The 144,179-nt window shown below is 39.7% G+C and overlaps 2 protein-coding genes and 2 long non-coding RNA genes across 6 annotated transcripts; 2 read left to right on the top strand and 2 right to left on the bottom strand.

Annotated features, from left to right (window-relative positions):
- Positions 1-2,074: 2,074 nt before the first annotated feature.
- On the bottom strand, positions 2,075-7,320 carry TRMT12 (tRNA methyltransferase 12 homolog). Of its 3 annotated transcripts, none has more exons than XR_006198526.1 (2): positions 5,734-7,320; positions 2,075-2,311 (listed from the first exon to the last, which is right to left on the bottom strand). XR_006198526.1 is itself a non-coding variant. In XM_042924296.1 (2 exons), exon 1 carries the CDS (start codon positions 7,318-7,320, stop codon positions 5,785-5,787), a length of 1,536 nt encoding a protein of 511 aa, XP_042780230.1. In that variant the 3' UTR covers positions 2,075-2,311; positions 5,752-5,784. The 3 variants fall into 3 exon arrangements, 1 of the variants encoding a protein (XP_042780230.1); XM_042924296.1 differs by having other exon boundaries at positions 5,752-7,320; XR_006198527.1 differs by lacking the exon at positions 2,075-2,311 and adding an exon at positions 2,567-4,513.
- Positions 7,321-20,774: 13,454 nt separating this feature from the next.
- On the top strand, positions 20,775-22,195 carry LOC122211162. Its single transcript, XR_006198528.1, has 2 exons — positions 20,775-20,862; positions 21,867-22,195. It is a non-coding gene; the product is annotated as an uncharacterized LOC122211162 (long non-coding RNA).
- A 41,203-nt stretch (positions 22,196-63,398) lies between these two features.
- TMEM65 (transmembrane protein 65) lies at positions 63,399-118,092 on the top strand. The gene is made up of 7 exons (XM_042923398.1): positions 63,399-64,179; positions 99,872-99,916; positions 102,581-102,648; positions 103,959-104,013; positions 105,111-105,153; positions 107,210-107,315; positions 114,248-118,092. Exons 1-7 carry the CDS (start codon positions 63,894-63,896, stop codon positions 114,347-114,349), a joined length of 705 nt encoding a protein of 234 aa, XP_042779332.1. The 5' UTR covers positions 63,399-63,893; the 3' UTR covers positions 114,350-118,092.
- Positions 64,349-69,816, bottom strand: LOC122210634. The gene is made up of 3 exons (XR_006198142.1): positions 69,308-69,816; positions 65,382-65,493; positions 64,349-64,751 (listed from the first exon to the last, which is right to left on the bottom strand). It is a non-coding gene; the product is annotated as an uncharacterized LOC122210634 (long non-coding RNA).
- Positions 118,093-144,179: the final 26,087 nt, after the last annotated feature.

Here is a 144,179-nt window from a genome sequence, read left to right as displayed (position 1 = left end):
TTCTACCAACGCCCATTAGCATGCCAGGAGCCATTTTTGGATGACGCCTGGCTCTCTGCTGCATACCATCTGGCCTTGCTACAGACATCCACTTGAGACTACCTTGTGATTTTCCCATTGGAGCTGGTCCTAAACTTCCATGGCTGCTTTGCTTATCACAGATACTCTTGTACCATAGAATCTCCTGGGTTGAATGGTCCATGAAACAAAGCTAATTACACCGCAACCTGTACCTGCTACAGAGACTTTATGTGCTGTGGATCCCACTGAAAACTGGCGGCCTTCTATATCACCCAGGAGAGGAGTCAGAGCAGTATTCCCAAGTCCCGAATTCCCACAAAGGAGCACACAGAGGTTGGCGTGCTTCCTTGACGGAGGAACACTGATGAGTGGGTGAGATGGAAAAATCTGTTCTTTACCGTGAAGGAGCAATCTTGGCATTCAAGCAGACCAGTAGCCCTAAAAATTTCACTGATGGAACAGGTTGCTGGATGGTATTAGTGATTATTCGGAGTACAATATACTAGCTCGTTGTGTCTCTGGCCTAATGAGTATGATGCCATAAGTATAGTAGGTTAGTAGGGTGTTCCTCGAAATGTTCCCATGGCCTAGGTCTCCTCAGACTATAATGATGGGGGAGTGGAGTCCTACATGAACGCAAACTGCTTCTCACCCAGCAGTCTCAGGGCTCAGTTCCATACGTACTCTCATGGCTCCTGCTGGTACATGTTGCTGAGATCCTGCATCCCCTCTGGCACATGGGCCCAGCTGAAATTGTTGACAGAAGACACAAAAACAAGAGAAAAGGAGCCGTGTAGGACGGAGCCAGTTGCTTTGTTTGGTGTTGTGCAGCTGCAGGTTTACTCATCAAGTTTTGCTGACCTTCGCTTGAGTTATGAAACTATGCATACATATAGCTTTCATTTAAAAAAACAAAATTCAATTACTAAAAAAGGAAACTAGGACCGTCTTGTCTGTCCATCTATAAATACCTACCTAATAGCATACAGAGAGCTTCGTCGCATGGGCCACTCCATCCAGGAGACGACAGGGTACATAAGTGTGGTGGATACGTGCGTGTGCGTGTGTGTGGTATGTTCCAAACTGCAGTTGTAGCCTCATATTAGTTATTTTCTATTTGCCTTTGATTCAACCTTCACCTTCAAAAAGCCAGAAGCAAATACCTATTCTGACAGTTTGGGCCCTCTCTGAAATTATGTGATTGTTGATCAAGTAATCTTGCAGGCAGTCTCAGATCTCATCAGAAAATTTCCCCTGTACTTAGTGTTAATAGTTTTACATTCAGTTTATAATATAGGTAGGGATCCTAACACAATTGTGGTAAGAAATTCTTATGAACTTTGTATGTTGAAGTTTTGTGTCAGCTTAAGTATTGATCTGTATTTATTATTGCTAACGTGAGTTTCTTCAGTGATTGTGAAAACTAGTAAATTTATACACTATTATAAACTTCTAAAGAGTTAAAAAAAAAAAAGCTACACAAAATATAAGAAACAACTATCCTCAAGGCAATGAAGGACAATGATCCATGGGAGACAAAAACAAGGCGAGCCATTTAATGGTTTAATCGCTCCAGCCTATTGCCTGGAGAAAAAGTTCCCCGGCTGTGGCAGGACAAGGGGGAAGCCGGGTGGAGCCCAGCCGACTCCCTGAGGTGGAGATGGTACTGGGAGTCCCAGGAGCCCATTCAATGAGTTTAGAGGTTGGAATACCAAACGGGAGAGGGCCACGGAGAAGTCCCGAGATCTGCCGACCATCCCCTGAAGCGTCAGCTGAGTAATGATCAGTGCGCACAAGAGGACGCTACCAAAGCCCAAGAAAATGACGAGTGTCACGGCTTGCCCAGTGTGAAGTGGCCGCACCCCGAGGCTGTTCAGAATGACATATATCGACACGTGTCCAGGGTGGGAGAAAGTGAATTCAAAATGCTATTCATGTGTTTCTCATCATTTCAAATTTCTATGTTTTTATATTTAACATGCATGCATTATACTCCCAAGAGATGCGCATCACTTATTAAAATCATGAAGTTAATGAATAAAGCAAGTCAGAGTTGAGTGAGTTTAAAAAAGTTATCGTCACTGTTTTTTTAATCACAACCTCTCCATCAAGTGGTGCACTAAGTGACAACTAATACTGATGCTCACGGAGGAAGCTTCAGCACTTTTAAACGTTCCCGGACTGAGGTGACCAAGCCTCCATGAGCCTCCTGATCCTTTCAGTCTTTTTTCCTTGGTTCCATTAGGTGCCTCTTTCTGACCAGGCCAATCCAGCAAGTGCTCGGAGAAGACTGTAACGTAAACGGACACACTCAAGGTGGAGAAAAGGCTTAGGGGACCCTTACTTTCTTCCATTCACACATAACTCCAGCTCATTCTTTTTTTTTTTTTTTTTTTTCAAGTTTATTTATCTATTTTGAGAGAGACAGAGAGAGCGGGAGCAGGGGAGGGGCAGAGAGAGAGGGAGAATCCCAGCAGGCTCTGTGCGGTCAGTGCACAGTAACCCAACTCGGGGTTTGAACCCATGAAACTGGGAGACCATGACCTGAGCCGAAACCAAGACAGCTGGCTACTTAACTGACTGAGCCACCCGGGCGCCCCTCCGGCTCATTCTTTAAGTCTCAAGTGAAGTGCCCCTGCTCCCACCTTCCCAGCCACACCCTCCACTTCCCCTAACCCACACCCCCGAACGTGGACGGCTGCCTCCACTGTGTGTGCCCGTGAACACCCGTCTGTTTCTGTCTCAGCACTTAGTGCCCAGTATTAACATTGTTTCCTCTGTGTCCCCGTCACCAGAAGTGATCCCTCCCATTTTGGGCAGGACTTGGCTTTTATTTATTTATTTATTTATTTATTTAAAGATTTTGAGTACTTGCCCCACCTCACATGGGGCTTGAACTTACAATCCAGAGATCAAGAGTCACATGCCCCCCAGGACTCAGCTTTACTCACCTCTGTGTCTCTGGCCCTCAGCACAGTGCCTGACAGCGAGAGTACGCGGTACATCCCAATCAATCAGTGAATGGCTTTTCAAAACAAGGACCTTCTACTTTAACTAAAGCAAATGTACAGCTATTCCTCACACCCAAAGTAGGAACCGGGCAGTTCACCTTACACGAAGACCGAAGTATTCACTACGTGCCAGTGACGGTGTTGACGGTTCAGGCCCGTTAACTCGCTTAACCCTAACAAGTATGCTTCGGGCTACGTACACTTGTTAACCCGTATGTACAGACAGGACACTAAATCTTGAGAGACTGCCTCAGGTCACAGAGAAAGAAGGGAGGCCAGAAAGTGTATGAGTGGAACCTCAATTCCATGAAGGCAGAATCCATGCCAATCTTCTTTGACCACTGAACACTCAAGGCCTGATGTGTACGTAACAGGTCCAACGAGACCAGTCAGGTGTATCTGATGTCAGCGGCCCATCCATACCTTGGGTCAGAAAGGTAACTCCTCAGCCCCTAGCCACGTGGCTCCCTGACCCCCCGTCCTCCCTGTTTCTCCCCTGCCTTCCTTCCTCCCCACGCTGCCTCCAGTCCCAGCGTGGCATTTTTAGCCGGAGGCACAAAAGCTGCAGGCACGCGTGTCAGAAACCAATATGGGGAAGAGGAGAGGACTCAGGCAAACACAGGCCACTTGGCGGGATGGTAACGGACCAGTCAGGCCCCCTTCTGCGGTGGGATCCCACGACGGCTACCACTTCCTGGGGGCTTACTGGGTACCGGACACTGTTCTTTTTAATCCTTACAACGACCTCCATCTTCAACACATCTCTCGCTGCTTCTTCTGTTCCAGACTGCTCTAGTGACGGTGCTCCAAACATCTTCTGAGCCAACTCTCTGCACTCACTATTTTCTTCCGCTAGCATCTGTTTCCAGCCTGACTCACTAACAAAATCTTACCCAGTTTTTAAGAGCCGGGTCAAACACTACCCCTCTGAAGGCTTCCCCATTCTGAAAACTTTTCTTCACCTTTGCACTTCTACATGGTGCTATCACTCTTACGGTACCTACTGTATTCCAGCTCTGAGTTTTTGTGTTATTTCTGCTGCTAGGTTGTGAACGCCTCAGAGACAGGGTCTGTATCGAATGCCTCTGCAGCTCATATAGACAGCAGGCACTTAATTTGCGTGGAAGCATAAACAGCACCAATCCTGTCCTTACTGACGCTGTCCCGAAAAGGACGAGCAGCCCCAGCTCGAGCCCAACAAGCTGAATGCCAGACACAGTCATAATCCTGAGAAAGCACAACTTCCCTGTGCGTCCTTCATCAGGCAAACAAGCCCAGATGGCTTCGAAGTGCACGAAAACACAGCTCCGAAAAGCGATTCTCAACTATTAGTCATTCCAAAGGTAACCAGTGCTTCTCTGCGATCAGTCATTCCAGGGGCACACAATGGTGCTGGCAGTTACAAAACAAAGTGACGCTTGAGAAACCCTGCAGAATATCTCTCACTCCCTAGAGCTCCTCACGTTGGCCCTGATGTCCACCTGAGAAGGAACACGAAAAGGGAATCTGAGGCCTGTTAAAATCTAAGATTTTAATTTGAACTTTAAAAACAGCCAACTTAGGAGCACCTGGGTGGCTCAGTAGGTTGATTGTCCAACTCCCAGGGTTGTGAGATCGAGCCCCGCGCTGGAGTCTGTGCTGAGCATGCAATCTGCTTAGGATTCTCTCTCTCTCTCTCTCTCTCTCTCTCTCTCTCTCAGGGTTGTGAGATCGAGCCCCGCGCTGGAGTCTGTGCTGAGCATGCAATCTGCTTAGGATTCTCTCTCTCTCTCTCTCTCTCTCTCTCTCTCTCTCTCAGGGTTGTGAGATCGAGCCCCGCGCTGGAGTCCGTGCTGAGCATGCAATCTGCTTAGGATTCTCTCTCTCTCTCTCTCTCTCTCTCTCTCTCTCTCCCTCCCTCCCTCCCTCAAATAAAATAGCTAGCTTTTTGTACAAGCTTAAAGCTGGAAAGCTAGTTTCCCTATAATTTAAAGCAGTCATTCTTAACCTCTTTTCTACAACAACAAACCTGATACGTAAGACATCCTCCCCAACACTCATTTAGCAACGCTAAAGCAAGGGAATGAAGTTAATACACTACAGTAATTCTTATCCTTTTCCTTCCCTAATTCAGTCTTAGTAACAAAGCTGCACCATTCGATTGCTTTGATTTGGACTCTATTGCTTAGTCTCATCAATTTTATATCTCAAATCCATCCACTTCCCACTGCCACCACCCTAGTCCAGGCCACCACCATCTCCTGCCTGGACAACCACAGAAATCTCATCACCGGTCTGCCTGCTTCCATCCTGGCCCCACTCTGGCTGATTTTCCATATTGTAGCCGGAGTGATTTTGGAAACAGCACTGTGTCTTTCACTCTAAAATAACCAAGGCTTATTAGATAACAACTGCTTACTAGATAACAGCCATGTGAGACCATTCAAAGAAATCCTCATTTTGCAAGTGAGGAAATTCAAGGCCAAAAGAATATTGGAATCACCCACCCAAGGTAAGACAGAACTGAAGTCAGAAGTCAGAAACGCCCCGGCCTCATTTTAATGAGCCATACTGCTTCTCCCAGATATGTAGTTCATTCTCAATGTGTTAACAGAAGACAAATGCAATGACTCGGATTGGTCTAGAGCCTGCATTCAGGGCCACAAAATATTAAAATAGGTTGCCAGGAGAAAAGAGGGGTGAGAACCCAGCCGAAACTTACGTATTAAGGTTCACTCGCATGTAGATCCTTGGGTCTCAGGATCCACCTTCTCTAGCCAACTAGAGGGCAGGGGCGGCATTCCAGATCCAAGACTATGTGGTCCACATGGGGAGCGTAGGATTTCACTGGTTGGATGTGCAGGATTTGTGTCTTCCATGGTTTCCCGTGCACCTGCTGCAGAAGGGTGGCAATACGAGTTTCTGCAGATTCTGCCCACCTCTGCCACTCTGGTTTGGTGGCTGCTGGCAGTGTCTTTCTCCTAGAATCCCCGGTAGCTCCATTTGTCCCTTGGTTGGTGATAATTTGCTGAGGATAAGGCCAATGCTCCTTCTCCATTTCACTGCTTCCAAGAGGCTGGAGATTCTTCCCTGGGAAAGATTCCACATTTTGGTGGATATGCAAAATGCCCCCAGCATCCTGTTTTAGCACCTGGCAGGCAATGGGCCAGCCTTCTTCAGAGCTGGGAATCAGCCCCAGGTTCACCCTGTCTGCAATGTTTGAGAGCTTCAGTTTTCTGTTATCCCCAAAGTGTATTTGGCACCGATGTGCCACTCCATTGATCTCAAGATTAGTTCTCAGGGCAACTACAGCATGGGGGTTCCACTCACAGGCGTGGACGAAGGCGGCACCAGCATGGACCAGGAAGGGCAACGTAAAATAGCCAATCCCTGCGTAGAGATCCACCAGCACCTCTCTGGCACAGGGCAGCGATGCCACTCGAAGCTTCTCGGTGATGTTTCCGAAGGAGAACATGCACTGGGTCACGTCAAACTTATATCGGATCCCATTATCGACATGCTCTACCCAGCCATGGTCGCCCAGCAGCAGAGTCACGGCTGGTGTTCGAGTGCCGTCTGGTGATACCCGCCCTCGTTTGGCCACACGACGGACGCCAAGGGCCAACGCAACAGTCTCCCAGAGTTCTGGTTCCAGATTTTTCCACTGCTTGGCTTGGAAACAGTCTTCACTCAGCAACAAGAGGTTACCATGTCGCTGCCAAGATCGGGGCAAATCAGCCTCCAACTCAGCTGACCACGTCACTCCCCGGCCCTCTACCCAGCGACTCACTTCAAGACACAGCCTTTGGGCAGGTGAACAACTCTGAGCCTTCTTGGAGGGAACAGGATCCAGGAGCTGGGTTACTATACAGGTGCTGCCTGGGGCCACACAATTCCTCAGCTCCCGCAGGTGCTGTTCACGGAGAGCCTCGCCCAGCACGGGTAGCGCCACGGTGCCATCCGGCATCTTTGCCACACGGTGCTGTCTATCCAAGAGTTTCTGCTTCTCGAGATATTCCCTGTATCGCTGGGTAAACCGAGGCTCAGTCACAACTGCGACAACAGCCGCGTTCTTCCCACCTTCCCTTTCCATGCTGCTGGTGCCCCATTCTCTCCGAGTCCCTCCGCGAGACTCACTCAGACTCCACTCACCAGCACCAGGATCTCCACCGCAGCAGCGACAGGAAGAGCTGCGCGCACACCGCCCGCCGGAGCCGGAAGTGACGTCAAAATGGCAGGCCGGAACAAAAGGTTGGTGCGCTTGCGGACAAATGCGTCGCCGTTGCCGTGGAGACGTTGCTGCCGCCATCTTTGTTGTGGTTGACCATTGCTTGCTTCGGTTTAACGGGAGGTTAGTTAAAACAAGGAATTCTCTGGGCTCGAAAACTTAAAATTAGTCGATATCCGCTAGAACCCTCGTGCACTCTCTTCAGTTATGCTCACGAATCCAAAGAGAGAAGTGCACTTGGAATGATGGGCTGCATTTGGAGAAAGGCACAGTTTCCATAGTCTCATGCTGCTCTCAGGTCAGTGTCAGTGACCACGGTATTTGCTGAGAGGAGTCAACTATAGCTTCCTCATTCCTTTTCCTTAAGATAGTCGTCACCAACTCACTATCCTGCAGTATAAAAAAAAAAACAAAACAGTGTTTGGAAGTCAGAAGTATCTGAGTAAATCATATCACCTCTCAGAACCAGAAGCTGCACCTATGAACTGGGATTTATGTTAACTTTCTCAGATGATTGCTATGATTATAGATATATATAAAACGCTTTGAACAGTGGCTAGTAAAGAGTAGATACTCAAAAGAGATATATGGAATAAGTTGAACTGGTTAGGTAGTAGATTAATAGCCCCTTGAAATGCTTTGATATAGCTAATGAGGACAAAGAGTAATTCCCCTACACCTAAATTCAAATAGTGAAAAATAAGAGTTGTAAAGAAGCCCTATTCATTCTACTTACCTCCGACCATTCTATACCAAGATGTTGGGACCCAGAGAGGTTAACATTCATTAAGACTTCCAACTCAGGTCTCTCTGTATGGGAGGCACCAGGCTATGACTAAAACAGTTTCTTGTTTCTTGACACCTATTCAGTATCGATCAGAGTTGTTGTTGTCAGTTTTGTCTTTATGTTTAAAATTCAGATTCCATGGAGAAAAAAAATTAAGTGGGATAGAGTAGAAGACTCTTTGGTGCCCCATATACCCTTGGGACTCTCCATTCCTGTATATGTCAATCCGATGGCTTCTAACTAAAAGCACTTAGGTGTCTGTCTAATGGCTTTCTCTGCTCACCGGAATTGGCTTAGCCTATGTCCAGGGCATGCCAGAAATGCTGGAAAATTACTGCTATATCCCCAGTATTTTATATAGTTCCTGGTCACAGTCATTTCTTGGCAAATGCTATAGTAATTAAGAGAATGATTGATCACTAAGAGACTTGAACATGTTTGTACCCATTCAAGCAGTAATCCATTCCATAAATGTAGAATGATTAGAAATTCAAAGAATTATAAACTAAGACTCCTTACTGTTTTACTTCAATGTACAGATGAAAGGTTAAATGGATTATGATTACATCCTTTAGATGGAAATATTAAACAATGGTCATGATTATAAGAAATATTAATGACATGGGAAGTTACTCCTTTTGCAGTGTTAAATTGAAAATATACAATTATGCCTTAGATTATATTATTTATGTATTTTAAAAAGTTTATTAGGGCAGGCTCTAAAATATGAACGGTGATTCCCTAAATGTGATATAATTATAAGTGATTCCATTTTCTTTTGTACATTTTTCTCCAGTTACAAATTGTATACGATGAACAAATGTTATCTTTATATCTTATAAAAATCTTTAGAAGATCCCCAAGGCAGCAAAAACATTGTTTTCTGGGTTCCATACAAATGGAAACTCCCTTTCATTTTATTTGTAGTGGGAGGTGATAAAAGTCATATCTTGGAAAGCGTTTTTTCCTCTAGGTTTTCCTTCTGTTCCAAAGTCAGTCTAACACCTTGCAACAATAATTAAGATAATGTAGTGCAGACTTTGACCCAGATATATCCTACTTTTAATCTGAAGTAAACAAAATATTGGGGGGTAGATTTGAAAACTAAATATTTGAGAGTTAGAAATGGTCCTTTAAAAAAGTTTTACAAATGAGCCCCACTTGTGCATGGCCACCTTGATCCACCTTCCCTGAAGCACATGACCTCACTTTCCCCACCACTTCTACCCTGTGAACTCATTAAAATGACAACAAAGCAAAAGCGACCAGCAGTGACGATAGTAAACAAGCTTTTAGACAACCCGTGGGTTCAAATGCAGAAGAGGATAACTACTTAGTAAAGGAGAAGTAGGTCACGGAAATTAACTGGAGAGAAAAGGAGAGAGAGAGAGGAGGCAAACTGTATCACAAACTGCTTTTCCTGAAGTGGCCAGAATTATTGATTTCCATATGAATTAAAAATATCCATTAGAGTTGTTGTCCGAGAGACCCCAGCTGGAGATGAGTTTGTTACCGCCTCTTATTGATGAGATGCCAACACGTGGAAGACCAAGGGACTATCCCACCAGCTTCTTATAAGAGAGGCTGCATTCGGTTGTTTAAGGGCTGTCAGTTTTCATGTAGGAAGGACGTTCCAAATGGTGTTGGGCTGGCCGTATACACAAGAGCTTTCCTCCATGGCTTGATAGACCCTGGAGTCTAGAAATAAAGAGGAATAATTTTTTTCACGTTCTTATTTTTCTCTTCCTTCTGTCCTCCACTTCGCCGGCTTCACCTGGAATGCCTTTCCCTTCCCCTAGGTGCCTCTTCATTTGTTCATTCATTTTAGCATCACTTCTGCAATTTTTGAACAACTGTTTGCTAACCTCCCTCCACGGATCTCTATTCTGAGTCATACGTACACTCCCAAATACCTCTGATGCCATTAGTTAGGTGCTATTGGGGTTGCAGTTTCAAGTGTTTTGTGAGCATGGAGGAGAGAGCAAGCCATCCCTGTCTTTCATTTTGAAGAACACGTTCTACTGCTTTTCCTCCTACCTCACTGAATGCTTCTTCGCATGGGTACACCTGTCTACCTCCTCTCATCGGCCCCCCTGCCACCATATTTGATGTTTCCCAGACACTTCACATTCAATACTTCCAAAATTGAACTCAGCCTGCGTTCCCCCCACTCCTCTTTAGCTCATGAAATGCCCCTGCCAGTCTCTCTAGTTGCTCATGTCACAAACCTGAGACTTTTCTTTTACTTATGCCTCCCCTTGCCCTCAGCACTCACAACAAAGCCACCTCCATTTTGAATGGACTTTACCTGCCGCGCAGTTCCCCCAAAGAATCCCCTACTCTCGGTGTCAGTGACAGTGCCCTAGACCTGGTCTCACAGCTTCCTGAGTGGACTGCACACCTTTGTTTATTTCACTGGTAACGTACTATTATTTTTACTCCCTTTATTTTATGTCAGGGCATTTGAAATAAAGCCCCAAGATGGTAAGGAATTTTTTCATAAGCTTTGCTTTATTCTATAAAGAGTTACACGGTCACATTACAAAGTACATTATGCCATAATTGAATGTTCCATTAGGGGAATGGGATTTGAATAATTTATATTATGATACCCAGAGCTTGAGACTTTGTAATGTTTAAAATTGTAAAAATTCAAAAATAGCAAGTTTTTTTCTTTGAGAGAGAGAGAGAGAGAGAGAGAGAGAGAGGAAGCACAAGCTGGGGAGAGGAGCAGATGAAGAGCGAGAATCTTAAGCAGGCTTCACACCCAGCATGGAGCTCAACACAGGGCTCAGTCCCATGACCCTGGGATCATGATCTGAGCTGGAATCAAGAGTTGGACGCTCTCGAGTCACCCAGGTGCCCCCCAAATAGCAAATTTTAACAACATTTTTATTTTATTTTATTTTTAAAAAGTTTTAAATTTTATTATTTTTCAGAGAGAGAGAGAGAGAGAGCACACGAGCAGGGTAGGTGCAGAGAAGGGGGGGGGGGGAGACACAGAATCTGAAACAGGCTCCAGGCTCTGAGCTGTCAGCACAAAGCCCGATGTGTGGCTCAAACTCACAAACCGTGAGATCATGACCTGAGCCAAAGTCGGATGCTTAACTGACTGAGCCACCCAGGTGCCCCAACAATATTTTAAAATATAAAAAGTTCTCACTTTAACTCGTTAGTAATTGCATTCCATTGTGGCCAGAGAACATACTATATATACTTTCAAGCCTGCCTTTTAGATTTATCGAGGCTTTATTTTGTGACATAGTATATGGTCTATCCTGGAGAATGTTCCACATGCACTTGAGAAGAATGTGTGTTCCGCTGTTGGTGGTTGAGTGTTCTCTAGTTGTCTGTTAGCCTGTGTCTTTTCAGCTTATGATCAGGTCATTATTATATGATAATCATTATAATTAACAACCATAGTCTTAATTCAAAAAACTAGAATGCCTAAGGGCACCTGGGTGGCTCAGTTGGTTAAGCATCCTATTCTTGATTTTGGCTCAGGTCATGATCGCATGGTTTGTGAGATCAAGCCCCATGTCAGGCTCTGCACTGACAGCCTGGAGCCTTCTGGGGATTCCCTCTCTGCCTCTAACCCACTTGCACTCTCTCTCTTTCTTTCAAAAGAAATAAACATTAAAAAAAACCCACTAGAATGCTTAATACCAAGTAATAACCTAAACACATGGTCCTCTCTTATTCCTCTGTACTCAACACACTCCCTCTCTTTGCTGAGCTCACTTTCATGATGGGTCTCACTGCCCAGAAAATTCCCTTCCTAAGGCCAGTCAGAACATCCTCAGGAAAGCCTTCTCTAACCTCCTATCCATCTCCCCAATAAGGAAAATCCCTACTAATAATTCTCATAGCACCATGTTCTTCTCTTAGAGCCCCTTCCAGTCATATTTTTCATGTTGATTTGATTAGTGGCTATCTTTCCACAGTGTGTAAGTTTCAAGGGGGGGGGGGGGGGGGGGGGTAAGGAGCTAGGTTTCCCCCCCATTATTGTATTTCCTTATTGTATTTATGAGGACCCGCCACATACAGTACATTCTCATAAAATATCTGTAGAATGAACATGTGAGTCTGTGAGTGCATGGATGAATGAACGAATGTTGGAAGGAAAGAAGGATCTGCGGAAAAACAGTCTGTGGCCCAGGTGAGCGTTTTAGTTCCAAGTTGTTGCCACTAGATGGCAGCAACAACCAGCACCACAGTAGTTGCAACTGAGCAAAGTTCTTGGGTTTCTCACGGTTTGGACACCCTCAGGGGCCTACCCTTCTCCAACGGGCCTTTCTTCATTCAGCTATATTGACCTTATGAAGTGGCCAATCCAGATACACGAATGTGTTTGGCAGCAATTAACAAAACCTCCAAGGAACAGCAGCTCAACAGTGGGTGAGGAGATTCGTATTTTTTCATATAAAAGGAAGTCCAAGGCTTGTGTAGCCTTCAGGGAACTCGGCAGTAAACCAGCCTCCTCCTCAGCCTTAGCGTGACCCTTTTATCCTTGAGGTGTCAATATGGCCACTATGCTTTTAGGCTTTGTGAGCAAACCAAGGCAGAAAGAATAGGGCAGAGCAAAGAGAAAGAAGTGTCTGCCCCATGGACTTCCACTACCCCTCTGGGACAGAAAGGGGTCCCAAGGTCACCCCTGATGGCTGGGGAGGCTGGGAAGTGGACTGGCTTTACTTTTTGACTGTGGGGTTGATCGAGGACAAATAAGGGAGAGTGAGCAAACATCAGCCATGAAGCAACATTCCTCTACACAGTAAGCGGGGGGCAAAAACCCTGGAAACAACAAAGGGGTTCTGGACAGGGGTTGGGATAAAAGACGGCAAGCAGACATAAGAGCAAAGCCCAACATCTATGAAGAAGTTTTAATAACATAGTTCAGCTAAGAAAGGGCTGAGCTGACTCTTGTTGCCTTCATCTTCACTCTGCAAACTCTGAAAATTCGAATTTAACTAGGAACATCTTTTACAGGAAGTCCTTCCAGACTTCTCTTGCCTTTTCCTCCCACCTGGGATTTTTAAATTTTTAAAGGACAATGTTTAAAAAAAAAAAAAGATTTAAAAGTATTTTTTAAAGTAGAGTCCATGCCGAACATGGGACTCGAACTCAGGACCCCAAGATCAAGAGTCACATGTACCACTAACTAAGCCAGCCAGTCACCCCAGATTTAAAGGTATTTTTAATAGTGACGCTGAGAAAAATAGTAAGTAACATTTACAAAGCGCTTATCGGGTGCCAGGCACTAATTTCAATGTTGTATAGTAATGAACTTTTCCAAGAACTGGTTTTTTATCATTCATGTTCTTTAAAAGAGGCTATTAAAGTTGTTACACAGCTGGGAAGTGGTGCAGCCAGGCTTCGTACCCAGGTCAGCTGACTCCCGAGTCTACATTTTTAACCATTACCCCGCACTGCTATCCAGCAAGCACAGTTTGACAACACCAGTGTTCAGAGGTCTCTAAAATGATGCAACGTGAGTATGCGAGATGGTCTAGTGGGTAAGGAGGGGAAATACTAAATTTTTCTCCTTTCATTTTTTTTTGCGTCTCCTATGTTTAATTTCTGTATCTGCCTACACGTAATAAAGTACATACTACGTTAGCACTGTAGCTCTTTTCCAAGATTTCGAAGTAAAACACACAGCTGCTAGAGCTTAGAGAAGTGCAGGTTAAAAGCCTGGGGCTTTTTCCAGAGGCTCAGTCTGAGTGTATTTGTATTACAAGGTATCAAAGACTATACTTTCAGGGATCATTTCTATAGTTCGGATTCCAAGGTATCTCCACCAGAGGGTGCTTCGTGGGCAAAGAGACTGGTGACATTTCCAAAGGGAGGGCTTAGGGATTTCATCACTTCCTTTGTCTGGCTGTAGTGAGGCCTCTGTGCACACACTGTCCATCTTCCTTCTGCCCACTGGATACTTTTCACTCACCCGGTTGGTCCATTTGCCTTTAGGAAATCACTACAGGAGTTGACCTATCACAGCCCAGAGAAAAGGTAGAAGGGCATTCCTATCCCTCCTCTCCACCTAAACCCCCCTTATTCTTTTTTTTTTTTATTATTATAAATTTTTATTTATTTATTTTGAGAATGAGAGAGAGGGAGACAGAGGTGGGGCAGAGGGAGACAGAGAGAGAATCCCAAGCAGGTTCCACATTGTCAGCTCAGAGCCGGACGCAGGACTCGAACTCACGAACGGTGAGTTCATGACCTGAGCTGAAACCAAGAATCAGGCGCTGAGTCACCCAGGCGCCCCGCCCCTCCTTATTCTTAAACTCTGCTTGGGCATCACTGCCTCCTACCTTCCCCCACCATTCTGCCTCCCTGTCCCTACCGCTCCCTCTAATCTGAAGGAACCCCTGCCTCCGTTAGTGTGCCATTAAACTGTTCATTTCTCACATGTGGTGCATGTCGCAGGGTACAGAGACCCACTTTACCAACAGCGACGCCTTCAGGAGCAGGGAACCACTCTCTCTGGCTCGGCACGGTGCCTAGGCAAGGGGGCGCGCGGTAAATAACTGTTAGTCCAGAAGTGACTTTCCAGAGTCAGCTTGTTCTGCGTTCAGATGACTAAACGTGTAACCATCGCACCCCGCTGGATTAAGGAGTGGTGGCTCCATCTACACAAGAATTAACCTTTGGACAGCATTAGCCTTTGAGTCCCTTTCCTGTTCTGAGAAGCAGATTTACGGTGATGGTAAGAAAGCTTAAGCTTCAGGCCCTATCAGGTGCATTGGCTCTTTCCGGTGGATGAAGCCTTTGACAGTGATCTCACAGAGTCGGATGTTCTTGTGGAATTTGCAAAAGTAAGAGGACTTAACCACAAACGGTTACGATCACTGTGTCGCTCCACGCCACCTTCCCCTCCCGTAAGGCGTGGATTTCGGGGACTCAGTAGGTGAAGTTAAGCCGGAATACGCTTCGTTTGGTGTAGTGGGATACATTTGTGTGATTGCAGTCTCTCCTGTGTGTAGTTCAGTTCTTGCCAGCATTCAGGTTTAGGAATAGCTGCTGGAGATACTTCTGTGGCTAGCCACTGCTTCGCCCAGCATCCTGACATGTAAGTACGGGACCAGGTGTCCCGTGGTGATGTGAGCATGTTCTCTGATGGTGGGCACTGGAAGGAGATGAGTCACAGAGGAGAAACCAAGTTTCAAAAGTAAAGTGTCAGCAGCTAGTGTGCAGGAAGTTTCTTCTAAGCTTCAGGCATATATATACGTATATATATATTTTTTAATTTTTTTTTTTTTTGAGAGAGAGAGGGAGACAGAGAGAGAGAGAGAGAGTACCTGTGAGTGGGGGAGAGGCAGAGGGAGAGGAAGAGAGAGAATCGCAAGCAGGCTCTATGCCCACTGTAGAAGCCAACATGGGGCTCACTCTCACGACCATGAGCTCACGACCGGAGTGAAAATCAAGAGTTGGATGCTTACCCGACTCAGCCACCCACATGCATCCCTGGCATGTACAATTTTCAATGGAGGATTCAGTTTTCAACAATGCCTGGTTAGTATTCTGTTAGGAATATGCTAGAGAGCATAGCATTTTCATTATAAACATGCCATACCTTAGAAAAGAACTTGGGAATAGGGTATATATTTTTTAAGCACGCTCTACACCCAACATGGGCCTTAAACTCATGACCCCAAGGTCAAGACTCATATGCTGTATGGACTGAGCCAGCCAGGCTCCCCGAGAGTAGGATATTTAGTGAAACATCACATTCAACACAAGTTCAACCAAGACACGTGCTCGCAATTTAAAAACACACAGCACTCATTAAACTGCGTGAATGGGATATCAAAACAAGAATCTTGCTACAGGCCCGTGTTCTAGCCTCCACGTCTTAGTCATTACACATTCATCATCCAACCTCAGGAGTATCCAACGTCTCTTGTTTCGATCTCCTTTTGGCAGAATAGAGCAAGAGCATGAATATCCCCCAAGAAGAAACCTCCTGTAGGATAAGAACACAGAACCCAGAGTGAGAAGGAAAAGAAAAAGAAGGCAGACCGGCCAGCCGATGTGGGTAGCCCAGTCAGTACCCGCAGCAGGCAAGGCGAGCACTTACCTGATACTGAGGTCTCACTTTGGCCCCCCTGTGAGTTTCCGAAAGAATCTCCTGTCACTCAAGTCGTTCATCTTAAAAATGACAAATGGCTGGGGCGCCTGGGCAGCTCAGTCGGTTGAGCGTCCGACTTCGGCTCAGGTCATGATCTCACGGTTCGTGGGTTCAAGCCCCGCATGGGGCTCTGTCCTGACAGCTCAGGGCCTGGAGCCTGCTTTGAAATCTGTGTCTCCCTCTCTCTCTGCTCCTCCCCTGCTCATGCTCTGTCTCTCTCTCCTTCAAAAAAAAAAAAAAATTAAAAAAATTTTTTTAAAAAAATGACAAATGGCTAATTTCTCTGACAATACGATTTGATTTTTTGATCAAAAGTTTTTAAAACCAAGTGGTTGCTGGCTAAGGATTTTCCAAAAACCTAAATAAGAAAAGAAAAAGCCAGAGTCACACTCCCTTATGCCACCTACATCAATGCAGTTTAAGCCAGAAAAATTATAAAATTTTCATATAAAGCTGCATGAAAACACACTTTTCACATAAAAACATTTAAAAGATACCAACACGACTTTGTTTCTTCCGCATAAACCCAAGGGAGACAGTAATTTGCTACTTGCTCTTAATGTCCCAAAGATGAAAAGAATTAAAATCCTGTTTTTTCACTATTCCCTACATTAATAAAATGTATACTTTTTAAATTAAAAAATGAGATGGCAACACACACATTTGAATTTACCAGAATTCTTATGTATGTTTATTATTGCCACAAACTAGTGGCAATAATAAAAACAGCAAGAATGTCTGTGAAGTTGCATGTTTTGTTTTTTTTTTTTAAATTTTTTTTCAACATTTTTTATTTATTTTTGGGACAGAGAGAGACAGAGCATGAACAGGGGAGGGGCAGAGAGAGGGAGACACAGAATCGGAAACAGGCTCCAGGCTCCGAGCCATCAGCCCAGAGCCTGACGCGGGGCTCGAACTCACGGACCGCGAGATCGTGACCTGGCTGAAGTCGGACGCTTAACCGACTGCGCCACCCAGGCGCCCCTGAAGTTGCATGTTTTATACATTCCAACCACCGATAATAGAAACAACTGTCAGAGCGCCTGGGTGGCTCAGCGGGTTAAGCGTCAGACTCTTGGTTTCGGCTCAGATCACGACCTCATGGTTTGTGAGATCGAGCCCCAAGTTGGTCTCTGCACTGACAGCATGGAGTCCACCTGGGATTCTCTCTCTTCCTCTCTCTCTCTGCCCCTCCCTCACTCATGCCTCGAGTGTGTTCTCTCTCTCTCTCAAAATAAATAAACCTTTTTTTTTTTAAGTTAGCAATATGGGATTTCTTTTCTTATTCTAAATAACTAATTGAAATATTTGCTTTTTAATTTTTTAAAAATTTTATTTTAGAGTGGGGGGAGGGACAGAAGGAGAAAGAATCTTTTTTTTAAAGTTTACTTACTTATTTTGAGAGACAGAGAAGGGGGAGGGGCTGAGAAGGAAGGAGAGAGAATCCCATCCACGCTGTCAGCACAGAGCCCGACACAGGGCTCAATCCCACGACCCTGGGATCAGAACTGAGTCAAAATCAAGAGTCTGACGCTCAACTGACTGGGGCACCCAGGTGCCTCTAAATATTTGCTTTGTTCCTATTTTTATACTTGTAATTTTGTGTTCTTTTTTTCATTGTTTGAGGTATAACTGACATATAACATTATATTAGTTTCAGGAGTACAATACAATGATTCGATACTTGTATATAGTATGGAATGATCACCACTAAGTGATCTAAATCTAGGTAACATCCATCATCATACATAGTTACAAGTTGTTTTTTCTTGTGATGAGAACTTTTAAGATCTACTCTCAGGAACTTTCAAATTTGCAGCACAGCAATATTAGCTGTAGTCACCATGCTGTACACATCTGTATGACCTATTTCTTTTATAGCTGGTAGTTTATACTTTTTGATCCTTTAAAGATGGTCACAAATTTCTTTTTTTTTTAATTTTTTTAACGTCTATTCATTTTTGAGAGACAGAGAGAGACAGAGCACGAACAGGGGAGGGGTAGAGAGGAGGGAGACACAGAATCTGAAGCAGGCTCCAGGCTCTGAGCTGTCAGCCTAGAGCCCAACATGGGGCTAGAAATTATGGACCATGAGATCATGACCTGAATTGAAGTCAGACGCTTAATCAACTGAGTCACGCCGGCGTCCCAAGACAGCCACGAATTTCTAAGCTCCAGGCCCCACAAAACCTGGATCTGCTGTTGGCTGTTCTGGCAATGCTCTGGGTTTGCTTGGAGAAAAGCCTGAGCTTACATTGTTCTCCTTCTCAGCTCTGGGCCCCTGTAGCATGTTTTGGGGTATGTTCAGGGTGCAGGCTGCCAACAGAGTTCACTCCTCTCGGCCGTGAGAGGCTCCGGACATTTAGCCACTACATTTGGGACAGGCAGTGTCCAATAATTATTATCTATAATTTGACTTCATTTTAAGGTTCTCTTCCTCCCAGCTGATAGGAAATTAAACTCATTCCTGGGGTTCTCCCCACGGAGGGTTGGGCCACGGTCTTGGAGACCCTCCCAACACCTCGAATTCTGACATGATTTCAAGATTATGCTGATGCTCAAGCATGGGGAAATGGGAGGTCTGGGTTGGCTGTGACTACCCTTGTGTGCATCTGCGAAGCTTCTGGGGGTCCCCACCACACTTGAGCGGGTCAGGGACTTTTTCAGGAGGTTTTCTGCCTTCCCACGTGCCCAGGCAAAACCCAGAGGCTGTTCTAGGCTGTAAGCCTGCTTCCCTCTTTGCTTCCCAGCAAAGTGGTTTCACTCTACAGCCCTACTCAGGGGAAAGAGTCTTGAGGGAGAGGAAGAGAGTCATAAGCTCCCTACCAAGAAGACCACAGGCTGCAGAAAACGGCTGCCGTGTCTGGTAACTGCACGTGGAGAACATTCAGGTGTTTGGAGCCAGCCTGGGTAAACAGTAGGAAACGTGCCAACAGTGGCCCAGGACAGCCCACAGAAGCACTCTAGATGGTGCCTCTGCACTTTAAATGGAAATCCTCTCCATCTCCACTACTTCTGTTAAAGACAGGAGAGACAGGGGGCCTAGCCCAGTACCTGCAGAGCAGGAAAAACTCTACTGGCTTTGTTTTACTATCAAATGAGTGTTAAACATGATTCTTCTTATTACCTAATCACACTTGCCTCTTTCTTCAGCAGGAAATGCACTGAGAAAATCTTAAATCCTCACACATATGGTCAACGAATTTTCAAGGAAAGCACCAAAACTACTCAATGGGGAAAGTCTCTTCACCAAATGGTGTTGGGAAAACTGGATGGCCACAGGAAAGGAATGAAATGGATGCTTATCTTACACCACACACACACACATCAACTCAGAATGGATTAAAGACTCAAGTGTAAGACCTGAAACTTTAACACTCCTAGAAGGAAACAGAGGAAAAAGCTCCTTGACATTGGTCTTGGTAATGATTTTTTGGATCTGACACCAAAAGCACAGGCAACAAAAGCAAAAACAACAACAACAACAACACCAAAAAAAAAAAAAAAACCTAACGTGCTTCTGGACAGCAAAGGAAGCAAAGTGAAAAGGCAGCCTATGGAATGGGAGAAAATATTTGCAAACTGTATATCCAATAAGGGATTAATCTCCAAAATATATAAGGAACATTTAATAGCAAAACCAAAAAATCTGGTTTAAAAATGGGCAAAGAATCCAAAGAGACATTTTTCCAAAGAAGACCTACAAATGGCCAACAGCTCTGTGAAAGATGCTCAACATCACTTATCATCAGGGAGATGCAAATCAGGTATCACCTCACATCTGGTAAGATGTCTATTATCATAAAGAAAAGAGGTAACAAGTGTTAGGGAGGGTGTAGAGAAAAGGGAACCCTTGTGCACTGTTGGTGGGAATGTAAATTGGTGCAGCCATTATAGAAAACAGGATGGGGGCTCCTCAAAAATTAAAAATAGAACTGGGGCGCCTGGGTGGCTCAGTCAGTTGAGCGTCCGACTTCAGCTCAGGTCACGATCTCACAGTTTGTGGGTGTGAGCCCTGCATCGGATTGGGCTCTGTGCTGACAGCTCAGAGCCTGGAACCTGCTTCAGATTCTGTGTCTCCCTCTCTTTCTGCCCCTCCCTTGCTTGTGCTTGCTGTCTCTCTTTCAAAAAATAAACATTAAAAAAATTAAAAATAGAACTACAGTATGATCCAGCCCTCCCCACTTCTGGGTATTTATCCTAGGGAAATGAATTCACTATCTAGAAGAGATTATCTGTTCTCCATGTTCATTGTAGCCTTATTCACAATAGGCAAGATATAGAAGCAATCTAAGTGTCCATCGACAACTGAATGGTAAAGAAAACATATATTTATATAATGTAGATATCATATAAATATATCATCTGTAATATACCTACTATATTATATATTTTTGTATTATATATGATATTATGTAAATATATATATTGGATTATTATTCTGCCGTAAAAAAGAAAGAAAATCCTGCCATTGGCAACGACATGGATGAACCTGGAGGGCATTATGCTAAGTGAAATAAGCCAGATAAAGTCATAGACTGTATGATCTCACAGGTGGAATCTAAGCAAACAAACAGGTTGACCTCATAGAAACACAGAATGGAATGGTGGCTGACAGGGGCTAGGGGTTGGCGGAAGTGGGAGATGTTGGTCAAAGGGTACAAGCTTTCAGTTATAGAAGATGAACAAGTTCTGAGCATCTGATGTAAGGCCTGGTGACTAGAGTTAATAATACTGTTTTATGTATTTGAAAATAGCTAAGGGAGCAGATCTTAAGCATTCCCACCCAAGGGGGAAAAAAAAGGTAACCGTGATGTGATGGATGTGTTAACTAGCTTGATTATGGTACATATGTATATGTGTATAATATATATGTATATCAGATCATCACATTCTACACTTTAAATATATTACATTTTGGTCAACTTTTAATACCCCAATAAAGCAGGTGGGGGGGGGGGGTACTTAAACCCTCATGCTTCTGTGATAGTTTGAACAATTAATGAAACCATGAACATTCAGCAAGAAGCCACTAAATGTGAATTTAATTAAAACCCTCAAAAGGCTTCTCTCAGGTCTTATCTACTTATCACATGCAAGGTAATACACGTTCCTAACCCTTGATAAACAACATGCAAACTGCTGAGCCCAAGGGCATTCTAACCACCTAGCCATCCCCAGGGAACAGGGACTGTACAGGAAATTCCAACCAACTAGCTCCCAGCCATTTACATACACACAGAGTTGGCAGGAAACTTAGCAGTTCCTGGATTTCTCCTTATCTTCCTTATGAAAATTTGGGCATTTTCCTGTCCTTGTTGTTGTTGTTTGTTTGTTTTTGTTTTTTGGGGGTTTTTTTTGCTCCCTTCACATTCCAGGATGCTTCAACCATAATTGATATTGGTTATATGACCACATCCAAATGTCTTTTAGTTCTCCAGATTATACTTTGGCAAATACAGTTAAGTTACAAATCCTAGGAACTGTTAAAGACGTTATCATCAAAAAATATTCTTGAGGCATTCTGAAGAATGTCCCAGAAACAAATGTAGTGGTTTGAATAGTGTCTTCCCCCTCAAATTCACATCCACCTGGAATCTCAGAAGGTAACCTTATTTGGAAATAGGGTCTTAGCAGATGTAATGAGTTAAGGTGAGGTCACAGTGGACGAGGGTGGGCGCTCAATCCAATGACTGGTGTCTTTCTAAGGAGAGAAAAAGACACACGAGATGAACACAGAAGGGAGAAGGTCTTGTGACGATGGAGTCAAAGAGTGGAGGGAAGGGGCTATAAGCCAAGGAACCCCAAGGATTGCTGAAGCTGTCAGAAGTGAGGAGAAGAGGAAAGATTCTTCCTTAGAGCCTTCAAAGGGAACATGGCCCTGCTGACACCTTGATTTCAGACTTATGGCCTCCAGAACTATGACAGAGTAAATCTCTGTTGTTTTAAGCCACCAAGTTTGTGACAATTTGCTCTGACATCCCATTGTATAGGAAACAAATATATACAATCTTCTGTAAAATAAAAACTATCTTCAATATTGCTCATTCATTCATTTATGCATTTATTCAACCGTTATTTTTGTGTGCCTTTGTGTGGGGGGCACTGACCAAGCATGTGGATTACAGATTACAGATGACTTTCTGACCTCAGTGTCCTTATCAGACACACACTAGGGTCAAGGGCTGGCTTCATGGATGTGCGACCGTGGTAGTCGCACACAGCCCTGGGCTTAGAAGTGCCCTAAGCTTGGTTTAATGCTCTGCTGTCTTGAAATTCTTAATTTTTAAACGGGGGATGCCACATTTTCATCGTGCAGTGAGCCCCACAAATTGTGTAACCTGTCCCCACTACAATAATTACAGAATCACTAACATTATAAAGAGGGTAAAGAGGAGAACCCATAATCTGAGGGAGATGTTTCTTCAGTAAGGCCGTGAGGTAGGACGATTTCTTTAAAGGAGGAGTTTTTTTGGAGACAGGTTAATTTGCCAGATGCTGAACAGAATGAACAGGCGTGTGCAAGCATGAGAGTTTCAGCGAGCGCGTGGGATTGACTGGACAGCTTAAATGGACTCTGGTAGTACTAAGCATCTAACATACCACTAGGGGGTGCTCGGGGAAAGGTTGACAGATAAATGTGGGTCAGATCTGGAAAGTCCTGGGGGCAGTGCAGAAGGCCTTGAATGTAGTCCAGAAGGAGATGGGGAACCATGAAAGATAATGACCAACAAGGGACAAGATCTGCTCTCCCACGTCTGTTGCCCCAGGATTTCAGTTGAGCCATCCTGTGCTCAGAGATCCAGGCCGCACAGATTTGTGTATCAGTTCTCACATGGTAACACCAGGAAAGGATTCAAAGAGAACTGATCCTCCCTTCTGGCGTCTGCTGCTCTTTTTCTGAGTACGAACAAGTTATAAGAGCAATAAAATGTATTCAGAGTCTGTCAGGATTTGCCAGCCTGAAATAAGATAGTTCAGGAGGACTTTTTGCTGAATATCCCTGGGTTTGACCCTTCAGGGGATGTCCAGATTGGTTATCTCTAAAGTAACGTTCATGCAACACAGGAGGTTTTCAACAACGTAAGACCTTGTGGTAGGCTGAATAATGTGCCCCTAAAGATGTCCGTGTCCTAATTTCCAGAACCTGAACCTGTGCATATTTACACAGTAACAAGGACTTTGCAGGTGTGATTAAGTTCAGGATTTTGAGATTGGGGGATTATTCTAGATTATCTGCGTGGGCCCTGTGTAATCACAAGGGTTCTTATAAGAGGGAGAAATGTGGATCAAAGGGAGTAGGAGATGTGACAACAGAAGTGAGAAGTTGGAGTGATTCAAGGAAGGAGGCGTATACCAAGGAATGTTAAGTGGCTTTTAGAAGCTGAAAAAGGCAAAGAAATGGATTCTTTTCTGGACCCTCTAGAAGAAACCCACTATTACCATCTTTTTTTTCTTTAATAAAAAAATTTTTTTTGAGTATAATTGACACACAGTGTTACATTAGCTTTAGGTGTACGACTGAGTGATTTGACAAGTTTATACACTATGCGATGTTCAACACAACGTGTAGCTGCTATCTGTCCCATTACACCGCCAATACAACATCATTGATGGTATTCCTTATGCTCTGCCTTTTGTTCCCGTGACTTACTCATTCCATAACTGGAGGTCCGTGTCTTGATTTTAGACCTGTGACCTCCAGAACTGTAAGAGAACAAATTTGTTTTTTCAGCAATGTTGTTATAAGGGAAATAATACAGCTCTTTAATAAATATTTGAACTCATTGTTTTTAAAGTTCTGTCTTTGTGGGAGTGCCGGTGCATAGGAGCACTTGTACCCCAGTGTTTATAGCAGCACTTTCAACAATAGCCAAATTATGGAAAGAGCCTAAATGTCCATCAACTGATGAATGGATAAAGAAATTGTGGTTCACATACACAATGGAATACTACTTGGCAATGAGGAAGAATGAAACAAGGCTTTTTGTAGCAACATGGATAGAACTGGATAGTGTTATGCTAAATGAAATAAGTCATGCAGAAAAAGACAGATACCATATATTTTCACTCTTATGTGGATCCTGAGAAACTTAAGACCATGGGGGTGGGGAAGGAAAAAAAAAAGTTAGAGAGGGAGGGAGCCAAACTATAAGAGACTCTTAAAAACTGAGAATAAACTGAGGGTTGATGGGGGGTGAGAGGAAGGGGAAGTGGGTGATGGGTATTGAGGAGGGCACCTGTTGGGATGAGCACTGGGTGTTGTATGGAAACCAATTTGACAATAAATTTCATATTAAAAAAAATAAAGTTCTGTCTTTGTGAATGCTTACTGTGTACATAAATCTAGCAGTTCAAAGTTCAATTCTGTGTGTAAGTGTATATGGTTTAAAAATAAGTGAATATAAAAGGGCTAGTATCCAAAATCTATAAAGAGCTCACCAAACTCTACACCCAAAAAACAAATAATCCAGTGAAGAAATGGGCAGAAAACATGAATAGACACTTCTCTAAAGAAGACATCCAGATGGCCAACAGGCACATGAAAAGATGCTCAACATCGCTCCTCATCAGGGAAATACAAATCAAAACCACACTCAGATATCACCTCACGCCAGTCAGAGTGGCCAAAATGAACAAATCAGGAGACTATAGATGCTGGAGAGGATGTGGAGAAACGGGAACCCTCTTGCACTGTTGGTGGGAATGCAAACTGGTGCAGCCGCTCTGGAAAACAGTGTGGAGGTTCCTCAAAAAATTAAAAACAGACCTACCCTATGACCCAGCAATAGCACTGCTAGGAATTTACCCAAGGGATACAGGAGTACTGATGCATAGGGGCACTTGTACCCCAATGTTTATAGCAGCACTCTCAACAATAGCCAAATGATGGAAAGAGCCTAAATGTCCATCAACTGACGAATGGATAAAGAAATTGTGGTTTATATACACAATGGAGTACTACGTGGCAATGAGAAAGAATGAAATATAGCCCTTTGTAGCAACGTGCATGGAACTGGAGAGTGTTATGCTAAGTGAAATAAGCCATACAGAGAAAGACAGATACCACATGTTTTCACTCTTATGTGGATCCTGAGAAACTTAACAGAAACCCATGGGGGAGGGGAAGGAAAAAAAAAAAAAGAGGTTAGAGTGGGAAAGAGCCAAAGCATAAGAGACTCTTAAAAACTGAGAACAAACTGAGGGTTGATGGGGGAGGGAGGGGAGGGTGGGTGATGAGTATTGAAGAGGGCATCTTTTGGGATGAGCACTGGGTGCTGTATGGAAACCAATTTGACAATAAATTTCATATATTGAATAAATAAATAAATAAATAAATAAAATAAATAAAAAACCAAAAATGTGTGCAAGTTAAAAAATAAGGGGAACTGAGGTCTAGACATAACATAAATTAGTGTAATTATTAATATTTATATAATTATATGAAATAGTCATAACATAAATTTTAGACATGATTATACATATACTCGATAATCACCAAGAAAGGAAAAGAATATTGTAGTCAAGCAGGTGACAATATTTTCCACCTATACGGTGATGGCCTTAATGTAGCTTAGAAAAACAAAAATTCAGAAAAAGAAACTCCTCTTTTCTTTTGTGTTCACTTGGCTATCAGACTTCAGGGCTTGTGCCCATAATCCTAAAATGCTATCATTGTCTGCCAGTATAGGTCCCCAGGAAACTATTTCCATTAAAAATCTGCTTTAATGTACACCCAAGGATGTTGTAGTTATTTTCAAATATTGTTGATTCCAAACTCATCTCATCAGAGATCACTGAATAGGGCCAACTACTAGTTTTTCCTGAGATGTGACCTGGCAAAATCTATTATATTTACGTCCAAGTGCATTGCCTTGTTTGATTTTAAGGAAAATAATTATGCAAATAGATACATAGAAAATTTTTCTGTAATTTAAAAATACAGAATTTAAAAAAGTTTTTTAGGTTTTTGAAAAAAGTAGACAGTATTAGTTGTCCAGATCAGAAGTAAAAGATAATACTAACAACAAGAATAAATACATTTATAATGTTTATTATAAGGAAGGCATTGTTCTAGGTACTCTGTATCTATTGACTAACTTAACCCTCACAATGACCCTGTAAAGGTAATTGGTAATGGTAAATTGTATTACCATTATCCCTTTTTATGGATGAGGAAATGAAGGCTCAACAAAGGTCAAGAACGTACCCAAGATCACACAGCTGGAGTGAGGCAGACCTGAAATCTGCAGCCTCTAGCTTTAGCTCTTGACTACTGCACTACACTCCATAGCCGATTAACAGAGAAATAAATGACGGTGTGTTCGAACTCTGAATCGGATTTTGGATCGTATCCCAAAGTATGTCCAGTTTAGAGATGACACCCATTTACATGATAAACAAATACGGACATACAGGCTATCGTTTTGTATGGTCTCTGGGCAGATGGAATAATTATTCATGACTCATGTCCTTCAAACTGGTTCCTTTATAAACTGGCTTTGATTCTGCATTTCCTCGGTATGGACTAATAAAATCATGTCATATAATAGAAATATTGCTCCAATGACTAGAGATTTGGGCTTATTTTTCATTCCTTCATCATTAGTTATCTTTTGCATTTAGGGTACACGTTGGCAATCCACGGTAGCATTTTCTCTGTAGAGATTTACTTAAAAGCTGGCTGTGGGAAATAAATGAATGAAAAGAAGTAGATAGATAGTTGCTATTAAATTATTTTTCCATTGATTTCTTGTATTCAAAGAGAAAGTTCCAAGAGTTACAATGGCTCAAGGAAGGAAAGCCAGAAAAATGCAGAGTTCCATGGGAAGCCATCTTTATTTTGGGGAGATATATTAAGGGTAAAGTTCCTGATCAAGTTTCTAATATTGAGAGCTTTGCAGAAATGATCATAAACACCAAATCTGATCAATCAGAGTAAACTTCCTAACATGCATATCTAGTTACTTCATTTTTCTGCTTAGTATCCTTTAATGACTACCTATTATTTTTATAATAAAGTTAGAATTCCTTGGCATTGCATCCAAACCTTTTTTTGCCACGGATCCTATGTGCTTCTTCCTGGATGTGTGGCCCCTCTCCTGAAGCACACTGTGCTCTGGAGGGCGAAGCACAACCTCGCCCTCTTTTGCGCTTTCACAGATACAGCGCACAGTTACGATTATGCCGCCTTCTAAAATGTGGTTGCCATGCCAGCACCTCCCCTCAGATGTCTTCCCTAGCTGGTCTCCCCTTCTCTGCCTCAGTCTCAGCTCCAGCAAAGCTCGGAACTCACTCTGATATGGGTCCGTGATCCAGACTGACCATAACTCCCCTACAACACTTACCTTGCTGTAAGGATTTCTTGGCTTGTCTGTCTTTCCCACCAGACTGAACGCTGGAGGGCCGCCATCTCATTCTTTTCTTCTAAATCCCCTCCCCTGGGCATATATGGGCCACTCAACCTGCTCTTGTCAGTTCTTCTCAGCTCCTCTCTTCTAGCTCTGAAAGTATGAGAGAGTGGGATTCTGAATTTCAACATTCATGTCATCAAAGACCAGAGACAACCGCTTTGGGGTTACACTGCATGCATGATTTAAGAAATTCCCAAAGTTAATTTATGTCTACACCAAACTGTTATGAGCACACTTAAGTGCCTGACTCCTGCATAAGATAAGACTTCACTGTAATTATTTTGTATTTGCTATATACATTTCTACACTTCACAAAAATTTCAGTATAAGAATTCTGAAGCTATGTTAATAAAGTCCAATTTTGGGGCTCCTGGGTGGCTCAGTCGGTTAAGTGGCCGACTTCGGCTCAGGTCATGATCTCATGGTCCGTGAGTTCGAGCCCCGCGTCGGGCTCTGTGCTGACAGCTCAGAGCCTGGAGCCTGTTTCAGATTCTGTGTCTCCCTCTCTCTGACCCTCCCCCATTCATGCTCTGTCTCTCTCTGTCTCAAAAATAAATAAACGTTAAAAAAAAATTTAAAAAAAAAGTCCAATTTTAAATGCATTAGGGGAGCTTCCTATTTCATAAAGAAAAGAATAACACAAGTCTATCTTCCTGGAAGAACACACTACTGCATGTCGGATTGGTTTTAGCACGGGATCTGTCATAGTTCAACATTAGAACTGGGGCTAATGTCTATAAATAAGATACTCTCAGCAAGAAAATTTTAGAATGTTTTTGCAGTGATATTGACAATTGAAACCATTTATTTATTTAAGCAGGGGTAGCATCCATTTATTACGTTTAGTATTACCTCTTAGAAAGGGCACTGCTTGAACTGCACTTAGGAGAATTGAATAGATCTTATATTTCTGGGTATAGATCACCCAAGTCAATATTTTATAAAGTAATGGTTCTCTGGAAGAAAATGCTCTCATTTCAGCTACTTGATAGAATTTCATAATAAAGCTAAATGAGAATTGAAGTGACTGAATCTGCTAAAAGCAATTTCTAGTTTTCACATCAGTTTCCTTTTCCCTGTCATGTCTCTTAAGTGAGGAAATTTAAGGATCGTGTTGGTGGATCATAATGTAAAGCCTAAGCAGTCATTTGTAAGCTTTTATATGCCTCTGAAATTTCCGCCTTGCATTGCTACCCCTCTGCCCCAGTTATCACTAAATTTCCTATTTATACTTGCCAAAGTAGAGTTTCTTCAGGATGTCCTTGGATTACCAGCATGAGAATCCCTTGAAGCTCATCTTAAAGATGCAGGTTCCTGGGCCCTACTCCAAACCACTGAATCAGAAACCTTAGTAAGGAGGGCACTTCTCCCCCATACGAGTTTAATCAAATGGCTTTTATTTTCCTCATAGCAAGAAATCTGGAGTTAGGTAAACTAAATTGGTATGGCACCTTCACAATGCCTTCCGAGACCAGACATCCTTCTGGATTTCTCATTTCTCTTCATTCTTGTGCTCTTAAAATGTCTGCTCCATATATCAGCACAGAGCTGCACTACACGAAGAAGAAAGGGAAAGGGGGAAAGTCAAAAGACCACAGCACTGAGTTGGCCTCCTTTAATATGTGTCCTGAGATGCTCCACCCACTGGATTTCTCACTTATTTCTCATAAACTTTTTTTTTTCTTCCTGAGTTTCTACAATCACATTTGATGGTTTAAACAAAAGTTATATACCATCTGATACATAGTGCTCAATGTATGTAGAAGAAATACTTAAGACAGCTATATTAAAAAGAAGACAGGGACGCCTGGGTGGCTCAGTTGGTTAAGTGTCCTACTCTGGACTTCAGTTCAGGTCATGATCTCATGGTTCATGGTTCATGAGATTGAGCCCCACACTGGGCTCTGCACTGACAATGTGGAGCCTGCTTGGGATTCTCTCTTTCTCCCTCTCTCTCTGCCCCTGTCTTGCTCTCATGTGCATTCTCTCTCTCTCTCTCTCTCAAAATAAATAAATAAACACTAAAAAAGAAGGAAAGACAAAGGGACCTAAATGGAATATGAATTAAAAATAATTTCTAATTGCATCAGAAACATAAAAGACTAAGGAATAAATGTAGTGGAAAATGTGTAAGAACTCTACTGAAAACTGTAAGGCATTGCTGAGAGAAATTAAAGACCCAGATACATAGGGAAATGTTCGTGATTTAGAAGGTGCAATATTGTTAAGATGCCAGTTCTTCCAAAGTTTTCTTTAGATTCTATGCAATCCCAGTGGGCTCTTTGGTAGAAATTGACAGATTGGTCCTGAAATTTATATGTAAATGCAAAGTATTTGGAATAGTCAAAGCAATCCTGGACACGGTTGAAGACTTACTGTAATGCTACAGCAATAAATAGTTTGAAGTTGGTATAAGGATAGAAAAAAGGACTATGAAACTGAATTAAGGGTCCAGAAATATACAGGCACATATAAAGCTAACTGATTTTTTGATAAAGGCACCAAAGCTGTTCAGTGGGCAGAGGAGAGGCTTTTCAATAAGTAATGCTTCAACAACTGGACATTCATATAAAAAAAATGAACCCCAATCCTTACCTCACATAATACAGAAAAAATAATTTAAAATGGATCATAAACCTAAATATAAAATTAAACCATGAAGTTCCTAGAAGAAAGCACAGCAGATTACCTTAGTAACTTGGCACAGAAAAAGATTTCTTAGAACATGAAAAGTACTAACCATAGAAGAAAAAACCTGATAAATTAGACATCATGAAAATAAAAAAAAAAAAAATCTGCTTATCAAAAAATAGATGGGAGAAAATATTCACAGTGCCACATAAAGTTCTCCAGGAAATCAATAACAAAAAGACAAAATACCCTACCACCCCAAAAATTAGTAAACACATAGTCATAGCAGACACAGAATGACGTGTAAATGGGCAATAAACACATGCAAAAGTGCTCAATATAATTTTCATCATGACATAATGAGACACCAGTATACATTTCCTAGAACGGTTAAATTGAAAAATACTGACAACACCAAATGTTGGCAAGGATGTGGAACAATGAAAACCCTCATACATTGCTGATGCAAAGGCGGAATTGTACAATCTTTCTGGAAAGCTGGCAGTTTCTTATAAAGTTAAACAGACATCTAGCCTATGCCCAACCAAACCACTTTTATGTGTTTATTCAAGAGAAATGAAATCACGTGTCCACAAAAACCTAGTACAAGATTGTTCGTAGCTGCTTTGTTTATGATTTCCAAAGTCTGGAAACAAGTCTACCACCAGGGGAATGGATACACAAACCGTGGTATATGTACATGACGGCATACTGCTCCACAACAAAAACAACAGACTACTTACAGTCAGCAACATGGACAGATACTAAAGAATGGTATGCTGAGTGAAAAAGCCAGACAAGATAATAGTATATAATCATGATTCCACTTACATAAAGTTCTGGAACAGGAAGACCTAATTTATGGTGATAGAAATCGGAATACTGATTGCCTTGGGTGGAGCAGAAATTGACAAGGCAGGGGTGTGAGGAAACTTCCTGGGGTGATTGAAATGTTCTGTATTTTACAGAGATGTGGGTAACTTGGGTCGTATGCCTTCACGAAATCTCACTGAACTTATATTGAAGTACACTGCATTTCATTGTATGTAAATCATTCCTGAAAAACACCTTGAATCCTGACAACTCTGCCTTTAAAACAGAAAAAATGTATGAATGACCTAATGATCTTCCGCCTTTGCTGGCAATTGAGATGTCTTAAAGAAGTCTGTGATTCAGTCACTATGACCATTGTCAAGGAAAAGCTTGCAGCCACTCTAAACAATGTCTGGGAATGGTTAAAAATGGTTCAAGTGATGGATTTGCCATCACAAGAATCTTAGATGTGGGAAGCATGTTGTCTGCAACTGCGGAAGGCTATATCGTGAAGCTGGTGTCTCAGGCACAAGGCATCTGACACGGCTTGGTGAAAAATCACGAGTCACATAGTTAATGATTAATAAGACTTTCTTTAATGGGCCATCATTTCTCCACTCATGCACCAAGCATGTGAAGTTGCTCTTTGTATCCACGAGCATCCAGTCTATCAGTGCTCTATATGCTGTGGCTGGGATGTGTCTTTGATACTCATGAATGTTTGGCCGACAACCATCATCATTTAGGTGCAGGTGGCTGCTATCAAAGGTCTGGGCCACACTGCTGTGTGCCTGGTTATCTTCAGTGTTTATGTTAAATCTCCAGATGCCAAATTTCTCATTCTGATGCTGGGTACGTGCCAAATCATCAAATGTTTACTGATTGTAGAATGGAACCATTTCTTTCTTCATGTGTAAACCCAGGATTAGTTTTCCTCCACTGGCCAATGCCTCTTCTATGATGCTCCTCTATTCATACCTTGCATTTGCAATGCCCAAACCCCTATTCTCAGATATAACACCCTGCTAATCAGGTCCCACCTTATCTATCTAGCCCTATTTCTCACTACTATCCAACATAGCAGCATGGAATAGTGGAGACATCATAAGCCTAGGAGTCAAGAGAGCTGAGTATAGCCCTGAACTTCCTATATAACTGTCATATCACCTCCCCTATCACATGAGAAATTTGGATTCAAAGGGCCTCCTTTCTTTCACTCCCTGAGTTTTAATCAGAAAAAAATATCACTATATTCCCCAATATTTGTCTAAACATTCCCTCAACTCCATCTTTGTTTTGCAAAAATATTACCCATCTTTTCTGGTACAGCCAGAGTGGTCTTGGCTCCCTGGGTCTCCCACTGTTATTCCATCCTTTATCTGACCACACACGGCAGTGAATAGTACCACACATTGATCACTCATTCTATTTTTATCCTCCTAGTGTCTACTGTCAACATGATATACAAACAAAATATTTATTGAGCCCCTACTATGTACACTGAGATAATTACTGTGGGATGTGGCCAGATCCATAAAATAGCACTTACTTTTAGTCAACTTATGAGTCAACTTAGAAGTTGATCCCAACTTCTCCATGCCCCATCAAGGGTATGAGCTCCTTGAGGGAGTGCCTATGCCTTTTACACGTATTTCTTTGTGTCCCTTAGATAAAAATGAAGCCTTACTATTTTTCAGGCTTCTCTCATGTCTTCAAGTCCACTTGCTTTCCCCGTTCTCTTTCCACCTTCTCACAAGATTACCCTGTAGGAATTCCCTCCAATAACTCCTTATTCCCTCTAGTCCTTCCCTTACCAGCCACCTGTCATGCTCACATCCCTGTGCACTTTGACCCCTGCTCACTTGGGCAGCTGGCTGGTGGATTTTGTGGGGCCACTACCTGTTACCCATGGCTTCTGATTGGGGGACGATCCCGATATAATAATGCTTACACTATTCTCCCCACCAAGTGGTTATGGGGGGGCGGCAAATGAGACCATGTCTCTTGAGCTATTAATTTATTTGAGTCACACAGCCCTTTGAGAATGACCCTCTCTAAAACAAACGTACAAGTAGCCTAGACTTTGCCTACAATTTATAAGAAGTCACTCCTGAAGTTCCAAAGTCCTTTTACACATCCACTAGACATCCCACAGACTCTAGGTTATAAGCACCTGCTGCACATGAAAATGCATTATAAGCCATAAAGACTAACTTTGGCAGAGGATGTTATTAGTATTATTTCCTGGGAGCCAGATCAGTGCAAACCAAAGTCTCTTAGCCCCTTTTCTGCCACAAGAATGCTACCCATTAGAATGCCCTATGCCTTCTGTCTCTCTCCTATGTCCCAATCCAGCCTCAGCATCCTGTATGGGGAATTAGAAAGTGGCTGTGAATCAGAGTTTTGCTTTGAAAGGAAACCTGGCCTAGGGACAATCCTTAGTCTTGTCCTATATTAAAATATATCTCATTATGTTCAAAATAAAGTGAAGCCTGTTTACTTTATTTATTATGGGCTCAATTGGAGTTTACAGGCCAGCTTGGAAACTTAATATATATGTAACATGACAGTCACTTATAAGTATGTATCAAAATATTTTATGATTATTAACATTCTGTTATATTCCTACTTATATAGTTATTTCTAAAGAAATATACACATATTATATTTCTATAGAAAACTATGCTAAGAAAAGGAAACCTTTGTATTTTAACCTTTTTGTAACCTGGGGGTTTCTTATCCTGCTTTTAAAGTTTTGAAGACATGTCATTGAACTTAATATGTTCCAGATAACTTGTGAGTCACAAATGGGAGAAATGAAAAATACATGATCCCTGCCCTCAAGGAATTGACAGAAAAGTAGGAATTTGATAAGTACTTATTGATTTATAACGCATTGACCTTTGAGGCTTGGATAACCTAGGTACTAAATATGTCACACTTCCCTGATATCAAATAAACACCAAAAGGGTAATGATTTCAAAGGTGTTTAATTAACAAGGGACACTTAAGACACTGGCAGAATATGGGGTTCAGTACGGACAATTTAATCTTTAAGACAATAACATTTATTGTGCATGATTTCTGGAAAAACACCTTATCACTTTATTTTTTACTTAATCACCATTTCGATTATAAATTATATTTGAACTTATGTACCTGAAGGTTATTCAAAAGAAGGGGAGCAAGGTTATAAACAGAAACCATAAATTATTTCCCCAAAGCTATTCAGAAAATACTAGTCAAAACTTGAACTAGGTTTCCAAAAACACTACCAGTACTTGAATATTTCAAGGTCAAAGTCAGATGAAGCAACCCGTCTTAGATATTTTTAGCAGTAGCTACAATTAAGATTTAACAACACTGGTCAGGTCTGGAAAATGTCACGATGTCATACTCTGATTATTATCTTGAAATTCACGAGGAAGTCCATAACCATAAGGTTTGGGGAGACAGTCAGTGGAAAGAACATTCTGTTGGTTCCTACTATGAGCCTGGTGCTCTATGATCCTTACAGAAATTGTCTTATTTAATTCTCTCAACAACCCTGCGGTGTGGATTTTTTATTCTCATTTTATAGATGAGGAAGCAGAGTGGAAACAATTTGCTGCAGGTCACAACAGTGGTTAGAAAGTGGCAGAACTGATTGTTTTTTAAGTGCATAAAACAAACTGCAGAGAAAATTACCAAGGAAAACAGTTATGATGAATGATAGTGAAATGTTGCATTAATTTCCTATTGCTGCTGTAACAAACTACTACAAACAACAGCTTCAAACAACGCAGACGTATTATCTCACAGGTCTGGAGGGCAGAAGTCCAAAATTATGGCACTAAAATCAAGGTGCTGACAGGGCTGCGTTCCTTCTGGAGGCTCTAGGAGAGAATTTGTTCCCTTGTCTTTCTCAGCTTCTAGATGCTGTCTACAGTTTTCCGCTTGTGACACCCCGCCTGCAAGCACATCACTGATTCTATAGTCACATCTTCTTCTCTCTGACTCCCTTGTCTTTTTCCCTTTGATGGGTCTTTGTGATTAGATGGGGCCTATCTGGATAATCCAGGTTAATCTAACCATGGGAAAATCTTCAACTTAATCACACGGGCAAATTTCAATTTGCCTGTGAAGTAATACAGTCGCATTCTGGGGATTCATATGGTGACATCTTTAGGGAACTATTATGTCTACCGTGATTACTTCTCAGTGAATTTGTATAGCTGCCATTCCAAATGCTTAACGTATAATCTCGGAATTGGAATTTTATAATGAAAGGGACCTTTTGGCTCACTTAGCCTAATCTTTTTAATGAGGTAGTTGATTTATTTGTGTTTATTCCTCCCTGACGATTCTCACGGTGGGGTTTTCTTCTTTATAAAAGACCATCTATTTATTTAAATATTATTAATATTGCAAATTTGCAGCTGGGATGCTCAGGATATTCGTTGGTGGTGGTAGGAGTGTTTTGTTTGAGCTGTTGTTAAACATGGCTGATTCGTTCACTAGGAAAATGAGCATGTAGTACATGCCTACAGCCTAAACCTAAGGGATACAGGGTGAAGGAGGCAGAGAATGTCCCTGCCATCGAGGAGCCTGTGCTCTTTTTCACTGAACTTATCAGTTAAAGAAACCTATAGGATAAAGATAAGCGGAATATAAGTGCCAAGAATTTTCACAGCCATCTGGACAGTGCAAGTATGTCTTGTATTTCCAATAGACTATAAGCTTCCTAAGGGCAAAAGCCTATGCATGATAATTTATATCCTTTACTTGTTCATGTATGCAGTATTTAATGAGCATCTCTTTTGTCAGGCACTGGGATAAGAGTGGGGATGTAGCAGCGAGCAAGATGAATAAGGTTCCTATTCCCACAGAGCTTACTTTTACTGGACGGAAAGACACTAGAAATAAATACACAACTAAACAAACAAGATTATTTCAAAAAAAAAATAGCTAAAAACGCAACATGATTGACAGTAAATGAGAGAAAGGTGACTCTATATAGGGTGGTCAGAAGAGGTTTTGACAGGAAGAAGACAGTCATGGAAAGTTGCACTCACAGAAGGAACAGCAGGGGCGAAAGCTTGAGACAGGGACAGGAATGGTCTGTCCCAGGATCATAAGGGATGTTTGTGTGGCTGAAGTGTAGGGCAAAAGGCAGTATCTGAGGAGACGAGGTTTCAGATGTAAACACAGGCCAGATAGGTCATATCAAGACCAGTAGGACTTGGCAAGAAGTTTCGATTCTACTCTAAGTGGAAAGGAAAGCCATGGGAGCAGGCAGGGAAGGGGTTAAGCAAGAGAGTGTCATGGTGTGATTTGTGTTCTAAGAGAACTGTTTTGTTTGTCTTAAGGAGTATGGATTTGGATGAGGCTCAAGTAGGAGCAGGGAAATTATCTAGGCTATTCTGGTGGTACAGACCAGAGACGATAGGCTTGCACTAAAATGCTGGTCATGGAGACCATGGGACGTGGTCAGATTTGAGGAAGCGAGCTCAAGGACTTGCTGGTGGATTTAGATGTGAGAAAAAGAGATTAAAAAGTAACTCCTGGGGCGCCTGGGTGGCTCAGTCGGTTGAGCGTCCGACTTCGGCTCAGGTCACGATCTCGCGGTCCGTGAGTTCGAGCCCCGCGTCGGGCTCTGTGCTGACAGCTCAGAGCCTGGAGCCTGCTTCGGATTCTGTGTCTCCCTCTCTCTCTGCCCCTCCCCTGTTCATGCTCTGTCTCTCTCTGTCTCAAAAATAAATAAACGTTAAAAAATTTTAAAAAAAAAAAAACTAAAAAAAAAAAAAAGTAACTCCTAAGGGTTTTATTCTCAACTTTATTTAAATATAAGGTAGCGACCATAAAAGTTTATCCACTTAGTCCTCAGTTCAATGGTTTTTAGTATATTTACACAGCTGTACAATCATCACCACGATATAATTTTAGAACATTTTCATCACCCCAAAAGAAACCTCATACCCATTAGCAACCACTCCTCACTTGCCCACTTTCTTTTCACCCAGTTTTGCCTTCTCAGTTTTGAATGTTTATTTGTTTTTGAGAGAGGGAACATGGGGGAGGGGCAGAGAGAGAGAGAGGGAGACAGAAGATCCGAAGCAGGCTCCACGCCATCGGCACAGAGCCGGACATAGGGCTGGAACTCACGAACTGTAAAATCACGACCTAAGCCAAAGTGGGATGCTCAACCGACTGAGCCACCCAGACGCCTCTATTCCTTCTCAGTTTTGAAGGCCAGAAGTCCAAACTAAAGTTGTCAGCAGGACTGCATGATCTCTGAAGGCTCTAGAGGAAAATACTTGTTTGCCTTTTCTGGCTTCTGGCAGCTCCCGGTGTTCCCAGGCTTGTGGTTGCATCCCTCCAATCTCGGCCTCCGTCTTCACATGCCATCCCCGCCCTTCCAAGTCCTCTCTTCTTATATGTTATAAGGACACTTGTCATGGGATTTAGGGCTCATCTGGGAAATCTGGGATGATCTCATCTCAAGATGCTTAACTTAATTACAATCACAAAGACCCTTTTCCCAAATAAATGATGTTACATTCATAGATTCCTAGGTTAGGACCACATCTTTTTAGGGGCCATCATTCAACCCAGTATACCTGGATGATCACTAATCTATTTTCTGTCTCCAGAGATTTACCTATTATTCACGTTTCACTACTAGGATTTTGCCCCAAGAATTTTGGTGGATGGTGGTGTTGCTTACCTAGGCCCAGATCAGGGATAAATGGTGTAGAGTCATGTGTCTTTTGCGAATGTCACATTTAAGGTGTGTATTGTGGCCGCCTGGGTGGCTCAGTCGATTAAGCGTCCGACTTCAGCTAGGGTTATGATCTCGTGGTCTGTGAGTTCGAGCCCCATGTCAGGCTCTGTGCTGATAGCTTAGAGCCTGAAGCCTGCTTTGGATTCTGTGTCCCCTCATCGTGCTCTGCCCCTCCCCCCGCTCATGCTCTGTCTCTCTCTGTGTCTCAAAAGTGAATAAATGTTAAAAAAATGTGTATTGTACATCCAAGTGGCAATGTCAAATGAGCAGCTGATGCATGAATCTGGATATGCAGATCTGGGAGTCACAAGCATGTGGATGGCATTTATAGCTGTGGGACTGACTGAGATTGCCTGGAGTGAAGAGTGAGAGAGGGAGGCTGAGGAGTGGTACCTGGAACATGACAAGGTGATGCAGGGGAACCTTGAGGGAAGACTTAGAAGAAGGACGTGAATGAGAGGGTAGGAAAACCAGAAACTCCAGTGTTTTCTCAGATGTCAAAACCGAAAGCATTTCTCGAACGAGGGTATAGTTCACTATTTCACATACCTTCGGGATTTGGAGGAAAGTCAGAACAGATAAATAAGCATTGGGTTTAGCAACAGAGACCTCATTACTTGTCAGATAAAAGCAATTTTGGTGCAGTTGGGGGAGGGGGATGGCCTGAGTGTGTTAAACAGTAAACAGGAAGTGAGGACGTGGAGATGATGACCATGAACACCTCTTTTCAGAAGTTTTGCTCTGAAGTGAAACAGAAAAATGGGCTGTAGCTGTAGATGTACAGATTCTCTTCAAGAGAAGATTTGTTTTGTTTTAAAGGTGGAAGATACAACAAGATGATTTTATGCTTGGGCTAAGTATCCAGAGAAAGAACTTAAAGATGCAAGAAACATTTAGTTAATTAAAGATGTTAATTCTAGGAGTAGTCTTCTTGAGCAGGCAAGACCCCAAAAAACAAGCCTGGTAAGAGTTGGAAACTATTGCAGCATTATTTATAATAGCTGAGATATGAAAGCAGCTAAAGTGTCCGTCAGTAGATGAATGAATAAAGAAGATGTGGTATATATGTATGCATGTGTGTATATATATTTATATAAATGTATGTATTTGTGTATATATATATATATATATATATATATATATATATATATATATATTTACACACACACAAACACACACTCTCTGGAATAATACACAGCCATAAAAAGGATGAGATCTAGCCATTTGCAACAACATGGATGGACACAGAATGTATAATGCTAAGCAAGATAAATCAGAGAAAGACAAATATCATATGATTTCGCTTATATGTGGATCTAAAAAACACATGGATAAACAAACAAAAAGCAGAATCAGACCTATAACTTCAAAGAACTAATGGTTTCCAGATGGAGGGTGGGCAAAATACGTGAAGGGCAGTGGGAGACAAAGCCTTCTGGTTATGGAGTGAATAAGTCACGGGGATAAAAGGTAGCATAGGGAATACAGTCCATGGCATTGTAGTAGCCTTGCATGGTGACACATGTTAGCCACACTTGTGGTGAGCATTAAGTCGTTGCACACCTGAAACTAACATGACATGGTGTCAACCATACTTAAAAAGAACAAGAAAAAGGAAGAGCAGGAATCTTGCATCTGTTGTAAAGGGTGAGAAGCCCCAGAGGCAAGGACAGGTGAAGAAGGTTGTGATGTTTTCCAACCACATGCAGCCGCTCAAGAGCTAACGTGGTTATCTGGCCAATGTCTGAGTTTAGCCAGAGTTGCTATTTTGCCAAACAAGTAGGATGGAGAGACAGGGGACAAGCAAGTCAACAGTGTTTCAAAGGAGTGAGTGTAATGCCAAGGAATCGAAACTGGGTTCAAAGGGAAGGGAGGACACAGGAGGAGAGGATTGATGGATAATGAAAAAGTGGTGGAGTCAATGGTTGGAGGTCGTGATGGGGTCAAACAACCATGGTGATCTGAAGGGTAGAAAGTGATGATCAGAGGGGGGAAGTGTTATAGTTGAATTTTAGGGTGTTGACATTATTTGTGGGGACCAGGCCAGGTATGACCATGGGAATAAGTGGCTGGAAAGAGGGGAGCAAAGGATCACTGGGGGGAGAGGAGATCATGGAACTAGGAGCTCAGGATGCCTAGTACAGTGCTACATACAGACAGGTTGCCAATAAATAGTCACAAGTGAAGAAGGCTGAAATATGTGAATCTTCCAACATTTATAGTGTTTTGGTTTCTCTTTATGAGTCTTGTGTTTAATGTATTATATAATTTTTCCTGAAATGATATATTTTCCAATGCCTCAGGGGCAACATTACATGAAAGAAATCATTTGGGATGGTTAAAAGGGTAATATTAAAAGAAAATTCAAACTGGAGTTTAATAAAGTCATTAGATATGAAGCTAGTCAGGCAACAGATAATTTACTAAGAGAAGTTGCCACTGGAGCTATCAAGAGGAAAAACAGACTTATGATTTTGAAATACCTTGAAACTCATGCAAAGAGAAGGCCATAGAGACTCAGTAGCTCTTGGCTCTAAGGTCAACATGTCTGTCTGAACTTGTCTGAGCCTTTGAAGGGGAAAAGTTTTGAACTCTGGATTCACAGAGACCATAGGTTGCAATCCCATCTATTATTTATTAACTGTGTGACCTTGGGCAAGTTACTTACCCTGTCTTTACCTCTAGCTTCACATCTAAAACATGAGGACTAAAAATGACCTGATGGGGTTATTAATGAAGATAAAGAGAGGTAATCTATATTAAAGGTGTAGTAAAGGGGCGCCTGGGTGGCTCAGTCGGTTAAGCGTCCGACTTCAGCTCAGGTCACGATCTCATGGTCCGTGAGTTCGAGCCCCGCATCGGGCTCTGGGCTGATGGCTCAGGGCCTGGAGCATGCTTCCAATTCTGTGTCTCCCTCTCTCTCTGCCCCTCCCCCATTCATGCTCTGTCTCTCTCTGTCTCAAAAATAAATAAATGTTAAAAAAAAAATATTTAAAGGTGTAGTAAAGTACCTGGAACATGATAAGCACTCAATAATGGTGAGCTATAATCTTCATTGTTATTATCTGTAAGCTGGAGATTTTAAAAAAGCTACTTTGCAAAGCCAAGAGGATTAAATGAGATGAATTACACAAAGTACTTAGTACAGTGCCTTCTATGTGGTGATACTAACTAATGATTAGCTATTACTATGACATTGCTTAGCAGACCTAATCATTTAATTTTATAGCTCCTGGGAAGTGATAGTGGTAGAAAGTAGCATTATCCCTCTCCTGAACCCCATCCCGTGCTTGCTAATATTAGTCCTTTGGAAGTGTTTCCAAATGGTGGAGTAGAGACTGTCCTGGAAATCATTTCAGGAAATAGAAGTCCTGATTGGGTCTGAAAAGATGATAAAGATTGAAGCAAGCACAACTTCATTGATCCACATTCTGTCCAAGGACTGCTTTCCACCTACAGATCAAACAGTCATGAGGCTTTCACCAAATAAGCCTTTTTCACCATTATTCCCGCAAGCTTTAGTGAGGTGTGATTTACAAACAAAATTGTTATATTTAGGTTGTACAGCATAATTTTTTTAACGGCATACAATGTGATGATTTAATATAAGTATATATGTGAAATGATTACCACAATCAATTAATTAACATATCTATCACGTAGCTACCATTTTTGTGTGTGGTGATAACACGTAAGAACTACTCTCTTAGCAAATTTCAAGCACACAATCCAGCATTATTAACTATGGCCACCATACTGTGCATCCCCAAACTTACTCATTTTATAACTGAAAGTTCGTACCCTTTGACTAACATCACATCCCCTCCTCCGCCACAGTCCCTGGCAACCACTGTTCTATCCTCTGGTCAAGTTCTACTTTTTTAGATTCTACATACAAATGGGACCACATGGTATTTGTCTTTTTGTATCTGCCGTGTTCACTTAGCATAATGTCTTCCTGGTTCATCCATGTTGCAAATGGCAGGATTTCCTTCTTTTTTATGGATGAGTAATATTGCATTGTGTGTATCACAGAAAGGAAATTCAGAGAACTTTATGTGATATGACTATTTTACTGAGTGAGAAACAAACTGCAAACAGGAATATTGCAAACCTGAAACTGATATGATCATAGGCATGATGTTACAGGATGGCTAATAAAGTGAAAATGAAGAAATTTTTTAACCTTTACAATGACTGCTTACTACAAGGGGAGTTTAGATGTGGCAAGATATTAGTTAAAAGTGATTATCTTATACCATTTTAGGAAGATGACTTAAGTTTCATTTATGATTATCAGAGTCATGTACAAGAAATAACATGTTAAGTTTTGTTTACAATCATGAAATAAGCTAGATTAAGTTTTGCTTATGTGGCTTATATGGTTTTGTCTGCTTCAGGGATTTTCAAGCAATCTCCATTTTAGCAATATACCACATTTTCTTTGTCCATTCATCTGTTGACGGACAACTAGGCTGTTACCATATCTTGGCTATTGTGCTGCAATGAATATGGGGTGCAAATATTTCTTCAAAACAATGATTTCATTTCATATGGATATACATCTGGAAGAGGAATGGCTGGATCATATAGCAGTTCTACCTTTAATTTTTTGAGGAACCCCCACACTTTTTCCATACTAGTTGTATAAGTTCCCATCAACAGCATTTAAGGGTTCCATTTTCTCCACACACTCTTCAACACTTATCTCTTGCCTTTTTGGTACTTGCCATTCTAACAGATGTGAGTTTGATTTGCATTTCTCTGGTGATTAGTGATGTTGAGCAACTTTTCATATACCCGTTGGCCATTTGTATATCTCTTTTGGAGAAATGTCTGTTCATGTCTTTTGCCCACTTTTTAAAAAATGTTCATTCATTTGTTAGAGAGAGAGAGACAGAGAGAGACAGAAGGCAGTGGGGGAGAGGCAGAGAGAGAGGGAGACCCAGAATCCAAAGCAGGCTTCAAGCTCTGAGTTGCCAGCACAGAGCCCGATGCAGGGCTTGAACTCATGGACTGTGAGATCATGACCTGAGATGAAGTCGGGCGCTTAACTGACTGAGCCACCCAGGCACCCTGTCTTTTGCCCATTTTTAAATTAGATTATTTGTTCTTTTGGTGTTGAGTTGTATATGTTCTTTATATATTTTTCATACTAACCCTTAATCAGATAGGTCTTTTACAAATATCTTCTCCCATTCAGTAGGTTGTCTTTTAGTTTTGCTAATTATTTCCTTTGCTGTGCAGGTTTTATTTTGAAGTAGTCCTAATAGTTTATTTTTGCTTCTTATTTCCCTTGCCATAGGAGACGTATCTAGAAAAATGTTGCTATCGGGGGCACCTGGGTGGTTCAGTCAGTTAAGCATCTGACTTGATTTCGGCTCAGGTCATGATCTCATGGTTCGTGAGATTGAGCCCCATGTTGGGCTCTGTACTGGCAGCACAGAGCTTGCTTGGGACTCTTTCTCTGCCACTCCCCTGCTCATGCTTTCTCTATCTCAAAATAAATAAATAAACATTAAAAAAGAGAGAGAGAGAGAGAGAAGAGTCGCCTGTGTGGCTCAGTTCGTTGGGCGACCGACTTCAGCTCAAGTCATGATCTCACAGTTTGTGGGTTCGACCCCTGTGTCAGACTCTGTGCTGACAGCTCAGAGCTTGGAGCCTGCTTTGGATTCTGTGTCTCCCTCTCTCTCTGCCCCTCCCCCGCTTGTGTTCTCTCTCTCAAAAATAAACATTAAAAAAATTTTTAATAAAAAAAAAAAAAGAGAAAAATGTTGCTATGGCTGATATCAAAGAAATTTGACCTGGGCTCTCCTCTAGGATTTTTATGATTTCAGGTGTCACGCTTAGGTCCTTAATCCATCTTGAGTTTACTTTTGTGTATGGTGTAAAAAAGTGATCCAGTTTCATCCTTTTGCATGTATCTGTCCAGTTTTCCCAACACCATTTGTTGAAGAGACTGTCTTTTTCCCATTGTATATTCTTGCCTCCTTTGTCAAAGATTAATTGACCATATAACCATACATTTATTGGGGCTCTCTCTTCTCCTACATTGATCTATGTGTCTGTTTTTGTGCCAGCACCACGCTGTTTTGATTACTACAGCTTCATAGTATATTTTGAAATCTGGGATTGTGATCCTCCAGTTTTGTTCTTTTTCAAGATTGCTTTGGCTATTTGGGTCTTTTGTGGCTCCATACAAATTTTAGGAGTGTTTGTTCTAGATCTGTGAAAAATGCTGTTGGTATTTTGATAGGGATTGCATTAAATGTGTAGATTGCTTTGGGTATGGACATTTAAAAAAAATATCTGTTCTTCTAATCCATGAGCATGGAATGCCTTTCCATTTGTTTGTGTCATCTTCAATTTGTTTCATCAATATTTTATAGTTTTCAGAGTACAGGTCTTTCACCTCCTTGGATAAGTTTATTCCTAGGTATTTTATTATTTTTGGTGCAATTGTAAATAGGATTGTTTTCTTAATCTCTCTTTCTGCTACTTCATTATTGACACATAGAAATGCAGTGAATTTCTGTGCATTGACTTTGTAACCTGTGACTTATGAATTCATTTATCAGTTCTAGTAGCTTTTGGTGGTGTCTTTAGGGTTTTCTATATTTAGTATCATGTCATATAAAAGTAGTGAAAATTTTACTTCTTCTTTACCAACTTGGATAACTTTTATTTCTTTTTCTTGTCTGACTGCTATGGCTAGGACCTCCAGTACTGTTGAATAGAAGTGGTAAGAGTGGACATCCTTGTCTTTCTCCTGATCTTAGCAGAAAAACTCTCAATTTTTCCCCACTGATTATGATGTTAGCTGTGTTTTTTTTTTTCATATAAAGTCTTATTATTTTGAGGCATATTTCCTCTAAATCTACTTTGTTGAAGGTTTTTAAATCATGAATCGATGTTGTACTTTGTCAAATACTTTTTCTGCATCTCTTGAAATAATCGTACGGTTTTGTCCTTTCTCTTGTTGATGTGATGTATCACATTGATTGATTCGTGAATATTGAACCACCCTTGTATCCAAGGAATAAATCCCACTTGATCATGGTGAATGATTTTTTTACTGTATTGTTGGAGTCGGTTGGCCTATACAGTAAAACCTTAGTTTGTGAGCATAATTTGTTCCAGAAATATGCGTGTAATCTAAAACAATTGTATATCAAAGCAAATTTCCCCATAAGAAATAATGGAAACTCAGGTGATTCACTCCACAACCCAAAAATACTCATATAAAATTGATTATAATACTGTAATATAATACAAAATAATAAAGAAAATACAAAATATAAAGAAAATAAACTAACCTACACTTAACCTTGAAAACCCTCATGACTAGTTTGAGGGAAACAAGAGAGAGGAGGGATATTTCATAGGACAACTTTCACTAACGGAATCACTTCTACCTATTGGCTCATTGGAATCTTTTTCCACATGGGGGCCATTGTATATGCTCGCATGGATGGTGACTACAGTCCAGTATTAATTAACTCTTGTCATACACTGTATTTAATGTAACTGGCAATAAGGCAGCAGATGAAAGGGTCTATATCTTCAGGCAGCCTGAGTTAGAATGAAGCAAAGTATTGCTAAGCTTACTCTTGTACGGAAAAGCAAAGGAATGTCCATAGGTGCTTGGAAGTGACAAAAAATACACTAGTGCCAGTTGTGGGGACCTTCCAATGTTCTGAAAAATCATGGATTTCTGCCAAACACTGTGGCCTGAGAGTAAGCATCAGAGCATGAGAGATGATCACCCACAATCCCATAGTGGCAGAGAAAGAGCAAGAAAGAGAGAGAAAGAGAGAGAGAGAGAACCATTGGCTCAGTTGTGATCATGTGATGTTCACTGACATGTACTACTTGTATTGCAAGACATCATTCGTTTATCAAGTTAAAATTTATTAGAAATGTTTGCTCATTTGTAGAACATTCACAGAACAAGTTACTTGAAGTCCAAGGTTTTACTATATTTTGTTGAGGGTTTTTGCATCTATGTTCATCAGAGATATTGGCCTACAGTTCTCTTTTTATGTAGCACCTTTATCTGGTTTTGTTATCAGGGTAATGCTGGCCTCATAGAATAAATTTGGAAGGTTTCCTTCCTCTTCTATTTTTTGGAATAGTTTGAGAATAGATATTACTTCTTTAGATATTTGGTGGAAATCACCTGTGAAGCTGTCTGGTCCATGATTTTTGTTTGTCGGGCGTTTTTTGATTACTTGTTCAATTGCTGGTAATTGGTCCATTCAAATTTTCTATTTCCTCTGGATTCAGTTTTGGGAGGATATGTTTCCAAGAATTTATTTATTTATTCTAGGTTGTCCAATTTGTTGGCATATAATTTTTCATAATATTCTTTTATAATCTTCTGTATTTCTGTGGTTTTGGCTATTTCTTCTCTTTCATTTCTGATGTTTATTTGAGTCCTCTCCCCCTCCCCTTTTTTTGATGAGTCTAGCTAAAAGTTTATCAATTTCGTTAATCTTTTCAAAGAACCAGCTCCTGGTTTCATTGATCTCTATTGTTTTTAAATTTCTTTATTTCTGTGCTAATCTTTATTATTTCCTTCCTTCTATTGGTTTGGGGGGTTTTTGTTTGTTCTTTTTCCTATTCCTTTAGGTGTAAGGTTAGGTTGAGATTTTTCTTGCTTTTTAGGGTAGGCCTGTATTGCTATAAACTTCCTGCTTAGAACAGCTTTTGCTGCATCCCAGAGATTTTGGACCACTGGGTTTTATTTTCATTTGTCTCCATGTATTTTTGGATTTCCTCTTTGGCATTTCTTTGTTGATCCATTCATTGGTTAGCAGCATGTTATTTAACCTCCATGTTTTGGGCTCTTTCCAGATTTTTTCTTGTGGTTGATTTGTAGTTGCATAGTGTTGTGGTTAGAAAAGATGCATTATATGACTTCAATCTTTTTTAATTTGTTGAGACTTGTTTTGTGGTCTAATATGTAATCTATTCTGGAGAATGTTCCATGTGCACTTGAAAAGAATGTGTATTCTGCTGTTTTAGGATGGAATGTTCTGAATATATATATTAGATCCATCTGATCCAATGTGTCACTCAAAGCCACTATCCCTTGGTTGATTTTCTGTTTGAATGATCTATTTATTGATGTAAGTGGGGTCTTAAAGTCTCTTACTATTATTGTATTACTATTGATTACTTTGTTTATGTTTGTTATTAGTGGTTTTATGTATTTGGGTGCTTCCAAGTTGGAAGCATAAATATTTACAATTGTTGTATCTTCTTGTTGGATTGTTCCCTTTATGATTATATAGTGTCTTTGTCTCCTGTTACAGTCTATTATAAAGTCTATTTTGTCCAACTTAAGCTTTCTTTTCACTTCCATTTGCATGATAAATGCCTTTCCATCCCTTCACTTTTAATCTGTATGCTGTGTCTTTAGGTCTGAAATGAGTCTTTTGTAGGCAGCATAGAGATGGGTCTTGCTTTTTTATCTATTAGGTCATCCTATGTCTTTTGATTAAAGTGTTGATTCCATTTACAATCAAAGTAACTACTGATAGGTATGTACTTATTACCATTTTCTTACTTGTTTTATGGTTGTTTTTATTTTTCTCTGTTCCTTTTTCTCTTGCTCTCTTACAGTTTTCTGGACTTTTTTTTGTGATATATTTTGACTCCTTTCTCTTTATTTTTTGCATATCTATTACTGGTTTTTGATTTGTGGTTACAACTGGGTTTGTATATAACATCTTAAATGTTCAGCAGTCTCTATTAAATTGATTTTCACTGAAGTTTGTTCCCCAGAAGTTTCTTGAATTATGTTTGTTTGTTTTTGCATTGAGTATTCTTTATAAATTTTGAATATTAACCCCTTATCAGATATATAGTTTGCAAATATTTTCTCCCACTCTGTAGGTTGTTTTTTTTTATTTTGTTGATTGTTTCCTTTGGTATGCAGAAGCTTTTTAGTTTGATGTAGTCCCACTTGTTTATTTTTGTTTTTGTTGCCTGTCCTTTGGTACCATATCCAAAAAACATCATCGCCAAGACCAATGTCAAGCAGCTTACCCCTATGTTTTCTTCCAGGAGTTTTATGGTTTCAGGTCTTACATTTAAGTCTGTAATCTGCTTTTAGTTGAAATTTGTGTATGCTGTAAGATAAGAGCTCAATTTCATTCTTTTGCATATGAATTTCCAGTTTTCCCAACACCATTTGTTGGAGATTATACTTTCTTCCATTGTATATTCTTGGCATCTTTGTCCAAGATTAGTTGACTGTATATGTGTGGGCTTATTTTTGTTTCATTGATTTATATGCCTGTTTTATGCCAGTACCATACTGTTTTGATTACTATAGCTTTGTAATATAGCTTAAACCAGAAAGTATGATGCCTCCAGCTTTGTTCTTTTCACTCAAGATTGCTTTGGCTGTTCAGAACCTCTTGTGGTTCTGTATGAATTTTAGGATTTTTTTTCTACTTTTGTGAAAAATGCCATTGAAATTTTGATAGCAATTACATTAAATCTATAGATGGCCTTGGGTAGTATGGACCTTTTAACAATATCAACTCTTCTGACCCATGAACATGGGATATCTTTCATTTTACTTGTATCTTCTTCAGTTTCTTCACCAACATTTTATAGCTTTTATTATATAGATCTTTCACCTCATTTAAATTTATTCCTAAATATTTTATTGTTTTTTATGCTATTGTTATTGGAATTGCTTTCTTGATTTCTTTTTCAGATAGCTCATTCTTAGTCTATAGAAACACAGATGATTTTTGTATATTGATTTGTTTCCTGTAATTTTACTGAATTTATTAGTTCCAACAGTTTTTTGGTGGAGTCTTTAGGGTTTTCTATATATAAGGTCATATCATCTGCAAACAATTTAACTTCTTCTTTCCAGTTTGCATGTTTTTATTTCTTTTTCTTTTTTTTAAAAAAAATTTTTTTAACGTTTATTTATTTTTGAGACAGAGAGAGACAGAGCATGAACGGGGGAGGGGCAGAGAGAGAGGGAGACACAGAATCGGAAGCAGGCTCCAGGCTCTGAGCCATCAGTCCAGAGCCCGACGCGGGGCTGGAACTCGCGGACTGCGAGATCGTGACCTGAGCTGAAGTCGGACGCTTAACCGACTGAGCCACCCAGGCGCCCCTTTATTTCTTTTTCTTGCCTAACTGCTCTAAGACTCTAGTACTATGTTAAATAGGAGTGGTGAGGGTGAGCATCCTTGTCTTGCTGCTCATCTTAAAGTAAAAGCTTTCAGCTTTTCACTTTTTTTTTTTTTTTTAATTTGAGAAAGAAAGAGAGAGAGTGAGCAGGGGTATAGGGGCAGAAGGAAAGAGAGAATACTCCGTGTGGAACCTGATATGGGGCTTGATCCCACAATCCTGGGATCATGACCTGAGCTGAAATCAAGAGTTAGATGCTCAACCTACTGAGCCACCCAGGCGCCCCCAGCTTTTCACTGTTGAGTGTGTTAGCTGTGGGATTGTCATATATGGCCTTTACTATGTTGAGGTACATTCCTTCCATACCTAATTGAGGATATTTACTTTTTTCGAGTGACTTTTCTGTATTCAGATTATCATATGGTTTTTAATTCTCCATTTTGTTAATGTGGTATATCATGTTTATTGATTTGTATCCCAAGAACAAATCTCACTTGATCATGGTGCATGATCCTTTTAAAGTGCTGTTGAATGTGGCTTGCTAGTGTCTGCTGAGCATTTTTGCATCTATGTTCATCAAAGATCCTGGCCTGTGATTTTCCTTTCTTGTATTGCCCTTATCTTGCTTTGGTAGGAGCTTAATGTTGGCCTAATAAAATGAGTTTGGAAGTGTTGTCTCATCATTTTTTAATGATAAGAACTCCCAGCTCTGTCTGGTTCCAAAGCTAGTGCCCTTGGCAACTGATTAATACAGCTCTCACCACTGATAATAAAAAGAGAAGGTATCATTTACCGAGTGTATATGATGTATTCTAGGCATTCTGCAAAACTCTTTATGTAGATTATCTCATTTAATTATACAAACAGCTTTGGGAGGTAAGTACCATTATTATTTAAATTTTGCTAAGAAGGACACTGGGGGTCAAAGAGGATAATTGGTCCAAGGATATGCAGCTGGTAAGGGGCTGAGGCAAGATCTTAGTCCAGGTTAATGTGACTCCAATACCTCTGGAGGTTCTATGTACACAGTGGATACAATATTGGGTTACAGCCTCTCAATTTTACTAGGACTTTTTAGTCTATGCACCCTCCATTTTCTCCTTAACAATCATATGTGTTTTCTTATCTTGCTGGAACTTAGGGCAAAGTAAGTTGGTCTTATTATGATGACAGTTCCTTAAGATTACTGTTCTTTTTTGCTTTTCAAGTGGCAGTATATCATAAAATCAAATATGGATTGGCAGAATGGTGGTTACCAGGGGATGGGGGAGAGGAATAGGGAAGTTGTTCAGTGTATAAAGTTAATACAAGATGAGTAAATTCCAGAGATCTGTTGTATAACGCAGTGCCTACAGTTAATAATAGGGTATTATGTGCTTAAAATTGTTAAGAAGGTCTATCTCATGTTGTAGTCTTACAAAAAAAAACCCAAAACCAAACCGAAACAAAAACAAGGGACACAATAAAACTTTTGAAAGTGATGTAGATGTTTATTACCTTAACTTTGGTGATAGTATAACAAGTGTATACATATGTACAAACTTACCAAATGATATACATGAATTATATGCAGTTCTTTTGTACGCCGATTATGCCTCAATAAAGCAAGGAAAAAAATATGGATTAGCTACTTAATTCAAAATTCGACAAATGTACTGTATATTGTATATATTTACAGGATACTATGCTAGCTGCTCAGGGAAAACAAAGATGAATTAGACAGGGAATCTTCCTTCAAGTTGGTTATAAGTGAGGCCTACCCCACCAACCAGCCCCCACCCCTGCCATATACTAGAACACAAGAAGGTTCAGAGACAGTAATGAGGGAGTTCAGAAAAAGAGGTCATATCTTCCATGAAAGCATCTTCAAGAGCCACCCCAGGAATGAGAAGGCATTTGAGCTGGGCCCTGAAGAATGGGAAGGATTGGACATGGAGACGCTGAGGGTGAAGGTGCTGCAAACAGAGGGGACAATGTGAGCACCAGCGTGGAGACTGGAAATCTTAGAGAGTACTAAGAGAGTCATGTTTGGTTCAAGAAAGGGGAAGTAGTAAGTCATTTGGCTAGAAAAGCAGTTTCTAATAAGATCACAAAATCCATAAATTAATAAAGGGAGCTATTGGAGATACAGTTTCGAGGCACAGAGAGATAATGCATAGTGACAGTCAACAAATCCTGATAACTTCACCTCTGTCAGAGCCAGCCAGGATGGAGAAATGGAAATAAAAATTAAAAACATTTGATGGATAGGGGTACCTGGCTGGCTCAGTCAGTAGGGCATGTGACTCTTGATCTTGGTGTTGTGAGTTTGAGCCTTACATTGTATATAGAGATTACTTTAAAAAATAATAAATAAAAAATATTTTTAAAAACCCACATTTAATGGATAGAATGTATGGAATTTAGCAAGGACATTTTTGAAGTGAACAAGGAGGTCAAAGATGGGTCAGACTTTTGAGTTTGAGTTTGGAAGGTATATAAAGGAAATACAGCAGGAGGAATGGGTGTTAGAGGCAAGAAATTCTGGGGACAGGTTAAAAAATAATAGACAGGGGGTGCCTGATTGGCTCAGTCGGTTAAGCATCTGACTGTTGATTTGGGTTCAGGTCATCATCTCACGGTTCGTGAGATGGAGCCCTGCGTTGGGCTCTGCACTGACACTAAGGAACCTGTTTGAGATTCTCTCCCTCTCTGTCTGCCCCTTTCCCACGTGCACTCGCACTCTCTCTCTAAATAAATAAATATTTTTAAAAAATAAATAACTGCCAGAAACCATTTTAATAATTAAAAGCTCAAAAAGATATTCTGAATCCTAAAACTGTGTATGAACATATAGGACATATGGATTATACACGTGGGTCCAAAGTATTGGATGCAGAGCTCATTAATAGGCAGAGCACATTAAAACACAAATCACATGTGGCACACCTTCCATCTACCTAAACTAACTGACTAGCTATTGCAGACATTCACTAAACATCTGATTAACACTGTTTGGCTGGCTTGTAATTTTTTTTTTTAATGTATATTTATCTTTGAGAGAGAGACAGAGACAGAGCATGAGCTGAGAAGGGGCAGAGAGAGAGAGGGAGACACAGAATCTGAAGCAGGCTCCAGGCTCTGAGCTGTCAGCACAGAGCCTGATGCAGGGCTCGAACCCACAGACCGAGAGATCATGACCTGAGCTGAAGTCGGACGCTTAACCGACTGAGCCACCCAGGCACCCCCGGTTGGCTTTTAGAATTCATTTCCCAATCATCTCAGCTTCTCTTCTCAACCCACTATAATCTGACCTCAATTCCCATCACTTAACTGAAATTGCAGGGCAAAAGGTCATCAGTGATTTTCTCATTGCAAATACAAAGAACACTTAAAAATTATTTTTATCAAAGTTCTACTTAGTTATAAAAGTCAAATTGTTCTACAAAATATACTAAAAAAAAGAAAAAGAAAAAGAAGAAGTTCCCATTCCAGTGTCTCCCTATTTCCAATTTTCATTTCGGATAGGCACTTATTTTCAACTGCTTTAGGTTTCTTCTGGGTACATAATAGAATTACATGCCTATTATTTCTTCTTCTTCTTCTTTTTTTTTATTATTGTGTTGGATATCTTCCATTTGTCCCTTGGATCTACTCTTCTTCTCCTTCCTCTCTGTTCAGAGAAATTCACTTGTCTGGGCCACAGCAATGGGTTATGAATAGGCACTCTGGTTTCCAGCTGAGTTTTTCCTCTAGTTGGGAGAAGTTGGAGAGGAGATTAGAGAAAGCAATTGATAAAAGACAGGGAGATGAGAATATTTATCCCCCTGACTCCCTCCTTGACCATCTGCTCTAGCTGGCTATGTCCTCAACCGGAGGTCACTGCTTCTCTTTAGAAGGGCCACTCTGCTTGGTTCTCATTCTAGACTGTGGTCCCCATGTACTCCATTTAGCTCTCTGGGCTTAGGGTTACTAACAAGGCAATTGCTACTAAGCCCTGGAATATTGCACGATCTCTTGTTCCTTCCTGCCAACTGTCACACCTTTGTATATAAACCCTCCTCAAATCATCCCATTTAGAGTGTACTGCTCTCTAGACCCTGACTGGTACACTTACTATGCAAGATAAGGATTTAGCTTTCATACTCCCCACTTTCTTGCTCTACCGCACTAAACATATCAACAAACACACACACAGGCGCACTCTTCTTGTTATGGACTAAATGTTTGTGTCCCTCCACCCCCTTCATACGTTGAAGCTTTAACCCTCAATGGGTTCATATTTGGGGAAGGGGTTTGGGGAAGGTAATTAGTGTCATATGAGGTCATGAGGATGGGGCCCTCGTGATCGTATTAGCATCCTGTAAGAGGGAAGTTTGCTTTCCCTCTTTCTCCACACTTGCACAGAGAAGGTATATAAGCACACAGTGAGATGGATGCTGCCTACAAGCTACAGAATGAAAATTACCTGCTCACACCTTCATCTTGGACTTAAGCCTCCAGAACTGTGAGAAATACACTCCTGGTAAGCCATGCAATTTTGTTATGGCAGTCTGAGGTAAGACATTTCCCTTCCCCACATCTGCCCTATTTAAGATATATCACAATTTTTGGTTAAATAAATATTCTGTATTATTATAATCTTGTGAATACTATTTACCTGTGATCCTTTAATTTATTATAATTTCTCCCTAATGTAATTTCTATTTAGTAGATCAGCCATAAAAAGAAGAAATCTTACCATTTGCAATGACATGGATGGAGCTAGAGAGTATAATGCTAAGTGAAATAAGTTAGAGAAAGACAAATACCTTATGATTCCACTCATATGTGGAATTTAAGAAACAAGACAAATGAGCAGAGTAAAAGAGAGAGAGAGAGAGAGAGAGAGAGAGAGAGAGAGACGGGGGGGCAGCCAAGAAACAGACTCTTAACTATAGAGAACTGATGGTAATCAGAGGGGAGGTGGGTGGGAGGATGGGGAAATAGGTCATGGGGATTAAGGAGTGCACTTAATTGTTGTCATGAGCACTGTGTGCTGTAAGAAGTGTTGAATCACAGGGTGCCTGGGTGGCTCGGTCGGTTGGGCGTCCGACTTCGGCTCAGGTCACGATCTCACGGTCTGTGAGTTCGAGCCCCGCGTCGGGCTCTGTGCTGACCGCTCAGAGCCTGGAGCCTGTGTCAGATTGTCTCCCTCTCTCTCTGCCCCTCCCCTGTTCACGCTCTGTCTCTCTCTGTCTCAAAAATAAATAAACGTTAAAAAAAAAAAAAAAAAAAAGAAGTGTTGAATCACTATAGTGAACACCTGAAACTAATATAACACTGTAAACTATACTGGAATAAAACAATAAAAAAATATTTATTAGAGTTAATTGCCCCAGTTTTTGTTTGCTTAATTTTCTAGGCACCTATCACTAATCCATTCCCAAATTCTCCCCCAGAAGTGTAATTCTCCTTTCAATATTTCAAATACATCACAAAAATCTATAAAGTCCATCTCTCTGTCAGAGGCACACTCCCGAAGCCTTCCACTGCCTTGCACCCATGTAGCCTGCGAGTTCTCTAGACCTGCTGTCCTGCAACTTCCCATCTCCTGGATCTCTTGCTTTATTCCTTCCATTTGATGGAGCACATCTTCCAGTTTCTTCCTGATACGATGTTTGGGACATAAATATTTGGAGACTTCAATGTTTAAAAAGGTTATAATCTACCTTCACGCTGGATTGCAGGATATAGAATTATAGGTTGGAAGTAATTTTCTTCAGAATTTTGAAGTTATTGTTCCATTTGTCTTCTGGCTTCCAACGTTAGTGTTGAGATGTCTGAAACGGTTCTGAAATGGGATCCTTTAAAAAAGTTTTTTTTAGTACAGTCGTATATGCAAATGAGTTGCATACTCATTGAGTATGGACATACGATGTTATATTAGTTTCAAGTGTACAACATAGTGATTCTATAAGTTATGCTATGCTCACCACAAGCATAGCCACCATCTGTCACCACACAACGCTATTACTGTACCATTGACTATATCTGAAGTGGGATCCTTTTTTACTGAACTTCTCTTGACATCCCTTGACTTTGCTGCTGGAGATTTTTAAGATCTTTTTTTGTTCTCTAGCAATCTGATGACAATAACGTGTGATGACGTACCTTAAAGTGGGTCTTTTTTCATCTTGTGTTCTGAGCCCTCAGTGAACTCTCCTGGTCTGGGAACAAATGACCTTCAGTTTGAGGAATTCTCCTTTAGACACTTGACAATTTTCTCTCTTACATTTTCAGACTGTGTTATCTTCAACTTTCTTGCACCTCCTGGCCTGATTCTTTAATTCTGTCATTTATCTTCTATTTTATATATTACCTGTTGTCTGCTTTTAAAGAAATGTTTCTCCATATTACCTTCCAGTCTTTTTGCTAATTTTTTCATTTTGACTATCATATTTCAAATTTCAAGAAATATTTTTTCTTTTCTGGCTGTTCCTACTTGTCCAGAATCTTATTTTTCCGTAGATGTTGTATCTTCTCTTATTTCGTAAATATGTTAGTATTACACATTTTCAAAAGTCTTATTTTGCTCCTATGTCCTCTAAGATCCTTTTTTTCCCCCTATCCTTTTTTAAAATCTCTATGCCTCACATGAAGCTTGAACTCATGACCCTGAGGTCAAGAGTCTCATGCTCTCCTGACTGAGCCAGCCAGGTGCCCTTTTTTTTTTTTTTTTTTTTTTTTTTTTTTAAATGCTAACCATTTTTCTTCTGTCTTGAAGGCTTTCTTCAACTGACTTGTGATTTTAAATTCTTGGCTCATATTTTGTATTTAAGCGTGAAACAACAAAAAGCTGTTTGGAATCTCTGTGGTTGGCAGAGCTGGTTAATTGACGGTTTTACGGTAGGGTGATCTGGCTGAGCTGTTCTATTGGGGGCCTAGAGAGGAATCCTCCAATAGTATGGCTACCATACTGTTCTTGAAGCAGAGCAGAAGAGTGACAAGGGCCCCATGAGTCAGAATGTGGCACTCACTCACTCTCTTATGTTTGGTATACCTCCCTTGCCCTCGGGTGTTTCTAGTGCCCCAAACCCACTGTCTCTCCACTGGTAAACTAGATTCCTGCTGCAGTGAGGAAGTGCCATTCTCCCAGCTGTATAGCATGTGGAAGGGGATCTGGCTTTATAAACACCCCCTTAAAAATTTTCACCTGGATCTTCTGTTTTTAGCTCGATTATATCTTTACCTTCAGAAGTACCTGGTGCCTCCGATTCTGGTACTTTTTTGAGACTGTTGCTCGAATTAACCTTCTTGGAGGTGCTCCATCCTGGCTTAGTTTTCACCTTTCTCTGATCCGTCAGGTTAATTAACACTCCTCCATCCACTTTCCGTCTTGTATTTCTGTAATGCTGTCACCTCGTCCTCTTCTCCCATTAACTCTGTGCTTATGAGGGTATGGCTTTTTATTTTTAACCCATTTACATTCATTTTTAGTGCACTTTTATTACAAAGTGGTCATAATTGTATGTGTTCAACTCACAAGTACTTCCTTGTCTTTAATTTGCTTTACTTTGCTGCTGCACTTGAAACTCTAGACCTCTCATTCTAGAAACTTCATCATCCTTTGGTTTCTGTGGCCAGATATTTTCCCCTTTTACCACATTATCTCACCTTCTTTCCTTGGTTATTTCTTCCACTGCTTATCTCTTAACCGTTATTGCTTCCCATGTCTCTGTCCTCTTATGTTTTCTTTTTCTTTTTTAAAATGTTTATTTGAGAGAGAGAGAGAGAGAGAGAGAGAGAACGTGCATGCAAACAGGGGAGAGGCAAAGAGAGAGGGAGAGAGAGGATCCCAAGCAAGCTCCGCACTGTCAACACAGAGCCCAAAGAGGGGCTCAATCTCACAAAACATGAGATCATGACCTGAGCTGAGTCAAGAGTCAGATGCTCAACCAGCTGAGCCACCCAGGTGCCCCTGTCCTCTTATGTTTTCATGCACACATTTGCTATAGCAATTTCATCCACTTGCATGGATTGAACCATTCCTTAATGCTGGTGACCCCCAAATCTGTCTGTGGCTCCAGACTCACATAAAGCTCAGAAACTAGAAGAAAAGAGGACCCTGTCTCCCTATATCCTACTCAGGAGAAACAAACACACTGGACCCAAAACAGGTCCTCCTCTTAGAACAATACGTAGGAATGAAAAGAAGGCATTCAACTTTATAAAATGTAAGAGAAAGAGCCAAAGAAGAGCTGTGTTAGTCATGATAGTGGAGCTTTTGCTGCAGTAAAAAGGAATCTCTAGATCACACTGACTTAACACAAAAAAGTTTATATCTCTGTCATGCAAAATGTGTTATGGATTGGGGCAACTCTCCAGGGCAGCTGTTTTCCTACATTGGCTCACTACTCCCAGCCTCATCAATTTCATAGAACTCCCATTTCGGCACATGTTGTGAATCTTGCCATGGTAAGATCAGGGGAGAGAGCTGCCTACCTGAGCACAGGCAATTAAGTACCTGTATCGGCAGGGGGGGCGGGGGGATAAGTATGTCAGGTTTCCATTCATTGGCCAAAGTAAGTCACACAGTTACCCCTAACTTCAAGGGCATAGGAGAGAATAATTCCCTCTGGCCCTGAGAATTGGATACTGTTGAACAGTAGTAATTTATAGCATTGAAAAATACTTGGTCATAAATATAGGAACATTCAAAATCGTTCTACTGACCTCTCTGCTGGGCTTACAGATAGAGTCATTTTTCAAAAATAGTTCGTGCAGCATCTAAATGTTTGAAGCCTCACTAGGAATTCAAGTTTAAAGTTTTCAAAGAGGCGTTTCATAGCCATATTGTTTATATTTGCTTTGATCAATATTCCTCCCCAACCTCAAACATGATAGGAAGCCTGGAAAGGAAAAAATGTTATAAAGTATTGCCCTGAAAGAGTCAGGTAGGTGTGTGCATGCGTGTATGTGCATGTATTAGTGTGGAGGTGCACTTAAAAAAAAAATTATTTTTGAGAGAGAGAACAAGAGAGTGCAAGTGGGGGAGGGGCAGAGAGATGGGGGCAGAGGATCTGAAGCCGGCTCTGCACTGACAGCAGCCAGCCCGATGTGGAGCTGGAACTCACAAACCATGAGATCATGACCTGAGCCCAAGTCAGACACTCGGCTGACTGAGCCACCCAGCTGCCCCTGCAGGTTCCCTTTTTATGGTGAGTGTGGGATAGTCATAGTCTTGTTGCCCAGAGTTATGCCTGAGGACAGATAAATATGAGCTTCTTGGAGTATGAAATTGAGCAGAGGAGTTTTGCAGTCCAGTGATCATAGCCCCTCCATTTTCTACCTTGCCTTCATGAGATACTGTTTCTTCCTTGTGAAGGGCACTTTCCAACATGTAGATGAAATCATTAAAAATGAAGTGGGAGCGCCTGTGTGGCTCAGTTGGTTAAGCGTCTGACTCTTGGTTTCGGCTCAGGTCATGATCTCCTGGTTTCTGAGTTCCAGCCCCGCAACTGGCTCTGTGCTGGTGGCTCGGAGCACGCTTGGGATTCCCTCCCCCTGTGCCCCTCCCCTGCTCCCACTCTCTATCTCAAAATGAATGGATGAACTTAAAAAAAAATTAAAAAATAGAAAATCTTAATGCCTTTTAAAGTTTATTTATTTTTGAGAGAGAGAGAGAGAGAGAGAGAGAGAGAGAGAGAAAACACATGTGAGCAGGGGGAGAGGCAGAGAGAGAATCCCAAGCTGGCTCCACACTGTCAGCACGAAGCCTGACACAGGGCTTGAACTCACAAACCATGAGATCATGACCTGAGCCGAAATCAAAAGTCAGATGCTTAACTGACTGAGCCACCCAGGAGACCCAATTCAGGAATTTTAAAGTGGACGGTAATAGCTGGGTGTATAATGTATCATAACATGTACACAGCAGACATCCTTGTGCTCTGCCAGCCGCAGGGATGCCAGGAACTCTGAAGAGCATTTGCATGATGTAATCTATTGTGGACTGTTGATTCAGCAGCAATTTTTCATGAGGAGACTGTGATTGTTAATGGAGGCATGATGTTTGTCATCTTTAAAACTGAAGGGCAGGGCTGGCTGAATCCAGGCCCTCCTGCTCTCCCTCTTCTGTAACCTTCTCCAACCTGCTGGCCCTCCCTCTTTAGCACGCCCACAATTTCCTCAGAAATTCCTCCTGCCACCCACATGGACTTGCCTTATCCTATATTTCTCCAAAGCTTTATACACAGACCCCAAGCCCTCTCATCTCCTCCATTTATTTGCATTTAGGATATTCAAATGTTCAGAGAAAGGGGATGGGGAGGGGATCCAGTTAGTACACATTAAATGGGTATTAAATGACAGATAGTTAGGTATGTATTTCTCAAGTTAGGTTCAAAAGACATAATCCTAGAGGTTTGAGAGGTTCATGGGAATTTTGTAATGATAGCTAATATTTATTGAGCACTTACCATGTTCCAGGTATTGTTTGAAATGCTTTACATGTATTAACTTAGTTTCACTAAAACCCTATAAAGCAGATGCCCTATCTCCATTGAACAGATGAGCAAATTTAGCAACACCCTTATCCCATCAAACAGATGAGTGACCATGGAAAGTCTGAGTTATTAGCTCAAGGTTATAGAGCTAGTAAATGGTGGAGTGAGGACCCAAACCCAGGAGGTCTGGCTCCAGAGCTAATGATCTCAACCTCTTTGCAATGCTGTCATCTGGGGCTTGGATGGCCCAAGATGGCTTCACACAGGCGCCTGGTAGTTAGCTGGGGCTGTTGCCTCGTCCTCCATGTGGTCCTTCCAGCAGGATACTCCAGACTTCTTCATGTGGCAGCCAAATTCCAAAGGGTAAATGTTATGTGGAAAATTACCTTGATGTAACGGCAGCCTCCAAGTATACCACCACGCGGACTGTATGGTAGGTCACGGGACAGATAGGCTTATAGACCAAATTCAGACGCTTGAATTACACTGTTTATGTGACAGCTTTAAAGCATGTTCCCAAATGCTTTGGCATTGCTCCCATTGAAGGGGGGGGGGGGCGTCTATATTCCCTTTTCTTGAATCCTGGCTGGCCTTAGTAGCTTTCTGGTAGCTAGTAGGGTACGGTTGAAGTGATGCTGCACGACTTCTTAGGATACGTCAGAGAAGGTCATAGCCCGGTTTCTTTGCAGACACTCGCTCTGAGGGAAGCCAGCTGCCACGTGAGAAGTCTGCCATGCTGGATGGAGGGGCTGTATGAAGGTACTCCGGTCCACAGTCCCAGCTGAGCATGCAGCCAGCCAACAGCCAACATCAGTTGTCAACCACAAGAATGTGCTATCTTGGGTATCCAGCCCAAATCAGCCTTCAAGTGACAGCTGCAGTTAGTTGACATCTGATAAGAGACTCCAAAAAAGGACTGCCTAGCAAGTCCTTCCCGAATTTTTGAGCCACAAAATCATGAAGAAAATAAACTGGCTATTTAAGCCACTAAGTTTGGCATAACATGTTCACTCAAAGAGCAGCAATAGTAACCCAAACTATTTATCAACCAATTTAAATTTGTTTGTTTATTTATTTATTTATTTATCTTTGAGAGAGAAGGGGGTGTGGGGGTGTGGGGAGGAGGGACAGAGGATCTGAAGCAGGCTCTGTGTGTACAGCAGAGAGCCTGATGTGGGGCTCAAACTCATGAACCGTGAGATCATGACCTGAGCTGAAGGCAGACATGTAACCGACTGAGCCACCCAGGTGCCCCATTCACCAATTTAGAAGAGAGGGGGAAGCAAGGGGAAAGAGATGGGGTAGATAAACAAGCTTAGGATAGCAGGGCGGAAGACCAGAGTATCTGAATTTTGTTTTCTGCAGTGTTCCTATGTACACTATGCAGTGTTCCTATGTCCTCTGCTGTGCCAGTCTTCTCTGCAGATGGTGTGGTTGTAAGGACCAGAGCGGAAAGTAAGAGAGAGGGGCCTGGAACCAACAGATTATCTGTTCTGTCAGAGAGATGAAGGAGCAAGTGTGTCTGGTCATTATTAGCTGACTGAGTAGCGAGGGGTCTATCTGCTTTTCTTTTCTTTTTTTTTAAATTTTTTAATGTTTTATTTATATTTGAGAGAGAGAGAGAGAGAGAGACAGAGACTGAGTAGGGGAGGGGCAGAGAAAGAGGGAGACACAGAATCCAAAGCAGGCTCCAGGCTCTGAGCCATTAGCACAGAGCCCAATGCGGGGCTCAGACTTGTGAACCGCGACATCATGACCTGAGCCGAAGTTGGACGCTCAACCAACTGAGCCACCCAGGCACCCCCATCTGCTTTTCTTGTACAGACTACACAAGGCCGCAATGGGGCTATAATGGGTGTCACTAGTGAGTGGCCAATTTAGTTGTCAGTCTAGAGGTAGTATAATCTCTACCTTATTAATGTTTAAAGTTCACTTGGTCTATCTCTTTCTATCTAAAGTAGCACTTTCATTTGTTCCATCCTTTTTATCTATGATCAACACGTATCTATTTATCCTATGTGTAATGTCTCAGAAGCAAATTGTGTCCACTTTTTAGTTTCTTATTTTCTACAGCAGACTTGAACAATCATAAATCATACAGCAAACACATTACAACAAGCCCCTAGAACAAGCACTTAGATCAGGTTTGTGATGTTCCACTTACTGGCTCAAGCAAGTCACATAGCTAAGCCCAATGTGGGACAGGTCTACACAAGGGAATGGACACCATAAGACATGATTCAGTTGGACCACCATTGTAATAATGTACCACTAACACAGCTAGGCAATGGTTGATCCAGTTGTCAAACTTTCAGCAATCTGTTTCTGGAGCCCCCACACACAACTGGTGTCCTCGAGGCTATTAGGAACCAGTACTTAGTCAAGAGCTTCTCCAAACCTCACTTCCCAGGCCCCACCCCAAGCCCAATGAATCAGAATCTCTTGAGGGGTAACAGATACAGGAGAGAAGGTGGTGGTACTCCCCAAAACTTCAGACTGAAATAACTCCGCAGAGGATTCCAGCACAGAGGGTTTCAAAAACAAGACAGTCTCAATACGCAACTTCATTTCCCACAGAGCACATTCTTCTTTTTTTTTTTTTTAAGTAATCCCTACACCCAATGTGGGGCTAGAACTCATGACCACAAGATCAAGGGTCGCATGTTCTTCTGAGCCAGCCAGACACCCTTCACAGAGCACATTCTTAACTGTCATAATTACAGCAGAGATGCTGCCTTGAAATTTTTTTTAAAATAATTTTAATGTTTAAGTTAGCAGTGGTTCTCAAACTTTTGTGTGCAGCCATATTAACGGGGGTGGGGTGGGGAGGGAGGCTTGTTAAAGCACAGATGATTGCCCAACCCTCGGTTTCTGATTCAAGGGGTTTAGAGCTGACTAGGGCAATCTGCATACCTTACAAGCTCTGCTGTGGGGAACCACACTTTGAGAACCACTGAGAGCAGTAGGATGATTCAGTGATAACACTGACTCACGTTGAAATATTGCACTTCCATGATTATAGCACATTTACGACATACAAGGTCTTGGGCTGGTGCCACAGCGGATACGATAAGGATAAGATTTGGATCTTGATTGCGCTTGAGCAGATTTACTCTTTAAGTGGATCTATTCTCTAAGACAGGAAGCCTAAGTATCATTAGATAGGTTCGGATAAAGGGGCAATCTCCTTTCTTTGGAGGAGACAAAGGTAAGGCTGGAGTAGGAGACCCTTCGAGCTGGGTCCTGAAAGAGAACTAGGTCCTGGACACGTGGAAAACAGTGTTGCATTACAGGATTCTTTTCGCCTCGGCGAAGAGAAAAACAAAAACAAAAACAAAACAAACCTTGACAAACACCCGGAAAAGGTCTGACATTCTTGCCTCCCGCTCCAGCATTAACGATCTGCAAGCTGCTGGCATCAGAACGAGGAAGCGTGTTTTCCGTGTCACGGCCTCGGTCTCAAACCCTGGCCTCGCCCTCTCCCTTTGGAGCTCCCAGAGCGGGTGCCTCAAAGACTGGAAGGAGTGTCTGGCCGAGGCCTCAGTGGGCGGTGCCTTGCCAAAGGGCGCGGCTTAGGCGCTTCAATCCTCAAAAGCCTGAGCAGGACGGTGCGACGACCCCCGAGAAGTGGCGAGGCCCGTGCCTGGCGAGAGGGGCCGCACGCAGCGGCACCGTTCACAACGAGCCCCAGGTTTACGCATGGCGCTAGGACGGGCCGGTGGCAGCGGCACTACCCTGTCGAGCAAGAACTCCAGAGCTGTTTCTCCCCGTTCTTTGCGTTGGACTTAAGGGTGGCGGACGCCAGCACAGAAGACGCGAGCCCTCGGTTCCTCCACCGTCACGCACCGAAAGGGGCGGAGACTCTTGTGCACCCTCCTAACTCTGGAGAGAGCACAGCCCGGGAGCCTGCGGACTGCGCCTGCGCGGCCCCGCCCCACCCCCTCGCCCCGCCCTGTTAGCCCTTATACCGCCGCTAGGGGTATCGGTGCTGCTGCGGCCTGAGAGCGCGGCGCCTTTGAGGGCGCGGGAGCCGTAACGAGCGCCGGCGAGGGCAGGCAAGAGGGTGGGAAAGCCGGCGGGAGCGGAGGGCGGCGCCGGAGGAGGGCGGCGCGTGGCTGACTCATCCCTCTGGAAGATCTAACTGACGGAGACAAACCCTCGTCAAACCCGCCCGCCCGCGCCACCCCTCCTCAGCCGGGAGGCGCCCGCCCGCACCGCCCACCCGCCCTCTCCCGGCCCGGCAGCCTCGGAGAAAGTTTTTCTTGCCGGAGGGACCCGAGCCGCCGCGGGCCTTTCGGAAGAGAAGGGGGACGGGAAAGGAGGCGACCGCCGCGCGGGCCCGGGGAGTGCATGGTGCCCGGCGCCTCGGCTGCCAGTCAGGAGGACATCGGGGCGGGGTCGGGCTGAGCCGAGCTCCTTCTTCCCCCCGCCTCGCCAGAAATCGCTCTCCCGGACTGCCGCGGGGGTCCCCGCTCCTCAGCCCGCCATGTCCCGGCTGCTGCCGCTGCTGAGGAGCCGGACCGCGAGCAGCTTGAGGCCGGGCCCGGCCGCCGCGCCCCGCCAGCCGTCCTGGTGCTGCTGCGGGCGGGGGCTGCTGGCGCTCTCGGCCCCCGGCGGCTCCCGGGGGCTGGGCACCCACCCCAAGAAGGAGCCCATGGAAGCGCTGAACACGGCGCAGGGCGCGCGCGACTTCATCTACAGCCTGCACTCCACCGAGAGGAGCTGCCTGCTCAAGGAGCTGCACCGCTTCGAGTCCATTGCCATCGCCCAAGGTAAGGGGGCGAGTGAGGGGCGAGCCCGGGGCCCGGCGTCCCCATCCCGCGGCCTGCGCCCCTGGAGCCCTCCAGCCCCTCGGCCCGCCCCCACCCCCCTCGCCCGACTGGCCTCGCGCCTGGGACGTCCGGGCCCGGGAGGGGGGGGTTACTTTCCGCCTCCTGAGTGTCCCCAGGGCAGGTAGGACAGGAGCAGATCGTGCCAGGCAGCCAGGACCAACGCTTGGCTGGTTCCTCCCCAGCCTCAGAGGCCGGAGCTTCAGCCCAGATTGTCAAACGATTCTGTTTCGGTTGTGCTTTGATTTATTGTGCGCCTCCCCTCCCCAGCCCTCCTGTCCCCCCTAAGCCCTTGCTGCTTTCTTGTGAACGTGCAGCTACGCAGGTGCATGCCGTGCCTGCTCGGAAAGCGCTACCAAAACCCGAGAGGCAGGAAGAAACTTTCTTGAAAGGTTATCCAACCAAGCTGTACGGGTGTCCAAAAGAAGGGATATTGCTTCCTAAGGCAGAGATGCTCTCAGCTGTGTGATTGCACACACTTCTAGTTGTATTAAACAGCCAAAGGAAACATTTTCCTGGGAAATGGAAAGAATGAATCAAACCAGCAACTGCAGATACATAACTTGCAAGCCCGTATAGGTTCGGCGCTGCACAAGTTCAACGCCAGTTGTTTCCCCAGAGGTTGAAAGAATGTAGTAAGAATGTATTTTTCTGGGAATCTGTGGCTCTACAATAAAAAGCAGACTTCTGCTTTAAAGTAATGTGGAATGGTGAAAGCAAAGCTATTTTTAAGCTAACATGTTAAAAAAGGATATTTTTAAAAACGAGTGCAGAGTGCTGTAGGTCAGAATTTGAGAGCAGGTGAAAAAAAAAGCTAAAAATTCAGAAAATCAGAAGGATGAAAGGACTAAATGATTAATTCCATATTAAAATATGTTTGCAATTTGAATACAGTAGTACAGACAAAATACATAATACAGACAAAATATATAGCTATTTTATTTCACATTACGATGCGTTTGACATTTTTTAGCAAGTTTACCTCCCCCACCCTGCCAAAGTTGGTAGCTGCGTAAACATCCCATAGATTCCGAAGTTTAAAGTACAATGATTGAAACATGGCATTTGATTAGCCAGAGGCACTTGAAAGTGCTTCTTGGGCCAATAATACAGGAATGGAAGAAAGTCCTATAAGTATGACTTACCTATACTGCTTCTTCAGAAACTTTCTCTTGTGCCTTTGAACTGCTTTTTTTTCTACATTCAGGGAATTGCAGAACAATTTATAGTACTGGATATTCCAAACAATGTCCACCCCTAGTGCATTTATAGGAGAAATGTAACTTCATAATCAGTTCAGTTATTAAATGTGTAACCATGCCATTATATGAAATAATAATCAAATACTAGTTATTTGTAAGGTGTGTTTGTATTCATTGTGTGGTTTAAGATATTCAGTTCTGAAAATGTGCTCCTGGGAGAATACAGACGGTCATATATGCTGGAACATTAATATCAGGAATGTTTTCTCCATGGGCAGCACTTTTGAACATATATTTGGCCTAGTCTAAGTAACTTCTTAGAAATTCTTCTGCGTTAACATTGTTACAAGTTTCAAGGGCCTTATTAATATAATTTTATGATAATTCTTGAAAAGCATATCCTGTGATACAACTGGGTAAATTTTACCTGATGCCTTATTGTTTTAGCACATGGCAGTCGGATGGCAGTGGAGATGCTACATTCTCCTGGGAAGATAATTTTAAATTTGACGTGGTTTTAAGTATTTGAGAAAGGACCTATAAACTTCGGTCAGTGGAGGTTACTTAGCATCAGTTAAACTGAATCAGTATGGAAGTTATAGGAGAAAGAAGTCAGTAATTTGTCTCCTTTGTTCAAGATAAAAAGGGAAAGGTATAGGAAGTGATGCGGTAGTCAAATGCTTGTCTCCTGTTCATAAGCTAAAGAACTTCAAAGTTTAAATCAACTGTTTTTGCCAGTATTGATGACTAAATCATTGCTCTTTGACTCAGATGATACTTACTGATGCTGCTGCTTTAATTTTTAGTGCAGTCTTAGTGTTCCTTATTGTGTTCAATATCAATATATACAGTTCCTATGGAGATCAGTGAAATCATTTTTCCCCAAATGAGTAACTCCCATGTTTTTCTTTTATTGTTACTTTTTGAATCTTTTTATTTTTTTTTTAATTATTATTTTTTTAATTTTTTTTTCAACGTTTTTTATTTATTTTTGGGACAGAGAGAGACAGAGCATGAACGGGGGAGGGGCAGAGAGAGAGGGAGACACAGAATCGGAAACAGGCTCCAGGCTCCGAGCCATCAGCCCAGAGCCCGACGCGGGGCTCGAACTCACGGACCACGAGATCGTGACCTGGCTGAAGTCGGACGCTTAACCGACTGCGCCACCCAGGCGCCCCTTGAATCTTTTTAAATACCTGATTCATGTACTAAATGTATGTGTACTAAACATACTTTCTATTAAATAAATTATGTTAAAAGGACTGTTTCTTGTTATAGGAAGTCTTATGTGTTCTTGGAAAGTGTGCTTGTATAATGGAAAGAAGTGTTTTGGATTTGGTGTGGAAACATTACAGGAAAAAATCATCTATGCTTTGATATGGCAGTGGAATCTGTTGTTGAAATTTGGTACATTTGCCCTCATCGTTCTTAGTGCTTATCAGTAGACATGTGATACGATCTGTGACAAGATAAAGCTTTACATGATTCTAAATAGATAAGATGAGCTGTGTGGGATGTCTTATCATAGTTAAATAGGCTATTGTGGTTTTCAAATTACAAAATGATTTCCTTCTCAGTTTTAAAAAAGTTGATGTTGTGTTCTCAATGTACATGCTCAACCTAATCTCTCTTCTTCTAGAGACAGTCCATATTTTCCCGATAATTCTCTGTTGGTTCATTGTTTTTATGACAGGACTGGCAAGCTGACATTAGTATAGTTGCCTTTCAATCTTAGCCAAGAGTTTTAAAGCAAATTTGTCTTTTAAATTTTTGCAATTATTATTTCTATTCATAGTTGTTTTTTGTTTTTGTTTTTAACTTTCAAAACATATGAGTTGGTTTTTGAAGGACAGGCGATGCTCATTTTATTAGTTATACCTTATTGTGTAAAACATAGTGGCTTAAAACAAACATGTTTTTTCTCAAAGTTTCTGGGGATCAGGAATCTTGAATCAGCTTTGTGGCATGTTTCTGACGGGGTATCTCATGAAGTTATACTCAAGCTTTTATTTTTATTTTTTGTAATCAAGTTTTTAGCTGGGCCTGCATCAGCTGAAGTCTTGCCTAGGGCTCGAGGATGCATTTTCAAGAAGGCTCACTCACGTGGCTGTGGGCTGGAAGTCTCAGTTTCCTGCCCTGTGGGCCTCACTACAGTCTAAGTGTTCTCAAGACATGGAAGCTGGCCTCCTCCAAGAATGAGTGATGGGAGGCAGAGAGAGGGCGCCTAAGCTGGAAGCCACAATCTTTCATAACCCAGTCTTAGAAGAGAGAGTCCATTTATTTTGTCCTGGTACATTGTGGGAAGGTGCCATACATGGTGCAAATACCTGGAGGTAGAAATCACTGGGGTCCACCTTGGAGGCTGCCTTCCGCACTTACTTAAAAGTGTTATAACTAATGTTTATTGGAGAATTACACAGCAAGATAAGAACTGGGTTTGGGGAAGGCACAATGAAAGATAACTGAAAAAAAAAGGAGCTTCTTAGGGAATTATTTTTGTTAAATGTTTACTCCAGGTACTTCTTAAAATGAGATTTCTTTTACATAATAGTAGATAAGAAATGTATGGAGGTGAAAAGAGCAGTTTTTCTATTAATGTTAGATCTTAATCACTTGCATTTTTTTTTTCTATTTCTCTGTATAAGTGGTAATTGTGTATGTTTTAAATTTGCTTTTTTTTTTTTTTTTTGCCATTTATCTACATCCATATAGATACACCATATAATTCTAAACTTCAATCTTATAGTTCTCATCTTTTGTGGATATTCATTTGAGGTAGGATGTTTCATTGTGAGAACTTGTCATATACAACAAGAGGCTTTTGGCAGAATGAAAGGCCAAAAGATTAAAATCTGATATTAAAGTGGATACCGAGAATGCTTAAAAACAAGACTTTTTTCATGGAGTTCTGATTCACTGGGGATCTTGGACTCTTAACAAGAGTATCCCCATTTTTCTCCGCCCATGGTTATGTGAGAAAGTAGCAACTCAGCTAAGCTATTGGTTTCTGGGATGAATTGGAGATAATTGTGGCTTTTGCTCAAAGAGAATAAAAAAAGGGCAAGAAAAACCTTTCATATTCCAAATTAAGATGTATGAATAAATATATTTCAGAGGCTTGGTTGAAATGGTAAAAGAAGAATAAGGGAGGTGTAGCCCAAACTAGACCCAGCAAGAGAGGAAGAACCGGGATGGGGATATGAATTGTGAATTGAGTCAAGAGAATTGAAAGATCTCTAATAAGCTGAGAGCTGCTGAGGCTGCTTTTCCTCCTCCTCCTCCTCCTCCTCCTCCTCCTCCTCCTCCTCCTCCTCCTTCTCCTCCTCCTCCTCCTCCTTCTCCTCCTCCTTCTCCTCCTCCTTCTCCTCCTCCTTCTCCTCCTCCTTCTTCTTTGCCTTCATCTTCTCCTTCTTGTTCGCCTGAGACCTTCTATATCTTGGGCCCAGATAAGTTATGAAGCTTTGCTATAATCTGTTATTTACCAATATAGAAAGAGCCTAGTTACAGCAGTATATTCCAACAAAACTTAATTCTGAACACTTTAGAATTACTGGCATAATGGAGTAATCTTATCACTGGGGATTATTGCCAGCAGAACATAGCTAACATAATAGGATTTTTTTCTTCCATTATAAAATGTATATATGCTGTTTGACAATCTCTAATCATCACTCATATATAACTGGATGTTCAGGGTTACGTGTGACTTAGAACAATAACTGTTCTCTTATATTTCATGATTTTGCAGCTCAGGAATATAGGGAGGGCTTGGCTGGATGACTTTGTTTCATGTGGTGTCTGTGGAGGTCCCTCCGTAAATTTCAGCTGGTAGATGTGCTGGTGGCAGGGTCCAAGATGGTTTTACTCACATGCCTGGTACTTTGGTGGAGGTGGCTGGAAGCTGGCTCATCTGGAATGGTCGACCAGAGTAGATGCGCATGACCTCACTAGCACAACATTCTCGGGGAGACTGTAGTACTTATATGATTGGTCATGACTCACAGAGAAAAAGTTGCAAGAGGGTTATCTATGTAGAAGCTGTAAGACTTTGTATTAGTTTTCTGTTGCTGCTGTAACAAATCACCAATTTATTGGCTTAAAACAACACAAATTTATTCTCTTAGAGTTCTAGAGGTCTGAAGTCCAAAATGAGATTTAAGGGGCCAAAATAAGTGTCAGCAAGGCTCAGTCCTTCTAGAGGCTCCAGAAGAGAATCTGTTCCTTGTCTCTTCCAGCTTGCAGTATTCCTTGGTTCCTGACCACATCATTCTAAATCTCTGCTTTGGTTGACACATCATCTCCTTCATTTACCTTTTTGCTTCCTCCATATAGGACCTGCAAGATTACATTTAGGGTCCTCCTGGATAATCCAGGGTAATCTCACTCTTTCAGAATCCTTAATTTAGTGACACCTGCAAAATCTCTTCTGCCATATAAAATAAGGAACTCACAGGTTAGAGGATTAGGATGTGGACATTTTTGGGAGACATTATTTAGCCTACCACAGACTTGTTATGACCTAGTCTTGGAAGTTCCAGAATGTCATTTCTGCTGCATGTTGTTGGTTAAGCATATCGCTAGAAGTCTAGATTCAGGGAAGAGAAATCAGGAGGTATTCTATGTACGTGACCATGCCTAATTGTAGTTTATTCCTTTATATCAGTATGTTAAAAAAATTAATCATTTCTGTTGGAAATCTTTTATCTTTCTCTATTAATGCATACAATTAACATGCCAGGTATTTGTTTAAGACTTTAGAACATTCATTCTTGTACTGAGTGGTAGTACAGTGATTCATTTTATAAGATGTAGAGGACTCCTTCTGTATCAAGATTTCTCAGCCTTGGGCAGTACTGACATTTTGGGCTGGACAATTCTTTGTTGTGGGAACTGTCCTCTACCTGGGGTGTTTAGCAACATCTCTGTCCTCTACCCACTAGATGCCAATAGTGCCCACCCACCTTCCTCACCCCTAGTGTGTCAAGCAAACGTTTCTCCAGACATTGCCACATGTTCCCTGGAGGAGACTGTGGGTCGAGGAAAGGAGAGGAGTGTAGCAAAATTGCCCTGGTTGAGAGCCATTGCTTTATATGAAATGCTATATGGCTGTTTCTTCTTCAGTCCTCTGCCTTCTCTCTCCTCTTCTTTTATCCATTGGTACTTGCTATTATCAGTGTATTATCTTTGCTTCAAGCTTATTGCTTTATTATACATTTATTTTTCTTTGGATAAGGACAGAGAAGTAACTCCTCACCTCCTTATCAACTCCTCACCTCTCTATCAAATAAAATGAGTTTTATGATAACTGTTTTCCTTGATTGTGGTACCTCTTAACTTCTAAATTCTTGACCAAATTCTAAATATTAGATGTTTAGAAAATATGGCTTCAGAAAAGCGAAACCCTGCTTCAGTTTAATTCACCAGTCATTAATTTTGTGGTGTCTGTTTTAGTAATCTCAGTAGTCACATATTGCTTAATTTTTGTGTCAATTATGACAAGCAAATTTTTATAAACAATTTTGTGAATAGGAAAATTGGAATAATAGATCTGCAATTTATAGGGCCATCTAGAAAGGTAGGTAGAACTAAATGGATGATCTCGTGTGTTGGGGATGATCTGATATTGAACCATTATTAGTGAAGATTGTTTCAGTTTTTCTAAAAATAGTGATGAGTTTGCATAACCACACTCTTGTCTGGTTTTCTTTGGCAGGTCATAGTGTAAAAGTAACTGGAACAAATAGGGACTAAATCCCTGAGTGTAGATTTTATTAGCATCTTTCTCAATTCAGCTGAATTAATTACAATGTAGATTTATAGGATTCTGTCTAGCCTTGTCTTTGACTCATTGGTTTATGTCTATCTTAAGTTAATGAAAACAACCACTTAAGAACAAGTTGGTATATGTTAAAATATAATAAGTTAGTTACCCCAGATCATCTGGTAAATGAGAGACTCTTCTAGATAAAGGACTTTACAGGTAACAAGATGTCGTTCCCCTTAAGCTCTACTTTGATGGCTTTGGTGGTGGCATGTTTGAATGTATTGCATTATTCTCTACCTTAGTAAAAGTATAATGAGCACAATTTAGCTTCTACCAGATGCCGGTGTCTTTATATACTATACTCTAATGCTTCTTTGGGGGCTACTTCTGTTTGTAGGCATGTGAGTCATCACATCAAATGCCTCCAGAGCACTGTGCCATTGCAGTTGGCATGTTCTTTAGACTCTGTCACAGTGATGGTGAAATGTGTGGGGCTTATTTTGCCCCTCCTCCCACTCCCTGGTGCCCTCAGACTTTTCTGTTCTCATTCATCTCTTGTGGTTCTGTTAAATTCTTTTCTACTACCTAAAGGAGGTCTGCTTCTTGATACCTCTGTTGTTTTTTCTAATGTCTAGTCTTTGTCATTCTTCCGTAGCGTTTTTATTTTTTTCTTTCTGTTTCATTACCCCCCCCCCCCTGCTTTTTGATACCTCTATGTTTCCCAGTAGGGTTTACTCCTGATAGACATTTCAAGGTCATTACACCACTGCTCTCTTTTGTCTTTTTAGCAAGCCAGTTGCATCTATCAAGTTGTTGTTAATCTTTTGACTCTTCAGCTCTCATATTGAAGATCTTGTGAGTATTTTTGTTAACGTCTGATTGTGGCTACTTAAAGGATTGTTGTCTTAAGAACATAAAAGGTAGTTAACTGAGACATTACTATTTTTAAAGTTTTAGGGAAATTTAAATTAGAATGGTGCCCTTTGTTTACATTTTCTGTCTTCTTTCTGAATTTTAGGGTAGATTATTCAGTACATTGTGTTATTAGAAACGTTTATAATTTTAAAAACAGTCTGGCATTTTGTGACTTAACTTCTGAATTTCTATTGTACAATAGTTCTTATATTTTATAGAAAACATCCTATTACTGCCACTATTGCTGTTGCTAACATCATCTTTATTACTGTTACTTAGCATTTGAGTATTTGTTATGTGCCATACTGAACTAAGTGAATTTTCATGTAATTATTTTGTTTATTTCTCTTAGAGAAGGAATTTTTTTTTTCTATAGACTAAGATACCTAGACTAGGAGTAGCTTGCCCAAGATCCTACAACCTGTGTGGCAGAGTAATTTTTAACTTGGCTTTATTTGTTTCTTACTATTGCACCTTTCTGGATATTCAGACTTGGGTTTTTTAACACACATTGGGAAAAAAAAGTAACCCTTGAAATAATAAAAGTGACATATGCTGGTAACATATCTTAGTCTATCTTCTATATATTTGCACAGTATACAACATCAGTGCAAAAGCAAACATGGCATTGTTACTTTGAAAATAAGGGGAGTCAAAGTAAAATCAATATGCAAAAAAAGTTTATAAACATCTTAAAAAGTTTATAGGTGAGAATTTTGGCAGAGTTAGCAAACTAGTATTTGGGACTTCTGATGTAAATTTGTAAGCTTAATTTTAAAATTCCTTTAGTTTTTTTTTTTTTTAATTTTTTAATGTTTGTTTATTTTTGAGAGAGAGAGACCGTTAGCAGGGGAGGGGCAGAGAGAGAGGGAGACACAGAGTCTGAAGCAGGCTCCAGGCTCTGAGCTGTCAGCACAGAGCCCGACTCCGGGCTCAAACTTGTGGACCGTGAGATCATTACCTGAGGGACCGTGAGATCATGACCTGAGCCGAAGCCGGTCACTCAAACAACTGAGCCACCCAGGCGCCCCTCCTTTAGGTTTTGTGAATGAGTTCTTGGATTTTTATTTTTAAATATGTAACATATTATTCATAGGAAAGCTTTCCAGCTTTGAAAATTTATTTATTTAGTAAATATTTGTTACTGTACCTACTATATAATGGATGCTGTGCTAGGTGTTGGGGGTACATCAGAGAATTGATTTGGCAAAATACTCATAAAGCTTACTATTTTGAGGAAGGAAAGATATGAGCAGTAAAGTAAATAAGCAAGATAATTGTTGATAGTGTGTACTATTAGATGAATAAACAGAATGACACTTGATTTGGATAAGATAATCCGGGAAGGCCTTTTTGTAGGTGATATTTAAGCTGAAAATAAAGGATTGAGGGAAAAGCTGTCATTCAGACAGCTGAAGGAAGAGCATTCTGAGAAGGAAAAGCAAATACCAAGACCCTGAGACAGGAAGAGGCTGCACGGTGTAGGGATTGACAGAGGGCAGACATAGGTGCAACATAAAGAACAAGGGGGAGCGTGGAATGAGAGGAGATAGGCAGGTAGGCAGAAGCAAGGTTCGTCAGGGCCTCTGTAGGTAAACCGTCTGAAGGCCATTCTTGGGTGTGAACATGAGAGTGAAGTAATGGAATTTCAAGAGCACTTGGATGCTTTTTGAGGACAAATTAGAGGGTGCAAATGCATAAGCTAGGAGACCATTAGGAAGTTGTTGTAGCAGTTTAGTCTAGAGAAGTTGGTGGCTTAGACTAGGCAGCCATGGAGATGAAGAACAGGAGATGGATTCAAGATACATATTTGAGAGTGAACTGGTAGGACTGCTGATGAGTTGGAAAGGGACAGGTAATTAAGGGAAAGGAAACAGTAAGCGATGACTTAGGTTTCTGACTATAGTAACTGAATAAAAGGTGGTGCTATTAACTGCCAGGGAGAAGACTGGGGAAAAATAGATTAGGGGTGTGTGTGTGTGTGTGTGTGTGTGTGTGTGTGTGTGTGTGTTTTCACATAAACCTGGAATTCACAGGAGAAGTTTAGGCTACAGATGTAAGTGTGAGTGTTAACAGTTGTATATAGATTGCTACCTAGTCAGGGGAGAGAGGAAGGCACCAAAGGTGAGAGCCTAGGTCAGGGGTGGGGCCACAAGCAAATCTAGCCACCCACTTCTTGTAAATTAAGTTTATTGCAGTAGAGTTACACTCATTCATTTATGTATTGTCTATGGCTGCTTTTGCACTAGAATGGCAGAGTTGAGTAGTTGTGACAGAGGCCATATGGCCCCCAAAGCCTACGATATTTAGAATCTGTTCCTTTACAGAAACTGTTTGCTGACCCTTGGATAGAGAAGAGGAAAAAAGTCCATAATTGAGACTGTGAAGCCCCAAAGTTTCAAAGTCAGAAGAGTAGGAGCCAGCAAAGAAAGCTGTGAGGAGGGGCGTCCAGTGAAATAGGAAAACCAAAGAGTTTTGAAGCCAAGAGAGAAACTGTTTCAAGAATGAGGAAATGACCTTCAATGATGTATGTTGCTGAGAGGGCAAGTAAGATAGAATTTGTTTACAAGGAGGTCACTGGCGACTTTGGAAAGATCTTTGGTGGGGGGACATACCTGAATAGGTTGAATAGAGAATTGGTTAAAATACTTCTTACTCTTAATTTTGGTACTAATCTTTTAGAAATTAAAAAAAGTATTTAGCTTCTTTACAGAACAGAGGTCGGTCGGCAAATGTTTTGTAAAGGGCCAGATTGTAAAAATTTTAAGCTTTATCGGCCAAAAGGCAAAATTGAGGATATAGTATAGTATTTATATAAAAGAAAACAAAGTTCCACAGATATTTTTTTTGCTGGAGAAGTTAAAAATATAATAAAGTAACTACAATTTTGTAAAAATTTCTTAAAGTTTATTTATTTTGGGAGAGAGAGTGTGCGCGCAAGCACTAGTGGGGGGAGAGGCAGAGAGAAGGAGAGGCAGAATTTCAAGCAGGCTGCACGTCATCAGGGCAGAGCCCGATGCAGGGCTCGAACCCTAAAACTGAGATCATGACCTGAGCTGAGATCAAGAGTCAGAGGCTTAACCGACTGCACCACCCAGGCGCCCCAGTACAATTTTTTTTTTAATACAGATCTTCTAATGAGGAAGGTGGAATTCTTTTGGGGGGATAACATTTGGTTGAATTGGGGTTCAATATTAGTGTCCCTCATTGTCAAAATTGATTGTAGATACCATGTGTTACTGCCAATCTGTAATAAGGTTTGACATATTTTGTCTTTGAAAATGTCTTTTTCACAAAGATAGGTACCTCCAAATACTGACATGAGTCTGTAAGCCTTTGACTTTAAATGAACATATTGATTGCTTAGAAGACTTTTATAGAATTCTGTTAGATTCTTCTCCTGATATTTGTCTTTTCACATTGTATATTAATCCCTTCCAGTTTGTGGTAGGCAGAAGCTTCTCAACTGCACACAGTTAAAAGGGTTTTGAAATACGGATCTTGCTCTGAGGTTTGTAGAATGCTGCTGGAATCGTGGTTTGAGCTAGGAAAATGAAACCGCTACATATTTGTGTGGAAATGAAGATCTTGCCTCTTTTAACTTTGAACAGTAAGGGAAGTATATAAAGCAGCTCAACATTACTTGTGATTCAAACATCATTAGTCTTCCAGTGACTACTTTGGTATATTTCATATTTAAATGCTGTTTGGGATTGAATTCATTAAGAAATATTTCCATGGCTACACCTAATTTCTGTAGCCATTCAGTGTTTAATAGTGGTTGAGGGCTGTTCTTCCAACTATTTAAAAATGTAAAATCATTTCTAGCTCACTGACTGCATAAAAAACTGGTGGGATTTGGCCTGTGGGCCATAGTTTGCTGACCCCTACACCTATTTGTAACTTATTTATTGAAAACTTTGGACATTATAGAATGTAATATAAAGGAAAGGAATTGTTTTAATAGCATGAAGTGTGTGTGTGTGTGTGTCTGTGTCTGTATGTCTGTGTGTCTGTGTGTTAGGGGCCAAGGGCAGGCCCTTCCATGATGGGCCATTTTGGCATGAAGGTTATTTTTGAGTTAAAAGCAATTAAAACCCAGCAGATTCAGGATAAAGCTCTTTACCTCCCCTACAATTTCCTAAAAAAATTAGATAGAGTACTTACTCTGGGAACAGAGCTATCCTGTGGTGGACAGGAACCTGGCAAGGCCTGTTTGTTCTAAGTCCTTTATGTCCCATTGTGTCTGAGTGGCCCAGCAAACATTTGTTCACCAGACATTTACTCTTTTTTATCTTTCTGTAAATTTCATTACTTCCCTTTAAAGTACCAGACCCTTACCCTTTGCTTCTGAGTTCAGAATGACATGTATACCTCACTTTGCCTATCTTTGGAATTTCCATGTCTGTGTGGATTCCTCATATATAATGAAATTAATTTTAATTTTCTTCTGTTAACTTGTCTCATGACAATTTGGTTCTTAGTCCAGCTAAAAGGACCTAGAAAGGGAGAGGACGCCTGGGTGACTCAGTGGGTTAAGCATCTGACTTGGGCTCAGGTCTTGATCTCACAGTTTGTGAGTTCGAGCCCCACATTGGGCTCTGTGCTGATGGCTCAGAGCCTGGAGCCTGCTTCAGATTCTGTATCTCTTTCTCTCTCTGCCCCTCCCCCACTTGCACTCTGTCTCTCTCTCTCTCTCAAAAATAAATAAACATTAAAGAAACATTTAAAGGACCTAGAAGGGGACAGGAAATTTTTGCTCCACTACACTGTGTTTTATGTATATCTCAGTTCCTCCTGGTAGTGTATTATCCATAATGGAAGGAACACCTTGGGCTTATAAGTCACTTATTTTTTTTTTAGGCTCGTTCCATCATAACTGTAACATGGGTTTAATTATACAATCTTTAAGATCTCTACCAGCTCTGTAGTACATTTTAAAATATATACAAGTCTCCTTTTTTAAAAAATCCTATGAAATCAGTATATTATAACTTCCTTGAATGCTAGGGCCTTATCTTCCACTTTGTAACTCTCTGTGGAACCTAATTACACAACTTTGTAATCATTAAGTTATTTTTGGTTGGGTAACTACTACGAGTTACAAAAGTCATAAAATTTTGGAAAAATGCCAGTTTTCACCATTGTAGTGCTTGATATTTTATTAAGTTTTCTTTATTTAACAATTTGAGGTTCAACTGTGTACTTGCCAGACACTATTGAGGCAATTGATAGGGTTCTTAAAATTACGAAGTTTATATTTTAGGGAAGAAGGAGACAGTTTAGTTTGAAATTATAATGCAGTGTGTTAAGTGCTCTGACAGGGTGTACAGTGCATTGAAGTGCATGGGAGGGATAGCAGGGGAGCTGGGAAATGAAGAGGGGACAATGTCACCTTACAGAAAGTAACAAGTTGAAATCTAGAGCTCAGTAGGAGGTAGGTGGATCAGGGGTATATGTGCATTGGGTTGTAGAGGTAAGCTATCATGAATAATGCCAACATGTTTGCAGTTTAGAAAGATCACTCTGCATATAGCACTGAGAATGGATAGTAGAGGAATTAGACTAGAGGCAGAAAGAGAGGAAAATATTTAGGAGAACTTTGCAGAAATCAAGGAAAGATGATAGAGATCTGGACTAGGCTAGTGGAAGTTAAGGTAGAAAGGGGTACACATATTCAAGAGAGCTTATTTAGGAGTTAAATAATAAAACTGTTAACCGAACAATAGAATATGTATTTGATGACAGCAGTGTGAAATACAAATCAGGTTTCTGATTTGGGCCATTGACAAGATAGTGATATTCTTTACAATGGAAGGGACTGTGCGGGGGAGAAGCAGGTTTTGGAATGGAGAGGTGCATTCATGTTTAGCTGCTTTGGTATTGGGTATTTGTGAGATATGAGATACATATAAAGATACCCATTAGTTAATTAGTTGTATGAACCCTGAACTCCAGAGTAAGATGCAAATTTGGGATCCTACCCATATAGTCAGCAGCAAGGTTGGGGAGATTAAGTAGAGTGAAAAGAGAGGAAAATCCAGGAGAGAACTATGAAAAACACCAAAGTTTGCTGGAAGGGAAGAGGGAGAAGAACCAGAACTAGGAGGAGACCAAGAAGGAATGTTCATAAAGACAGGAAAAGTATCAAGAATAGTGTTTCCCAGAAGCAAAGTGAAGAAGAGAGTATTTCAAGAGAGAAAAATCTGATGCCTTGGATAGGTCAAGTAAGAGGAAGACTTTGCGGGGGGGGGGGGGGGGGAAGGTTGGTAAGAGGATGTCTGTTGGATTTAAAAGCATGAAAGAGACTGAGGTCTTTGTTAGAAGCAGTCTTATAAAAAGCTCTGTGGGGAGAAACCAGATTTTAGTTGGCTGCAGGAGTATTAATAAGGAAGGATTCATCTCTTAACAGGAACTTTGGTATGGAGGGCAGGAGATGTTGGGTAGTAGCTTAACTTTATCTGAGACTATCTTTTATAAATCAGAAGTCTGAATTTATTCTGAATATTTGTTACTAGTATGCTCATTTCTTACAGACAGCCTTGTGTAGAATTCTAGTCCAATAGGGGCATTATTCTCATGCTGTATGAATTCACATTTCCAAAAGCCACTTTCAGATGGCACCAAAAAAATTGACTCCATATATCAAGATAAGATTAAATTAATAAGCAGTTTTTGGGGAACTGTGTTGTATATTATAACTTTAAACTTTACTAATGGAAACTTTTTTATAGATTCATTTAATTTTTAAATCATCTGTATTTTCTTAGAACCAATACCTGTAAGAGACCAGCTTTTGTCATTTTAACACATTTCAATCGTAATATATCTTAATTGAAAGATATGTTTTCTTATATTTCATAAAGCTTTAGCTATTTCATTTTTTCAGAAAGTCATGTTCTTACCAGTTATAGATTCTTACAACTTATCCACAGTCTTACTTTTTCTTCAGTGTCGTTAAAATTTTCATAGAAATCAAAAAGATGATTGGAAATTCTATTTTTCAAATTAAAATACCTAAGAGATTGGGGGAACATTTTTTCCTGGGATGTGGAATTTCATTGCTAAAATTGAGACAGTCTTGGGCAAACTGGGCAGTTGATCACCCTACCTGCCCTAAGAAAAATAATAGTATTTTATTTTTCCCCTTCTTGCAGATTAAGGCTTTTGACTCATAGGACAGATTGCAAAAGGATCTAGGTAGAGTTTCATATTCCCTGCACAACTGCTTTTCCCCTCCTCCAAGTCTGCACCATAATGAACACTTTAGCTTTCTCTCATCTTTTTTGCATCTGGTAGGATTTCTGGTCAAAGAATCTGCCAGAAGGTGCAGAGTCTTCTCATTTATGCATACCCTTGTGCCTTCACACTGTCCCTCCAGCCTTCACTGTGCCATCACCGGTTCCCTTACCGTTCTAGCTATGCTCTTGTGGTATCTAGTTGCATCTGTCGCAACTAAGCAAGTGCTAATGTCCCCTCTGTCCTTGCAGGTGCCTGCCTCTTGTTTGCTCTGTGACTTGAGTTCTCTTCCAGGTTCAAAATAAGTCAGGAATTTGAATTTAGTGTGACTGTTTTCACCCGAAAGGTGGGAGCAGTACTCTTTACGGCTTTTGACATCCCATAGTGGAAACTAGAGCCCTGCTTCACAAAGCTGAATGTACATATAAAGTCATCTGGAAATCTTGTTGAAATACAGGTTCTATTTCAGTCGGTTTGGAGTGCGACCTGAAATTCTGCCTTTCTAACAAGTTTGTAGTGATGGCAGTGCTACAGGTCCATTGAGGAGCAAGGTTATAGAAGGTGTTTTTGTTTATGTTTTTCAGGTTGGAAAGAGTTGAAGTCATATAGATAAACTCAGGCATGTTTGAATTATGAAAGAAACCAGGTTGAGGTGCCTGGGTGGCTCAGTTGGTTAAGCATCCAACTCTTGATTTTGGCTCAGATCATGATCTTATGATCCATGGGTTCGACCCTGGAATTGGGCTCTGCACTGACAACTTGGAGCCTGCTTGGGATTCTCAGTCTGCCTCTCTCTCTGCCCCTTCCCAGCTTGCTCTCTCTCTCTCTCTCTCAAATAAATAAACATTAAAAATTAAAAAAAAAAAAAAAGATAACAGGCCAACAGATGTGGGCATGATAATGTAAGATGTGGCACATTTTGTGAGCTGGCAGAATTTTGTATTTGTGACTAAGATCTTACGGGTTAAAAAACATTCTAGCTTTTTTTTTTTTCCTGCTTAAAGGGGCTTCTTAAAGACAAGCAAAAAATGTAAATTGTTAATACTGATTTTATAGTTACACAATGATTACTTTTGGTTACAAATGCTGTGTAATAGATACATTCTTTTTTGCTCATCTGTTTCATTATCCATTAACATCTTTAATATTCTGTCCATTGGTTAGTTTCATTTCTTCAGTGAACCATGCCCCTAGTCTTATTCTTTTGCTTTCCTTCATTCTGTTCTTCCTTTGCTTTCCCCACTTAATTTTGAATTACTTTTAAGATTTTGAAATAACTTCAATTTTATATATCTCTCTCTATTTATATAACAAATCTCAGAGTTTCAAGTATAGCACAATAAGCTTTTTTTTTTTTTTTTTTTTTTTTTAATTTCCCCTGAAACATTTGCGAATAAGCTCCTGATATGATCCCTGTCATAGGTTGAGTTCTTTAGAAAGCAGTCTCTGAGACAAAGATTAGCTTACAGGAAGTTTATTGGGGAATGCTGTTGAAATCCTTACCTTCCTAAGGGAAGGGAATGGGGGGAAGGAAGCAGGTTTGGGCAGAGGTGCAAGTAAAGTGATGGGGTCTCGGTGGAAGCCTCAGCTTACCCTGTAGAGAGTTCTACAGTTGGGATGACCCAACAACATTGTTCTGAGTTGGGTGAGAGGTCTGGGCCCCTGTCTCTGTAAAAATGAGCTATTGGATGTGGACTGCCTTGGGCAGGGTACAGAACCTTGGGTGAGGCAGCATTCTTTGGCTGAGGCTGTCTCCCACGGTGACTGGCCACTACGAGCTGTCTCTTGGCAGAACTTCCAGCCGTTAAGGACTGACTGCATTGCAATGGCCACAACTGGAATACTTTGGTGTATATTTCTCACAAACAAGAACATTGCTTTATATAGCCACAATGTAACATACACTGCCATCTAAGTACTCCCAGGAAGCTCACTTTCACCAGTTGTCCCAACAACGTGCCTTTACAACAAAAAGATCCAGTCCAAAGTCACATGTTGCATTTAGTTATTAAATATCTTTAATTTCCTTCCACCTGAAACAGTCCATCAGTCTTTAGCTTGGCCTTGATGACCTTGGCACTTTTGAGGTTTATAGACCAGTTATTTTGTAGCATGTACTTCAATTTGATTTTGTCTCTTTCTTCATGAATAGATTCCAGTTATGCATCTTTGACAGGAATAATATAGAAGTGGTGTTATGTTCTTTTTCATCGTGTCATTTGCCCATGATTTTAATTTGTCCTTGGTCGTGTTAACCACGCTATTGTGCAAAAAGCAAGGACTGCCTTTATTCTAACATGTTTCACTTCAAAATTTCATAATTTTTTATTAATACATATTTTACTTTATCACTTGAATACACTTTGATTTTACAATATTTCTAGCATGCAGATATCCCAAACCTGAGATTGCCATTGTGAAGCGAGCGAAGAAGGTATCATCAGCAGAGACCCCTGATAGTTTTGGTATAGTACAATCTTAACAGTATTGAGTGTTTGTCAGCTGTTGCTGCAAATAGCAAAGCATCTATTTGACAGAACTTCTCGCTTGTTTGAAATAGAATGTTTTGGTTATAATGATAACCCCCTTTTTTCTTTGCACCAGTGTTTTAGACTGTCTACAGGGTATTTATTTTTATTATCTAATCCTAGACTTTGTGGATATGATGGAATAATAATTGCATGTTTAATTAACTGAGAGATTAAATTTATGACCTTAACAAGACACAAAAAATTTTTTTCAGATTCAGTTTCCATACAGCTTGGTAGCTAACTTATGTTGCATGTGCTAGTTGGAGGAATTATGTTGTGTGTGTGTGTGCATGTGTATGTGTATGTATGTGAGAGAGAGATGGAGGGAGGGAGAAATAAAAATAACTGTCTCTCTGTCCCTATTTTATTTATTTTTGATTACTATTTAATATATTGCCTAAGAAGCATAACACATGTATGAAAAGGAATAAAAAATATCTTATGGAATGATTGAAATTTTATAAGAATAAAGGTTAAATGCAACTTAGTTTTCTTAGGCTGTATATATACTGTCAAGAGCAAAAACCAAACTGTAAGAGCTTAAGAGATATGTAGAAGCGTAGTGTACACACACACACACACACACACACACACACACTAATATTTCCTGCAAAAAGACCCCAGTATATTCTACTTGGCCATTTCTAACGTAACTTTAAAATTAAAAAGTTTTTATCTCTGTTTATATGTAGAAGTTAACTGTTTAATGGAAATGTCTTTTTAAGAATAAAGTTTTAATTTTGAATTATTCTAAAGATTGTTTACTTAGCCTTCATTTTTTAGGACAAGGTAGGGAAAAAGGAATAATAGTGATTCTGTAGATGATGGCAGATATCAGTAGGAAGTAAGATGCTGCTGAACAATAAGTACTTAATACTTGAACTTGACCTGTCCATGGTTACCTTTTGAGACTTGGTCTTTAATTGTATCTCTGCTCACTGTAGGATGCTTCTTCGTGAATATGTTTTTCAAACCCTCTATTTTTTTATCCCACTAATTATGCAATAAAGAAGAAATATGGAATGAGAATCTTAGAGCTGGCAAGGATCACAAGACCTAAACTCATTTTTTGTAACATGAAATAGATCTAGAGGGTTTACAACATGTTCAAGATTTGGCAACTAGTTACATATACATCACAAAGAGATTAGCGTCAAGTCCTTTGGATTTTTAAGTCAGTGTTCATTTTGCTATGATAAATTTCTTCAGGATTAGAAGGGAAGATTAGTGCTAGACTATAGGGTATTGAATTGTTCTGAAACCAGCAGAAACCATGTAATTTTCCATTCAAAAAATGTTCTTTGGTAACCATAATATGTCAGTTCATTGTCTCCTCTTTCTTTTAACTGTGATTGATTTTTGAAATATGATTTATCTGAAAGGAAATTACTTCTTAGGACCAGAAAATAGCAATTTGAAAGGGATACTAATATTTTAGTTAATTGTAATTTTACTTCAATTTCAAATATTAATATATGATCAATGTATGTATTAACATACAAGTGATTCTTGGTTTTCTATGTTTTTCTATTGAGATTTTATTCATTGAAAGAGAAGTAGAACAAGAGAATGTTAATCTGGATTCTAGATCCAGCTGTGTAGCCTCAAATAAGTCACTTAACATCTCTGGGCCTAAATGGCCCCATCTTCAAAGTGGAGAATTAACTCAGTATTTCTTAGTGGGTATACTACTGGCATTTGAGCTGGATAAATCTTCATTATGAAGGACTCTCTTGTGCATTGCAGGGTGTTTAGAATCTCTAATACCAGTAGCATTTCCCAGTCACTGTCACATCCAAAAGCAATCCTGTTATTTGTGAACAAGGGTTGAGGTGTATACTCCATGTTGAGAATTACTGGCCGATGGTTTCTAAGGATCCTTTCAGCTTTAACATTCTGTGAAATAATTCTTTGAAGAATGATTGAAAAGGAAAAAGGTAATTCATTGATGAAAAATCTCAGCTCCTTTCTAGTATTAAGCAATTTTATTTAAAAAATTTTTTAATGTTTATTTATTTTTGAGAGGCAGAGACACAGAGTGCAAGTGGGGGAGGGGCAGAGAGAGAGGGAGACACAGAATCCAAAGCAGGCTCCAGGCTCTTCTGGACTGTCAGCACAGAGCCTGACGTGGGGCTCGAACTCATGGCTGTTGAGATCGTGACCTGAGCCGAAGTTGGATGCTTCGCTTAGCCGACTGAGCCACCCAGGCACCCCTAAGTAATTTTGTTTTAAAATGAATGTCTTCTGGGGAATCTAGGTAACTATACCCACAGATATCTCTATTACTTATCCTGTTCCAAGATGAAATATTATGTTTTTCTAGCTCACTTTAAGCTTTCCATCTATAATACAATGTATCTATGTATAATATACCTAGCCGTATGATTTTCTAAAGTTTCTTAAAGTTACATACTATCGTCTGTATGTAATAAGTAAAAGTAAGAAGATCTGATTATTTTATGAGTTGTACTGTTGTTTTTATCTTAGCCTTTTTTAAAAAAGGAATATCCTTATATATAGTAATAATTATTTCCTTTTTCTGTCTTCCTTTGGCATGAAGGAAAGGAAGGAACGTAATCTCTGTGTTAAGTAGTATATATAAGTGTATGTATACATATATTCATATATATATGTATATATAATATATACAAGTTAGACATGTAAAAGCAACAACAAATCAATGTTTGATTATCCTAAAAAAAATCCTAGGAAATGACAGATAAGAGAGAAATAAATTATTGTACTTCTAGTATTTACTCTTTTTTAAGCCAGAGTTAAGCAGTTAACAAACTAATACACTAATTATGTTAATAAAAGTGATAATTAATTGGGCACTGTCTTCTTCATCATTACTGCTGGCCAACTCCTGCCCTCAGCTGTTACATGACTGGCCTGCCTCAACCCAGGAATGGGTTAATTGCAGTGAAGTGAATTAGATACCAGTGTAGGTTACAATGAAACCCCAGGTCCCATGTTATGTTCCCCAGAAGTTAATGAGGTAATAGTATTATTATGCCATCCAGGTAGAAGTTTCTTTTCTACATAATGTGCATGTTGCAATAAACTTTTAAATGCTAAATAAAATGACAAAATCACACTCAAATGCTTTTTGTCTTTGGTCTTAGCTAAGGCATGCATTTTTTTTAAAGCATGCACTTAAAAAAATTATTAAAAAGTACTTTTACAATTATAGCTTTTATTATAAAAGACTTGATAATTTAAATTTACTAAGTTAAAAAGTTTAGTTCCTTGCTACTTCTAAAGAATGTTTCCATTTTTCAGTTTTGAGTGTCAGTTTTTATAAGTGTATTACTTAGCCATATGATTGCGTTTCTTTTGAAAATACTGCTTTGTAGCTTTTGAAAATAAACCTTTTTTTAAAGCTTTTCCTGTTTGGTGCATGTTTGATCATTTTATACAATTTGTTTAAATTATTTTGTATATGGCATGGTTTGCATTTTAAATCTTTAAATTCTTTAATGTGTTCTATATTTATTGCAAATTTCACCTTACCCTTTAGAACTTTTGATTTTGTTAAAAGTCTAAACCATTATTCATAATGTTCATAAATAGAGTAACTGAGACTTGCAGGCTCTAAATTGTTGCTTGAACACAGTAGTTTCATCCCTGTTCTTTTCATAAATCTTTTATTAGACCAAAGTGTGATTTGTGTTGCCAACTCTACTTCCTGTACTTCCTTGGGGAAGATGCTGCGGTGGGGCCTGGAACAAGTAGTAGGTGCTCAAAAGATCAAAACTAGCTAATTGGACATTTAGACTATTGAGTTATTTGTAATTGAAGGAATAACGTGTGCATTAAACTATCTCAGAGTGTAGTTGCTTTAGTATTTTTCTCATTAAGTACATTATAAATGATTTTAAATTATTCCTTTGATTTGTGATCTTATATTGATGATTATGTCCATAGTAGCAGACTAAAATAAGTTACCACATTTAGAATTATCATTGCCCTGAAATCATAATAGAAAACAAGACGCTTTTTTTGTTTTTCAGATTTTTTTTTTAAGTTTGGATTTATACTTTGTAAAATATGGTTAAATTTAATGAATGGAATGTTTAACTATGAAAATGACAAATTATGGTTTCTACTGAATAATGTAATAAAACTCATTTTGTACGCGAAGGGGTCTAGTTTTGTTTTCCAGTATCACCATTATAAATGTGTTTTATAATTTTATAATAGAGGCTAAAACATAGAAACAGTAATATTCTACTTACAGTTCTACCAAAGCATTTTGATTTTCAATTTAAGATATACCTCTAAGTAGAGTAACTTGTTTAAAAAAGAAACAAGGCATACCTTATCCTAAAAAGTATTTTATAAATACTTATTAATATTAGACTGAAGGTTTTATATAAAAGAGTTATTTTCAAAGGAAAATATAGTTTTTTTTTTTGTTTTTTTGTTTTTTTTTTTTAAAAACTCTTTTAATGGGTACACGCGAACAAAGTTTGTTTTATTTATTTATTTATTTATTTATTTATTTTTTAATTTTATTTTATTTTTTTAATATATGAAATTTACTGTCAAATTGGTTTCCATACAACACCCAGTGCTCATCCCAAAAGGTGCCCTCCTCAATACCCATCACCCACCCTGCCCTCCCTCCCACCCTGCCCTCCCTCCCACCCCCCATCAACCCTCAGTTTGTTCTCAGTTTTTAACAGTCTCTTATGCTTTGGCTCTCTCCCACTCTAACCTCTTTTTTTTTTTTTTTTTTCAAAGGAAAATATAGTTAAAGGGAGATATCTCAGACTCACTCTACCTGATTGTTTTATTACAATATTTTACCAATTAAAATACCAATTAAAATAATTGATAATTGATTAGGGCTTAGAAATTTCTTTCAAATATTTGCTTTAATGATAACATTAAACGTGTCTACATTCTGAAAACATGAAAATATTTTTAATGGAGTGTTATATTGGAAAAATCATGAAGCAAGATGGGAATAATTTGACATACTCTTTCTGAGAGAAATTTTGCAAAATTTTAAGAATACTTAACTTCCTTCCTTCCTTCCGACTCAGTATTACCATTTAGGAATCTACCCTAAGGAACTTTCAGAGGAACACAAAAAGATTTAGATACAAGTTTATATTAATATTATTTGTAAATGTGGAAAAAAAACAAAGAATAAATATCTAGTGATAGGGGATTAAACTGTTATACATCATATGATGAAAAAATGCCACCAATATTTCTAGATAGCAGTAATGAAGCAGCAGAAAGAGAATTCAAGGAATCAACCTTATTTACAATTACACCAAAATCCATAAGATACCTCTGAATAAACCTAACCAATGAGGTAGAAGATGTGTAACTGAAAACTATAGAACACTTCGGAAAGAAATTGTTGAGGAAGAAATTGTGAAGAAGACCCAAAGAAATGGAAAAACATTCCATGCTCATGGATTAGAAGAGCAAATATTATTAAAATGTCTATACTGCCCAAAGCAATCTACACACTCAGTGCGATCCTTATCAAAATAATACCAGCATTTTTCACAGAGCTAAAACAAACAATTCTAAAATTTGTATGGTACCAGAAAAGACCCTGAATCGCCAAAGTAATGTTGAAAAAAAGAAAAGCGCAGCAGGGGGCATCACAATTCCGGACTTCAAGCTGCATTATAAAGCTGTGATCATCAAGACAGTATGGTAGTGGCACAAAAACAGACACATAGATCAGTAGAACAGAATAGAAAAACCCAGAAATGGACTCACAACTATACAGTCAACTAATCTACCACAAAACAGGAAAGAATATCCAATTAAAAAAGACAGTCTCTTCAACAGATGGTGTTGGGAAAACTGGACAGTGACATGCAGAAGTATGAAACCGGACGGCTTTCTTACACCAGACACAAAAATAAATTCAAAATGGCTGAAAGACCTAACTGTGAGACAGGAAACCATCAAAATCCTGGAGGAGAACACAGGCAGCAACCTCTTTGACCTTAGCTATAGCAGTTTCTTACTAGACACATTTCTGGAGGCAAGGGAAACAAGACAAAAATAAACTATTGGGACCTCATCAAGATAAAAAACTTCTGCACAGCAAAGGAAACAATCAACAAAACTAAAAGGCAGCTATTGGAATGGTAGAAGATATTTGCAAATGACATACCTGATAAAGGGCTAGTATCCAAAATCTATAAAGAACTTATCAAACTCAACACCCAAAAAACAATCCAGTGAAGAAATGGGCAGAAGGCATGAATAGACACTTTGCCAAAGAAGATGTCTAGGTGGCTAACAGACACATGAAAAGATGCTCAATATTACTTATCATCAGAGAAACACAAATCAAAACTATAATGAGATACTGCCTCACACCTGTGAGAATGGCTTAAAATTAACAACTCAGGAAACAACATGTTGGTGAGCATGTGGAGAAACGGAAACCCTCTTACACTCTTGGTGGTAATCTGAACTGGTGCAGCCACTCTGGAATATAGTATGGAGGTTCCTCAAAAAATTAAAAATAGAACTACCCTAGGACCCAGCAGTTGTGCTACTAAGTATTTATCCCAAGGATGCAAAAATAACTTATCAAAGGGGCACATGCACCCCAATGTTTATAGCAGCACTGTCAAACAGTAGCCAAAATATAGAAAGAGCCCAAATGCCCATCAACTGATGAATAGATAAAGAAATACACACACACACGCACACACATGTGTATAAACACACCACAATGGAATATTACTCAGCCATCAAAAAGAATGAAATCTTGCCATTTGCAACGAGGTGAATGAAACTAGGGTGTATTATGCTAAGTGAAATAAGTCAGTCAGAGAAAGACAAACACCATATGATTTCACTCATATGTGGAATTTAAGAAACAAAACAGATGAACACAGGGGAAGGGAAGGCAAAATAAAATAAGATAAAAACAGAGAGGGAGACAAACCATAAGAGACTCTTAACTACACAGGACAAACTGAGGGTTGCTGTTGGCAAGTCGGGTGGGGAGATGAGCTAAATGGGTGATGGACATTAAGGAGAGCACTTGGTGTTGTATGTAAGTGATGAATCACTAAATTCTACTCCTGAAACCAATACTACACTAAATGTTAACTAACTTGAATTTAAATAAAAACTTGGAAGAAAAAATTAAAATAAAATAAAATAAATAGAAATCATGGCCAAATAGAAAAAGAAAATGCCACGTTGAAAAAAAAAATTAAAAAAAAAAAAAAATAAATAAAAAAGAAAAGGGGCGCCTGGGTGGCGCAGTCGGTTAAGCGTCCGACTTCAGCCAGGTCACGATCTCGCGGTCCGTGGGTTCGAGCCCCGCGTCAGGCTCTGGGCTGATGGCTCGGAGCCTGGAGCCTGTTTCCGATTCTGTGTCTCCCTCTCTCTCTGCCCCTCCCCTGTTCATGCTCTGTCTCTCTCTGTCCCAAAAATAAATAAAAAACGTTGAAAAAAAAAAATTAAAAAAAAAAAAAAAAAAAAAGAAAAAGAAAATGCCACCAATCAAATCATTACCTTAAAAAAATTGAAGATAAGGGAAAATATTCACCATATAATGCTTTGTAAAAATGGCAGAATATGTTTTATGTATACATCTCTATAGAAAAAAGATCAAAGGGTAATACATCAAAATGTTCATTTCTGAGAAGTTATATGTACTTAATTTTTTTTTCTGAATCCAATTAACTTCCTGCAGTAAACATGTATGATCTTCATACTTGAAAAGTGTAACTTTTTCCTTTGGACAAGGCAAAGGATATTAGTATTTTAAATGTTATTTTCTAATTTTGCTAAAAAATTCCTAAGTCAAAAAAAAAAAAAACAAACTCAATATCCACATCTCTTTAATATATGTAAATACAAATAAATAAATATTTGTGTAAGTTATGTATACATATACATAATGCATGCATGTGTGTATATAAATATGGCTTGTTAAATGTAAGATGTTTACAGTAAATTCCTATTTAAGCAATATATTTTGCTTGAAAAGCACAATCAGAGGCACAAGGCATTGTACGGCCAGGCTGCAGACAGTTGTTCTGTTTCCAAGGCTCTGTTTAAAACTTGCATATAGGGGCACCTGCGTGGCTTAGTCGGTTGGGCGTCTGACTTCAGCTCAAGTCATGATCTCAAGGTTTATGAGTTCAAGCCCCACGTCCGGCTTGCTGCTGTTGGTGCACAGCCCACTTCAGACCCTCTGTCCCCTTCTCTCTGTCCCTCCCCTGCTTGTGCACTCTCAAAATTAAAACATTAAAAAAATTTGTTTTTAACTCGCATGTTGTATGTTCCTGAAAAGTGTAATTTAAACAAATTTTCTACTTTATTCGAAGCACTAATATATAAAGAGTAAATTTTAGTATACTTATAACACTGACAAAAATATTTGAATACAAAAGTTACATTTTAGTTATGAAGTAGTATAAAATATTTTAGTAAAACCTACTAGGAATTTTCTAGGATTAAAGGAAATATGAGCTTTAAAGTGGTAATAGTTGTTCTTCTATGGTTAGAGGTCCTGTTATTGCAATAATATAGGTTTGGTTGTAGGATTACTGTCCCAAATACATGTCCTAGGAAAAGCTTCTCCTGATGCTTACTAATAAACTATTATTGGTTACCTTCCAGTACAGGAAAAAGAAAAAAAAAAGATTAACTGGAAATTAATTTATTAGAACCTACAATTAGCCAACTTATCTCCTACTAAATGCCATTTTAAGGTTTTAAAAAAGGGTAATGGTAAACAATTGGTCAGGAATTTACTTTAAAATTTATTTTATTTTATTTTTTATGTTTATTTTGAAAGAGAGAGTGCATGTGCACACACATGTGCACACATGAGCAGGGTAGAGGCAGAGAGCGAGGAAGAGAGTCCCAAGCAGGCTCTGTGCTATAAGCACAGAGCTCGGCCATGGGGCTCGATCCCACAAGCCATGAGATCATGACTTGAGCTGAAGTCAAGAGTGGGACATTCAACTGACTGAACCACCCAGGTGCCCCACTCAGGAATTTATTTTAAAATAAACTTTTAGGGGCACGTGGGTGGCTCAGTCAGTTAAGTCTCTGATGTCGGCTCAGGTCATGATCTCAGGGTTCGTGAATTCAAGACCTGCGTCGGGCTCTGTGCTAACAGTGCAGAGCCTGCTTGGGATTCTCTTTCTCTCTGCCCCTCCTGTGCACTCTTTCTCTCTCAAAATAAATAAATACACTTTAAAAAATAAAATAAGCTTTTAGAATGTGACCTAGGATACGGAAACATTTAGATGGGCGTCCTACAGCAAAACCTGAGAACCTCTGGCACAGTTGAGATGCTTTTTATTCATCTGTTTTTCCCATAGTGCTCAGCATTGTGCTGTGTATTAGTTCTCTGTGTGCACAATGGAGTCTGATCCAAAGATACCAAGTTTAGACGGCTGGATGACTGATCAACAAAGCATCACAGTAGAGAGACTGAAAAAAATCCATGTTCCAGCAATTCATTTGCCCAGATCTAGGGAGTCTCTTTCTTGTGTCGCCTTTTCTGAGGCTCCCTTTAAAATAATCTCTCTCCCTCCCTCCCTCTCCGTTTAAAAAAAAAAAAATCTCTGCATTTGTTGCTCATCTGTTTTTCTTACCATGTTCTGTTTCTCATTCCTCCCTCTGCTGCTCTCTTCCTAATCTAACATTCCTCTTTCTTTAAGTAAATACAGTACCAAACTTATTTATACTTATATTTATGTAGGAAAATATAAAACACAGCTGGATTAAATACATTATTATTCCTGAAATAGGAGAAAAAAATTCTTAATTTGTGTTTTCTTTTGACTCTCTTCTCATTTCTTTTTTATATGATAGTGCCCTCACTTTTATACTTCCTAAAGAGCTATTAATTGAGCATTAAAATGATTGTGATGCACTATAGTATTCTAATACATCAAAGAAATAATTCCTTTTTAAAAAATGTTAATATTACACAGGCAATAATGGCATTTTTATAAGCTACGACAGGTCTCTGGTTGCTTCAGTTAATTAGAAAACTAACTGAATACCTCATGCTTTATACAATCTAAAAAGTTAGAGTTTCATTGCATTTAGAAAAAAAGTAAAATTGCTTTACATTTTAAATCATTTTCTCTAGTCTTGCTGGGTTGCTGAAGCAAAACAAAATGTTGAAAGTGTTAAAAAAAATCCTATATTTAAACATACCAAGTGTTTTTCTTATATTCTCAAGATTTGTAATTAGTATCTCAGATATTTTTATATTAGGGAAAGATTTGTCTATGTTTTATAATACTTTAATATATTTAAATTCTCAAGGACATGTTGGAGGAAGAGAGAGTTCCATTTCAAATAATTTTCATTTGATTTGATACAGTAAAAACTAGCTGTCTGCAACAACTGTCTTTTCTTATTTACCCTTCCTCAGGCAGACTTTTAAATGCACCATCCAAAGGAAAAAAATCCTATATATAAATATTACCTCATAAATGCTTGCAGATAATTTTCCTAACCTATGTATTTCTTTTTTTTATTTTAATTTTATTTTTAGTTTATCTTTTGAGAGAGAGAGAGAGAAGGGGAGGGGCAGAGAGAGAGGGATAGAGAGAATCACAAGCAGGCTCCATGCTGTCAGCGCAGAGCCTGATGCAGGGCTCGAACCCACAAACCATGAAATCATGACCTGAGCCGAAATCAAGAGTCAGATGCTTAACTGACTGAGCCACCCAGGCACCCCCTAACCTATGTATTTCTAAACATGGAACTCTAGTAAGAGCAACTTCTTCCAATAATGAGAAATATCTAAAAAAAGGGAAAAATGCAAGGGAATATGGATGCTATTTTTTGCCACTATTATGAATAAACACACTTAAAGAAAGCAGAAGAGTCATCATTCAATTAAGGATTTTGGTGTCTGTGTTCACGAGGAATATTGGTGTGCAGATTTTTCTTTTTTGCAATTTCTTGGTTAGGTTTTATTTTTAGGATTATTCTGACCTCATAAAACAAATTGGGAAGTATTTTCATATCTTCTGTTTTTTGAAATAATTTGTGAGTTTATATAAGATTGTGTGTGTGTGTGTGTGTGTATGTGTGTGTGTGTGTGTTTGTTTAAGCATTTGACAAAATTCACCAATGAAACCATCTGAGCCTGGAGGATTTTTGTGTGTATATGTTATGGAAAAGTGTTTGGTGACAAATTCAATCTTATTAATAGATAGAACTATTCAGATTTTTTGTTTCATTTTATGTCAGTTTTGGTAAATTGTATTTTTCAAACAATTTGTCCATTTTATCAAAGTTGTTGAATTTGTTGGCATAAGGTTACTGGTAATACTCTCTTTAATTTCTTTAGGATCTGTAGTGATGTCCCTTCTTTCATTTCTGATGTTAGTATTTTGTGTTTTCTCTTTCTTGATCAGTGTACCTAGGGGCTTATTAATTTTGTTGATCATTTCAAAGAACCAACTTTTGTCTTTGTCTATTTCCTTTATTTTCTGTTTATTGATTTCGGCTCTTTTCTTTTGTTATTTCCTTTTTGTTTACTTTTGATTTAACTCGCTCTTGGTCTTTTTTTCATAGCTTCTTAAGATAAAACTGTAAGCCATTTATCTTAGACCTTTCTTCTTATTAATGTAAGTATTTCAAACTATAAGCTTTCCTTTAAGCATTCATATAGCTGCATCCCATAAATTTTGATATGTTGTATTTTCATTGATATTCAGTCTAATTGCCCTTTTGATTTCTTCTTTGGCCCATGTATTTAATTATGTTAAAATGTTTATTTATTTTGAGAGAGAGAGAGAGAATGAGTGAGCACGGGAAGGGCAGAGGGAGACAGAGGATCTGAAGCAGGCTCTGTGTTGACAGCAGAGAGCCCGGTGTGGGGCTTGAACTCACAAATGTGAGATCATGACCTGAGCTAAAAGCAGAGGCTTAACTGACTGAGCCACCCAGGCACCCCAGGCCCATGTATTTAGAAAATGTTATTTAATTTCCAAAACTTTTTTTCTGGATACCTTATTGTTGATTCCATTTTGGTCAGAGAATGTATTCTTTATGATTTTAATCATAAATTTATTAACATCTGTTTTGTGGATCAGCTTATGGTCTCTCTTGGTGAAAGAACCATCTCCACTTTAGAAGAATATATGTATTCTATAGTTGTTGGGTGTTGTTTAAATATTAATTGGATCAGGATGATTGGTAGTGTTGTTCAAATAATCTGTATCTTACTGATATTTTTCCCTAGTTTTCATTTCTGTCAGTTGCTGAGAAAGAGGTTTCTATCTCTCTAAGTATGACTGTGGAATTGTTTATTTTGCCCTTTAATTCTGTCAGATTTTGCATCATGCATTTTGAAGCTATGTTATTAGGCATAATCAAATTATTATTTTGCCTTTTGATGAATTAACTCTTTTATCATTTTGAAATGTCCCTGGTTCTGGTCATATTCTTTAGGTCTACTTCATGTGATATTAAAATAGCCACGCCAGCCTTTATAAGCTTAGTGTTTGTATAGTAAGTATATCTTTTACCATCCGTTTACTTTCAACCTATTAAAGTGTAATTCTTGTGGATATCTTAGAGTCGGGTCTTGCTTTTTTATCCATTTTGACAAACTCTGCCTTTTCATTGACGCGTTTAGTTTAGTCCATTAACATTGAATGTAAATTACTGACATGGTAGGATATAGGTTTGCTATTTTACTATTTGCTTTTTGTCCCTCTGTTCTCATTTCCTGCATTTTTTTTACTTAATTCTTAAAAATTCCTTTCAAATTATTTACTAGCTTTTTAACCGTATTCTCATTGCATTTTGTCTGTATGTGTGATTGCTCTAGGCATTACAAATATGCATTCTTGGGGCACTGGGTGGCTCAGCTGGTTAAGTGTCCGACTTTGGTTCAGGTCATGATCTCATGGTTCGTGGGTTCAAGCCCCGTGTTGGGCTCTATGCTGACAGCTTGGAATTGACCCTGCTTCAATTCTCTGTCTCCCTGTCTCTCTGCCCCTCCCTCACTTTCTCTCAAAAATAAATAAATATTTGTTAAAAAAACAAATATTCATTCTTAGTTTTTCATAGACTACTTAGAGCTAATATTGTACTACTTAATAGACATTGTAGAAATATCGCAACCAAATTACCCAATTGGTCCATTTGTAACTCTTTCATCCTTTATGCTTTGATGTCATATGTATTACATCTACGTATGTTATAAACTCCATAAGGCAGAGTTACAATTTTTTCTATAGGTAGTCAGGTCTACCTAAATTAAATTACCAGGGAACAAGTGGTTTTTTATATAACCATTTCTGATACTCTTCATCCTTTCCTAAAGATCCTACTGCCCAACTGGCATTTCCCTTCAGTCTGAAGAACCCGCTCTCACATTTCCTAGATTGCAGGTTGGCTGGCAACATATTCTCATAGTTTTAGTTTTTCTGAAATACATTTGCCTTCATTCTTGAAGGATAATCTTTCTGGATACAGAATAATGGCCGATAGCTTTTTTCCCCCCTTCTTGAATCATGTAAATCATTGTTTTCCTTTAGTGAACGTGTCCTTTTTTTTGTGACTATATAAGATTCTTTTTTATCATTGATTTTCTTCATGTTTATTCTACTAGGGGTTCACTGAACTTTCATGACTCTTGAAATTTTTGTCTTGCACCAAATTTGGGAAATTATTAGACATTATTTGTTCAAACATTTTTTTTTTGTTTTTTTTCTTCTTGCTTTCTGGAACTCCAGTTATACATGTTTTGACTTTTTGATATTTAGCCACAAGTCTCTGAGACTGATTTGTTATTTCTCAATCCTTTTATTTTCTGTTCTTCAGATGAATAATTTTTATTGGTCTATAATGTTCGCTCTTCATTCTGCTTTTAAGCCTATCCAATTAATTTTAAGATTTCAGATAATTTTCATATGAGTTTGGTTCTTTTTATAGTTTCTATTTGACTATGTTTTCATTTATGTTTTTGAATATAATTTTAATTGCTACTTTATTAGACCTTGTCTGCTACTTCTAACATTTGAGTCACTTCAGAATTTATCTTCGTCTATTGTTTTTTTCTCCTGAAGATGGGTCATTTTGTCCTGTTTCTTTGTTTGTGAAGCATTTTAGATTATATCTTAGTCACTGCTGCAATTATCATGTTGTAGAGACTCTGGATTGTGCTTTATTCTTCTAAAAGATACTGATTTTTCTTTACTTGTTTTAGCAGGCAGTTGATGGTTAAGCTCATACTACAAACTGTATCTTGGTGTACAGCTCAAATCTTCAGTTATTTTACCCTTAGCTGAGATTTGTTTCGGTTTTTTCCACACATGTGTGGTTCACAGGTCAGCCATATATTTGAACTGACTGTATATACAGAATTTAGGGCTCCTCCTCCTTTCTGTCTCTATCATTTCCAGGACTCCCCTTTCACTTTCTAGTGGCTTTGGCTACCTTGCACCCTGGCCACTGCTTCTGCAGGCCAGAAAGACTGAAGATATTTTGTTGGAGTTTTAGTTGCCCCAGTATTGTGGGTGAAGTCTGCCCTTAGGCCAAAAGCTACAATAAGCAGCTAATTCACTTAGTTCCGTTCCTTTTTCTAAGTGTTGATTCCTTTCCAGAATCAACCTGTTTTTGGACATTTTCTAGTGCTTTTAGGTAGTTATATATTTATTACATATTTATTTATAGTTTATAGATATTCTATGCAGGAAAATTGGTCTCACAGGAGGTTAGGAAGCCAGTAGTGGAAGTAGAACCAGAATTTTTTAAGTTAAAATCATTGGAAAATATGATATGGTAAAATACAGTCTAGGGTTAATGATTATCTTATTATTTCAAGATATTTAGAAAAAGAAAAAAGTAATGGTGTATATTACACACACACACATACATTCACACACACACATACACACCCAAACTGAAAGAACTAGGTTTTTCTAACTCCAAAGTCTTCTTAATGAAACATTAGATTAGAATATATTTCCAATGTAAGTGTCGATAGTTTACTATATGTCAAAAGAAAATTCTCAAGTTTATTTATTTATTTTGAGAGAGAGAATGAGAGAGAGTGCGAGCAGGGGGCGGGACAGAGAGAGAGGGAGAGAGAGAATCCCAAGCAGGCTCTGTGCTGCTCTCAGCACGGAGCCCACAGTGGGGCTCAATCTCACAAACCAGCTCAATCTCACAAACCGTGAGATCACGACCTGAGCCAAAATCAAGGGTCAGTTGCTTAACTGACCGAGCTACTCAGGTGCCCTCAAAAAGAAAATTCTTGGGGTGTCTGGGTGGCTTAAGTCAGTTGAGCGTCCGGCTTCGGCTCAGGTCATGATCTCACAGTTCGTGAGTTCGAGCCCCGCGTCGGGCTCTGTGCTGACAGCTCAGAGCCTGGAGCCTGCTTCTGCTTCTGTGTCTCCCTCTCTCTGCCCCTAACTCACTCGCATTCTGTCTCTGTCTCTCTCAAAAATAAAAAACATTAAAAAATTTTTCTTAATAAAAAAAAGATAATTCTTAAGGTTAAGATATATATGTAGGGAAATAAAAAGCTTCTGAGGTTTATTGTGACTGTTTTGAGGGAGGTTATGTTAGCAGCGACTACAGTTTTTTGGTGTTTTTTTTTTTAAGTTTGTTTCAAGAGACAGAGGGTGGGAGGGGGGTAGAGAGAGAAGGAGAGAGAGAGAATCCCAAGCAGGCTTCGCACTGTCAGCACAGAACCCAATGTGGGGCTGGATCCCAGGAACCGTGAGATCATGACCTGAGTGGAGATGAAGAGGTGGGTGCTTAACCGACTGAGCCACCCAGGCACCCCACAGCCAGTACAGTTTAAACCTGTATAAGATTGCGTGGGCTTACTTCCAAGATTGAGTTCTGTTGTGCATTGAACCTCTAATGTTTTTCACTTCTGATATATATAGTTTTGATTTAGTTAACATAATAAGGTAATAAACAGCGTCAAAGTCCTCAAAATGATCAACTTATGGCTTAAAACATTTTTGACAGATACTTTCCAATAAAATTTCCACTTTCTAGGAAATGTTCCTTTCATGTTTCCTCTTGCTGCTTATTAGGTTCTTTGTGAAGCAGGAGGCAAAGTCTCTGCTTTGATTTTACCTTAATCTCTGTGCCAGTGGTTTTCCTTCCTGCTCTATCTCCTTTACTTTGTATTTCTTTCTCTTTCTCAGTCTTTAAAAAAGTTATTTTTTCATTAGTTTTAATTTTTTAATCCATATGTGTAATAGGAAAGAGAGATGAGGAATATTGAGTATATTATTTGATTGTTTGCTCTTTGCTGCACATCATACATTTGCCTACCTCTTACCCTTTCTTCTTAGGAGTTGTAAAATATTTTAAATATTTTGCTCAATATGAAGATTTAGGGAATTTGAAGAAGTAAAAGCAAGGACTCTGTATACTCTCATTCTATTGGGAAAGTCCTGCTTGTTGAATTTTTAGGTATTTCAAGATGTTCCAGTCAACTGACAAGGACTTCTCCTCACAGTGTCAGAACTGTAGTGATGATGAGAGTAATGCATCTAGCAAATAGTTCTGGTATGTAACCACTTTTGCATGTTTACTTCAGCAGAAAACTCTGGAGTACGTAGTAACCTATGTTCCTTGTTAAAATTTGGAAAACCATTTGCATGCTTTCAAAATAGATCTTGAGGTAATGGTGTTAGTCAACAGACAGCGAATATACTTTAATCAGATGGGAAATTCTGCAAAGATCAGTATATCTTCATTTCATAACTCTTCTAAAAAGGGGAAAACAAAACTTAAACTTGCATTCTTAGAACTGTCTGAATAATATGATCATTGATTAAACTCAAGGTTTTAGCATACTTATTGTAAAACCATTTTGGTACTGTATGCGCTTTTAATAAAATACCATTCACAAATATGGACAATACTTTTTTACATAGTTTATCAATGGAGATACATTTGCTTTTTACTTTTTCTAAAGCTAAATTCTTCACTTCTTATGTTGTCACAGAGTATAAATAAAAATTTTAGAAAATATATATCCAGTTTGTAATGTGTTTCCTTGGACAGTCTGGTTGTACTAAACCTTTAGAGCAGTGTGATCCATGGTGTGGGTATTAATTTTTTTGGACTGGAGGAGGAGGAGGATAAAGTACAGTTCTCTGCCATTTTACCAGAGCTCACTCTTGTACTTACACAAATGGTGAGATGGTTATTGTTATGAGATTAGGTATGTTGCTTCTTTATAATAATTGTTAATTTTTAGATTTAATGATGGCAGTTAAAGATATTACTTTGGGAAAATTTGGTGTGTTTATTATGATATATATTATAAATAGTTTATTGTTACTTGTGATTTTGACTAGCACTCTACTTTTTATTGTGTAGAATATTCTATATTATCCAATAGTATAGGTTCCAAAACTCAAAATATTTCGTTATATTATCAAGGGAGATTAAGGAACAGAACACAATCCAGTGAAGTCATTGTTGAAATACATTGCTTTAAAAATATTATTTTCTGTTTTTTAAAGGATATACTAGGTCTATTTGAATATTCTTTTTTCTGCTATCAATGTTTGTTTGTATATATATTTCTTAAGACATCTATCATTGCCATCTTAAAGAAGGGTAACTATATTTCAAAGGTTTTTGTTTTTTGTGTTTTTGGTGGGTTTTTTTGTTTTGTTTTGTTTTTACTGTAACTAATGTAATCAGGCCCATTATATAGATGTAAAGATTAAAAAAAAAAAAGAAAAATGAAAAGCTAATGATTACCCAAGGCCATAGGGTCCATGGTAGACTTGTCACTAAAGTTCAGTTTTGTTTTCTAGCCTTGTGATGTAATCCATACCAAGTATTATTTTCTGTATGGATAACTTTGGTCTGTTATCCTACAAAAATGTATGAATAAACTTTGATATTCTCCCACTTTGTAAATCTGCTGGTATTTTCTTCACTGTAATAAAAAAGAACTCATGCTATGGTAACTAATTCTTGACCTAAACCCTTTTTTTCCCCTTTAGAAAAATTGGAAGCACCACCACCCACACCAGGACAGCTGAGATATGGTAATGGTTCTATAATTGTTAAATATTTGCGCATCTGTCTTTTAGACTTGAAATAACTGTATCATTCACTGATAGTATAGAAGAGTCAGTAAATTTAATTTTTCCAGAGAGAGTAGATTATCTTATTTATCATGCTGAAACAAAAAGTTTATAAACTTGGTTTAAGACATATTACAATGTTAGGGAATTTCGACATTTGTAACAGTATCTAACATTGTTAAACTGTAGTTACCATGTAGAAATAAAATTATACTTATGGTAAGGTTTCCTTAATTCCCCGTAAAAAGGATATGTTTACTTTAGTTTGGATTTAAGTTGGGTAATTTCAGAACTTGAAAGTCTGAGCTCAGGGCTGGGTAGAACTGTTCTCTGGTGGAGAAAATATTTACGGCATGCTGTTTGTAATGATGAAGAAAGTTAAGTTCGTTTAACACTGCCACGAAGAAGAAGCTCATAAATGGTGCTGGTGTGCTTTCTTTACTGTTATGATAGAAATTAAATAGTCAAGGCTAACACTGACATAATGTAAAACAGTTTGGGATCTTATTATAGAGACAATGAAAGAAGAGAATGTTTTAATGGTGCAGTAAATTTGAGTAGATTGTAAGTGAAAGCTAAATATCAGATGTGATTTGCTGTTATAGAATAGTATTTTCCAAAGGAAGTTGAAGAAATCGCAAATTAATAGGAGATCATTACATACTGGAGAGTAAACTTACATAACTTTTAAAAATTAATAGCCAGTTCTTTTTCTCTCAGAGGTAGAATACAATTTATATTAGAAATAAGTAACTTTTCCCAAATACCAAAACATTTAAGAATTCTTTAAGACTTTTTTCCCCCAGGTAATTTTTTGTGATTCTCCTAGCCTAGGTTCATGCAGTTTGTATCCAAGCACCGTATAATACTGTTATCAGTTTTTTTTGTCATATTGAAATGAGCTGTTTGTATGGTGTGTTACCATACCCAAACTTTTTGAAGGCTGGTAACCAAATCTTATTTATCTTTGTATCTCATGCCCAGTGGAGTGGCCAGTACATGTTTACTTAACAACATGAAAATTGTATTTTTTCCTTTGTGTTGAAAGTAAATTTTAATATATAGGACACATTTTTTAGGTCTAAGCATAAAAACATGATATATTTTATATTTCAGAGTTGCTTATTACAGAAGTTTGGATGTCTAGTAGTTAAGTAACTAGACTTAGGCAAAAAGTCAAAGAGCTAAGGTTAGACTCTTTAATTGAAGAATCCCATTTCATTAATACACTTTGATTTTTATCATCTTTAATAACTTTTAAAATAATATTCCTTGTAATTAAAAAATGCTGCTTTTTATCTTGAACTTTCTTACTTGATAGCAAAAAGAAATCTGAAATGATCTGGGATGTATATACACCCTTTTCTTGTGATGTTAGTATTCGATAGTTGTTTTGGGTAGAGGCATTTTTTGTTTTGTTCTGTTCACTGCTTATTAGCCTTCCCTGGGTTGGTGCAAACTGACTGTAGCAATATCAAACTTTCATAACTTCTGAATTATATTTTAATTATACTTTCTGTGGACTTAACTACATTAAAAGAAGAAAAACACTCTAAAGTCACTGAACACATACCACCAATTGTTTTAAGGGGCTATTTTTTGGATGTGGTATAAAATTCACAGTTTTGATGTTTATCTAAAAAAGTCCTTAGTTGAATTGATGTTGACTATATCTTGGCAATTTTATAGATGAATTAGAATAAAATCTTTTAACTATTCCAGCTTTTAATCTATTTCACAGTTTGCCTTCAATTCTCTTAATATGGAATTCTCTTCCTTTCCAGGTTAGTGGTCCTCAACTTAATTAACTAATGTTCATTGAGTATCTGCTATGCACTAGGCATTCTGCAACATGCTGAAGATGCAAATATGAAAAAAAAAAAATGAGGCTGAATGTATAAAAAATATATAGGTATTAGTTCTTCCTAGTTACACGTCTATTATGTCAGGTCTTTCAGATTATATGTTAGATAGATAAGGTAAGGTATGCTTTTGTTAGGAAGAGATCAAATTACATTTTGATTTAAATCAAATAGTTTGCTTATAGTTTGTGAAAGCTTTCAGGGATACTGATGATGTGAGGGGGGGAAAAGACTGGATATAGATGGCTAATATAGATGAGGTAATAACATTTTTATCATATTTGTCCAAAAAACTGTTTAGTGAGTAAAAGCGACCATATAGTTTCCATGAAATTTGATTCAGGGTATTTTTTATTATTTCTAATATGGAGCTTAATTTTATGATATCAGTCTTTACAATATAAGAAGTAGATTGATATTAATAGCAATTAAACAGGTAAAACATGGTACTCGTAACATATATTTACTTATTTGTTCCGCCATTAACTGTATGTACTTTGTAGCTAGTAAGAAAACAACCCAGAAGTCTAACACAATTATTTTTACATGTAACAGCGTTTTTAATTTTGGTGTTTTTCCCTAGTATAGCTTCTACGAAGTAGTTGAACTTACTGCAGGAGCAGAATCTTTTGGCTATGGGGAATGAAAAGCAAATTTCAAAGGTTATCAGATCTATTTAGGAGACTTTAGTCATATGGTCTGTTTTTATCATTTTAAGTTATAGAAATCTTAACATATATTTTCTCTTTTTGGTGTTTTTCAGTATTCATCCACAATGCGATACCTTTCATAGGGTTTGGCTTTTTGGATAATGCAATTATGATTGTTGCAGTAAGTTCTTTCTTTCACCCCTTCTGTTTTGAGTTCAGCTCATGAGTTTGAGCCCCGAGTCGGGACTCTGTGCCACAGCTTGGAACCTGGAGCCTACTTCGGATTCTGTGTCTCCCTCTCCCTCTCCCCCTCCACTGCTTGTGGTGTCTCTCTCTCTCTCTCTCTCTCTTTCTAAAATATAAATAAACATTAAAAAAATTATTTAGAAATTCTCAAGCATCAGTATTCAGGAGGAAACCTAAGTCTACTTATGGCAGCATTGCCCAAGTATTAGAATGGAATTAGCACAATAGACCATAGGATTTCTTCTTTATTCTATGTAATAACCCATTAGAATAGTTTAATCTTTTTCATTTCAGTTTCTTCTGTTTAAAATAGAAGTAAAAATATGAGTCCTTCTTGTCTTCAGAATGGGATGGATGTGGAACGTCTGAAACTCTCAATAAATTCAGTGCAAATGCAGTAGAGCTAGAGCCTTTTGTTTTGCTGCAGCTCTATCTATTGTACAAGAAGCTGTTGTTGCTTATAAATGAACCATATATAGTCTCACTACTGAATGGTTACAGAACAAAGTGGTTATAAAGGTAATTTTTGAAGTCTGTGATCTCTTGGTTCCTAGAAACTAGTTTTTTACTCTGTTTTTGATAGACTAAATAACAATGATATCTATATAGATGTATCATTCAGAATTTAAAATTAGGTGAGTTGGTCTTCTTTGTGTTCCAAGAGGTAGGTTTGTTTGTTTGTTTATTTATATTTTGAGAGAGAGAGAGAGCGCGTGCGCACGCGCACACATGGGGGAGGGGCAGAGAGAGAGTGAGAGAGAGAATTCCAAGCAGGCTTCATGCTGTCAGCGCAGAGCTCAATGTGGGACTTGAACTCAAAAACCGTGAGATCATGACCTGAGCTGAAATCAAGAGTTGGATGTTAAACCAACTGTGCCACCCAGATGTCCCTGTATTCCAAGAGGTTTAAAGCATCTTTCTTTGTGGTTGGAAAATATAAATTCTAGATCTTTAATTATGGATTATATTGCTCTTTATATTATAATTGTATTTGTTGCTATTGTTTATTTCTCTGAAAGCCTAATTTTAATGAATAAAATGATACCGATGTTATTTTTGTGTGAATGCATATATTTAATAGTTAAGTGCATTACTATATTATATGTGAATATTTTTGCATATTTTATGTATATAATTTTGTTGCAATAACATGTTTAACTATTTTAACTTTTTATTATTACTTTGCTATTTTTTGTAGCCACTTCATTAATGTTTAAGATTAATTTCTTCGTAATCATTTTTCAGGGCACCCATATTGAGATGTCTATTGGAATTATTTTGGGAATTTCAACTATGGCAGGTATTTAATAATATTAATGTTATTATTCCATTGTCTGTATACTTATAAAACATTTCAGTAGGTTAGTTTTAGAAGATACTTAATCTGAATAAGTTTACTCATTGAGATGTCTATTAGTTTATCTCCTTAATCCTATTCTTCTAATTCTTAATTTTGTATATGTTGCACTTTTCCTGAGAAATTTTAGGTACTTTATGTTAGCTAATGGGTAATAGTGCTGTACTGCCTATGTTAAAATAAGTTTTTCTCTTTTTTAAAAGTTTTTTGAAAAATGTTTTTTAATTTTTGAAAGAGCGAGTGAGCACGAGTGGGGGAGGGGCAGAGAAGGAGACAGAGGATCCAAAGCAGGCTCCAAGCTGTGAACACAGAGCCTGATGTGGGTCTCGATCTCACGAACTCTGAGATCATGACCTGAGCTGAAATCAAGTCTCCCACCTAACCAGTTGAGCCACCCAGGTGCCCCAATAAGTTTTTCTCTTAATTCAGTGTTATCCTAAAACCTTTTTACCCTTATTTCTACTGTTATTTATTTTTAAGGGTAGAAAAATCAAAGAAGGAAATACAAGTTTAAAAATCTAATTTGGTTCTATTACCTTCTTTCCCTCAGTTACTGCTCTATTTTTTATGATGGTGAAATTTGGGAATGGTTCAGTGGTGTGTTTATTATGTAGAAAAGTATGAAGTAGATGAGTTAATAAAAGAGACATTTCTTCTCTATATGATTTTCTTGAATTTCAGACCTATGCATAAAACTTTTACTCTAACTTCCAAATATCCAAATTTCCTTAAATATAATGAAAGATAAAACTACAAAATATTGTATGGGTATTGACACCAGAATGGAAACCGGCTGCCACAACAGAAAAAAAACCCACTACTTGATGGAAGTACAGCACCGTAATCTCGAAAGACTTGTGTTCTATTTTGAAATCTTGACTCAGAGCTATCCAGTGAGTTACTTTGGATATAGTTGTTGTGGTTTCAGAAGCTGTGATAACTCTTCCAGATCAGTGCTTTACTGATGAGACAGTGATGTATTATAAGGATTTTTCTGATTTCCAGATGACAATTCACTTATCCACTTCTCAATTTTTTAGCTGCTGCTTTGGGAAATCTTGTGTCAGATTTAGCTGGACTTGGGTAGGTCCATTTATTCATTCATTTGTGCATGTGTGTACTGACCTTGCTCTCTTTCTCTTCTCCATTCTTTAATTGAGAAGAATTAAGAAATGGGATATTTATTGGGTGTGTTTTCAAACTAACGTTTTAAATTTATTTTTTCTAAATGAGTGGTGCTAAATCTTTGGTGTACATCAAATATGAATGCCTGGGTTGCATTTCAGAATTAGGGACCTGAAATTTGTGTTTAAAATCCTTTCAAGAGATTGATACATGCAAAAAAGTTTTCTAAGATGACCACAATGTAAGCAGAGTTTAATTTTCATTTACTGAGGTATTTATATGTCTTTTATAGACATTTCCAAGGCGAGGCAGGATTAATAGCAAGAATCCCCATCATTATTTCACCCCACCCTTCTCCCACTAAGCCCAAAGATAAAAGATACGGCTCAAATGTGAGGATACTGACTGGGCATGTTTTCCGGAGAGAGGAACTTTCAAAAGGCATAATGGCTGGAGCATATGTGGGAATGGCCAGAGCATTACAGGGTTTGGCCAGTTTTCGCTCCCTTTATTTCATGTGGCAGGAATGATGAAACAAAGTGAGGATGTCTACTTAGAAAAGGCCAGCTTTTCCTCTTTCTCTCTTTACATTCTCTCTTCTGAGCAACACGTGGCCTGGGCTTCCTCTTGAGCTTGAGGAAGCCTGGAAATTATAAATTAGACTAAGGTGATATTAACTACTGTGATAAAGATACTCTCTTTTGCCCAGTCTTTTGGCTCTATTTCTTCCTTTCTTCATGTATTAGAGTGGTCAGTTTTGAGATTTGGGTTTGGGTCTAGTGGTAGTCTACTTAGCCCTATAATCTCAGAAAAGGCAGCTTCATAAGTGACCTGACCCTGTCTATTAGATTTCTGTACTGGAGTTTGGGGCCAAAGCTACTGTTAAACACAAAGTTTCTTTGCTTCTGGGCCAAGGCAGAAATTTTATATTCCTGGGATTTGTGACATTAATTTATAATTATATCACCCCTTACACGTTCCACTTCTCCATTTCCAACATTAATGTTAAAAATGGTAATATTAGGGGCGCCTGGGTGGCTCAGTCGGCTAAGCCTCCGACTTCGGCTCAGGTCACGATCTCACTGTCTGGGGGTTCGAGCCCCGCATTGGGCTCTGTGCTGACGGCTCAGAGCCTGGAGCCTGTTTCAGATTCTGTGTCTCCCTCTCTCTGACCCTCCCCCGTTCATGCTCTGTCTCTCTCTGTCTCAAAAATAAATAAACGTTAAAAAAAAAAAAATTAAAAAAAATAATAAAAAAATAAAAATGGTAATATTAGAATTTAAAGCCGTTTAATTTTAGATTGCATCATGAAACAGTTCTTTTTGATTAGAGATAAAGATTTTGTTGGGAGTCTTTATATTTAAGAACTATTTCTCCTCTGCCTTTAAAAAATATCATTAAATAACAGATACTACATTTTATTGATTCTTAGATATACAGATTAAGGTTTTTTTAGAACTTAATATATCTGCTCTTGGGATCCATCTTATAATTGATGTATGCATAGATTAGTTGGCAATTCTTTTTTTATTACAGTTCATAAAGTAAGTTTGTATCTGATAAATACTTGAGATGGCCTTGAAAATTCAAGTATATCAATCTTAGTATATCAATCTGATAAATTTTGGAAATTTTTGCTTTCTGGTGACAGTTATTAATTTATATCATATGTTAAAGTGCTTTGCTTTGAATTTGGAATAAGCGCATAACTGTTAATTGCTGCAAAAATTTTTTATATACTTTGAATTGGTCTTTTTAAAGTAATTGTGGAGAATAATTGCTCTAAGGCAACGTGTTTACCTGTGTATCGAATATATTAATACTAAATATTTTTAAGTTGGATATATTTATGCACAATAAAAATGGAAGTTGTAAAAAACATTTACACCATTTCTGGAGTGCCAGTTACAGGTGTGAAATTATTTGTTTCCTTTTGTAGTAACTAGTTCATTATCTTGAGAACATTTGTGTGTCTCTTTAAAAACTTATATTCTGTCCTTCTGTTTTTTTAAAGACTTGCAGGCTACGTTGAAGCTTTGGCTTCCAGATTAGGCTTGTCAATTCCTGATCTTACACCAAAACAAGTGGACATGTGGCAAACACGTGTTAGTACACATTTTGTAAGTACTTTATATGGTTTATGATCATGAATTCAGGTAGCCAGACCAAGACACTGGATAGTTCAGTCCTCTGAGAAATTTGAGACCAAATTTATTTGAGGGGAGTTTTTTTGTTTTTTTGTTTGTTTGCTTGTTTTGAGTGGAGTTTTTAACACAAATTGTGTAAGCCTTGGCAGTTTTCAGAGAACGGTAATTTTGTATTGACTCTTTATTTTTTATAGTGTAACTGACTTTTGAAGTATTCTTTATATGATTCAGGTAATGTTAAGGAATATCTGTCATGTGCTAGAAACTGAAGGATATAAAATGAATATAAACTAGTTATTTTTACGAATTGTTTAGGTGTAACATGTAAACAAACTATAATGTGGTGTGACATATGCAATTATAGAATTATGCACTAGAAATAGCATTAAGTAAGAATATTTTGTGGGGAGGAATTTCTTTTGGTGGGAATATTTCTTGGCAATTATTGGATCTAAGCTGATTTTTGAATTATTGATGAGACATTAGAGAATTCCAAATACATTGACTAGCAAGTAGAAAGGCATGATAAAAACAGGGTATGTTCAGAGAAAGTAAGAAATTAGGCATTGCTGGACTATAATATGTAGTAGTTGAGGATAGAAGCAGCAGTAGAAAAACAGTATTGGAGAAGTAAAATGGATCAGACAGGAAAGACATTGTATAAGCTATGCTGAGGAGCTTGAATCTCATACCTAGCTGATGGAGTACTAGTGAAGAATTTTAAGTAGGAAGGAAACTGGATGGATCACAATGCTACTAATTAAGTCAAGAAGAAAAGGAGGAAGAACAAGTTAGTAAGGGAAGGTACTGAGTTCTGTTTTCAATAAGTTGAATTTGAGACTAACAGGACATTGAAGTGGTAATACTGAGTAGGCATTTAGATTAAAAGTGAAGAGTTGGAGAGATCTGAATTCGAGATGATGAGTATTATCAGTCATTTATTCAACAAATATTTATTGTTTACCTACTATATGTCCAATACATATGTAGGAGTTTTGAATATATTGGTTAACAAAACAAGGTCTTTTTTTCTGGTAGATCTTACATTCTAGCAGTGGAAAGAAGACAATTAAAACAATCTGACAAAATGTTTAATGTGTTAGAAGTCTGCAAATGTTACAGGAATTAAAGAAAAAAAGCAGAGCAGGATTAAGAGGTTGGGAGTGCTGAGATGGAGACAGATTGCAGGATTAGATAGGAGGGTTACTGTAGGCCACACTGAAAAGGTGATAGTTAAAACCATGGGGGAAAGTGAGATTAGACAGGGCACTGGTTCCCCCCAGGTGTGATGCCAGGGCCAACAGGATCAACATTACCTGGAAACTTGTTAGAAATGCATATCTCAACCTCCTCCTTAGACCTATTTCTGTAAAAAAAATCATGTGTGTGTCTATATCCTGCAATTCATAAATAAATGGAAGTGAGACTAGCTGGCTAATGTCGGCCAGCGTTGTTGAGGAATCAGGATATTCTAACATTCTAGCAGCTTGGCTTAACATTTTAGCAGTACAGTTGGGATCAAAAGAAGATTATTTTCCTGGGGTTTCTTCTCATGTAATTGGTAATTCTGTTTTCTTTCTGTATTACAAGCAGGTCCATTCCCCTCTTCTATTATAAAAGCACCTTAGTTATTAAACTAGCATTTATAAATACATTTTGTGTGTTTGTATATTTTGCTAAATCTTCCACCAGTATATGAAGTGATTCTGTCCCTTAGTTGTTGACTCTGCTTATTTTCTGTTAGGGTCAAATCTACTCTGTAACATAACATTTGGTTAACAAACAGCCTGAAGTAATTTAAGTTAGTGATCAGTAATTCATTCATGACATAAGCTAACTCTGAAATTTACCCGTAATACAATATATGCAAATACACATGCAGGTTCCTGTTGATACAGGTTGTGTTTTAAAACCTCATTTATGATTTGGCTGTTTGAAACTCAGAAAATATTTTCTTACAGAACCATATTACAGATGTACTCAAGTTCTTGGGTTAGTTCCAGTGTAGTTAATTATAGGGCCTAGACTATCATAAGCCCTGATAACTTTTCTTTTCTTTTCTTTTCTTTTCTTTTCTTTTCTTTTCTTTTCTTTTCTTTTCTTTTCATGTTTATTTATATTTGAGAGAGAAAGACAGAGCACGAGTAGGGGAGGGGCAGAGAAAGAGGGAGACACAGAATCCGAAGCAGACTCCAGGCTCTGAGCTGTCAGCACAGGGCCTGACATGGGGCTCAAACTCACAGACCGCAAGATCATGACCTGAGCTGACATCATGACCTGAGCTGACGGTTGAGCTGACTCAACCGAGTGAGCCACCCAGGTGCCTCATTAACTGATTTTTCAGTGGAAAAATGTTGCCTGAATCATGGAGCCAGAAAAGGATATCTCACTTCTTTCCTCCCTCTCTGCCCTGTTGACTTTACACGCCATTGAGATGATTGGGTTGGAACTCATTAACTGGCAATCCTAAAGTGAGTGGGGAGGAAAGGCTTGAGTTCCACAGACAATATATTGTAACAGGCATTCTAACAAATGGGTGGAAAGTGGACATGGAGCCTGTTGCCGTGGTCACTTCATGTATATGGGGAAGTCAGGAATCTAAAATAAAATATATTCTATGCGTATATAAATAAATATAAATGAATACAAACTTGAAGGTCAAAATAAGGGTCTAGGATTAACTTTTTCAGCATCAGGAACGAAGAAAATTTCTGCTTATTAAAACTCTGTAGAACCGATACTTTTCTAAGTGGGGTGCTATGAAAGTGATAAACCTATTAATACAAAGCATGGACATACCACCACCACTATCACTACCCCCACCAACAAAACCCAAAAATAATAGACTTGAAAATTTTTATGCAAGCTGTTGTCAAAACATTAGTGGCTACTCTTGAAATTTATTAGAAAAACTGTAGGGTCTGATAGATAAATTGACATTGTTTGGGAAAATGTGTTTTATTTTAGTCAAGACTTTGGATTGGGTAGCTATCATATACCTGTAATGTTTGATAGAACTTAGTTTATTTCTTTGCTTTTCTGTGTATAACTAACTGGAAGTTCCTAGAAGAGAGAGACAGACTGCATCTAATTAGTCTTTGTCTCATTGGTATCTAGCACAGAATTTGGCACAGAATAGATTCTCAATAAATGTTTGTATGAAGAAATGAAACTTAATTGAAAAGTATTTAACCTTGATGGTCATTGTAGAAATGCAAATTTTAAAAATTATTTACAAAAATAAAAATTTTAGATGTTTATAATGTGGGTATGGTTGTAGAAAAATTGATGTGTGTATATACATACACAGTTGATCCTTGAACACCACAGGGGTTAGGGGTCCCAACTCCCTGTGCAGTTGAAAATCCACGTATAACTTTCAACTTCCAAAAACGTAACTAGTAATAGTTTACTATTAACTAGAGGCCTTACCAGTAACATATATGGTCAATTAACACACATTTTGTGTATTATATACTGTATCCTTACAATAATGTAAGCTGAGAAAAAAATGTTGCTAAGAAAATCATGAGGAAGAGAAAGTGCATTTACAGTACTGTGTTGTAAAAACCCGCATATAAATAGACCCATACAGTTCAAACCAGTGTCTTTCAAGTGTCAACTGTATTTCAACTGGTATATATGAATTTGCAGTCAATTTTGCCCACAATAGACAGCATGGCATTCATTACCCTATGAATATGCACAAGTATTCATACTGTTTGATTTTAAATAAACCATTAGGGAAGAACTATAGACAGAAATGTTTATTGTAATATCACTTATAATGGTGAAAAAATAGCAGTGATTTTTAATGGTGTAAGGAGAGCTTTAAGCAAGCAGATTGTGGGCTATCAGTTTAGGGGAATTTAAAAGTTTTTATATTAAGATTATGAAACACTTTGGAAAAGAGCTCATATAACATGTGTGGCTGTTAGGGGAGGGGTGGGGCAGAACACAAAGGTACGTTTCCATAATGGTTAGACCTACATATAATTAGGTATACATGGGGATAAATATGGAAAAGGAATATATACAAAAAGGAGCACATTCAAATCTATTGAGAGTATTTGGTGAGGTTTTTTTTTTCCCTATTTTCTTCCTATCTTCAGACATGAAAATATATGTATGATTTCTAAAAAGTGTTTTTATACTTGAATATTTCTTTGGTGATATTTCGTGGCCATTTAAAAAAACTTCCTAGTTGCATTGAACTTCAAATATTACTTGTTCTAGAACCTTTTTGTAGCTTATTATTTTTAATTGAAGTGTAGTCGATGTATTATATTAATTTCAGGTGTACAACATAGTGATTCAACAATTATGTATATTACAAAACAAGAAGTATAGTTACCATTTGTCACTATACAAAGTTACTATAATATTTTTTACTATGTGCTGTATATTTTTACTATGTGTTGTACTTTGCTTCCTCATGACTTATTTATTTTATCATTAGAAACTGTACCTCTTATTGCCCTTTACTTATTTCACCTATCCCCCCACCTCCTTCTCTCTGGCAACCACCACTTTGTATTCTGTATTTATGAGTCTATTTCTGTTTTTTGTTTTGTTTTGCTTTTTAGATTCCATGTGTAAGTGAAATTGTAGGTTACTAGTCTTTTTCTGTCTGACTTATTTCATTTAGCATAATACCCTCTAGATCCATCTGCATTGTTGCGAATGGCAAGATTTCATTCTTTTTATGAGTGACACTACATTGTGTATATTTGTGCACATGTGTACATACACATATGCTAGTATACAAATGCATGTACATGTACACATATACGTGTATGTATACATATGTATCCACATGCATGTAGGTATGTTTGTGTATGCATTCACACACACACACACACACACACACACACACACACACACGCTACATCTTCTTTATCCATTCATCTATCAGTGGACACTCAGGTTACTTCCGTATCTTGGCCATTGTAAATAATGCTGCACTAAACATAGAGGTGGGTATATGTTTTCCAATTCATGTTTTTATTTTCTTTGGATAAATACCCAGCAGTGGAATTGTGGATCACATGGTATTTTTATTTTTAATTATCTGAGGAAGTTTCATTGTGTTTTCCATCGTGGCTGCACCAATTTACATTCCCACTGACAGAGCACAAGGGTTCCTTGTCTCCACATCCTCACCAATATTTGTTACTTATTGTTTTGTTTTGTTTTTTAATTTTCAGTGTAATTAACATACAGTGCCATATTAGTTTCAGGTGTACAATGTAGTGATGCAACAATTCTATACATTACTCCGTGCTCATCGTCACGATGCGTGTACTCTTAATCCCCTTCACCTATTTCACCCATCCCCCGCCCACCTCCCCTCTGGTAACCATCTGTTTGTTCTCTAGAGTTAAGAGTCTATTTTAAGGTTTGTCTCTTTTTTCCCCCTTTGTTTGTTTGTTTTGTTTCTTATATTCCACGTATGAGTGAAATCATATGGTATTTGTCTTTCTCTGACATTTTGCTTAGCATTATACTCTCTAGCTCCATCCATGTTGTTGCAAATAGCAAGATTTCATCCTTTTTATGGCTGAATGATACACACACACACACACACACACACACACACACACATACATATATACATACTACATCTTGTTTATCCATTCATCTATCAGTGGACACTTGGGCTGCTTCCATAGTTTCGCTATTATAAATAATGTTGCATTAAACATAGGGGTGCATATATTCTTTCAAATTAGTGTTTTTGCATTCTTTGGGTAAATACCTAGTAATGTGATTACTGGATCATATGATAGTTCTGTTTTTAATTTTTCGAGGAGTCTCCATACTTTTTTCCAGAGTGGCTGCACTAGTTTGCATTCCTACAGAAGTGCAGGAAGGTTCCTTTTTCTCCACATCTTTATCAATGCTTGTTTCTGGTGGTTTTGATTTCAGCCATTCTGACAGTTGTGAGATGATATCTCATTGTGGTTTTGATTTGCGTTTCCCTGATGATTAGTAGTATTGAGCAGCTTTTCACGTGTCAGCCATCTGTATGTCTTCTTTGGAGAATTGTCTATTCCGGGTCCTTTGCCCATTTTTAAATCATTTTGGGTTTTTTGGTGTTAGGTTGTAGTTCTTTATATATTTTGAATATTAACCCCTTATTGGTTATATCATTTGTAGATATTTTCTCCCATTCAGTAGATTGTTTTCCCATTTGTTGATGGTTTCTTTTGCTGTGCAAAATCTTCTTAGTTTGAAGTAGTTTCTAATTGTATATTTTTCTGTTTGTTTTTTCTTGTCTGAGGAGACAGATCCAGAAAAATGTTGCTGAGACTGATGTCCAAGAGATTTCTGCCTGTGTTTTCTTTTAGGATTTTTATGGTTTCAGGTCTTACACTTAGGTCTTTAATCCATTTTGAGTTTATTTTTGTGTATGGTGTAAGAAATTGATCCAGTTTCTTTCTTTTGCATGCAGCTGACCAGCTTTCCCGGCACCATTTATGAGACCGTCTTTTCCCCATTGTGTATTCTTACCTCCTTTGTCATATGTGGCTTACTTTTTAAAAAATGTTTATTTATTTTGAGAGAAAGCATAAGCGAGGGACAGGCGGGGGGGGGGGGGGGGGGGGGAAGAGAGAATTCCCCAGCAGGCTCCAGCTGTCAGCGCAGAGCCCAGTGTGGGGCTTGATCTTATGAACCTCAAGATCATGACCTGAGCTGAAATCAAGTCAGATGCTCAACTGACAGAGTCACCCAGGCGCCCCATATGTTGCTTATTTTTATATTTAAGTTATTGTGGTCAAAAGAAATGCAATTACAGTTGAATTTTATAATACATAGTAATTGTTTATCATAGATACTTAGGCAAGGATTCTTCTTTTAGGGATAAAATAACTTTCAAAAAATGTTTTCTTTTGTTTCCTTAGGGCAAAGCTGTTGGGGTGACTATTGGCTGCATTCTAGGAATGTTTCCTTTGCTTTTCTTTGGAGGAGGTGAAGAAGATGAAAAACTGGAAAAGAAAAATTAACTCTCTTAGAATATCTATAAAAAGATGTAAACTATTGTACCTCAATTACTAAATATGCTGTCACAACATTTAGGAATTAAGACAATAACAGTGTATAGATATGGGATCAAATAATTCAGCATGTATTATGGAAAACACTAACTTATTGTGGCTTGGTTTTCTTAGGACATCTTTTTAAAAAAAAATGTTTAGTATCATTTTGTGTAAATTGTTGAAATGCTTTTTCATCAGTAGCAGTCAACATTTTACCTTTTTCTTTACATATCAAAATATCATTTAAGTATCAGTCGTTGGTGTACTGTACTCAGTTGGGGTTTGCCTATTTGTTATTTCATGTGTGTGCATGCACGAAAGGGTCTTCTGTTGTGGCTGTTGTTCTCTAGTTACAATTCAGCCTTGAGACTTTTTTCCAAATTATGGACGATATTTAATATAAGTTAAAGGTTTTTCTTTTTACTCTATTTGGCAACATCAATTTTGTACTGTTTTACAGTAAACACTTAGAATCATATAATTTCAGTCACCTTTTTAACTCATTCTACTCAAGATAGACCACACTTCAAGCATTTTAAGTATCTGTTGCTCATTTCAGTTTTCTGACCTCACTGTCTCAAGAGGTTAATCAGAATGAGTAATTATGTGGTGTCCCTACTACATAAAACCACAAATGTTAATAAGTGTATTTTCAGTTGATTTTTTAACCTTTAATTTCTCAATTTTGAATTATTACCTGGTGGTTTCTAACTCCTTAGGGGAAGAAAATGATTATTTTAAGGTCTTTTATAAATGAGGAGTATGGAATTAGGGTAAAATAAGGGATTTGACATGACACTTGGAAATTAAGAGGCTAAAACATCTTTTTAGAGAAGAAGAAAATGGGAACTGTCGAGAAGGCTTATGGTATAAGCGGTAAAGTTGTGGTGTTTAGAGGGTTAATGAGATACAAATTATATTGTTTGGGATGGATTTCTTTTCCCCCAAAGTGTCTCCTCATCTGATTTGAATGAATCTGAGTACCCCATACTCATAATCCTGAAGTCTTGTCTCATTTAGTGAATTTTATTTTGGGATAACTCACTTTGAGCTAAAAACTACATATTTTATATTTTGACTTTTTTTGCTATGAATAGTCTAGTAGTCAAAAGTTACGCGAGGAGAAATCTTTGTTTTTTGTCTTTTTTCTTCTTTTGTGATGTTCAAATAATATTCTAGGTTGAAATTACTTATGTTCAGCCTTCTATATCTGACATACATAGTATAACTATATATGAATCATAAATTTTAATTTTATGAACCTTTAAGTTTGTTAGCATATGGTCTGTAACACCATATGCTAAAAAATTACTCTTGACTTGTTAAGAGTAAACACATCATGGAGGAGAAAAACTGAAGTTAAAATTACTGTTTGGGCCACTGAAATTATTTATATTGCTAAATAGATACAAATGAAGGGAAACTTCTAAGATGGCTGTATTTACAGCTACCTTATTTTGAAGTTTTATTTGCACATGATTACTTTGACCTCTTATTTTCAGAGGGGCTGCTTTTTCCCACAAAGCAGTTTGTCCTAAATTATGCTCTGTGAATTTCAAAATAATTTAAAGGTGTCCTTCAATCATAGGTTTTGAGGGAAAAGAAGAAAATAAATCATATAATGTAAAAATATATAACATTCTTATTATGTACAAATAATACAATAGTCTCATTTGATCAAATTAGAATTACGAAAGTTGACTCCTTAAACAGAATTGTGGTTTTACCTTCCACCTAGTACTACACACACCCCAAAAAGAATTTCTTTATTACTTCAGCTGATAGGATTTAAGTGCTTATTTAAACAGTTTTTTTTTTTTGGGGCGGGGGGGTAAATGTTTAAGTGCTTTTGTTCCTAACTTGTATATTGCCAGTCCTTTCTGTTTTCTAAAAAGTATTTTATTGTGGTGCTTAAATTTTCTTCTTATTAATTAAATCCCATATCCAGAAACCTTGCCTGTGAGTATAGAAAGGGCTTTTAATTATTGGTTTCCACTCTTTGCTCTTGGAAGTAGTCCTACAGAAGCTTTCAGCTTAGCTGAATGTCTGCAGAATTATTTAAGGTGTCAAAACATAGTATATATAGCCTTCATGTTGAAAGATCTTTTAATTTATGGACATAATAAACATTCGAATCATTCAGATAATTAGTTTTCAAAAAATGGAGCCCTTTGTCCTTAACTTAAGTTCACATCTTTTCAAGATCTTATTCTACCTGAGTATTGGTGCTTTGCACAACGTGACTTCTGAAAAATGGTTCCCTTTAAGATAATGACGTCATAAAATCATTGTTTCATGGTACTTGTCACAAATAACCTTATTTGAGATTGAAACTGGAATCTTATTTCTCATATTAGCTATTTCTTTGTTGGAAGCACCATACCTATACTTAAATGGAACATGAGCTACTTTAGTACTGTTTGTTTGAAAATCATGTTGTCTGTGTATTACGATTTATTGACTTGTTGATGCATGTAAATTGGGTGCATTTTGTTGCCACTGTATGTTAAATGGTGACCAATGTTTTTACAAAGGAATTGAACAAAAAATATCTTTTAAGAAATTTGGAATGTGGTTTTGATTTTGAAATTTGATTTTCTTCCTAATCTCTGAGGGAGGGCCCTGGTTAATCTGTCACTAAAGAAAATAGGTTTAATAAGTGCAGATTTTGTTTTTTTACATGGTTGTAGCAGTGTCACTGACACAGTGAAATGAAACTATTTACTGCCTCACTGAAATCCATACTGGAGATCCACTACAGATTATGAGAGAAGAATGATCCTATATTGAGACAATTTGACCTTTAATAGGATGTCAAAAATAGCACTAGAGAGATCAGCATAGATCACACTGATGGGTCTTTACAGCAGAGATATCCAAGCTTTCTGTATAGTAAGGCTTCATTTATCCTTTTCTGTAGGAAGTGAATTCTGAAGGTGATGGAGGTTTATCTTTCACACGGAAAGTTTGTGTGAACCATTTTGAAGTAAATCTTCTTAATTTTAGAATTATATTTTCTTCTCTTCTTAAAAGAATGTATGAAATGTAATGTCACCCTTTCCTTAGTGGCTATGCGTGACCCCCATGGACATTATTGTGCTGTAATGCAGTGCCTCAGGAAGACTTCCATTTTCCTCCCATCCTTTTCTTGCTCTCACTTTTGGCAACTGCCTTGTCTCTCTAAGCTGCCACTTCTCATCTGTGTGGACTTGGCACCTAGATAGACAGTCTTAGGCTATGAAACCTGAGTAAGATGATGATAATAATGTCAGCTCCTTTTTACTAAGCACTTACTTGCTGCCTTGTAAGGATTTTAACACACTTTATCACATTTAATCACTTTAATAATGATGTTAAGTTGGTGCTATTATGATCCTTATGTTATATTGGGTAAATTTTATGTGGAGAGGTTTATTTGCCCACGAGGTCACTACTAATAAGTGGACTAGAATCCAACTTTGTCCAAGTTCAGAGCCTGTGTTCTTAGTTACTGTGCAATAGGGCATCAGTTGTATGGACTTTGTAACATCTCTTCTCTGCTTAGGTTCCTTTTTTACCTCCAGATTCATGGAGTCATTTTCTTACCTATAATCTCAAGGTTCATTGAAGAAATTCTGTCTTTTGGGGTGCATACTGTGTGCTCAGAACTATTCAAGGAACTGAGCAAACAGCCGGAACATCATCATCCTCATGAAGTTTATTCTGGGGGGTGGGAGGGGGAGGACATCGGTGGGGAAAATACACACTGAAGTATGTTTTACGTCAGACAGTGGTAAGTTCTAGACATAAATGAAACAAAGCAAGGAGCATGGAAAGTATTGGTGATCATATCTAGGGGGTATTTTTATCAAGTGGTCAGGTTAATGCTTTCTGGATAAGTTTAAATATTAATATTTAAATATTAGAATTAATACTCCCTGCATATTTGCTGACAGCCATAGAGGGAAATGGCCCAGAAGCCTGAGGAAGCTACCTGGGGATTCCAAAAGTCTGTGGATAACCCATCTGCAAATTATTTAGGGTGTTTATGGTGTGCTCCTAATGAAACCTCACTAACAGATCACTTGTTTTTACCAAAGCAATAAATGCTATTGGTATATGAGTTGTAACACTGAAATTGGTTTTTCTTCTCTAACTTTTAGAAATGGAGTACTACTTAAAGTGAGGACATACAACGTTTTTAATTTTGAAGCCCGGGGCTTTTAGGGTCTTCTGATCTTGTGACAGAACATGGTGTTTTGTGTAGGTTTTTATATTAAATCTTGTGACATCAAACATGTTAATGCCATTGATAAGTTTATGAATGAAAAAAATTTGAGCAAATTTTTTTTGACACCAATTAAAAAGAGTAGTCACCTGCGAGATCGCATAATTTCCCCACAATTTCAAGTCAAATTTTTTGTCTCAAATGATAAATGTGAAATGTGAGAATGATGACTAAAGAATTAAACTCGAAGGAACTAGTTTTGGGGAGAGATGGGGTGAGCCCTCAAAAACTGTGAGACTTGTAAAATTCAGTAAAGACTTGGCATTTGCTAATAATATGAAAGCTGTGCATTTGTGTAGTGCCTACCATTTATAAAATAGTGATGCAGACGCTAGACGTACATGGGGTTTAAGAGGGGCAGTTGGGAAAAAAAAAAACTGTGAGTACTTTAATTAGAATGAACAATTTTCCTTCTTGCATGTCAACCCTACCATCACCGTGCCCGCGCAACAGTGGTAACTCTGTATCTCTTCACCTCCTGTCTCAAGTGCATTCGTTCTCTTCCTCATGTTCTCTTCTTGTCCCCAACCTCAGACTGATGGAAATGAAGTTTTTAGAATGTATGCTATGGTCCATGCTGTTATTTTAAAACCATAAGTCAGTTTCTTTTTTCTCTTGCCCTCAATTTGGGAGGAGAACAAATCCAAATTAATTTTTAGTTCGTTATATGGTTAACCGTTCTTACTGATCTTTCTTCCATTCTGATTCGTACCCCCATTTCATAAGAAGAAGAAGGTCTGACTGTGCTTTAAATGTCAGTGCCACGAAGGATGGGATCTCATCTAACTTGCTCACTTCTCTATCTGTAAAGCTTGTACAGTGCCTGGAACATGGTGGGTGTACAGTACATAAGTGTTTAAAGAGTCAGTCCTTGCCACCCACTACGTGGTGTGCTTCTCTCTAGCAACTTGAATTCTGGCTTGACTCCCAGCCCATTCTGTATCAGTGCTAAACAACTGTCTCACTTTGTAGGTCACATCCGAATTCATTTTTGAACTTACCACGTTTTCCTTCAGGCAGATTGGTCCATGGTTCATCTTCTGCTGGCTGTTCTCTAGTCTGTTGTTTTGTAACAGACAGTAAAATGTTGAATGGGACATAGTTTATCTATCTATCTATCTATCTATCTATCTATCTATCTATCTATCCTATTCTACTGGTTACCAAGGAAGCAAATATTCTTTGGCTTGATAGGATCTGCTCTTAGTGAACTTGTGTTGGGAGCCAATGGTTACCACTTTTCTTTCTGTTTAGTCTGTTCTATTCTTTCCCCTGAGGATTAATATCAAGTATAGTAGTCTACAGCTTCTAGGACTTGTCTGCACTCCCCTTTTTTCTGAATAGGGCAGTATTTACACAACTTTGAGCTTAATGGTACTTTTCCTGATCTTCTCATTATTTCACAGAGAGTAGCTTTTTTATTTTTTTTTTCAAGTGTATTTAGAGGGAGAGCACGCATAGGGGAGGGGCAGAGAGAGAGGGAGAGAGAGAATCCCAATCAGTCTCCACACTGCCAGCTCAGAGCCTGATGTGGGGCTCGAACTTGTGAACTGTGAGATCATGACTTGAGCCGAAATCAAGAGTCAGACGCTTAGCTTACGGAGCCACCCAGGCGCTCCTCACAGAGAATAGCTTTATAATTCGATCTCAAATTCTTTCAGTGTCACAAACCAAAGATTTTTAAACTTTTGGCCTCAAGACTCTTTCACATTCTGAAAAAAGCTATTGAGGTCCTCACAGAGTTTTTGTTTATGAAGGTTATAAAAATATTTACTGCATTAGCATTAAAGCCGACAAATTACAAAAATAATTACTAATTTATTTTAAAATAATAAGCTTTATGTTAACATAAATGATACACATTTTATGAAGATTATTTTCTAAAAGTATAATTTAGTGAGGAGATTAGCATTGTTTTACATTTTTTAAAAATCTCTTCAATGTCTGGCTTAATAGAAGACAGCTGGATTTTCATATTTGTTTCTGCATTCAATCTGTTTGATATTTGTCGTGTTTGAAATACATGAAGAAAATTTTGCCTCACACAGACACAGTTGGAAAAAGGAGGAATATTTTAATAACCTTTTTATATGACTGTAGATTTATTCTTGGGTGCTACCAAAACTTACAAGGGGTAATTTCTAAACAGTTCATTACACTATAGAACTCAAAACCATATCCATGAAATTTTGCATCAGGTTACATTAAAACCTGTTGGTCTACCTTGCACTTTGAACATTTTTCCCATGCATGATTTTATAACACCATGCATTTGGCATTTGGAAATTACTGGTTCACTAAATTATGCAGATCTTTCAAATGTTAATACATATACCACATAAAATTTTAAAAATCATGTTTAATATGGTCAGTGATCTCATTTTAAAAAAGCCTCTCTCCAATGGCAGATACAGGTTTCCCCAAATTCTTATTTCTTAAATTTTGTCATTGGGAACACATACCATTAGTTTTCCTTGAAGTCACAGTTCGCTTTTTCATGTTTGAGAAAATACCTGCCAAATATGCACATCTGAACAACCAAGTTTATCTCACAACTCAAAACAATCTCGTAATTGCTTTTCTTCAAGACAACCATTGTATTTTGGTATCCCCAGAAGTACTTTGTGTACCTTTGCCATTTGATACAGAATATTAAAAAGACATTTACTCAACAGTCAAGATTTAAATAATTTTTACTGCTTTCTGAAGGGCACTGAGTGAAGCTTTTCTGCCCCACCCCTCCCACCGCCCCCACCCCCACCCCCACCCCCGGCCCGGCCCCAGCTGCAAGTGCATGGCAGTGAAGACTACAGTGACTGCTAGTGCCTTTATTCTAATGCTGGTGTTTTACCCGCCATGGCTTTCACACATCAGTGAACATGTCACCACAGTGAAAAAGGTAAATAAAGTCCTCGTGTGTTATGAAAATAGTTTTGACCTCACAGACTCCCTAGGAATCTACAGACCACACTTACACACTTTGAGAACTGCCATCCTGAACTTTCCTAATTGATTTAGATTAGGTTTAGCTGTAAGTAACAAAACCCCAAAATAATAGTAAGCTGAAACAAAATGGAGATTGATTCTCTCCCCTATAAAATGATTGTGGTGTGTGGTCCAGGGCTAGTCTCAGGTTACATTGCTTCACAGAGTAGCTAAGCCTAGATTCCCATCCTTCCGCTTCATCACATAATTAGTGTTTGTTCTCAAAGTCACTTCATAATCTAAAATGGCTGCTTCAGCTCCGGCTATTACATCTGCAGTCTATCCGGAGGAAGGAAGTAAAAAGAAAAGGGCTTGAACCAACTTTTAAGTTGCCACATGACACATCTACTTATCTGTCAAACCATCAAAAGAACACTGAGCTGAAAGAGACACTTGTAAATCTCCCCATCTGTATGGCCAAATGTATAGCCAGAAATTGGAAGAAGGGAAGGACGTTTTGGGGAAAAACTAGCTGTGTATCACAATCTACCATTTTGGCTATCAAGTATTCATGCCTCACCTTTTTCTCTATATGGAAGACACCCATCCATAAGGGAGTAGGCTCAAGTTTCCTTGCAGTGACTGCATTCAACTCTGGGAATGTACTGTTCTCTTTATAAGGTTTTAAACTGGCTCATTGGTATCGGATATCCTACAAATGAAAAAAGTATCTGCCCCTATAGGCCCAGTATGCAATAATCACTTCTACTCAGAAAGGGAAAGAATAAACAACACCACTGTCACTAGTTGCTAGAAATTACTAAATCCACCACTACCGTATCTCTGTTCATCTCTTTGAAGGCAGTGGAAACCTGCCTAGGCAGGACTCCAAAGAGGAGCGAACATTTTAGAAATGAGCTGACTTCTAACGTTGCTTTTAGCTTGGGAGCATTTGTCAATTCTGGTTGCCGTCAGGAGGCTGATAATTTTGGTTTTATATATTTTAAGGCTTGCTTCTGGGGGACAGAAACCAGGAGAGCTTTTGGTAGAGATATACAGAAGCCTCAAGCATGTAAAATTTCCTCTCAGAAAAGTTGCAAAATTGTAGAGCTATTTAGGACAGAAGATAAAATTAAGCAGAGAGCCTTATGAAACAAAGATTAAATTCAGGACCCACTAGAAGAAGAGGATCTGGGGAACAGCCTAAGTTATTAGAAAATTCTGAAGGTCAGGGCAGATCAAATGTGGGATGAGCCTTATACAGAGGTTTGCAACTCTCCCTCGATTTATCATGATTCCTAATTAGATTACGGGGACCACTCTGTATTGTCCTAGCAAAAGGAAGGATGAACCTCTCAGGAGGAAGATAATCATCAGAAGCCTGTAAAATTTTTATATATAACACCTGGAAATTAATTGAAAATTATTAGACATGCCAAAAGATAGGACCATATGACCAAAAACTAAGAGGAAAAAAGAGATACAAAAATATATACCCACAGATAATCCAGATCATGGAGTTAGCTGACAAGAACTCCAAAATACCTGTTATTTTTCTTTCTTTTTTAAATTTCAATTTGAGTATAGTTAATGTACAGTGTTTATGTTAGTTTCAGGTATACAATATAGTGATAACTATGTTATTTTTGTTTGAGACACGTTATGGGGGAAAAAATGAGAAGGCCTAAGAGAGAGTTTCATCAGAAAGTTATTCTATAAAAATTAATCCAATGGACATCCTATAACTGCATATGATATCTGAAATTAAGAACACATTAGACAGTTGTAACGGATTCACACAGCAAAAGACAGAATTAATGACCTGCAAGACAGGTCAATGGAAAACAATACACACTGAGGCACAGGAAGAAGAAAGTAATGGAACAGACAACCTTTGGTGGCATGTGGGCACAATGAGAAGCCTTTAAAAATGTGTAGTTGGAGTCTCAGAGAGGAAATAGAGAATGGGAGGAAGAAGGGAAACTTTAGGTATTTAAGGACCCAATTTCCCTCTGTGATCATCTCAACAGATGCAAAAAAAAAAAAAAAAGACAAAATCCAGTGAAACAAACATCCATCCATGATATATAGATGGCATATTAGCACATGAAAAGATGCTCAAGGTCATTAGTCATGAAAATACAAATTGAAACCACACGCACTAGAATGGCTAAAATGGAAAAACACACACACACTCACTCTACCCATACTGCTGGTAGGGATGTAAAATGGTACAACCACTTTAGAAATCAACTTAGCAGTTTCTTAAAAAGTTAAACACACACCTGTTGTGTGGTTTAGCCATTTTACCCAAGGTATTTATGCAAGAGAAATGAATTCATATGCCCACACAAAGACCTAGCACTAAAGTATATAGCAATTTTATTTGCAATAGCCCCCAAATAGAAGCAATGCAAATGTTCGTCAACAGGAAAATGGATAAACAAATCGTGTGTATCCATATAATGTGATACACATTAACAATGAAAAGGTATTATTGATTCGTGCAACAACTTGGTTGTGTCTCAAAATAATTCTGCTGACAGAAAAGCCAGACATTGTACAGAAAATTCTGCTGACAGAAAAGCGTCCACATTGTACGATTCCATTTACTGTATGTAAATTCTAGAAGATGCAAACTAGTCCGTAGTGTTCGAAAACATCTGGTTGTCTGAGGATGGAGGGAGGACAGGGAGGGAGAATGGCCAGGATTATAAAGGGGTCACAAGGAAACTTGTGGGGGATGGATGCATTCTTTACTTTGCTTATTGGATGACATATGCCCAGGCTCACCAAAATTTACACTTGAAATATTTGCAATAAAACTGTATTAAAAATGCCCCCCACAAAAAATGAAAAACATTAAAAGTCATTTCTGCTTAAAGTTGTCTTTAACTTTCACCCCACATCCTCTGAACAGAAAATAATTTCTGACTCTTCCTTGTTCCGAGGTCACTTTTTATGTCCATGATAGTACTTATCAGGCATCCCAGTTAATCATTATTCCACAACTTAGTGGCTGAAGACAGTAATTTACTCCTTCTCACATTTCTGTGTATGGGCTGGGCCGTGTCTCTGCTGGTCTTGCCTGGGTTCCGTCGTGTGGCTGCAGTCAACTGGTGAGTTGGCAGAAGCTAGAGGATGTGAGATGGTTCGGGCAGAGATGGGTAGAAGGCTACCAACTCTCTCATCACATGGTTTCTCATCCTTTCTGAGTCTAGCCAAATCTTTACATGACAATTGGGTCCCAAGAGAGTAAAAGTAGAAGCTCTGAGGTCTCCTAATGTCTACACTCCAGACTTCATGCCATGCAACTCTTGCCACCTTCCCTTGGTCAAGACCAGTTACAAAACCAGCCCAAATTCAAAGGGATGAAGAGGCCGACTGTATCCTTTTAATGTGAGAACTGGCTATGTCACACTGCAAAGGGGCATGGACACAGGAAGGCGTTATTCATTAGAGACCATTGTTGTAATCATGGTGCCTTATTACTGCAGGCATTTTTTCATGCCGATATCCTTTCTATTATATCCTAAGTTTCTTGAAGGTAGGAATCAGATCTGATTTATCTTCGTGTTTTTCTTTGCAACTATCACAGACCTTGGCACACTGTGTAATATGTGTTGGCTTTTTCCTGGATGCTAAGAGAAATAAAAGGTAAGTGGGAAAAAGCTTAAGTGGAAAACACATCATTGCAGTAGTAGAGTAGAAAAGATATATTGCAAAGCATTTAAAATCATAATCTCCAGGGGCACCTGGGTGGTTCAGTCGGATGCTCAGCATCTGACTCTTGATTTTAGCTCAGGTCGTTATCCCAGGGTTGTGGGATTGAGCCCATTGGGCTCTGCGCTGAGCATGAAGCCTGCTTACGATTCTCTCTCTCTCTCTCTCTCTCTCTCTCTCTCTCTCTCTCTCTCTGTCTCTCTCTCTCTCTGTCTCTCTGTGTCTCTCTCTTTCTGTCTCTCTCACCCTCTGCCCCTGTCCCCAGCTCACTCATACTCTCTCTCTCTCTCAAATAAAATAAATAAAATAAATAAAAATCATGATCTCCAGAGCTGGCAAAAGCAAATAGCAGCCATCGATGAGTCAATAGAATTTCTTAATAATCATAGCATTTTTTTTCCTTTGGCAAAGCAGGAAGGGTAATACAATCCCCAATTTTATATAGGAGAACAAGTTGCAAAGTTCTTTAAGAAGCTAGACCTTTATTTAAATGCAGCTCTTCTGATTCCGTATTGTAGGCTTCTCTTTTTCTTCAAATTTTATAGGATTGCATTATGTTAGGCAATTGGATAGAGGGGTAGATAACTTAGAGGTTTTAAATTTACACAGTAAACACTCTCTGGTTGGTATTCTCCTTTTCATATTTATATTTCTCTGTGTAGAAAATGAAACATTTAAAAAGAACAATGCTTAAGGTGCTTAAAAATAAACTTTCCTCATTTATTTCAAGTCCTTTCTATTTCTAAGCAGTTGGATTTTGAGAGAAAAAGTATGTTGTCAAGCAGTTCTGCCAAAAACTTAGTCCAAATCTTTAGTCTTTCCTGGAAATTGTAGCCAGTGTTTTGTCTATCTGCTATTAACACATTACCCTTTGCATGCCATCTGATATTTGGCATGTTTTATAAACAGGCTGAAAACTCTAAGCTGGATCCCAGCTACATTCAGGTTTTATAATTATATCTTCCTGCAATATTCTTCCCCCTCAGACAGCTAATAAATAGTTTCACTTACTAATTTAAGATTCAGCTTTTCTCTTTGTCTCTGCAAAATTCAGAAATTCAAAATGCAGTTCAGAAGAAAAATATTTTCTGCACTCGCTCTTACATTATGTATTTGGTGTCCAGTAATGAACCAGATTATGAAGGAAGTGGGTCAAGAGAATCATGAAATCCAAGTTCTTCCCTTGAGAATCATCTGCTATCAGGGAGATGGAGAACCTTTAGGAGGTACTCTGCAAGCTCTAGATCTCTGTGAATCTAATGTTGCTGTTAAGTTCTTGTAATGCATTATATTACAATTTTTTGCTTTTGTATAATTCAACATATTGGGCAATAAAGCAAGTCACTTTGACACTATTCATATTGCTTAATCTTCACTCTGCAGTGACTTACTGTCAGTAACCTTTTAAATAAAAATATGGCATCATTCCAATTCAGGAAAAATATAAATGAAGTATAGCAATCTGAAAGGGTGAGACAAAAATTCCGTTTAAATTAGAGACTTAAATCTTTCATGATCCCATGGCTCCCTGTGAACACCATCAACACGTTGTTTCACATCTGTTGTGTGATGCCTCAAGACTGAGGCAAAGACTATCTAATGTGTTAGTGTCCTTGGTATTTACCACGATACCATTTATAGGTTATCCCTCCTTCTACCTGGGTTTTTTGTTTTGTTTTGTTTTGTTTCTTGTTTTGTTTGTTTGTTTGTTTAGCTGTGTATCAATTTTGGACGTCTGCAGGCTTGGTAAGAAGAGTTGTAAACTTATTAAGAAGATATGGGTTAGATTTAACCTACTCACCCATTTTCAGTGCACTTTTTAAGCCTCCAGCCTCTGAGCCTCTGAACCTCTGAGCCTCTGAGCCTCTGAGGGAAGTGGTTGCTGCAGGTAGACCTGGCCATTGTCATAGGGGAAGATCTGCTTTTGTAGCGGAAGTCCTTTACTTTTCCGAAGGCATGTGAAATTTGTCATTTGCAAACCAGCAGTTCTAAGCCAATCACCTCCTAGCTATGGGAGCTGACACATGAGGATTAGCCTCTCCGAAGTCTTATAAATTTCCATTTATAAAATTGAAACAATAATATCTCTCTTTAGGGTTATAAGGATTGAAATTATATATTTATAATACCTGATGAAATGCTTGGCATATAGAAGGTGCTCAGTAAATGGTTGTTGCTCAGATAGCGGTTTTTAGGACTCTCCCTGGTCTTTAATTTGATGGTTATATGTTAAAAAAAAAAAGAAAAGGAATCTGTTGAATATATTTGAACCAAGGAATAATGGGAAAGTGAAAACATTCCACTTTCTCTCTTTCTGGGCATCTATAGTGTGACTTTAAGTGTTGGAATCTCAGTCCATCAGACACACCTTCGATGAAGTGAAGCAACCAAAAGATAACTCAGATCAAACACATGGCTTTGAAGTTGTTTGTGGCACTATGACTCCTGAATCACTGCACCAAAGTGCGGTGATTTGGAGCCTCCCAATATTTTTCTTGCATGTTGTTTAAAACTGGTGAGGTCCTAGGAAACTACTGTGGCTTTACTGAAATAATATTTAAATCGGACTCCCAAGTCTTCTGGGTACTAGCTGTTTGATCCTAGGCAGGTCATACAGCTCTTCTGCAGATTGAGTACTGGACACTGTTATCATCACCTCGCAGGGTTGTTGTAAGGTTGCATAAGAGTTTGCCCGGGAAATGGCTTTGTCACTTGGATAGCCATTATCTTACGTTACACTAAACATCCGGGGGGGGGGGGGGGGTGAAATGGGACTTCCGGTTAATGGAAAACTTCAGACACACCTCCTTTCTCGTGTGAAATAGGACTGACTACAGTTCACTGGATTCTTCAAAATCAGCTAAAGGAGATATTTCATCTCATGGCATTTATTTCTTCATGAGCTCTCTATTTTAACAGTTTTAGCCTCTCTCAATTACTAACTGGACTCCTCCCCTCTCCTAGGTTTTGTGTATCTACCATATTTTGCTTATGATGGTTGGATTGGGGGGAATTTGTCACTTACTGGGTTTCCTTTGGGATCTGACGCCCTGCAGAGAAATTGGCCACTTGATAATTTTACTAGAAAACATTTTGCTCCTGCCAGGAAAGGCCCATGGTTTACAAAAGATGCCTGTGACTTGACAATAGGTCTGCCTAAGTCTGGGCTGCAGAATTAGCAAGCTCACTGTTGCTATTCACCTAATCCATATTTCCACCCTACCCTTTGTACCGGTAAGCCTATTTTTGTCTTCAACTGTCCATCTTCGTTGTTTCTCAAAATGTTTAGAACTAAAATTGAAAAAAAAAAAAAGTATTCTTTATTAATCTATGGAAAAGGCAGGGCTAACTTATCCAAGACTGATTCCTCCTAAGCTGGCCTCTAAAAAACCCCATAGAAACCAGCCACAGCTGAAAGTTTAAGACACGCAAACCAACTTACATTAGAAACCTGACATGGCAGTTTAGCTGGGACAGCTGGTGAATGCTGAGGCAGAGACATAAGGACAGAGCCAAGGTTCTGCCACACGGTAGCTGGGACCGCAAGTTGGGACCCTAGCTGTTGATTACACCACATGAGGAGCTTGTATTCTCTCAGTCATACAACTTAAAAGCCCCACAGTTGGGGCGCTTGGGTGGCTCAGCCGGTGAAGCGTCCAACATTTGTTTTGGTTCAGGTCACGATCTCATGGGTCCTTGACTTATAGCCCTGAATCAGGTTCTGCGCTGACAGCACAGAGCCTGCTTGGGATTCTCTCTCTGTCTCTCTCTCTCTCTCTCTCTCTGCCCCTTCGTGTCCCCTCTCAAAATAAACAAACAAAAAACCACAGCCTGAAGACTGAGGTTTCTCTTCCAGTGCCTGAAGTTTGGCCCTGCTAGATCCTTGTATGCTGTTCAAATGCATTCGGAAACAGGTTCACACATTTGCTGTGGCTTTTATCTCTGAATTTCCCCCACCCTGTACATGTTCCAGAAAGCCTGGTGTGTGTGTGTGCGTGCGCCTTACTTGATCGTTCATCTTTGGTTGCTGTCGCCTCTAAACCTCAGCATTATCTACCCAAAAAGAGTGATCATAATTTATCTAGAGCTCTCTAGTTGACAGAGAAATTTCATAGGGGTTGTCTCATTTGGCCAATACAACAGCCTTGAAGTCACAGGTATTCCTTCCCCCTTTTCATAGGCAAGGAACTTGAATTCTAGGAACTTGAATTCTGAGAACTTCAAGGCCATACACAATGAATAGCAGAGGTGGTTCTCTGTTATCCAGGCTTCTAAATCCTATGCTCTTTGCCTTGTAATCCTTTTGTAGGTGTTGGCGTTTCCATAAACATCTATTGAGCCATGAAGCAATGCCTAATTCCCTTGTTGCTATGGGAATAGTTGAATGCCTTGTTCTCCAAGTCTTTTTCTTTACCTCAGATAGCAGTTCCAGTGATGGATTTTGCTTCAAATAAAAATAGCCCATCTCTCTCTGCTCTCAAGAGTCTATTTCTCAAAATTACACCACAGCTGAAGAAAAAAAAAGAATAGATATTGAAATTGGTAGCATCCCGATACTGCAGGAGTGGTACTGCCGGTGAAAGATGAAAGAATACTAGGTTGGGATGGATGTGGAAAAATGGAAATTTTGTATTTAGAGCCCAAAGGGAAGATTGGATGATAGAAAGGAAAGGTGGAAACGTCGGATAGAGGAGGTGTTCGAAGAAAGAGAAGGGTACACGCACTGCTTTAATATCGTGGCTCTGCCCACTGGTAGATTACAAGTAGAGGTGAAATCCTGAGAGCAGCTTCTGCTGCTCAGTCCCAGGGAAAGTTCTGGGTGTGCAGGGTGGTCTGGCCCTTTCAGCACTCCCAGGACCATCGGGTACCAGGCAGAATTATGACCCTGGTAGTGCCCAATGAGTATCCAGTCCGATGCAGTTCACAAAGCACCTTTACTCAAAGGAGTTAGTTTTAGTTTCACAACTACCCACTGAAGGTCATTGACCAGAAGCTGCCCTATTTGTACAAATAAGGGAATAAAATAATGACACCTAGGTCCACGCATAAAAAAAAATTCTCCTCTTAAAATTCTCCTCTTCCATTTCACGGGTGATTCAAAATAGTTTCGTTAGGGATGTGGGCCTAGGTATACAATATAAACTGTGAGTGTGGCATCTTGAAATTTTTTTCTGTTTTAATAAAGACAGCACATAGGACCTTCCAGAACAAGATGATGGTTGCATTGTTCATGCTAATATTGTTGAGCATATCTTTGAGAGGAAAGGAAACTTCAGGATTGAATCAAATCAGAGGTAAATGATGGTAGAGAGTAGAGCTATAAAGAGTGAAAGCTGTGGGCCTGTTGGAGATACTAGGATGAGAGAGAGGACAGGTACATAGATCCAATGGAAGGGGCTGCAGAATCCATACAAGGTAGATATTCTAGAGCTCGTAGAATAGAAGAATGGAGAGAGCATTCAGTTTGGGAACAACAGACTTGAGCTTGAGTCTTGGCTCTATCACTTAGGTAACATTGAGCAAATTACTTAGCTTCTCTGAGCTTTGGTTTTCTAATCTGTAGAGCAAGAATCATAATCCCTCCCTTATAAGGTTGGCAATAAAGAGAATCCATATGAAGGATATAGCAATGTATGTGTTCGAGAAATATATTAAATTAAAAAAAAAGTGAATCGAGGAAAGTTATCCTGAATGACTCAATAATTCCTTCCAGCCCCAGAATACAGTGACTCTCCAAACCAGGGAGAACCAGCAATGGAGATGACAATCAAGATGTGATGACAGGTTGAGCAAAGTGCCTACTGCCAGATGCTTAGTGACCTGAGTTGACCAGGGTGCAAACCGAATGCACATGTTTGGACCTGAAACTAAAGTGGGGTGTGGGTGAATTCGGGGCCCAGGAAAGAAAGGATCCCCTTTTTCTGAAGACTAAGGAAATGAAAGATTTTAGGTTTGGAGTGGACATGAGATCAAATAAGGAGAGAAATCCAGTGGGTTTGGGGCTAAATTAGGAGAGGGACTTGGAGCCCCAAAGGGCAGTGGAGATGGAGGGCTGTTGAGTGGGGACCCCAAGGAGGGTAAGACGGGACATCTTCTCTTGAGGAGCTTACAGCCCAGTGCCGCACACAATGAAGCCAAACCACCTACAGGAGAGAGTTGAAGACAAGCAAAACACCTTATGGTGAAGCCGACTGTATTTAGCATCCGCTTGGGATTTGGTGGAGGATGCCAGTGTATTTTCAGATTAGGAAAAGGAAAAAAAAATCAAGTCAGAGTAGAGCCTAGAGATTTGTTTGTGCTTTTTAATGCCAGAAACTTCAAATGGCTTTTCTTCCGTGCGGAAGGCAAGCATGCCTGTAATCTTGCACAGTTGAGAAGACATGTTTCCGCTATCCCTCGAAATCTCGCTCTCTGCCTTCCAGACACATAAAGAATCACTGTGCCTCCACACATGTGCCAGGGCTCTCTTACCTCTCCCTGCTTTGCCATGTTACTCGTTCTGCTCGTGTGACCTGTCCCTGTCAATCCATTAACCTCTACACTCCACCCACTTTTTCTACCTGCAAAATGTGCAAGTGGAGGAAGACCTTCTTTAATTTTTTTTTTTTTTTTTTTTTTTTTTTAGAGAGAGAGAGCGTGAGCAGAGGAGAGGGGCAGAGAGAGGGAGAGAGAGAATCTTAAGCAGGCTTTATGCTCAGCACGGAGCCCAATGTGGGACTCAATCCAACGACTATGGGATCGTGACCTGAGTCTGATGTTCAACTGACTGAGCCACCCAGGTGCCCCTAGGGAAGACCTTGCCCCTCTGTGTCACCAAGCAGGCTGACCCCACATGTCTTGGGACACCATTATACTTTGTTTTCACCTCTATTATTCGGCTATACAATTCCTGGCATGGTTTGTTTTGGGCTCCTTCTAGACCATGAATTTCTGCTGGAGACAGAAATCCTCCTGAGATGGCACATGAATAATAAGTGGCATTTATCGGGATGCCTGGGTGGTTCCGTTGGTTATGCGTCCAACTTTGGCTCAGGTCATGATCTCATGGTTTGTGAGTTCAAGCCCCGCGTCAGGCTCTTTGCTGACAGCTCGGAGCCTGGAGCCTGCTTTGGATTCTGTGTCTCCCTCTCTCTCTGCCTCTGCCCTACTCACACACACACATACACACACTCACTCTCTCTCTCTCAAAAATTAATAAACATTTTTTAAAAAGGCCCAGATTATGCAAATTGACACTATCCACAACAGCTGCCATTTATTTACCTTTTGCTCTGTAGCAGGGCTGCGCTGTGTTTTACATCCATTTTGCTTTTTAATCCTCCTTAACACCTTTGAGATCAGTTTTACAGATGAGGAAAGAAGGGGCTCAGAGAAAGTTAAGTAACTTGACCAAGGGGCAGAGCTAGGGAAAACATATGTTTGTTTGACCGCAGCACCTAGATTTCCATATTACACTCAGGCCAACTCCTTCAGACATGCTTCTGTGGTCTATGGATAGTAGACTGGTCCTGGGACACAGGCAGGCCTCCTGACCTCCAGCGTCATTTCCCTTTCATGACCTTACACATGGGGAAAAAAGAGGAAAGCGGGGACCGTTAGTGGTTCCTTCTGGTGAAAAATTTTTTAAAAAGAGAGAAAGAGACCTTTGACTTTCTTCTACTTGTTTAGATAATTTGAGAAATTCTTGATTCTTCTAGAAATTGTGATTCCTAGAAAATATTTACCGCAAAGCTAAATTATGCTGTTATGTATGGCCTTGGAATGTCTGGGCTCTGTCCTGTTTCCACAAACTTCTATTCCCTGGTTTTGTAGAAAACACCAAGACAGTGACATAATTCTTCTCAGTCCATTCTGAAGATTCTCAAAACCCCTAAAAGCCTTGTTAGACCCGTTCAACCACTGCAGAGCCTTTTCACGAACCGAATAATAAATAGCTAAGCGCTGAGGGAATATTTTAGGCTGAGAGCAGGCTGGTTTTATGAACGTCCAGCAGCTTTTGTGAATATTAACCAGAGGCAGAAAGTGCAGCAGCACCACGAGCAGCTAGGACTGGCCGGATGTGGACGAGAGACCCTACGACGTGGCCCAGAAAACCCTACGTGGTCAGCGGGCCCCCGAATTTACTCTCAGCTCGTCCTGTTGCTCTGAAATCTCAGAGGAAGCTCTCAACCCATGTGGACCCAGTTTTTGTTTTAAATGATGTCCGTGCGCGGCACCTGGGTGGCTCAGTCGGTTAAGCGTCCGACTTCAGCTCAGGTCACGATCTCACGGTTCGTGAGTTCAAGCCCCGTGTCAGGCTCTGTGCTGACAGCTAAGAGCCTGGAGCCTGCTTCGGATTCTGTGTCTCCCTCTCTCTCTGCCCCTCCTCTGCTTGCACTCTGTCTGTCTCTCTCTCTCAAAAATAAATGAACGTTAAAAAATTTTCTTAAATGATGCCAATGCTACCTGTGCGATTGGTGTAGGTGAGAATCCATAAGGATATCAATGAAAGAACTTCCCACCCCTAAGCTCTTAGGAGTCTCACCTGCTGTCTGTCTCTGCTGGCTGTTTCTTGGTTTTTCTTAACAGAGCTTCACGGCTGATGTGACTGAGATCATGGCTCACAGCAGGAATGCAGCCAGCACTTGGTGGAATTGAACTGCTGAATATTCATGATAATTGAGAACCTTAAAGATGAGTCTGAGCTTGGTGATGTTGCCCTTATCACACTCGTGTTCTATTTAGGAGCTAACGTGTTGTCCTGGTTGGAGATCACTGTTGCCTGAGGCGTCGGGTGTGTTTACTGTAACGTGCAAGGTGATTTGGGGTATCGCATAGAGAAATATTTTTAGTGTGTATTTAGGTATTTATTTTACTGAATGTTGTAAAAAGATTCATTTGAAAAAATAAGTAAAAAATGAGTCAGTTAAAATACATATAGCGAATAATAATACCAGTAGTATAATAATATAACAAAAGTCATGAAAATGGTACCTGAATGACTACAGCTTAGGATCTATTCCTAGGATATAAATCTATAACTCCTTAAGCAAAATGCTTGGGGCTAGATGTATTTCAGAATATCTCATGCATTCTTGTCACACCAAGAAGTAACTGGAACAGGACTTTCAAACACATTATTTCTGCGGTAAAACATATTCACCATAACTCGGATAAATAAAGTCTATAAGTAGAATCACATCAGTTGAGGTCAAGTGTTGCGGCCGAATGAGTTACAAAAGGTATCGTTTTTCAGCTGTTTTTGCATTTTGGAATTCTAGGTAAGAGATTTTTTTTTTACCCATAGTAAAATAGCCCAAGAGGAAAAAGAGGCAAATCCAAGAACTTTAGACCTGAACCACCATACTTTGTAGTTTATAAAACACGGTCCCTCTCATTATCTTGTGAGGTATAAATTTTCATATTATAGATGAGGGATCTGAAGCTCAGAGAGGCTAGGTGACTTAGCCAAAATCACACAGCTCAGCTGGTAACCAGGTGGGCCAGAACTAGAACAGAACCCGGGTCCTCTGTCTCCAGGCCCTTGGATCATCCCATGCCATAACCTACATATCATATAATAAGTTCTGAAGAATCAAAACTGCAAAGGTTGGCTTCTTGAACATGTTTGCTGGAGCACAGAGAGGCTTCTGGGGAGAAAGGATGAGAGTGGAGGACAGATATAACCTTGACCTTTTATTTTATTATTTTTTTTTACCTTGACCTTTCCATGTTGAACTAAAGATATATCCAAAGTGAATGGATCACTTTCCTCAGGCATTGCATAAAACCCAGCCCCCAAATGCTGATTACGGTCCAGGGGCATTTTAGACGAAATATTGCCCACATCTCCAGAAATTCTGCTAATAGTAAATATTCATTGAATACCTGCTGTATGCCATGCACTCCTCCCTATAACATTTTGGAGTATTATTACCACTCTCCTCCTCCAGATGAAGAAACGGGTGTACAGAGACATAACCAATGTCCCAAAGCTGGTAAGTGACAAGTCAGGTCTGGGCCAGATGTGGTTCTGCCTGGGGGCGCACTCTTGCTCCCAGTACCCTAGCAATGACAGAGTCCTGGATTTCTGAGCCACCCGTGGGAGGGATGCCTTTTCCTCCAACCCCAGGCTGCTGACAGACAGACAGGCAAGATGGTTTGGCTTGGGAGGTGGGGACCCAACGCATCTTCCATGGCCATCACGAGGATGACTTCAGATGAACTCAAGAGTGCTCTCTTTGCAAGATGCAGATGTGGAGACCCTCCGGGGACCTTGGGCGTGATTCTTGGTGTTCTCCAAGAAGAAACCTTTCACAAGAGCCCTTTTACAACTGGATCCCACATTTTGCATGCCTTGTGTCCCAGAAATCCAGTGCAAGCTGATTCAGCCACCTGGGTTTGATGGTGCAGCCCCCAACAGTAGGGGAGTAAGAGGGAATTTGCTGTATTCAGGAAACTGTAGATGCACATGATTGGAATGTAAAATGAGGGTGGAGTTTGGGGAAGGACTGGGGACAAAGGTTATATTACAAAGGGCCTTGTTCTCACTAGAGATGATTAGATTTTATGCTCTAGGCAATGGAGAATTGCCCAGTGGTTTTGAATAGAGGAACAAACGGTCACCTTTCCATGAGCCATATCTTATTTGACTTGGAAATCAGAGACTGCTTCCTGGAGGAGGTATCCATCAACCTATCACTGAAAGGATGAGTAGGATGTCAACCAGCAGAGGTGTTCACCCAGGGCAGCAGCAGCTGTGACAGCAAGGTGTGTTCAGGGTTCACAATGATATGAATCAAAACAAACCATTTCCATGTATTGGGCCCCTATTGTGCGCACTGGCACATGAGCACATTAGCTCTCTTAATCATGGCAAAAGCCCTGAAAGGAAACTCATAACTCTTAGCACATGGAGGTGGGATTCAGACACATTCCCGCCAGACCCCAAAGCCCATTGTCTCCCCATCCCACAAGCTGTCTCTCCAATGGAGAGATACAGTCTTGGCCCAGAGCACAGAGGGAGCTGGAAGAATGGTAGAGGCTCAGACAGAAATGAAAGTTGGAAGCATAGTTTAAAGAACCTTGACAGCTTAGTGGCTGTTCCAAATCTGATCTCTCCATTACTGCATTCAAACTGTACCTGTTCCCTGATGGGGCAGGGTTAATCAAAATGAGATTATTGCGTGCAGGAGAGGAGCACTCCCAAGGAACCAGTTTTAATTCCAGGATTAATTCTCCTAACTTACTGTTCCTTTGTCTTTGTCTCTCTCTCTCTTCATTTTTCTGAGTCCATATACTGTAAGTGAAAACAAGTCATGAAAAAGAATTCAAGGGGTGAGCCCCACTGCATCTAGGACTGTTCATAAAGCAGTTTTGAGGACACAGAGAAATTCCACAGAGTTGGCTAAGATTTGGTGTATGTGAGCTGGTTCCTGGGGTTGGCCTGTGGGGGATAGAACCGTCTACAAGCCAGCCCCCTACTCCCACCCACCTCACGAAACTCAAGGAATTTGCCATGGAAATGAAGCATATGCCTCTGGAAGAGTCAGACACCATTGCAAACTTAACTGTTAGATACTGACTTAGAGAGAATGGGGCATTGGAAGAGGTGGGGCCATTATGGATGGTGATGGGCAGGGAAGGTTCCATGCACTTGCAAGACTGACCTTGCATCTTGAAAGTGGTGCCTTCCTGGAGTCTGGGCGCTGGCTGTCCCTGACTAACGGGCCATGTTTGGGGGCAGCATGGAGCGCGGCTCTTCCCTGCTGTGAACACATCCCATTAAAGAAGACCCATTGGTAGCATCGTGTCCTTCATACACCAATAGCACCAAGATTAACCTGAGGGGGGCGGGCAGTTACAGCTAAATATCCTGTGGAATAGACATATTATTTGGAGCCAGACCTGCCTTCCCAAACCCTCAGGCTTATACGAGTTAAAGTCACTGTGTGAAGAGGACAGAAGAGCACCCAAAGGGCCAGGGGTAACCTGAGTGTGCTTTCCCTTGGCCCAGCCTCAGACCAGGTGTTTCCAGGATGAAAACAACCAAAGAGACTTAAAAAAAAAATAAACGATATTGTCAAAATTCAACGAGTGTTACTTTTTCTGAAAAAGGACGATGACTCTGTATATATATCATGCTATAGTCCATGAAATGGGCAGGGCCCTCAATTCTCAGTGTACTTTTGACCCTCTCTTGTCCACATCAAGATTTCTGTATGTCTTTGGGAGCATAGTGTGTGCCAACCTGAGTCTTTCTACCATTGAGCCCCTGGAGTACAGCTTCTTCCAGCCTGATTCCCAGACTGTCCCATCCTGTTTTCCAAAGCCTCCAGAATCTCACCCCTTAGATGTTGCCTTTCCCCACTCTGGCCCCACTGATCATGAGAGATTTCTCTTCTCATTGCCTCTAAAGACAAGCAGTTGGATTTCTCTTGTTTGAAGGTCTTTTTATTCTTAACTAATCACCATGGGGACACAGCAGAGAGAGGAAAATAACAAGCCCAGGTCACAAAGTTTAGGGAACGTTACATAATTTATGCTGCTTCAGACTTTTCCTACAGGTGCTGGCAGTTTGGCCAAGTGGAAAGTGGCCATCCGATCTGGATCCAAATCCCGGTCTAGCCACTTACCAACTGCTGTCTTTCAGTCAATCAGATACGTACGCCCACTGAACCTCAGTTTTCCCTCTGGAAAATGGGGAAAATAGCACCTGCCTCCTGGTGTCGTACACGTGGAACTGTCGTCCACCCAGAACTGTGTTTGCTGAAAGAGTCGCTGGGATGGTCCTTGGACCCCAGCTCTCTATTTTCTTCATTCCTAAAGGTGAGGGTCATGAAAACCTCCATGAAGAGTCTCCATGAAGACCACTTTTCAAGCTTACAGGCTGCAGGTGGAATATGTACAACCATGGGCATCAACCAGCCTCTCCAGCTGCCCCATTTGTCTGTGGTAAGTGACCGCAGTTTTTGAGGATGCAAGATGGGGCTGGTGCCCTCCTCATAGGACCTGAGGCACAAATATGGGTAAAACGTCCCCTGAGAGGAGTACCTTATAATTCTCCTTTCTCACTGAAAAGTCAAAGCCAACTGTTCTATTTCTCTTCCACATTCTCTCCTCCATCTCAGGGTAGTGAACATCAGGCCTTGTCATTGCTCCTGACGAGGTAGGGAGGCAACGATATGCAACCTTGTTCACCATCCTGGAACATGTTTCACATCAAAGCTGAATTTCTCTTGAGCCCCCGCCTATCCCTGAACGCTGAGTTAGAGGTTTTCTTAGAGATAAACCTGGTCAGAACTTCGTAGTTAGCTGGGAGGATCAGTCGCTGCCCCTATCTGGTTGGGCACTGGTCAGGCCACAGTGTTCCAGCACGGCCCCCCTCTGGGGATCCACATCCACCTCCATAGTGTCCCTTGGGGTATTCCCACACTTCGGTCCCCTTTGAGGTTTGGGATTAGGTTAGAATTTGGATCCCCACAGTCACTCAACAGAAGCTCTCTGGGAGGGCACGATGGTGGGATTGGGTATGCAGAGCTCCGAAACACGCTTCATTATCCCTGGGAAGAGAAACCAAGCTTACTGAGTGCTCCTTGTGCTGAGCACCAGTTGCAGAATGTCACACGCACCATCTCATTCTGTTTGTCCACAGTCCTTCGAAAGCAGAAAAGAGAGGCTGAAAAGGGGCAGTGAGTCTGATGTGTGCCTGCAAACTCAGAGGGCAAGTTTCTGTTTGAGAGTTGGGTCAGGAAAACCCACGCATGGAGGCCAGGAGTAAACCGAGCAAGTATCTGTTGAGAAGAAACCAAAGAGGGCGCCTGGGTGGCTCAGTCGGTTGAGCGGCCGACTTCGGCTCAAGTCACGATCTCACGGTCCATGAGTTCGAGCCCCGCGTCGGGCTCTGGGCTGATGGCTCAGAACCTGGAGCCTGCTTCCGATTCTGTGTCTCCCTCTCTCTCTGCCCCTCCCCCGTTCATGCTCTGTCTCTCTCTGTCTCAAAAATAAATAAATGTTTAAAAAAAAAAAATTAAAAAAAAAAAAAAAAGAGAAGAAACCAAAGAATCTGAAACTATAGGAAGTTGCAATCAGGTGACCCGATTCTAAGGAGACCAAGCAGGAGTCTTTGGAACCCACTTAGCAGATACCTACTCACTTGTACTTTATGGTTTGGTGAAACACTGTGGGGACCAAGGGGGAGAAGAAGACTGAAGAATAGAACGAAGAAAATCCTCAAAGACCCAGAAGTGGCCGAGCCTTTCAACACTGTCCCGTAGGGAGTGTCTGCTGCCCCATGGGCCTCGCCATTCTTATTTCTGAATAGATGGAATCTGTGACGTATCAGTCTACACAACTCGGCATCCCCACTCATCTCGCAAGCCCCTGATTGCAACTTCAACGACATCTGGTGTATCGGGAAAGGCAGGTGAGAGGTGCCAAGGTGGGCAACTGTGCTTGCATGGCAGGTGCACTTCCTGTCTTAAACCAACAAGCAGGCACTCTGACTCGTGTCTCGGTCTCTAAGTGCTGCATGCCCTGTAAGCCCGAGGCATGTGCTTCTTCCCTCTGAGACCTCACCTGCTCGTAGCCCTTGCAACATGTTCTTACCAGCACATCTGCACACACTCTAATGAACAAGACAACCATTATTCAACCAATAAATCAATGTGGATGTGCTTAGAGGTTCCTTATGGAAATAGAAATTGGAGGACAACAGAGTCCGTATTAAGTGTAAAAAATGAAAGGCTGAAGGTGATTGTAAGGTGATGCTCAAACATGTGGACTGAAGGAGGAGCATCAGAACCGAGTCTCTTCTCTTCCCGGAGATAAGTATGTATATCAGGTCATTTTATCTCTACTGGGTAATTCCCATTGTCCAGAGAGGACACAATGTGATCCAGGGAGCTGTGTGGTAGTTACGTAATATTCACCAGAGCCTTTTTCTTGCCTTGGTGACTTTTCTTTTTTGGAGGAGAATACTTCAGTTAGAAATGTCAGCCAATTGATAATATTTATAAAGGGCATTTTAGTCACACAGTGTGAAGCTGGAAGGGAGATGAATTATATGAGACCTAGTTTCTTCCAGAGCCGCTTTGTACAGCTGTGCAGGCTGTACACTGCACAACCCTAGAGTGTGCTATTGGCACCTTTAGTCTGTGCAACTGCCCCCCTCCCCAGGTTGTTCTGTGCAATATGCGGTGTATGGGGGGCTCTGTCACATCTAGAGAGCTTAAAATACAGTTTGCATTTGAAGGTTGCAGCTACGTTGTGGAGCTCCCCGCAGTGCCTCAGATGTGACACAGTTTGCTCAGTGTAGGAACGGGGATTGGAAACTGTGAATTCCTTTTGTTAGTGGTTTGGTGCATATTCATGAGAGGAACATTCCAGTGAAGTGACTAGAAATGAATGTATAGGAGAATCCGAGCATGGGAAGAAGCCGAAATGTGAATAAGAAGTAACTGTCTGCTCCAGCCCCACCTTTGGGAGCCACGGTGTCTCCTCAGGAAGAACGACCGACTGTAAGAAATGTGCTTTCGAGTGCTGTGCCTCATCCTATATCACCATTGTCTAGTGACACCTTAAATATAATTGGCTGGAAACAATTTCCCAAAGCCACTGTGAGAATGAGTCAGCGTGGTTTATTTGAACTTGTGAGTTAATGTGGAAGCATCTGCCTATTGAGAAATACGAGTAGTCTGTATTAGTCAGCTCTGGCTGACGTAACAAAGCACCACAGACTGGGGGGCCTAAGCAACAGGAATTAATGGTCTCACGGTTCTAGAGGGTGGAAGTCTGAAATCAAGGTGTCTGTAGGGTTGATTTCTTCCGAAGCCTCTCTCCTTGGCTTGCAGATGACCACCTTGTCACACGTCCTCACATGGCTTTTTCTCTGTGTGCGTGCATCTGTGTCTCTCTCTGTCCAAACTTCCTCTTCCCAGGTGGACGCCAGTCAGAATGGATGAGGGCCCACCCTAATAGCTTCATTTTAACTTAATCACCTCTTTAAAGGCCGTCTCCAAATATAGTCACATTTTGAGCCACTGGGGCTTAGGGTTTCAAGATACAAATTTTTTGGGGGCGGGAGGGGGAGGGGGGGAGCACAGTTTGGCCCGTGGAGCACCTGGAGCATTGTAGGGAGGAGCAAATGGTTGACAGAAGGTGGACTGCAAATCGCAGCAACGGCTCGCCAAGAAATATAGCACCCAGTCCTCCTTTCCGGGTCCTTGGATCTAAGGCAAACCTGTTGGGAGGAATGTGATGGGACAGAGTCTGAGGACTTTGGAGATATCGTAGCAAGGCGTCTGCATCTTGTGACCATCAGAGCAAGGTGAACAAATGGAAAAGGGCAGGGGGCAGACTGTATCGCTGAATAAGAGACTCCATATTGAACTTACAGACCCGCTGGCCCCAGAGGGCTACCCACCTAAGATAGCACCGTCACAGAGGACATACACATATGGCAATATCTGAATGCAAGGACCCTCCGTGTCTGGTGTGGAGAGTTAAATTGAGGTGACATATGTTTAACCAGTGACATAAGTTTAAACTCTGTTTGTTGAATGAATTCTCCTTTTTTATGATCTGTGTGAAAGCAGTGAAAATACTAAATAATTACGACACGATTTATTGAATGCTGGAATATGCTAAGGGGTTACATACCACATGTTACCCTGAATCCGCACAGCCCTTTGAGGTGGGTTTTAATTGAGACCCAGGACCCAAAGTCCAACCAAAAATAGATGTCAGCTCTGGGGTTTAGCCTGTAGCTTGGCCCGCTCCATAGCCACAGAGTGAACCACTGGGCTATGGGCTAGTGCAGAAGGTTCTGGAAGGCAGGGCTTGGTGGCCAGAGCCTCAGTTTTGTCAGTAGCCAGGCAGGCCATCCTTGTCTCTGGCTGTTCCCATCCATGTCAGAGAAGGAACCTCGGTGGAGATGGGTGGTAGGAAAGCTATAAAGTTCCCTGGACTCAGTAAGCAAGGATGGCATGCGAAACAGCGTGTGGGTCTCTGCTTGCAGACAGTGTCATGGCGACAGTGATGGTGGGTGGATAATTGGTGTCTCTTCTCTGATTCTACATTCAATTTCCTTGGTCGGAGAAATTTGATTACTCAAGAGGCTGAGAAAAGGAACGTTGGTAATAAAGCTCAAAGAGATGTATTACACTCAGATCTTTAACCTTTTCCGTGCTAAGCAATAATTAAATCCTGCCTGTTTGACAGCGATGGATGGCTGAGGACCTAAAAAATTTTAGCCCTGTTTCCGAGGGATAACTTTTCTTGCATCTAAACAAACCCCAAAATGATCACGAATTAAACTTCTTTCTTTGGAGTCTCTGCCAAGAGACCAATTTTGATGGGTGTCTAGTTCCAGAAAGCATAGTATGAACATGCTTTTGGTGGTTGCCCATGAGAAAGATGGTCAGTCTTTGTTTTCACTGTATTACTTTTTCATTAAAGAGTAGTTGACATACAATGTTGTATTAGTTTCAGGTATACAACGTAGCGATTCGATATTTATGTGCATTATGAAATGGTCAACTTGATGCCTAGTTACTATCTGTCACCATTAAAAAGTTGTTGACAATATTATTGACTGTATTCCCTATGCTGTACATCACATCCCTGTGTCTTATTTATTTTATAACTAGAGGACTGTACCTCTTAGTCCTCCTCACTATTTCATCCATCCCTCTATCTCCCTTTCCTCTGGCAGCCATCAGTTTGTCCTCTGTATCAATGAGTTTATTTCGGTTTTGTTTTGTTTTGTTTGTCTTTCTTTTTTTTTTTTTTTTTTCAGATTCCACTTATTAAGTGAAATAATTTCCTCTGTCTTATTTCGCTTAGCCTAATACCATCCAGGTCCATCTATTTTGTCATAAATGGCAAGATGTCTGTCATCCATTTTTATGCCTGAATAATATTCCATTGTAAGTTTATATACCATATCTTCTTTACCCATCCATTAATCCAAGGACACTTAGGTTGCTTCCATATCTTGGCTATCATAAATAATGCCGCAATGAATAAAAGGGTGCATATGTCTTTTCAAATTATTGTTTTCATTTTCTTTGGGAAAATACCTAGAGTGGAATTGTTGGATTGTGTGGTGGTTCTCTGAGGGGTCAAGGAGTGGAGTTGCCTTGATGATTTGTAACTCACACATTTAGCAGCGAGAATAAGTTTAAACATTTTAAGAACTTTTCCTAATATAGTAGAAAGAGTATGGCTCTGTGAACCCGGGGACCTGGTTCCTAGGTCCACTCTTTAGTGACCTGTTTGTCCTCTCCGTATACGGCAGGCACTTACCTGACACGTGTGGCACAAATGGATAAACCGATGAACCGGATGTGCGACCTTGAGTAAGTCCTCATATTTATCTGCTTCAGTTTTCTCCTGTCAAACTTAGATAAAGCTTGACCTCTGACCCTCTCAGGCATGTGGTGAGGGTCAGATGAGAGAACGGAGAACCATAATCCTGGCTAACATGTGTCAGAATTCCATCAAGACAGGCACTCTTCAAAGTGTTTCTGTAGCTCATCTCTTTTATCACTAACAGTCATCTTCTAGATTGACAGCAGAATTCCTCCAAAGTGTGTCTGTCTTTAATTCCTTTCGTTTCAGTCTCCCCTCAGTCAGGCTTTTACCCCCACCCCTTCACCAGAGGGCTTCTTGTCAAAGTCGTCAGTGACGCCACATCACTAAATCCATCACCAGTCTGTGCTCCTGTCTTATTTGACCTCTCTCTTCAGCATTTGCCCCAGATAATCCGTCCCTCAAAGCCATTTGCTGCCACCACAGCCCCATACCTCCCCTATACCCTACACACCACTGGCCCCACCTCAGAGTCCCTTCCCTGGTTCTGTGGGGGGACTTAGCCTCCATCCCTTCCACCTCACTCGCTCA

Source organism: Panthera leo, chromosome F2, assembly GCF_018350215.1.
Source record: "Panthera leo isolate Ple1 chromosome F2, P.leo_Ple1_pat1.1, whole genome shotgun sequence".
NCBI lineage: Eukaryota > Metazoa > Chordata > Mammalia > Carnivora > Felidae > Panthera > Panthera leo.
The sequence above is the reverse complement of the archived record's forward strand: the minus strand, read 5'-3'. Positions and strand labels throughout refer to the sequence as shown.

Excerpts from the sequence above, each read along its gene's own strand:
- TMEM65 (XM_042923398.1), top strand. The coding sequence starts at position 63,894 with ATGTCCCGGCTGCTGCCGCTGCTGAGGAGCCGGACCGCGAGCAGCTTG. Across the intron at positions 64,180-99,871 it reads GTCCATTGCCATCGCCCAAG|AAAAATTGGAAGCACCACCA; the intron begins GTAAGGGGGCGA and ends TTTCCCCTTTAG. Across the intron at positions 102,649-103,958 it reads ATGCAATTATGATTGTTGCA|GGCACCCATATTGAGATGTC; the intron begins GTAAGTTCTTTC and ends ATCATTTTTCAG.
- TRMT12 (XM_042924296.1), bottom strand. The coding sequence starts at position 7,320 with ATGGCGGCAGCAACGTCTCCACGGCAACGGCGACGCATTTGTCCGCAA.